This window comes from Peromyscus eremicus, chromosome 15 (genome assembly GCF_949786415.1).
Source record: "Peromyscus eremicus chromosome 15, PerEre_H2_v1, whole genome shotgun sequence".
NCBI classification, from domain to species: domain Eukaryota; kingdom Metazoa; phylum Chordata; class Mammalia; order Rodentia; family Cricetidae; genus Peromyscus; species Peromyscus eremicus.
This window is the reverse complement of record NC_081431.1, coordinates 14,993,880-15,113,959: the sequence shown is the minus strand read 5'-3', so window position 1 is coordinate 15,113,959 and position 120,080 is coordinate 14,993,880. Positions and strand designations below refer to the sequence as shown.

The window sequence follows — 120,080 nt, the reverse complement described above, 5'->3', positions numbered from 1 at the left end:
TGCAGTGTTCACCTGCTACTGTTCTCCATGTTTAAGAAATTCAAGTTTGACTGGTTGGTGGTGACACACCTTTAATTCCAGCACTCAGAGGCAGAGGCAGGCGGATCTCTGAGTTCCAGGACATCAGGGCTACACAGAGAAACCCTGTCTTGGGGGAATGGGACAAGGGGAAGAAATTCAAGTTTTACCCTTAGAATAACAACTGTCTTAGGTATTCTACCACTGTGAGGTGACACCGTGATCACAGCAACTCTTTATTTTATTTTTTGCTTCTTTGCTTGTTTTTTCAAGACAGGTTTCTCTGTGTACCTCTGTCTGTCTTGGAACTCGCTCTTAGACCAGCTCTGCCTCCCCAGTGCTGGGATTAAAGGCGTGTGCCACCACAGCTGCTTTTATAAAATTTAATAATTGGGGCTGGTTTGCAGGTTGAGGGGTTTATTCTGTTACTAGCATGGTGGCACGCAGGCACACGTGGTACTGGAGAGGTAGCTGAGAATTCTGCATCGTGGTCATCAGGCATCAGGAAGGGACAATGAGCCACTAGACCTGGCTAGAACTCCTGAAACCTCAAAGCCCACCCCCAGTGACACACTTCCTCCAACAAAGCCAGACCTCCTAATGGTGCCACTCCCAGTGAGCCTATGGGGCCATGTTAGACTCCCACAGCAACCAAAGATGAGATCAGCCAATCTATAAATTAAAAATCAGGGCTTAGGCACAGCTCAGTTGTAGGGCACATGCTTGTGTGTCCACAGAACCAACAACAACCTTGCTCCAAAACTGAGTGCTCCACGAAAGAGGCGCACTCTGCCTCGCTGGTGAGCTGCCCCTGCCTGTGTCTGGATGAGCAGCCCTTTGACAGTATCTGTTCAGCACCATCCTTTAGCTGTTTCAGACCACACTGTTGCAGTGCAGCGCACGCCTGTGTTCAGAGGGCCTGAGAGGCACTGTACATTCCTCCAGTGTGTTGGCCAGCAGGGTTCTGTTGTCTACCTATACTTGGGTGTTGCCCTCTTGGGGAGGTGAGAACAACTCTAACAATCCCACAGCACACTTCAGAGCTGATGTAGAGTGGTCTGCCTGGAACTTGATTTTGGTGTAAACATTATGACCTGGATTTTAGGAATGAGGTTAGGACAGCTGAGGTACAGGGGTGGCATGAGCCCCGATGTGTGCATGGGGTACACTGGCGGTAATGTGGTGTCGCATGCCTGTACTCCTAGCACTTGGAAGTGTCAAGGCCAGACTGGGCTACATGAGTTGGTCTCAGTTTTTCTTTAATTTAAAAATAAAATAAGCTAGTCACATTGAGCTTTTGTGGAGTGACTTCCTAGCCTGCCAAAGCTGGGTCTCCTCTATTAGAGTATGCACATTAGCAGTGACTTTATTGGTGGTTAGCTGGTGCCTGTAATTCCAGCACTGTGGACACAGGCAGTGGGCTTTGTTTCTCAGGGCCAACCTGGACTAAATTAGGAGACACTTGTCTCATGAGAAAGCTGAGTTGGGGCTGGGGTGATGGCCTCATGGGAAAGTGCTTGCTTCACTGTAGGGGACCAGCCCCCACACGTATTTACCCCGGGAACTCCTGAGGAACGAGGGATAAGAGACTTAGAAAGAGGAGAGAAACGGAGAAAACACAGGATAGACTAGGGAGGGCCTGGATCCTTATCCACCGGCCCAGAACTTTATTCCAAAGGTCTGTTTATAACAGTGCCAAGGGGTAGAGCAAAAGACCTCCCCCTTGCTAGATACAGTCTCCTGGTACCCAGGCCTGTGATCCAATCATCTTATGCAGTCCTGCTGGGTACAGCCACGAAGAGACCTTGTGGGCTGCAGCACCACACATGCATGTCAACCTGAACTGGGATCCTCGTACTCGCACAACCCTGATAGGGCTGCACACACCCGTAATCCCGGCACTGGGGTTTGGAGATGAGGGATGGTAAACTAGGTTCAGTAAAAGACCCTGTCCAAAAAAATAAGGTGGGAAAGGGGACACCCAAAGTTGACTTCTGGTCTTGACACATGCGTGCACAGGCACATATACCACACAAAGGCTTTAATGTATTATTGGAGAAGGGATAAGAGGATACATGGTGGTGAATAAAAAGTAGATTACATGTTTAGAATGTCACCATGAAATCCATTACTTTGTGCAATGAATAGGTGCTAATACCCCCAAACGGTGATTTTATTAGGCTGGGGGTGTGGCTCAGTGATCAACACTTGCCTAGCATGTACAAGGGTTCTATTGCCAGCACCATTTAAAGGGATAGAGAGCAGAACTGAAGCTACAGCTCAATAGAAACATTTGCTCTCCCAGAGGATCCAGGTTTGGATCAGCACCTGCATAGTGGTTCACAACCATTTAGATTTCCAGTTCCAGAGGATTCAACACCCTTTTCTGACTTCTGCTGGCACCAGGCACACGTGTCCACATACCTGCATGCTGGCAAAAAGTACTCATACAGATAAAAAGTTTAAAAATCAAGTATGAGCTGGACCATGAGAAGAGAAAGTGTAAGTACCAGCTGAGGCTTTAGACCAATTGCAGAGGTAAGGCTGGGACACCCACTTGGGGGCGTCGACTGCGGTTCTTAGTCAAAGAGCAAACTACCTGAGGAAGCATCCTGGTGACCAGTGACTATTAAGTATATACATAGAGAACTCTGCAGGATCCCGCTCCTCTCTGGTGGCAGAAATGGAGATGGGGGTCTACAGGAGGCCTTCAACTCCACAGGTCATCTGAGCCAGAGTCCCCAACATAAATGTGACACTCTTCTGAGTCAGCCAGATCTGGCATCCATCATTGAGAATATGAACACTGATCCCTGTGAAGTACTCAGCTCCTCATCTATGACACGACTAAACACTTAAGACCATTACTGCTGAAGCCCAGAGAATGGTATTGCCAGTGTCTGAATGCAAACAGGAACCTCCAGGTAAGAAAGAAACTAGAAAATAGGACCTGGATCTAGCTGCGCATTTCCAGTCTCCATGAACCCCACCATGACCCTGGCTTTCCTTCCAGAATTGCTGGCTGTTCTGTCTCCCCTCTTGACCACAAAGCAGCAGGCCTCTGGCTCTTTCCCTGAGAGGCCCAGCCCCACTTCCAGGCAGGCTCTCTGGGGCTTAGAATAGCCCAGCTGCTGTTTCAGCAGATGGCCAGGCTAATTTTAGCCATGTGCTGCTACTCACCCAGGGACCGGGCTGGGCTGTCTAGATTTGAATAAGCCAGCATGCAACTTTGGTTTACAGCCAGTAATAGAGCTTTGAGTTGTGATCTGTCTGCCTAGCAGTTGACAGGAATTTCAGAAACATAATTTTTCAGGATTTTGTTCTGAACTAAGAATCAAGCTATGAAGCCAGCAGATGGTCAAATCAGTAGAGTGCTAATGGATGGTAAGCAGCGGTGACCACCTGGTGCCGCCTTCCTGGTGGTATCAGCATCCCAAGGACACCTAGTGCTCATTGCTCTGATTAAAATGAAAAAGGAGCCAGCCATCTTCTCTTCCTGAACTATCCACTGGGCGGCTTCTGGATGAGCCACATCTTGAAGCTTCGGAAGGACTGCATTCCCATAAGACATTGGAGCTCTCACAGGTGGTGCTTTGTGGCAACCTAACATGGAGTTGGCAGATCCAGACGTTTAGACTCAGTAACAGGCTGGAGCTGAAGAGTTGAGAACTTGTATTTCCTGCTTTTTTTTTATTCTTGTCACCATTTATCTTAGGGCTTCTATTGCTGTGAAGAGACATTATAACCATGGCAACTTTTTATTTTGTTGTTTTTTTGTTTGTTTATTTGAGGTTTTTTATTTGTTTGTGTGTTTGTTTTCAAGACAGGGTTTCTCTATGTAACTGCCCTGGTTGTCCTGGAACTAGCTCTGTAGACCAGGCTAGCTTCAAACTCAGAGACCCACCTGCCTCTGCCTCCTGAGTGCTGAGATGAAAGGCATATGCCACAATGCTCTGTAACGGCACATCTTACAAAGGAAAACATTTAATTGTGGCTAACTTACAGTTCAGAGGTTTAGTCCATTATCGTCATAGTGGGAAGCAAGGCAGCATGCAGGTGGACATGGTGCTGGAGAAGGAACTGAGAGTTTTACCTGTTGACCTGCAGGCAGCAGGAAGTAGTCTAAGTAACACACTGAGTGAAGCTTGAGCAAAGGAGATCTCCAAGTCTACCCCACCCCCACACCCCACCCCCGTGACACACTTCCTCCAACAAGGCCCACACCTACCCCAACAAAGTCACACCTCCTAATAGTGCACTCCCTTTGGGGGACATTTTCTTTCAAACCACTACACCCCTGTCTTAGTTACTTTTCTCTTTACATGTGACAAAACATGCTGATACCAGCAACTGAAATGGGGCACAGGTAGGGAGTGAGTCAAACTTGGTTCCTCCACAAGAACAAGTACTCTTGTCTTGAACCATCTCGGCAGCCCCAGGAAGGGTTTGTTTTAAGGTTCAGTCTGTCAAGGCAGCAGGAGCCTGAAGCAGCTGGTCACATTGCATCTGCAATCAGGAAGAAGAGATCAGTGAGTACCTGTCCTCAGCTCAATTTTTGTACAGTTCGGGATCCTAGCCCAGGGAACGGTGCCATCCACAGTAGCCTTCCCAGCTCAGTTAACTTGTCAGGATAATCCCTAACAGGCATAACCAGAGGTATGTCTTCTCAGTTATTCCAGATCAGTGGTTCTCAGTGTGTGAGTCACAACCCACTGAGGTTGAAAGGTCATTTCACAGGGGTCGCCTAAGACCACCAGAAAAGAGATGTTTACATTATGATTCATAACAGCAAAATTAGATGAAGCAGCAATGAAAATTTTCTAGTCGGGGGGGGGGGGGGGGGGTCACCACAACATGAGGAACTGTATTAAAGGGTCTCAGCATCAGCAATGTTGAGAACCACAGGTCTACATCTGTCTCATCAACTGTGGAGGCCCAAATTACTCAGGGTCCGAGAATCTGAGCTTGCTTTACCCAGCAGGGCTGCATAAGGAGATGATTTGACCATGGCGTGGTTGCCAGGTGTTTGGAAGGGTCTACAGTTGGCTGTGCAGTGTGCTTTGATCTAGCAAGGGGGAGGTCTTTTGCCCTCGCCCCTTGGCATTGTTAAAAAAAAACAAGTCCCTTTGAATAAACAGAAGAGGCTATTGGGTATTGACTTGGACTGTTATACAGACTTCAGGGTGGCTAACAAGCCAGGCCCTGATCTTGGGCTGTCAGTTGAACTTTGGGACTGGTATTAGAACTGACGCTTGAACTTTTGCAAACCTCAGAAATGGGACAGTTTTGATTTCACCTATGTATTCTATCAACTGTGATGACTTATGAATTGTTTTGTGTATGCATATATGCTTTATTAACTGTTGTGGTTCATGAATTGTTTTGTGTAAAAAATGGAACTGTTTTGTGTAGAAATGGAGAAGTTTGGGCTTTTTCTAACCAGGCTCAAGATGAACCTTAAAAAAATTATAAAGAAAAGGGAGAATTAATATTCATGTCTCTTTAAAGTCTTTAAAAAGAAATATATTTTCTTGCCCCTTGAGTGGATTAATGTTAACTTGTGATAATGTACCTTAGGTTTTGTTAGCAAGAAATGCAAAAAGTTCTATTAAGAAATTGCTTCTGGATATTTGTTGAAGTTTATAAAGTGAAAATAGTTCTATTGAGAGTTTGCTTTGGGATATAAGTTTGTAAGAATTGTAATTGTGTATAATAATATTCATGCTAAAATTACGTTAACCTGATGATATTGATGAACCATGGTTTGGTGATACTAAGGGAGTTTTCAGGTTTGATGCGGTTGCATCAGGAGTTTATTGATTTAAAAAAGAGCTTGGTGCAGCTGAGGCTGCTATAAACATCTTAGACCCATTCAAAAAGGACATTCCCTCTTGGTCATCCTCTATTCCTTTACTAGGGGGGGTGACAGCCGTAGAGATTGCTGTGCTTGTTCCAGCTACTTGCAAGCTGATTCAGAGCTGCAGAGAGTTAAGCTCTGTACTCCCACTTGAGATTTATATTACTAAGAAGGGGGAATTTGTGGAGGCCCAAATGACTCAGGGTCTGAGAATCTGAGCTTGCTTTACCCAGCAGGGCTGCATAAGGGGGTGATTTGACCACGGGCATGGTTACCAAGTGTTTGGAAGGGTCTACACTTGGCTGTGCAGTATGCTTTGATCTTGCAAGGAGGAGGTCTTTTGTCCCACCCCTTGGCATTGTTATAAAAAGCCCTTTTGAATAAATGGAAGAGGCCGTTGGGTATTGACCCAGGTCCTCCTAAAGCTATCCCGTGTTTCTTCTCATCGGCTAGATCTCTTTCTGTCTAATACTGTCTTATCCCTCTTTCCTCCTCCTAAGAACCCTAAAAAATGGGGAAAAGGTAGGAGCTGGAATCCCACAGTCCCCCATAATCAAGTTGACAACTGAGATTAGCTATCACACCCCCTGATCCATAACTTTTCCTGGGAAGGGTGTGAACAAACAACTATTCGTCCCAGATAGGGTACCATCAATAGACCAAAGAAACAACTCCACCCACGCCTAGCTTAGTGAACAGTTTAGGTCACTCACAGTAGTATAAGGGATTACTAAGGAGAAAAGGCAGCTGCATCACCAACCCCCCCCCCCCAGCATGGGTGACAACCCATGACAGCTGCATCCCAGAAGCTCTACTCACAGATTGCAGGCTGTTGGCTCTCATAGCAATAAATTGCCACTTATAACCCTGGGGGTGGAAGGGGACTGGTGAATCTGACCACTTTCAGGAATGTCCTAGGTGTCATACATTTCCTTCATTGCCTGAGTCTTATAGGCTTGCCTTCAGGAAGAAATATTTCAATTCAGAGGAAATAGCTATACAACATCACCCCCACCCCCACCCCCACACATACTAAAAGAAGACAGCAATTCACACAGTCCCTTCGCAGAGAAAGGCTAGCCCATCTTGTTTGACCTGCTATTGGCATTTCTTTACATTGATTAGTCATGAAGAGAAGCTCAGGACCAGAGAAGGCACAGTAAGTTACTTAGGCTTCCTAAAAAGAGTCTGTGAACCTTAGATGGTGCTTATGTGGGCTTCAGAGAGCCAACCTGTTAACTAAGCTACTTTCTGCTGCTATCAGAAAGCCCAGCTAACACCTGCTTTAGCAGGACACACAGCATCCCTCTGTCAAGGAGACAATTACAGGACTTGTTAATGATGTTTCTCTGTGTTTCTCCCATCATGGCTGCAGACTCCCAGCACCACCATCCCAAGGCAGGTAGCACCTCCCCATGCTATATACTAATCCACACACACCTCCTGTCCCCTTGACTAAGGTTGGGACTGTAGAGAGCCGTGCACGGCCGTGCCTCAAAGATGGCGCAGCGTCTGGCTTCTGCCTTCCCGATGGCAGGTGCTCCTTATTTGGCTAAGGCTAGGATCTGGCTTGCTTCTGCACACCTGGACCTAATCTGGCTTGCTTGCATATGTCTGACCCTAGCGGCATTGTCCATGTGGCACCACGGGGTTGATTTGCCCAGTGGCTATAAAGGGCGTGGGCTGACTTTCCCAGTAAGTGATTGTGAGAGTGACTGGGAGAGTGACTGTGAGGGTGACTGTGAGAGTGAGAGAGGAGAGTGAGAGTGAGAGAGAGAGAGAAGAAGAAAAAGACTTTCCCCGGGGTCAGAAGATTGTTCAAGGTTCCTGAATAAACTGCTTAGAGAAGAGCCTGGCGTCGCGTCATCCTTGCTGGTCGAGGCGGATGTGACATGGGACCACATGCTGTGCTCCACCTATAGAGAGTGCCTAGCATTTCCAGCCTGATTAGAGGAGGTGGCTGTCTCAGCAAAAAGCCAGAAGTGAAGAGTGGCAGTCTGTGCCATGCTCTGGGGAGAATGCAGAAGTTGAGCAATGCAAGCTCTTCCCATGGGATCCTTAGTGCTCATCCCGACCCTTGGTGTCCATGATCTCAAGGACTTGATGACCACAGCTGCAGATCATTGCTAAGCCTCCCTTAGCCGCTCCACTCTTCTGTGACTTTGTGGAGAAAGATGTAAACCAGTACTGAAATAGAAGCTGTTGCCCAGAATAGTTTAAATGGCAGCTCTTAGTGCTAATCTCACAGGCTCGGTCACGCCTCGGTGACTGCAGAGGTCACGTTGGGCACACAGGACAGCCAAGCTTCTGCCTTCCTCTTCCTCTTGTGTTTCCACTGTGAATTTGTGTCTTTGTCCAAAGGTCTGTTCTAACCTTGCCTCTCTGGGGATAAATGATTTGTCTGAGCAGTTACAGGACTTCATTGATTCTGGCAGTGACCCCATGGCTTCTTCACGTGAGCAGCCACAATGGCACTCAGGACGTGAGAACCTGCCACAACTGGTAGCGACTATCGGTGACGTGATTTCTCCAAAGACAACAGCCAGGGTCATCTCTCAACAGGTCTGGTTTGTGGCAATACTAAGGAAATACATAAAATATCTCAACCAGAGAGACAGAGACCTGACAACATGTCCTGTCTGCATTGTATTAAACAAGCACACATCTCACACCAGACTTTAGAATTAGCAATTAAACTTTTGTCCTGCAACCAGAAGGAAACTACAAGCCTTTAATTCTTCCCCTTGGTTCCCCATGGTGATCCTTCGAAGACTCAACTCAAGCCCAGTGTCACCTCCTCAACAATTAAATGTTCATTCCAGAGAGCATATCTATTTAATGGCTGTTGTGGTGGGGGTGAGCAGGATTTGATTGGTTGGTTGGTTGGTTGGTTGGTTGGTTGGATGGTTAGTTGGTTGGTTGGATGGTTAGTTGGTTGGTTGGTTGGTTTGAGAAAGGGTCTAAGACAGTGGTTCTCAACCTTCCTAATGCTGCTGCTGTTTAATACAGTTCATGTTGTGGTGATCCCCCCACCATAAAATTATTTCATTGCTACTTCAGAAATGTAATTTTGCTATTGTTATGAATTGTGATGCCAATGTCTGATATGCAGGATAGCTGATATGTAACCCTTGTGGGAGGTTGTGACCCACAGGTTGAGAAACACGAGTCTAATGTATCCCAGGATGACCCCAAACTCATTGTGCAGCTAATGACGACCCAAGGCTCTTGCTCCTCCTGCCTGTACCTCCCTGCTGGGATTTCAGGCCCATTTGTGCCATGCTGGGAATCACACCCATGGCCTCGTGCATGTTTGGCAACCACTCCACAGCTACATCTTCAGCACTCTGATTTGGCATTGCCACCTCTCCCTTCACAGGCTAGATGCCAGAGTCACTGGCTTACCCAGGGTCCTACCCTTCCCCACTCTTGGAAAAGAGACAGTTTCCTTCTTTATTTCTCAGCCTCTCTTCCCATCAGTATTCAGCTTTCCATCACTGTGACAAATTCCTGTGGCATAAAACCAAAATATTTTGCCTCACAGTTTTAAGAGTCTCAGCCCCAAATTGAGTGGCCTGTTTTTCTGAGCCTCTGGTGAGGGCCATCACGGTCACAGCGTGTGGCACACTGCTTACTACATGGGCCCCAGAAAACGGCAATGGGAAGAGCAACAGACGAGGCCTACAGTCCCACAAAGGGGACATCTTGCCATGACCTAAGGAACTCCCACTGTGCCATCACGCCTGGTGGAACCCACCTCTTAAGGATCCGCAAGCTAGCTGGGCAGTGGTGGCACACGCCTTTAATCTCAGCATTCGGGAGGCAGAGCCAGGCGGATCTCTGTGAGTTCGAGGCCAGCCTGGTCTACACAGTGAGATCCAGGACAGGTACCAAAACTACATAGAGAGCCAGGTGGTGGTGGTGCACGCCTTTAATCCCAGCACTTGGGATGCAGAGCCAGGCAGATCTCTGTAAGTTCGAGGCCAGCCTGTGCTACAGAGTGAGTTCCAGGACAGGCTCCAAAGCTACACAGAGAAAACCTGTCTCGAAAAACAAAAAAAAAAAAAAATCAAAAAAAAAAAAAAAAAAAAAAACAACCAAAAAAAGAATCTACAAGTTTGTTCCCAGCATCACCAGCTGGTGAGTGGTGGGTCTTTTATCTGTGAGCCTTTGGAGACATGATCCATGCTCACACCATAGCACTAAGGCTGGAGAGCAGGCTCAATGGTTAGGAGCACTGGCTGCTCTCTAGAAGACCTGGGTTTGATTCCCAGCACTGACTTGGCAGTTCTCAACTGTCTTAGTTAGGTTTTCTATTGCTTCGATGAAACACCATGACCACAAAGAGCAAGTTGGAGAGGAAAGGGTTTATTAGGCTTACACTTCAGCATTTCTGTTCACCACTGAAGGAGTCAGGACAGGAACTCAAAACAGGGCAGGATCCTGGAGGCAGGAGCTGATGCAGAGGCCATGAAGGAGAGCTGCTTACTGGCTTGCTTACTGGTTCATGGCTTGCTCAACCTGCTTTTTTTTTTTTCTCTCTCTCTTTTTTTTTTTTTTTTTTTTTTTTTTGTTCCTGTCCTGGAACTCACTTGGTAGAGCAGGCTGGCCTCAAACTCACAGAGATCCTCCTGCCTCTGCCTCCCGAGTGCTGGGATTAAAGGCACGTGCCACCATCGCCCGGCTCAGCCTGCTTTCTTACAGAATGGTACCACTCACAATGATGAGCTGGGCCCTCCCACATTGATGACTAAAAGAGAAAATGCCTTAGAGCTGGATCTCATGGAGGCATTTCCTCAGGTGAGGCTCCTTCCTCTGATGACTCTAGATTGTGTCAAGTTGACACACAAAACCAGCCAAGTACAACAACCATCTGTAACTCTAGTGCCACAAGACCCAGTTCCCTTCTGTCGTCAGCAGGTACCAGACACGCATGTGGTTCATAGACATACATGCAGGCAAAACACTCATATCCATAAAATAACAAATATTTTTAAAGGATTAAGGAAAAACAGAAGGATGAGGTGTGTGGACAGCAAAGGGTGAACAAACACAGAGGACTCTGCGTGGGGATAACAACTAGGTCAGGCTAGAGGTCACCACAGAGGGACCGCAAGCCCAAACGGGAAGATGAAAAGGTCCAGGTCTCTCAGTGATCCCAGCTGGAAGGTTGCTGGAGAGTGTTAGAGTTGGAGGCCCAAGGAGGCCCTGGGAGGCCCTGGGAGGCCCTAGGAGGCCCTGGGAGGCCCTGGGAGGCCCTGGGAGACCAGCTGGAAGCAGGTTCTTCCTGGAGTGAGTATGGAGTGAGCAGGTCTCAGAAGCTGTGGGGCCCAGAGAACAGAAAACAGTCAATCCCTGAGTGAGAACAAATCCCGCCTGCAGCCAGAGCTTGGAGCCCTGTGCTGGGCCCTCACTCGACCCCTCTCTACTCTCCTGTGGCTTGCTCACAGCTCACAGGGGTCTATAGGAGTGCTGTGGTTCTCGTGAGTGTGCCCAGAGGGGGCACACTCATTACGGTGCACTTTGAGATGACATACCCTTTAAGGGTAAGGTAAAGAAAGCCTTGTGGCACATTGAATGAAAATGACCCCCATAGGCTCATAGATTTAAATACTTGGTTACCAGGGAGTGGCACTATTTGAAAGGATCAAAGGATGTGGCTTTGTTGGGAGGAAGGATGTCACTAGGGGTAGGTTTTGAAGTTTCAAAAACTCCATGCCAAGCCCAGTCTCTGCCAGGCAGTGGTGGCACACACCTTTAATCCCAGCACTCGGGAGACAGAGGCAGGCAGATCTCTGAGTTTGAGGCCAGCCTGGTCTACAGAGTGAGTTCCAGAATAGCCATAGCTACACAGAGAAACCTTGTCTCGAAAAACCTCAATAAATAGGGTTGAGGATTTAGCTCAGTGGTAGAGCGCTTGCCTAGCAAGCGCAAGGCCCTGGGTTCGATCCTCAGCTAAAAAAAAAAAAAAACCTCAATAGATAAATAAAAGAACAAACCAACCAAGCCCAGACTCCTTCTCTTCCTGCTGCCTGTGGGCCTGGCTGTAGAACTCTCGGCTCCTCCTCCAGCATCATGGCTGCCTGCATGCCGCCATTTCCCTGCTATGATGACAATGGACTAAACCTCTAAACTGTAAGCAAGCCCTAATGAAATACTTTCCTTTATAAGAGTTGCCATGGTCATGGTGTCTCTTCACAGCACTAGAACACAGACCAAGACAAGCCTAGATGAGAGAATTTAGACCATGGAGACGACCTAGAAAGGCTATTGGTCCTTTTGCTACTGCTCCCCGACAAACCCCAGCTTTCTCTCCATTTTGCCACCATGAGGTGAGCAGCTCCATGGCCACATTCTCCCATGGTAATACCCAGTTTTATCATGGTCCCAAGAAAAATGAGGCCAATGGACTGAATCCAACAGCCAACATAAACCTTTCTCTATTTTTTTAGCATTTATTTTATTTTTGTGTCTGTGTCTGTGTGGGGGCATATGCATACGTTTACGAGGGTGCCTGCAGAATCTAGAAGAGGGCACTGGATCCACTGGAGCTGAAGTTAAAGGCAGTTATGAGCTGTCTGATGTGGCTTCTGGGAATTGAACCCAGGTCCTCTGGAAGAGCCATAAGTGCCCTTAACTGCTGAGCCATCTCTCCAGCCCTGAACTTTCCCGATTATACTCCATTTCAGATATCTTGGTAATGGAAGGTTGACTAGCACATGTCCCTTGCCCTGGCCATCTCTGGGAGTTCCCACACCAGCACGGCTCTGCTCTAACTTCTCCTTACAAAGCGTGTTGACCACCATGCCTTTGCCTGGGCCCCTGGATCACCAGCTGAGGGGTTACAGCCACACTCTACAAGAAGGGCAGGATGGGCTCCTGGTCTAGCCTCTCTGTGAAATGCCTCCTCCTTCTACCCCTTTTAAAGTCCCCCTCTTGGACAGCAGCTCCAAACATCATGGACTATTTCCTGTTTCTGTCTATTGTATTTTGAAGTTGCCACCAAAACTTCAAATTTAACATCCTGTGTCCCATTCATTTTATTTTCACACTAACCTCAAGAAAGATATTATGCCGGGCGGTGGTGGCGCACGCCTTTAATCCCAGCACTCAAGAGGCAGAGCCAGGCGGATGTCTGTGAGTTCAAGGCCAGCCTGGGCTACCAAGTGAGTTCCAGGAAAAGGCGCAAAGCTACACAGAGAAACCCTGTCTCGAAAACCAAAAAAAAAAAAAAAAAAAAAAAAGAAAGAAAGAAAGAAAAAAAGAAAGATATTATGATCCATAGTCAGCCTATGGGAAACTGAGGCACAGTGACATGAATGACTTGCCAAAGGTTATACAGCTAACAGATGACTGTCTAGACTCTAGAGGTAGCTATCATTGCATGACCCCACACAAACCCTGCTGAGGTCATGGACCAAATGACAAGCCCCTCCACCTAACCCAAGGCCAGTAACCAATAAGCCAATACTTTGCACAAAGGAAAAACAATTTCACCTCCAAGGGATCTTTTGGGGTGATAGAAATGTGAACCTCGATTCTGGTATCAAATGAATTGAATTAAATGTTTTAGATAGATGCAGCTTATTGAACAAATTATACTTTGATTAAGTTAATTGGGAGTGGGGGTAGGGATACAATCCAAGACCTCACACATGCTGAACACTTTCTACCAAGCTACATCTTGGCCTCAGTAAAGTGATCTGGAGATAGTACCTAAGCAAGGCTCTTCACATGCTAGGGAGGTGCTCTGCCCCTGAGCTACACCCCAGCTCCGAACGAAGTTAATTTTAAATGCCAATCAAAGCAGGAAGGACGGAAGGAAGGAAGGAAGGAAGGAAGGAAGGAAGGAAGAAAGAAAGAAAGAAAGAAAGAAAGAAAGAAAGAAAGAAAGAAAGAAAGAAAGAAAGAAAGAAACTTGCCTCTCAGTGATAAAAGCCAGAGCTACAATGTCCTGGAGACTGAGTTGGATTCTGTAAAGTGAGTTAACAGAAGTCAGTCAATAAAAGAAAGGAACCCAGCAGGTTTCCAGGGAAGCCAAGAGAAGACTCTACATGCCCTACTCCCTTCCAGGAAGAACAGGACAGATATTTTATCGCCTGCTTTTTAGTTTGTTTACTTTTTCAAAATTACATTTGTTTGTGTGTGTATGTGATGGGCGCACATGCCATGGCGCACAACTGGAGGTCAGAGGTAACTTGCTGGAGTCCGTTCTCTCCTTCCACCGTGCGAGTGGAGGATTGGACTCAGGTCAGGACAGGCAGCAAGCACTTCACCTGCTGAGCTATCCCACAGACCCCAGCACTTGCCTTTCTGCTTCCCACAGAATCTGGCCTTTCCTGTTTCTTGTCTTTGGATTCCCAAGGTGTCTATAAGTTGGTCCTAAAACTCCCAGTCGCGCAGGGTGGTCTGATAACCAATCAAGAGCCCATCACAGCACGTGCAGCCTGAGGACCCACGTCATGCTCTCCATCTGAAATCCTGTCCCATTTCTGCTGGGTAGGAAGATGGATGTGCTGCTGGCCCTTTGGGGACCCTGTGTATAGGAGGGCTCACTTGACAAGCTCACCTTCAACCCCTACTCACTGGCTCCAGGGCCTCTCCAGGAAAGGGACAGTGACGGATGGAATATATGATGACTGTCTGAGATCAGACACAGCCTCTGCAGATAGGCGACTGCCTAGAGAAAAGCAATGGAGTACCCACAGACAAGCCTGAAGCGAGCACCTGATTCTGCTCTGTGAATCCAGGCAAGTAGGACAGTCCCAGATGCCTCTGCCGAGCAAGCCCAACTAAGAAGATTGCAGTGACTTGCCTTACTCCTTGCTGTAACTTGGGTCCAGAGTGGTCCCCAAAGGCCCATATGCCAAAGATGTGAGATGTAGTCCTATTGGTGGTGCCATGGGGGGGTGGAGGTGGGGGTGGAGCCTTAAGGAACTGGGACCTACTGAAAGGAAGTATGTCACTGCAGGCACCCTTGAAAGAGAATCATGGGTCCTTGGCATGCCTTGTGCGCTCTCATGTGCGCTCTCTCTCTCTCTCTCTCTCTCTCTCTGTGTGTGTGTGTGTGTGTGTGTGTGTGTGTGTGTGTGTGTGTGTGTGTGTGTGTTTGAATGAGAATAACCCCCATAGGCTCATATGTTTGAATGATTGGTCCTCAGTTGGTGGAACTGTTTGGGAAGGTTTCAGAGGTATGGCCTTGTTGGAAGAGGTGTGTCATTGGTAGTGGTGGGCTGTTGTGAAATATTATTTTAACTAGGCAAAGATCTGTTACATTTGTTTCTGCTGCATTTGTTTAATTATGTAAAGGTGTGTTGCATCTGTTTCACTTTGCCTGCCTAAGGCACCTGATTTGTCTAATAAAAAGCTGAATGGCCAATAGCTGGGCAGAGAAAGGATGGACAGGGCTGGCAGGCAGAGGGAATAAATAGGAGGAGAAAGCTAGGTTCGGGAGAAGAAAGGAGGAGGAGAAACGAGAGAAGGAGGAGGAGAGAGTGAGGGAGATGCCCAGGGCCTGAAGCCAGGCTGCTGCCAGCCAACCAGACATAGAGACGGCAAGAAAGTAAGAAAAGGTAAAAAGCCCAAGGCAAAAGGTACATAAAGAGAAACAGGTTAATTTAAGTTAAAAGAGCTAGCCAGAAATGTGCCTAAGCTAGGCCAGGCATTCAAAACTAGTAAGTCTCTGTGTCATGATTTGGGAGCTGGTTGGTGGCCTAAAAGAAAAAAACCTGGTACAGTGGGCTCTGAGGTTTAAAAATCCACCATTTCCAGTTATCTTGCTCCTTCTCTGCCTCATGCTTGTGAATCAGATGTGAGCTCTCAGCTACTACTTCAGTCCCATGCCTGCCTGCTGCCACGGCCCCCACCACGATCACTAACCCCCTGAAACGGTAAGCCAAGCCCCCAATCCGTGCTCTCTTCTGTAAGTTATGTGAAGAGACACCACCTCGGTTATAGTGTTTCTTCACAGCAGCAGGAAAGTAACTAAGGCCCTCACACTCTCCTTCCTGGCTGCCATGAAGTGAACCAGTGTCTGCTACATTCCCCAAGCACAGTTTCTCTGTCAGGGCTGAAAGCCTGAGGTATCTGGGAAGAGGGAACCCCAGCTGACAATAATGCTTCCTTTAGATTGGCCTGTGGGGGTCTGTGGAGCGTTTTCCTGGTTAATGATTGATGGAGGAGGGCCCGGGCCACTGTGGGTGGTGTAACGAAGCAGGCCGGGTGAGCCATGGAGAGCAAGCCAACAGGCAGCATTATTCTCTGGTTCTGCTCCAGTTCCTGCCTCCAGGCTCTGCCTTGAGTTCCTGCCTTGGCTTCCTTCAAGATGAAATAAACCCTTTCTTGCCTTGGATATCTTGCTGGACCTCTCTGTGTTTCATAGTCTCCATCTGTAAACATGGGAACAACAAATGGTACCTGAATACTTAAAAGAGTTTATCTTGGTGGGTTTTTTTTTCTTATTTAATAGATGTGAAGTACTTAGATGAGTTACTAACTTATTCTACCACAAAACCAGCTGATTTTGGTCAACAGAAAAGCAAACAGAAAGCAAACTAGGACCTTGCCTTGCCTGTTGTTACTTTTACAGCAGCTGTGAGGATAGAGAAAAGAAAGAAAGAAAGAAAGAAAGAAAGAAAGAAAGAAAGAAAGAAAGAAAGAAAGAAAGAAAGAAAGAAAGAAAGAAAGAAAGAAAGATGTCGCCATAGTAGTGCCTGGCAGGAAGCCTAACAGTGAGCCAAGTCAAACTCTCTTCCTCCTCCTTCCCTCCTCCTCTTCCTCCCTCTCCTCCTCCCCCTCTCCCTCTTCCTCCTTCTCTTCTTCCTCCCTCTCCTCTTCCTCCTCCTCTTCCTCCTCTTCTTCCTCTTCCTCCCTCTCTTCCTCCTCTTCCTCTTCTTCCTCCCTCTCCTCTTCCTCCTCCTCTTCCTCCTCCTCTTCCTCTTCCTCCCTCTCCTCTTCCTCCTCTTCCTCTTCTTCCTCCCTCTCCTCTTCTTCCTCCTCTTCTTCCTCTTCTTCCTCTTCCCTCCTCCCCCACTTCCTCCTTTTTCTTCTTCATTTTCTTTTTTTTCTGAGACAGGGCTTCTCTGTATCAGCCCTGGCTGTCCTGGAACTCACTCTGTAGATCAGGCTGGCCTCGAAATCAGAGATCCACCTGCCTCTGCCTCTCAAGTGCTGGGATTGAAGGCATGTGCCACCATGCCCAGCTCAAACATTTCTTTTCAGTTGACTGTCTCAGGTATTTTGTTACAATAACAACAACAAAACCCTGTTTAATATTCTCCCTTGTAGTTTGAAGTTCAGGGATCCTGTATGGCCGGGAAAGTGAACAGGAACCAGACTGCAGGGACATACATAATGGCTTTTCCAATTGTGAAGCCTTGGATATCTTGCTGGACCTCTCTGTGTTTCATAGTCTCCATCTGTAAAATGGGAACAACAAATGGTACCTGATTCGTAAGCAGCTCTGAATATTTAAAAGAGTTTATCTTGGTGGGTTTTTTTTTCTTATTTAATAGATGTGAAGTACTTAGATGAGTTACTAACTTATTCTACCACAATGGCAAGGGTTCGTGCTTTGGAAAGTCCGACCAGCGGCACTAAGATGTCCTCTGCCCCTCCCCCAAACATTCAGCTTGTGCTGCTGTCCTGGCTAGCCTGACAAGCTCTCCCCTGAGCTGCCTCAAACTGGTCTAACCTTTAAGCTTTTATATTTATTTATTTTGAAGCACTGGGAATTGAATATAGAGTCTCACACATGAGTATTTTTACTGCTGAGCTACACACTCAACCCTTTTAAAGATTTATTTTTATTTCATATGTATGAGAGTGATTTGCTTATGTGTGTGTGTGTGTGTGTGTGTGTGTGTGTGTGTGTATATATACACACACACACACACACACACACACACACACACACACACCCCATGCATGCAGTGCCCAAGGAGGCCAGAAGAGGGCATCAGATGCCTTGGAACTGGAGTTACTGACAGTTGCGAGCCACCATGTAGGTGCTGAGGACAGCCCACGAAGGACAGCCCACGAAGGACAGCCACGAAGGACAGCCACGAAGGACAGCCACGAAGGACAGCCACGAAGGACAGCCCACGAAGGACAGCCCACGAAGGACAGCCACGAAGGACAGCCACGAAGGACAGCCCACGAAGGACAGCCACGAAGCAGCCATTCTCCAGCCCCAAGTCCCAGGTCACTTGGTTGCTGCCGTTTCACAGTCATTCCAAGACAGACTCTCACTAAGTGCACAGGCTGGCCTCGAAGTAACCCTTATAGCTCAGGTTGCCCTACCCTTTCAAACACTGCACTTAACAGTTAACAAGCACTGTTACATAAACTGACCTGATTAAAACTGAAGGTTTAGAATCAGTTCAATAGAGCGTATTCTAAGAAAGTCTGGTGCTGAGGAAGAGGATTGGTGGTTAAAAGTATGTACTGTTCCTCAAAGGATGCATTTAGTTCAGTTTCCAGCATCCACATCAGGCAGCGCACAACTGCCTGTAACTCCAGCTCCTGGGGGATCTCACTCCTCTGGTCTCTGAGGGTACCTGCACTCATATGCACATATCTACACACACTTAAAACTAACCAAAATAAATCATAAAAAAAAACCACCTGGAGCTAGGTAGGATGATACACATGTATAAACTTAGCACATAGAAGGCTGAGGCAATACTTACCTGGCAGGGGAGATACCATGATCACGAAGGTGGTTTTCCCAGAGCGAGGCCTATCCATTGCACTCAGGATGTGCTGACCCCTGCGATTTCCCCAAATGCGGGAAACTCGACTGCATAATTTGTGGTAGTGGGGGACTGCGTTTGTGCTCTCCCCTTTAAGAGAAAAAATATTTATAAAAAAAAAAAAAAAAGAAGGCTGAGGCAAGGGGATTACTATGAGGTCCGGGGCAGCCTGTCTGAAAAACAAATAACTAAATAGGTAGGTAGGTAGGTAGATAGATAGATAGATAGATAGATAAATCTGGGACCAGCAAGATGGTTCAGGTGCTTGTCCACAAGTCTGGCAAGATGAGTGCAATCCCCAGGACCCACATGGTATAGAGAGAATGAGCTCCAGAGAGTTGTTCTCAAACCTCTACATGCCTATCATACACACACACACACACACACACACACACAGTGACTAGGTAGCTAGATAGAATTTAATTCTTGGGCTGGAAAGATTGATCAGTAGTTAAGAGCATGTACTGTTTTTTTCCAGAGGACCTGAGTTTGGTTTCTAGCACCCACACTGGGTGTCTCCAAACTGCCTAGAACTCCAGCTTCAGGAGGTGTGACACCATCTTCTAGACTCCGTCTGTACTCACAGTGCACAGACACTCCACCCCTGTGCCACATAATACAGAGTTAAAAAGAAAGCAAATCTTTGTTTTGTTTAAAAAAAAAAAAGAGTCTATATTGGTACTGGGGATGTGGCTCGGCACCGAGTGCTTTTCTGGTACGTGTGACACCCTGGTTTTTAATCCCAGTACAAAAAACAAAACAAAACAAAAACAAAAACAAAACACCTCATCCATAATCTCAGCATTGGGGGGGCTGAGGTAGAAAGATGATCTATTCAAAACCAATCTAGGCTACATAATGGGAAAAAAATCTGTATTATATAGCACAATAAAAATCTGTGAGGAAAAAATTAAATACAAATGCACAAAAAGGAGGCCCCAAAATGTATGGCTGCAATCTCATCTCTAGGTTAACTGAAAAGGGATTATTCTTTTTGTTTGTTTGTTTTTGAGACAGGGTCTTACCATGTAGCCCTGGCTGTCCTGGAACTCCCTATGTAGACCAGGCTGGCCTCGAGCTCACAGAAATCCACTTGCCTCTGCCTCCCGAGTGCTGGGATTAAAGGCGTGCGCCACTATGCCTGGCCAAGAACATTATTGTTTAGTTGCTGGGATGGGATCCACAGCCTTGGACTTGAAGGGCACATGCTCCCTCTCTGAGCTCCCCTCCCCCCACTCCACCCCCATCTTCTGAGTAATTCTCATTCTTTGGATTTTCGTATTTTTCCACAATAAGCCCAAATAAGTGGGTGATGAAACAATAAATCTCTGTAGTACAACTGAGAGAAGTTTCCTGTCACACTCCCTGTGCTGGCACTACAGAAAAGCGTTGGTCTTGGGTTCCTTCATTGCTTCCTTAGTCTTGCCTGGTTACTCCCAGGAATAGGTATGTGTTGGGGAAAGGCTCCTCAGTCAGGTCTGGGCTGAGGTGGGCAAGCCTGGTGGGCCCCAATCATCCCCAGGAAGTTCGGAGGCTCTACCCAGAGACGTAGAACTCTTTGCCTGAGAGAATCCTGTTGGCCTCAGTTTCTAAGGACATTGTGTGTGCCTTGCTCCTGATCTGGATAAAGGGATACTCACTCTTCTGCATGAATCACTTGTAGAAGACAGTATCATTCCCGACTGGGAAGTTGTATTTTATAGGGCGAAGTCCAGTTGGCCAGAGGTGGACTGCTAGGGCAGGGAACGGTGAGTCCTGTGGCTGATTAGCGATAAGGGTGGAGGAATCGTGACCGGGTGAAGAGGCTGCTGTGGCTTCTGGAATGCAAGAGCTTGCCCGTGTTTGCTCCGACTTTGTTGCCTGCTCTCTGTGACAATCAGCAGGAAAACCTACTGATTTGCTTTTCACAGCAGAAAGAAAGAGAGAAAGGGGGTCGGGGGAGCTGGACCTATTCCTCCGTCTTCCAGGGGCAGCGGAGAAGGGGGGCCAGGCTCAGAAACCTCTGCAGTACACAGAGGACTCAGCCTGAGCAGGGGAGCGTCCAGGAGAGTGCCCTTAGCACTACCTACTCATATTACAAATCTTTCATCTTACATGAGCCCTGAGATGGTTCCCTTCCGGCCCAAATCTTCCCTGGAGGCTGTTGTTAAATGCTGTTCACCTACCCTGGCCTGGCACATGGCCCTGCCATCCTAGCCCTGGCCTTTTTCCAGAAGAAAACTGCATGATGCCAGTAGGGTGAAAGGTCCAAACCCACTTCCGGGTTTGAAAACCTACCGGAAACCCACCAATCCCTGAACTCGAAATACCACCAATCCCTGTGCTTGGCTTGAAATCTCACCAATCTTCACCTTGGAAAACTCCTCCCCACAAGAAACTCTACATAAGCCTGTCACGGGCTTAGTTCCATGCTGCTTCTCACCCAAGCAGGGATAGCCACCCTCTTATCTTGCCCAAATAAATCTCTCTGTTCTGCGGTGTGACTGTGGTATGTGGTATTCCTTGGCTCTCTAATGCCAGGATACATTTCCTCTCAGAGCTGTAACACTTACAGTGCCTGCACTGCATTTCAGGATTGGGGTGGAGAGGGGGCTCACAGTTAATTCTCCACAGCGCCTTCCTGCCACAGGCACGGGCATCACCCGTTCTGAGACGTGGTCAGGAGGGAGGTCCTTAGGAAAGACCGACTGGTAGACCACCCAGTAAATTCATACCTTGGAGAACAGCATTGACCCAGCCTAGAGGTCACTTGCCAGCCCCTTCTGCTTCCTAAGGTGATGAAAGGGCTCGGGAACTGGAGAGGAAACCTTGCTGAGATATGGCAGAAGTCCTTGGCTCCATTGTGTTTTGCCTGTGTTTTGCCTCACAGGCTCAGCTGGGTCCTTGGAACATTGGAAAGTCGGATAAGCAAAGGCATTCGTTACCCCTGGCGTTTGACCTCGCAGAGCCCTGGGTTGGAAGCCATTTCACATGAGGAAGCCTTCCCTGCCTTTCCTTGTCTCTGTAGCTCAGTCTGGCAGCCAATCACAGTTCTTCTGATTCTGCCTCCTGAATGCTGTGACTGAAGTCATAGACCACCATGCCTGACCTCTCACAGTTTGTTTGTTTTCCTGGAGCTGTGCACCACACCCAGGGCCTTGTTCTCACTAGGCAAGCTTTTTATCTCTGAACTAAATCCTTCATCCTTCTTTTATTATTTTTTTAAGTTTTGATTTGGTTTGGTTTTTTGAGACAGGGTTTCTATGTAACAACACTGGTGTCCTGGAACTGGCTCTGTGGACTCTGTAGACCAGGCTGTCCTCTAACTCACAGAGATCCTCCTGCCTCCGCCTTCTGAGGGCTAGGATTAAAGGTGTGGGCCACCACAACCTACTTTGTTTTGCATATGTTTCTGCATGGGTATCACATGCATGCAGGAGTACAAGAAGACCAGAAGAGAGCGTCAGATCCCCTGGAACTGGAGTTGCAGGTGTCTGTGAGCCTCCATGTAGGTGCTGGGAACTGAACCCAGATCTTCTGCAAGAGCAGTAGTACTCTTAAGCATTGAGCCAGGTCTTTCAGCTCCTAGTTTCTCTTTTTTATTTGATTTTTATTTATTTATTTTTAATATGCATTGGTGTTTTGCCATGGTGTCCAGTCCCCTGGAACTGGAGTTACAGACAGTTGTGAGCTGCCATGTGGCTACTGGGAATTGAACCTGGGTCCTCTGGAAGAGTAGTCAGTGCTCTTAACCATTGAGCCATCCCTCCAGCCCTGTTTTTGTTTTGTTTTGAGACAGGATCTCACTATGTAGTTTTGGCTGTCCTAGAACTCACTATGTAGATCAGGCTGGCCTCAAACTCACAGAGATCCACCTGCTTCTGCTGGAATTAAAGGCATGTACCATTATACCCTGCCTGGACCCTCTCTTTTGTTTTATTTTATTTAGATTTATTTATGTGTATGAATGTTTGCCTCTGTGTGTGTGTGTGTGTGTGTGTGTGTGTGTGTGTGTACCATAAATGTGCCCCGTGTCAAGTGAAAGTCAGAAAAGGCCATCAAGCTGGGAGGTGGTGGCACATACCTTTAATCCCAGCACTTGGGAGTCAGAGGCAGGTGAACCTCTGAGAATTTGAGGCCAGCCTGGTCTATAGAGTGAGTTCCAGGACAGACAGGGCTACATAGAGAAACCCTGTCTCAGGAAAAAAAAAAAAATCTTGGGCCCAGTGTCACTGACAAACAAAAACCCAGCTTCTCCTTTTCTTTCTTTCTTTCTCTTTGGCTCTTGGCAAGGTCTTGTGTAGTCCAGGCCAGCTGCAAACGTGTTATGTAGCTGAAAATGACCTTAAACCCCCGATCCTCTCGGCTCCACCTCCCAAGTTCGGGGTTTACAGGTGTGCTCCACCACACCCTGGTTTTCATTGCTAGGGACTGAACCTAGGGACTCATGCATGCTAGGCAGGAGCCCTGCTCACTGAGTTAGATCCCTGGCCCCAGTGTACTTTCCTTTGCCCCCACCCCCACCCCCACACATCTGTTTCCACAAGTACTAAGCAGAACGTCACTGTTCCTGCTGGCTGACACTTTCAGAGCATCTGACCATCAGCTCAGTCAGGCCCCTGCTTACCCACTGTTGCTCCCACTCACCCTCTCTCCCCAAATTCTCAGACGCCACGAACATGCTTGAAAACAGTTCTACCTAGTGGTGTTATTGGGAGGTACTGGGCCCTTTAGGGGGATCCAAAACCCAATTCTACTTCACAGACATACATGCAGACAATAAACTCAAACACATAAAATATTTTTTTTTTCCAAGACAGGGTTTCTCTGTGTAGCCCTGGCTGTCCTGAACTCACTCTGTAGACCAGGGTGGCCTCAAACTCAGAGATCTGCCTGCTTCTCTCTCCCTAGTGCTGAGATTAAACCATACCTGGTTTCAAACACATAATTTAAAAAAAAAAAGTTTGGGAGCCTCTGGGGCCAGAGAGATGGCTCAGTGGTTAAGAGCACTGGCTGCTCTTCCAGAGGACCTGGGTTCAATTTCCAGCAATCACATGGCAGCTCACAACTGTCTGTAACTCCAGTTCCAGGGGATCTGACACCCTCACACAGACATACATACAGGCAAAACACCAATGCACATAAAATAAGTTATATTTTTAGAAAGGATGAAGAAGAGGAGGAGAAGCAGAAGAGAAGAAGAAGTTCTGGTAGTGGGACCTCCTGAAAGGTCTTAGACCACCGAGGGACACGCCCAGAGAGGATCTGGGACCCTGGTCTTTCTGCTCTGGTTTGAGTTGTGAACAGTGTGCTCTGATACTTTCCCATTATGCCATTGCCACCCTCAGCAGGAACCCAAACTAACAGAACCATCTGATCTTGGATTTGAACCTCTGAACTATGAGCCCAGTGATCTCCTCTTTACTTTCTAAGTAGACTTTGTCAGGTATTTTGTCATAGTAACAGAAAGCCAACACACTGAGGCTAAAGAAATGTTTAGGATTTCCTTCATGGAGGTAGAGGAGTTCCACCCATCCTCGTGGACCAGTTCCTTGAAAGGCTCTTCTGTCCCTGGCAGTTCCACCCATCCTTGTGGACCAGTTCCTTGAAAGGCTCTTCCGTCCCTGCTAAAGTCCAGCATCCTTTCATTGTTTCTGGAAACAGGCCCAGCTGTATTCCTTCTAAAGCTAGCCCTTGTAGGTCATAACTACTTGCCAGAAATCAAAATAAATAAATAAATGCAAAAGGAGGGCCACAAAAGGTGGAACCGTCATCTTTAGCAAAACTTTGTGAAGCGGAATGAACGAAACACTGAATGGCTGTTAAGTCTGTCCCATAGGAGACCCGTATGTGTGTGCCCATTGACTAGATAGCATTGCTGCTCTTGTTTTCTGAGGATGTGTGTGCTAGCCACACTCTGAGAAGAGAGTAAAGAAAGTTCTTTAACTGCTATGAAGAACTGTATATTTACATTTTTCTTGAATTATATTTGTGTGTATGTGTGTGTACACTCATGTGCTACAGCACGTAGAAATTGTTCTCTATTAGGTGGGTCTCTGGGATCAAGCAGGTCATCAGGCTTGACGGGCAGCAGGAGCTTTTACCCACCAAGTCATCTCACTGGCCAAAAAAAAAATTGTATAATATCTTAAAATATATGTTTAGAAACAACCTTATAGATTATCACTATGCTGAATACCAATATATGAGTGTGTGTATGTAATTTGCTCATTTGGTTCGAACATAACTACCAAAATAAAACTATTTGTTTTTTGTTTTCTGAAAAGTGATAAAAATGTAGTTTTTACAGTTAGGTTTCTATTTCTGTGATAAAACTCCATGACCAAAAGCAACTTGGGGAGGAAAGGGTTTATTTGCCTTACATATCCCAGTCACAGTCCGCTGAAGGAAGTAATTCGGGAACTGAAGTGGAGCCGTGGAGGAATTCTGCTTGCTGGCTGGCCCCCATGGGCTTCCGCAGCCTGGTTTATATATGCCATGCAGGACCACCTGCCCATGGGTGGCACCACCTACAGGAGGCTGGGTCCTTGCATCAATCGTTAACCAATGAAATGCCCTACAGGCTTGCCTATAGGCCAATCCGACAGAGGCGTTTTCTTAGTTAATGTTCCCTCTTCCCAGATATGTGTAGGTTGTGTCAAGGTGACCAAAACCAACCAGGACAGTAATCTAGTGATATAACTTGTCTGTGAGTGTTACCCTTACAACAGGTTTTAAACATCCAAAAATAGTCGTGCATTTCTTTGTCATTCTTTTGTCCTTTGTTCAGAGTATGACATCCTGACAGGCACAATTCTGTCTATTTTTAAATTCTTCCAGCTTCTGTGTCCACTTAATGAGTTTGTGCATTGCAAAATAATGTCCAGCCAAGGGCTAAAATCTGGTCTGCCCCTCCCAAGTCATGCCCTGGGCCTGGCTGCAGTGTGGGCTTTTCCTGTTTTATTTCAACTATGAAGCTCCGTTTTTCCCTCTTGTTCCCATCTGGACACTGTGGAACCCCACACATTTTTTTTTTTCAAGGCAACATTTCTCTGCGTAGTCTTGACTATCCTGGAACTTGCTCTGGAGCCCAGGCTGGCCTCAAACTCAGAGATCTGCCTACCTCTGCCTCCCGAGTGCTGGGATTGAAGGTGTGCACCACAGAATAATGTTCTAATTTTATCTCTGTTGCTGTGATAAAATATCCTGACATGCCCACAGGCCAACTTGATCTAGATAATACTTTTATAGCTACCTCTTCAAGGAGATTCTAGGTTGTGTTAAGTTGATGATTAAAACTAACCAACCTGGGGCCGGAGAGATGGCTCAATGGTTGGTAGTGCTAGCTGCTCTTCCATAGGACCCGGGTTCAAGTCCCAGCACCCACGTGGCAGCTCACGACTGTCTATAATTCTTGTTTCTGGGGATCTGATACCCTCACACAGACATACATGCAGGCAGAACACCATCGTACATAAAATACAAACAAATAAATAATTTTAAAAAGTTAGAAAACAAACTAACCAACACAAATATGTAAGTGTGACTGATTGCATGATTTTACAAGCGATAAGAAACTTATGTATTCTAGGAGTGGTGGCACATGCCCTTAGTCCCAGCCCTCCAGAGGCAGAGGCAGGCAGATCTCCGTGAGTTGGAGGCCAGCCTGGTCTACAGAACGAGTTCTAGGACAGCCAGGGCTACACAGAGAAACACTGTCTCAAAACAAACAAACAAAATCTTAGAGGAGAACATCTTTTTTTGTTGTTTTGTTTTGTTTCGAGACAGGGTTTCTCTGTGTAGTTTTGGTGCCTGTCCTGGATCTCGCTGTCTAGACCAGGCTGGCCTCGAACTCACAAAGATCTGCCTGCCTCTGCCTCCCGAGTGCTGGGATGAAAGGAACATCTTGTAGGTTTATTTTTTTTAGATTATTTATTATGTATACAGTGTTCTGCATGCATGTATTTCCTGCAGGCCGGAAGAGGGCACCAGATCTCATTATAGATGGTTGGGAGCCACCCTGTGGTTGCTGGGAATTGAACTCAGGACCTCTGGAAGGGCAGGCTCTTAACCCCTGAGCCATCTCTCCAGCCCTATCTTGTAGATCTTTAATGGCAAGCTCTCATCTTCCTTTCAAATATGATTTGATCTTGTTTTATTTCTCCTTTTTCTTGTTCAAGGCCTTGGTATCTAACCCAGGCTGAGTTCCAGCTGGTGAGTCCCCTGCCTCTGCCTCCCTAGTGGGATTACAGGCATGCATCCCCATGCTCAGCTCCTGCTTTCTGTGTGTGTCTCTGGGGATAAAGGAAAAGTTCCAGTGACCTCATTTGCCCTTTAACCTTCTTACAATCGCTCTAACCCACAGGCCCTCGGAGGAAATTACTCCAACCGTTGAGTTCCACCTGAGGGAATCAGGAAGTGGCCCGCAAGTGTGTCAACAGACCCACAGTGGACCAGACTTTGGTCAAGATTCGAGTCATTGTCTTCCTCCTCCACTCCACTCGCCCCAGCGCTAATGGGAGCTTGTGATGACTCCAGGTTCATTACTCTCAGTGTCAGCTCAGACCCTGTGTCCAGCGGTTCTTGAAACATCTTACGTTTCCCTTTGCTCTAAGTGGGTCCCTCTGGGGAATAACCAGGAATCATTCCAGTGTACGCTGTCACAATGTCACAGTCTTTCCTTCTTGGGTCCTGGCTAGGACCTCTTCAGTGAGTTCCAGATCTGAAAGTTGGCTCAGGTCCCAGAACTGGACACGGGATCATGACTTTTTATGGGGTGACTGCCCTCGGCCTACTGTTTCTCCACTTTTGCCTCCCTTTGATGACAGATGTGACAACAGCCTTGCGGCTTCTCCTGTTTCCCCCAGAGACGTCCTGTTCTACTAACCATTTCTGTCTTCAAATGTTTCTGTGGATCAATTTCCACTGGCTTCTCTAAAAGCCTGCAGGCAGAGCTCTGTGAGTTCAAGGCCAGCCTCATCTACATAGTAAGTTCCAGGACAGCCAGAGCTACATAGTGAGACCCTGTCTCAAAAAACAACAACAATATTATTGTTGTTATTATTATCATGGCTACGTTTCTGCTGTGCCATACAAGCAGAAGTCAGAGCAGAACCTTTGGGACATCCAAATAGCATATCTTGTGATCCTCCGCAGGTAACAAGTTAGCACCCTCTCCCTTAGGAAATCTTCTGCATTACAGAATATGTCCACAGCAGCCTGTCCATCTCCCAGAGGCTTTTTATCTTTTCCTCTATCACCTGCACAGAAATTCAAGAATTTCCACTTAGCTTAGCACTGTGGCTCACACCTGTGATTTTAGCACTTGGGAGTCTGAGGCAGGAGAACTGCCTCAAGTTCAAGGCTAACCTTGAAACCTTGTCTTAAAATTTTTTTCCAACTTTATCCATTGGCTGTGGCTTCCTCCAAGCTTTGTGGATTCCCTTGAGATCCTTGTCAGGGCACAGACTCCTATACCCCAAAGAAAGCGTGCAAGCTGGGGAATTCATCCAGTGTTATACTCTTGTCTTTTTGATCAAGAGCCCTGAAGATCTAATCCCAAAGTGTACTCTCCTGGTCCTGCCAGTGTTTGCTAGGGTTGTGTGTGTGTGTGTGTGTGTGTGTGTGTGTGTGTGTGTGTGTGTATGTGTGTGTGTGCGCGCATGTGTACACTTGTATAGGGGCAGAGGCCAATCTAGAGCATTGTTTTTCACATCCTCAGGTGCTTTCTACCTTGTTTTTTGAGACAGGGTCTCTCCCTAGCCTGGAGTTCACCACCTGGGGAAGGTGGGCTGGCCAGTGAGCCCAGGAATTCACTCGTCTCTGCCTCCGTTGTGCTAGGACTTTGTGGGTGCTGGGGTTGGATTCAGGTTCTCATACTTGCATGGGAAACATTTTTTATCAGCCAAGCAAACTCCTTAGACCTCCTAGGGAATTCTTCTTATATGTCTATTTATTTTTAATTAATTATAGTAAGTGTGCATGTTTATGGTGTACATGGTGACATTTCAATGCATGGATACAGTGTGCAATGGTTGACTCAGGGTCCTTGGCATATCTGTCACCTCAGATATTATCATTTCTTTATGTTAGGAGTTGTTAACTCTCCTAATGCTATGATGAAATACCATGACCCATGCAGCTTCTAGAAAGAAAGGCTTGTTAGGGGTTTACAGTTCTAGAGGGATAGGAATCCATCACTACCACAGTGGGGAGCATGCCAGCAGGCAGGCATGGCTCTGGAACAGCCACTGAGAGCTCACATCTTGATTCACAAGTAGGAGGCAAAGAGAGTGCACTGGGGATAGTGGGAGGCTTTTGAAGTCTCAAAGCCCACCCTTGTGATTCACTTCCCCTAATAAGGCCACGCCTTCTAATCCTTCCCAAGCAGTTCTACTCATAGGGACCAAATATTTAAAAACATGACCCTACGAGGGGACTGTGATGGTATTGTGTTCCCCAAAATATTGTGCACGCTAATAAACTTATCTGGGGTCAGAGTCAGAGCAGCCACACTATTAAACATAGAGGTTAGGCAGTGTTAGCACATGCCTTTAATCCTAGCATTCCAGAGGCAGAAATCCATATGTTCAAGGATACAGCCAAGCATGGTGACTCACGCCTTTAATCCCAGGGAGTGGTGGTAGAAAGCAGAAAGGTATATAAGGCGTGAGGACCAGAAACTAGAAGCATTTGGCTGGTTAGGCATTTGGCTAGTTAAGCTTTTGGCTGGTTAAGCTTTCAGGCTTTCGAACAGCAGTTTGACAGGAGCCATAAGCCTAAGCAACCCTTGACACACGTGCTGCCGTATTTGGGCTTCTCTCCTCTTTTCTTAGATCTAGGCCTTGCTTAAGTCTCCATAGCACCAGAACCTCTTCCTACGGATACCAGAACCTCTTCTCAGATATCAGGTGAATGAGCTGCAGTTAAGCAATTAGGCAGTTAGACAAGGGTAGATAGATAACCCTCAGAGCAACATTCCCTGCTGGCCGAACAGCCCATAATTAAGTCCCTTCCTGCTTGCAACCCCCATAATTAAGTCCCTTCCTGCTCGCAACCCCCTTTGCCTACCTATATATGCCTTGAGAGAAAAATACAATTTTGGAGCTTGATCAGACGTCTTGTCTTGCTCTCATTCTTTGTGTCTCTTGTCCCTCTCATTCGCCGGCCCTCCCTTTAGGTCCCCGTTGAAGACCCCGCTGGCCGGGGCAGCAGTTCAGCTGAATTCATTCTGGATGAGGACTCAGAGGCTTCCAGTTTGGGAAAACAGGACCAGCTGAGGAATTGGCAAGTTGAGGTAGCTGTGGCTTGTTCTGCTTCTCTGATCTTCCAGCATTCACCCCAATACCCGGCTCAAGTTTGATTTTATTAATAAGACCTTTTAAGATTCATTTTACAGGGGACATTTTCATTTAAACCACCATAGGAATGTTTGAGATCCCTTCTACTAGTCAACTGTTATCAACCACAGATACCGCCTATGGATTTGCACCCCTGAACCCATTAGCCAACTCCCCTCCTCCTGCTTTTTCCTTGCACCCTTCCTTGACTTTGATGACAACTATTCTCTTCTCTTCTATGAGACCAACTTTTTGTTCTTACATATAAGTGAGAACATGTGGTGTTTATCTGTTTGTGCCCAACTATTTCATGTAATACAAAGTCCAGTTCTTTTTGTTTTGCTTTGAGATGGTGTCTTATTTGTAGCTTGGGCTATCCTGGAACTCTTTGTGTAGCCTCAAATTCAACTGAGATTACATGTATGCTTCACATCACTAGGCTATAAGAATTCTTGAAGCTGCACGTCTTATTTGTCAGGCCCAACACATCTTCCAGGCAGGTCATGCTGGGATGTAATCCTGGCCATCAGTCTAGTAGCTAAGAGAAGAAGGAGGAGATGCTCCTGAAGGGGACCCCTGCCATTTGTCAGAGCCCTCTTGCATGGGAAAATATTGGACATTACACCAACCTCCAGTTCTGCAGAGCTGAATCTATTGGGGGAATTCCCACCCCAGACACTTCCCTCTCATGAGTCAAGGTCGTAGAGCTTCTAAGCAGGACTCAGCATAGCACACTTGTCTTGACTGAGTACTTACTCAGCTTCTAGATCTCAGTCCTGTTTGCTGCTCAGTGGGGACCACTCTTCATGGAGGCTTTAAGGGCCTCCTCGTAAGCTAATGAAGGGATCTTGGCTCTGCACTCAGCTTTTAGGTGCCTTCCTTGTTTCCACATAGGATGCAGATGCTGCTCAGAATGACCTGCCCACTCCTCTGCCCTTTCATTATTATTATTATTGTTGTTCTTATTATTATTATTATTATTACTATTTTAGGAAAGGATTTCTCTGTGCAGTCCAGGAACTCACCCTGTAGACCAGGCTGGCTTTGAATTCAGCAATCTGCCTGCCCATCCCCCCAGCTCCCAGTGCTGGGATTAAAGGCTTGTGTCACTGGGCCCTGCTATTTTTCCTAATTTCTTAATTTTATTATTTTAATGTGTATAAATGTCCTGCCTTGCATGTCTGCCTGTGCACCGTGTGCATGGCTGTTACCTATGGAGGTCAGAAGAAAGTGTTAGATCCTCCTTGACTAGAGTTCCAGACGATCATGAGCCTCCATGTGGGTGCTGGGAATCAAACCCAGGTCCTCTACAAGAGCAACAAATGCTTTTAACCACAGACTAAGCTCTCCAGCCCTCTCCATTGTCCTTTGAAGCACTGTTTCTCTATCTTGCAATGCCTTCCCCTCCCAGGACACCACTATGGAGTATTAGGCAGTCTGTACCAAGCATCCTCGGTCCCCACGTTCTTACTGGCCAGATACGGAGCTATCAGTCCTTTTGGGTCAGTTTCTCTGAGGTGCAGACGGTGAAGGAAACAGACATGCAGACAAGTGGAGGCAACACTTCTGAAGGACAGAGCAGAGGACAGTCAGAGTAGGAAGCAGGCCTGACGCTTGCAGAAGCCATAGGAAGAGGGGCAGAGGGCACTGGCTGTGAGGTGCTTCCCAAGGAAGTCCTGCCAGGCAGCCGAAGCTGTTAATCACACCTTACTCACCTTTTGTGTTATAGTGAAAAAGCTCACTGGTTTAAATTCCCAGTTCACCTTTTACAGGCGGAGAATCCAGCGGTGATAGCAGAGATTCAGTAATAAAGAGACTGAGGTCTCGGGTACAGGCTCTGCAGTCTCCCTGTGACTGGGTTCCACAGGGAGTATAGTAGTTGCAGGTCTTGAACCATCATGGGTGTACATTTGATACCTGTTTGTCTCCCTTAGGCTGAGTTATGGAATGTGTGGGCATATTCCATCTCCTGAGAGAAGTCTTGCTTGTTGACTGCTTCTGGGCTTCACCAAAGAAACATGTGTTAAACAATGCTAACAGGCAGATTCATCCTGACCCCAGATGATCCACAGAGTGATGGCCACAGAGCATCATTTGATGTATTCCATAGGGATGGCCCAGGGAGCCATAGATTAGTATGCAGCCGGTCCAGGTCATGCCGTACAGAAGTCCTGGAGCACAGACTGCCTATCACAACTGTCACGAGAGGCAGGCCTGGCTCCATTAGCGCGCTGCTCAGTTACTGGCTCCAGGCAGCCAGGAAGAGCTTGGCAGGGAGCGGACACTGTGGCAGATTTGACCAGGGTGGGGCATTGGGAGGTGGGCAGCAGTTGGAAGCTAGCAGCTAAATGCATCCCTCACAGCTGGAAATCTCCATGGCTATGGAAACCTATTTCAGCAAAAGCTTTTTAAAAGACCTGCCTCCCATGCTGGGCATGGTGGTGGCTCATGCCTGGTAATCCCAGATCTTAGAAGAGAAGAGGAGGCTCAGGCATTCAAGGCCACGCCTGAGCTACCCGAGACCCTGCCTCAGAAACAAATAAATATACAGCCCGAGGAGAGGGCTCTGTCACTGAAGTGCCTGCTTTACAAGCATAAGGACCTAAGTTTGATTCCCGGAACCCACTGTAAAAAGAAAAGATGGGCTGGAGAGACAGTTTAGTGGTTAAGAGCACTGGCTGCTCTTCCAGAGGTCCTGAGTTCAATTCTCAGCACCCATATAGTGGCTCACAGCCATTTCTAGTGGGATCTGATGCCCTCTTCTGACATGCAGGCATATATGCAGGCAGAGCAAAAGAAAAAAAAAGGAAGGAAGGAAGGAAGAAAGGAAGAAAGAAAGAGAAAAGAAGAAAGAAAAGGAAGAAGAAAAAAAAAGCTGGGCATAGTGCCACTCACTTATTCCTGTGGCCAGCCAGTCTTGCCTAATCACTGAGGTGCAGTCCAATGAGAGACGCTGTCTCAAAAAAGAAAATAAAGCCACCAAGCTGGATGGCGCCTACGAAGAAAGGACATCACAAGTGGTCCTCCACACACACACACGTATTGTAAGAACATGCACGTGTGTGTACACACACACACACACAACACTCTGTGGATGTGTGTGGATCTCATTGCTCCTTCTAGTCTTACCTCTTGCCATTCCTCATTTTCAGCTCTCTAGCCACACTCAAGTACTTAAAGTGCCTGGAATGGAAGCCATGGCCTCCTCACTGCTGGGCCTTGGCATTCAACCCTCTGCCAGTAACATTTCTTTGTCTGCTTCCTCCTGGTACTTTCTACTTGTCCTTTGTGGCTCAGTTTGAGACCACTCTCTGGAAAGTGTTACTTCCCTTTCCCCCACCACTAATGGAGGTCAGGTCATGTTACCCTCAAATAGGACACCTTTGGCATTCCAGACCATCGCAGAAACCCTCTCACCTCTCCCAACCCTCCACCCCAAAACGGATGACAAGACCTCCATTCTAGAAAGGCTTTTGCTGTCCTCACAGGAAAGGTGTATTCTCATCTCTGAAGACAGGAGACCCAGACGGGAGTCTGAACACGGTGGCTTCGAGAGTCCCCTGCCTAGAGTACCATTGGGTCGTGACTGTTTAATCCAATCTTATTTCTTCCCTTCTCCATCAAACCTCACTTAAAATCCGCACGGGCTACCTGTTTCCTTGGGTCTTCATTTCTTTATGAAGACTTCTATTTTATATAAAACTTCAGTGAATTTCTCTTTTGTTTTATTATTCTGTTCTTCTCATAGAAGCGACTCTTGTGTTACAGGGGGCCTCAGCCAGGAACCCTGAGAAGTGTGAGAAAAAGTTTCTTTTTTTTGGTTTTTTTCAAGACAGGGTTTCTCTGTGTAGCTTTGCGCCTTTCCTGGAACTCACTTGGTAGACCAGGCTGGCCTCGAACTCACAGAGATCCTCCTGGCTCTGCCTCCCGAGTGCTGGGATTATCAAGGTGTGCGCCACCACCGCGCAGCTGAGAAAAAGTTCTTATTTCCACTCCCTGGTGACTGGACTTGAACTACCACTTTGTACATGCCAAGCACAAACTCTACTGCTGAGCCATGCTTACAGACCCAGAGAAATACATTTTCTTCCCTTACATCGTCCATTCTATGCTAGTACGGCATCTTGTCCTCAGCCCAGGACAGTACTGCAATTGCCCACAGAGTGTGCCTGTCTCAATTGGGCTATGAAGGGCAGGCATTATTTCACATGGGATTCTACAGCCCTAGTGCCTGCTGCATGGTAGGTTTTTAATGAGCACTTGCCAACCAACTACTGGGAAATTACATTGAATACTTGGGTTAAAAAGGGACTAAAATTCATGGCTATCCAACTCTTTATTTATTACTTCTGTGAATGTGTACATGTGTGGATACCACAGCACACATGTGGAGGTCAGAGGACAACTTTGGAAGTCAATTCTCTTCTTCTTCCATGTGGGTCCCAGGCCAGGGATTGAACTCCAGTCATCAGGATTGGTAGCAAGCACCTTTACAGGCCGAATCTTCTTGCTGGCCCCCATGACTATCCAACTTTCTTTTTCTGTTTTTGTTTGTTTGTTTGTCTTAAGATTTGAGCTTTTCTGAAGGCTTTTTTACATTCCTACCCCTTTTCCAGCCCAGTTTCTCCGTCTGTCTCCTGGTCTATCAAGGTGTGAGAAGTCTGAAGCCACACACTGCTGCTGCCATAATTGGCAAGAATTTTGCCATGACTTCCCAGCCAGAATGGCCTGTACCCTCAAATCCTCCCTGCCTTAAGTTTTATGTGGCCCTGGCTGTCCTGGGACTCACTCTATAGACCAAGCTGGCCTCAACTCACAGATCCTCCTGCCTCTGCCTCCAGAGTGCTGGGATCAAAGGCCTGTACCACCTTGCCAGTGATTACCCAGCTTTTTTTTTAAAGGATTTTTAAAAAAGATTTATTTATTATGTATACAGCATGTATGACTGCAGGACAGAAAAGGGCACCAGATCTCACTACAGATGGTTGTGAGCCACCATGTGGTTGCTGGGAATTGAACTCAGGACCTCTGGAAGAGCAGTCAGTGCTCTTAACCTCTGAGCCATCTCTCCAGTCTGATTACCCAGCTCTTAATGCTTCCTTTTAGGATACTTTGCTCATTGTTGTGACCAAATTTCTGCAAGGAACAGCTTAAGGCAGGAAGGCGTTGAGGGTACAGTCCACACTGGCTGGGAAGTCATGGCAAAATTCTTGCCAGTCACGGCAGCAGCAGCAGTGTGTGGCTTCAGACATCTCACATCTTGGTGGACCAGGAAACCGAGGGAGAGCCTGGGCTGGAAGTGGAGCAAGAATTTAAGAACAAAGACCGTTCTTTGGGAATCCACTTCCTCCAGCTCAGCCTTACCTCCTGAAGGTTCTCCAGTCTCCCAACATGACACAGTCAGCCAGGGCCACGTGTTCAAATACACGAGCCTTACATATCCTGAAGGGAATACCTTGGTGGGTTCAAGTCCACTGTGCTGAACTGTCCAGTCTTTCATTTGGATGAAGACTCTGCCTTGGGTATCTATCCTGGTATGCTGTCTTCACTGATATTCTCTCCACCACCACCCCACCCGAGACAGGGTTTCTCTGTGTAGTTTTGGTGCCTGTCGTGGATCTCGCTTTGCAGACCAGGCTGGCCTCGAGCTCACAGAGATCCACCTGCCTCTGCCTCCTGAGTGCTGGGATTCACCCGGCTCACTGATATTCTTTGATGCATTTAGAAATTGACTCAGTGTTGTTTGTGTGTGGCAAGGCTGTCCCTCTACATTCTTTCATACAGAATACCCATCTAACTTTTCATAGTCTATTACACAGAGTGTCCTGGAGAAAGAGGTTGTGGCTATTCCCTGTCTTGGATCCATCATGAAGACAGAAAAACATCCATAATTAACCAAGATGCACCAATGCTAAGAATAATGTTTTTAGAAGCAATGTCTTAGAAAATGGTACTTAGTCCCTTCTGGGCACAAGTTAAGAAAGCAGGACATAGGAAAGAGTGGGAGGGAGCTGGGTTGTGAGCCAAGAGTTTTAGATCTCTTTCAATTCTCGCCGGGCGGTGGTGGCGCATGCCTTTAATCCCAGCACTCGGGAGGCAGAGCCAGGTGGATCTCTGTGAGTTCAAGGCCAGCCTGGACTACCAAGTGAGTTCCAGGAAAGGCGCAAAGCTACACAGAGAAACCCTGTCTCAAAAAACCGAAAAAAAAAAAATTAAATTCTCACTCTAGCCCTAGGAGATAGGCTAACACTCTCTCTCTCTCTCTCTCTCTCTCTCTCTCTATATATATATATATATATATATATATATATATATATATATATATATACACACACACACACACATATATATATTTGATGATCTCCTAGAGTCATTTTTTAATTACATTAATTAATTCCTATGTATCTGTGTTCCTGTGCCACAGCATTCCATGGGGATGAGAGGACAACTTGTGGGATTTGGTTCTTTCCTCCCACCATATGGGTCCTAAGGATTGACTTCGGGTACCAGGTTTGGAGGCAAGTGCCTTTACCTAATGAGTCATCTCACCAGCATTCCTGGAGTCCCAATCATTAAAAAAAAAAAAAAAAAAATAGATGTTACGAATCCAGTTTGCCTTCTTCTGCAGCCACTTGGGTCCAACAAGAAAAGCAGCGTCTCATTCCAGCAGGGTTTCCCGACTAGTAAGTGAGGTGTTTGACAGGAGGGACAGGGTGGAAGGGAGCAGTTCAATGTCAGCCTCCTGTTGCAGCTGTCATTCCACACGGCCCTGAAGAGCATCTCTTTGGTCTATTATCTTTGGTTTTGGAGAAGGAATTTGGTACAACTGACTACCAGAGATTTGAAATTGAGATGCATCCTAAGGTCTGGGCCACTGGATCTTGAGTATTTCCCAAAGAAAGGTCCATTTTGTTAAAGGCTTGATCCTCAGAGGTGCAATACAGCAGTGGTTCTCAATCTGTGGGTCGCGACCCCTTGGCATGTCAAATGACAGAAAGCTGATTAACATGGTGTGGGAGAAAACCTTTCCAGTAACAGTTTCATTACTATATAATTCACATAGCATACAATTCACCTACTTAAATAGTCTACTAAATGGTTTTTAGATGTGCGGTTCTGCAGCCATCACAATTTTGGAACTTTTCATCACCTCCAAAGAAATCTTATACCTTTTACTGGTTACTCATTTCCCACTCAGCCCTAGCAGCTGCTGGCCTCTTTTAATCTGCTTTTCTCTTTTTATAGATTTGCCTATTCTGGACATTCCCCACTGATAGAACCACACAATTCATTCTTTTGAGACAGGCTTCTTTCGTTTAGTATATTTTTAATGTTCATGCATATTGTGGTATTTATCAGTATGTTTCTTTTATAGCTGAACATTATTCCATTTCAAAGATATACTGTTGGGGATTTAGCTCAGTGGTAGAGCACTTGCCTAGCAAGTGGAAGACCCTGGGTTCTGTCCTCAGCTCCGACAACAACAAAAAAGCCTTTCTTCACATATATATATATATTACATATATATGTATATGTATATAATATATATATATATATATATATATATATATATATATATATATATATATTTGAGATAGGATCTTATTATGTAGCCCTGGCTTGCTTGGAGCTTACTGTTAGACCAGGCTATCCTAAAACTCAAGAGATCTGCCTGCCTCTGCCCCCACTCCCATTCCCAATGCTGGGAAGGTGTGAACTACCATGCCCAGCATTGTTGCCTTTTTAAAAATGGTTTTTATTTTTAATTATGTGTATGTGTGAGGGGAAGGATGTGAATGAGTACAGTTGCCCTTGAGGCTAGGAGAGTGTCAAAGTCTCCATAACTGGAGGTACAGGTGGCTGTGAGTTGATAAGGGTGCTGGGACATGAACTCAGGTTTTCTGCAAGGGTGCTATGTACTTTTAACCTTGGAGCTATTTCTCTGGCCCCTTTTGTTCTTGTTCCAGAGGGTCTCAAGTAGCCCAGTAACCTTGAACTTGCTGTGAAGATTGGCCTTGAGCTCTTGATACTCTGCCTCTACCTTTCAAGTGCTAGGATTACAGGTGTATGCCACCACACCTCGCCAAGAGACTATGTCATCATGCTGGCTTATATTTTAAAGCTATTTTTTCTGTAGAAAAGCTGCATATACAGATATAAAGAAAATAAAAACTACTATCTAAAGGTAGCTACTATCTAGAGGTAGCCACTATTATTAACATGAGTGTCTCTTCATTCTGGATATAATCTATGCATATATGCTTGGCAAATGGAATTTTACTTTATGTGAAGGATAGAGGACAATTTGTAGGGGTCAGTTCTCTTTTCCACTATGTGGGTTCTAGGGAACTGATTCAAGTCATTAGTTTTGGCAACAAGCACATTTACCTGATAAGCCATCCTGTCAGTTCTATGGTATATTCTTGTGTGTGTGTGTTCATGGTTTTTTTTTTTTTTTTGTAATTCTGGGGATAGAAGCCAGGGACTCACCTATAATTCCCCAGCTTTATCTAGGTGTTTTTGTTTTTTAACGATTTAGTGTTGTTTTTTGTTTTTTGTTTTTTTTTTCCTCCGAGACAGGATTTCTCTGTGTAGCTTTGTGCCTTTCCTGGAACTCACTCTGTAGCCCAGGCTGGCCTCGAACTCAAAGAGATCCACCTGCCTCTGCCTCCCGAGTGCTGGGATTAAAGGCATGTGCCACCACCGCCCGGCCGATTTAGTGCTCTTATCCAAACTTTACTGGTTTTGTTGTTGTTTGAGACAGGGTCTCACTATGTAGTCATGGCTGGCCTGGAACTCACTATATAGTCCAGATTGGCCTCAAACTCACAAAGATCTGCCTGCCTTTGCCTCCCAAGTGTTGGTGGCAGACTTCTGGGAAGACAAACAAATCTCTCTTCACCCTAAATAGGGAATAAATGACAGACCAAAGCATGATACCATCAAAGTCCAACTTGGTGAACCACTCATTGGAGTTACTTACAGGGGCTTAAATGACTCAAAGACAACTGCATCACTAAAGGTGATCCCTGCCTGTGTGACAGCTTATGAAAGTTGGAAACCTAGAGCACACTGTTGTGGAATATTCCTTTACACTGTGTGAAGATGTGTCACTGTGGCTGGTTTAATAAAACGCTAAATGGTCAATAGGTAGGCAGGAGGTATAGACAGGACTTCTGGACAGACAGAGCTCTGGGAAGAAGAAAAGCGGTGTCACTAGCCAGACGTTGAGGAAGCAGGATGGGCAGTGCAGAGGAAAGGTAACTGAGCCACGTAAAAGAATGTAGATTAAAAGATATGGGTTAATTCAAGTTATAAGAGTTAATGGGACAAACGTAAGCTAAATCCAAGCTTTCATAATTAATAATTCTGTGTCATTTTTTTTTTGAGCTGGCAGCCCAAAGAAAGTCCATCTATAGCACACTGCTGTCTGCAGGCAACCCAACAGGTTGCAGAATCCTTTCCAAGTGGCTCAGCTGTCTTTGTTTCTTCTATGCAGTTCATCGGGTCTCTTCTTCCAGGCTGCTTTGGCTGGTCTGTTTCTGCTGGACTTATCTCTGCTTCTTTAAAGCAGCTGGGCTTAGCTGAAAGTGACTCTCAGAAGTCTTTACTCTTTATATACTTTTGGGGGAGGGAGTGGTCTAGTGAATCTAGTCAGTTTCAGGGACTTCCTGAAACTTTTTTTGGTTTTTGGGTTTTCAAGACAAGGTTTCTCTCTGTAGCCTTAGCTATCCTGGAACTCGCTCTGTAGACCAGGCTGGCCTGAAACTCACAGAGATCCATCTACCTCTGCCTCTCTAGTGCTGGGATTAAAGGTGTGCACCACCAACATTCAGCTCTGGAACTATTTTGAGTTGGTAACTTCCTTAAGGAGCTTTCCTGCAGTATTTTATCTCCCTGTGGAATATCCTGTTGTTTCACATCCCTGAAAACATCTTAAGACATTTCCCTCTAAAATGGAAGATTTTACTCTCAGGTAACTGTTACACATAATGGAGTGTTGGGATTAAAGGAGTACACAATCAAGCCCAACGTGTGTGTGTTTTAAAGTAAACAACCTATATAAAATCATGTTATTTAAGTTGTAATACACAATTGAAAGCAATTTATCCTATGGTTCATGTTCTATGGGTAGAATGATGGTATCCCCTTTAAAACTCATATCGAAATCTAATCCCTCATGCAACACTATTAAGAAGCTCTGGCCCAAGAATGAGATTCAAACCCTTACAGAGTTTAGTGTTGAAGGGGTACTCTTGTTCTCCTGTCTCAGGAAGAGAACACATCCTGCACTCCTGGAGATGTAACAGCAAGGTGGGCATCCTGGAAGGAGAAAGCAGCCCTCACCAATATGAGCACAACCACCTTGAAATTTCCAGAATCCAGAATCACAAGAAATTAATTTCCTTTTTTTTTTTTGGTTTTTGAGACAGGGTTTCTCTGTGTAGTTTTGGTGCCCATCCTGGATCTCACTCTGTAGATCAGGCTGGCCTCGAACTCACAGAGATCTGCTTGGCTCTGCCTCCTGAGTGCTGGGATTAAAGGCATGGGTCACCACCACCCAGCTGAGAAATAAATTTCTGTTGTTAGAAATTACCAAGTCACTGCCAGGTCTGTCTCAAAAAACAAAAAAACAAACAAACAAAAAACCAAAGAAAAAAGAAAGAAATTACCAAGTCACAGGTACTTTGTCATAACAGCATAAACGGATTAAGCTTGACCTCATTTTCAAATTGATGAAGACCCCAAGTCCCAAGAAGGACCGGTTTATTCCACCTGTTAGAGACCCGCTGGTGAGAAGGCATTCAGAAGGTCAGGTCAGGTGGGGTCAGACGACCTAGAAGGCAAGGCTACTTTGTTAAAGCTGGTCTTTTACTTTCTGCCCACTTCCTCTCTCAGTCACCCATGATGCTTCCTCTGCCTCTTCCCAAGTCTTCTTTTCCCTCACTTCTGGAGAGGTGGATTCCAGGATTCCCCTCCCTCCACCCACATCGGTAGTTGGTACCATCTAAAGTGGTGGCCGTAGCAGCTAGCATAACCGTTGGGTGAAGGAGCCCTTATAAGGTCTTTCGACTCATTAAGACAGTTGTTTTTGCCTGCATCTTACAGCTGAGAATTTGAAGCACAAGAAGTAAGCTTGCCTGGGATGATACAAACAGCAGCCCGAGTTCCACCCTCAACTTCCACAGCCTGGAGAGCAGACAGACGCCTGCTGCCCTTTTCCTGACCCAGAAGTCGTCCTCTCTATTGGTTCTCGTCTTGTCTTTCTCCAGCCTGCCTCTCACATTTTTGGTCTAGAACAGAAATGAAAACCTGCTATCCCTACTACCTAAAACCCCACTTTCTGGCTCTTACCAAGTCCAACTTAGCCTGGGCAGGCCTGTCTAGATCTGTTCTCTTCACCGCACCATCTTTTAACTTTTCAGTCCTTGGAATGCACCCCTCCACCCGTTTTTCCTTTAAATGCTTAGCTGCTCGATTCTCCGACCTCCCCCCCCCCCATAAAGTCTTGGAGAAAAGCCCCGGGAGCTCGACCACGCTCGTTAAAGGAATTGTCGAAAAGCAACCGTGGTTTAATACTGTAAAGTGTTACAGATGGGAACCGTGAAATCTTGCCCCGGGCTTCTTCCAGGATGGGAGGAATTCTCCGGTTCCCTTACATTTGGCTAGTGTGTATCTTCCCCGAGCATCCTTAGTCACCGTGAGGCTCCCGGCTCACTACCGGTCCCGGGTGGGAAGGCACTGAAGGAAGGACGCAGGACACTTGGCTAGCCCGTCGGCCTACACCAACTTGGTGACCTCTCAAGGTCTCCTCCCGGCCGCTGGCGGCTCGGGTTCCGGCAAGGTTCGGCCGGGACCCCGCGCGGGTCCGGGAGCGGACGGCGAAGGAAGCGGGCGCCGCGGCCTGGGCACTTGCGGGGGGGAGGGCGGGACGGAGGGACGGAGGCGCCCGAGAAACGGCGGTCTGGGGAGCCGCGTGGACACGTTACTTGGGGCAGAGCCCCCTCGGTGCACAGCCACCGGGAACCCGGGTCCCGTCGGCCGCCCGCCCGGGCCTCCCTCCCGCTCCCCTCAGGAAACAAACAGCCTGCAGTTCCCGCAGCCGCAGCGCGGGCCGCGCGCCGGGAGCGAGCGCAGGCGAGGGGGGTGGCGCGGGCGGGCGCATCGGGGCTGGCGCCGCGCCCCCCGCGCTCGGCCCTCCCGGGCCTCTCGGCGCGGCCTCCCCTGCCCTCCTTCCAGCCCGGTCCGGGGTGGAGGAGCGGCCCCGGAGGCCCCCTCCGGGCAGGCTCGGGCGGAGCCGGACGGCCTGGCGGGAGCGGGCGCCGCGGGCCGCGAGCTCCTCATTCGAACCTCCCTCGCAGACAGTCTCCGCCCCACAATGCACCGGGGCGGGCAGCCTTTGAAAAAGCGGCGCGGCTCGTTCAAGATGGCGGAGCTCGACCAGTTGCCTGACGAGAGTAAGTAGCGTCTCGGAGCAGCCCTCCTTCCCGCCGGCGGCCCGTCCCGAGGTGGCACCGGCCGAGTCCGGCTGCCGGGCGGGTGGGGTGGATGCCAGCCCACCGCGGTCCCCCACCCGGTCTTCCTACTTCAGGCGCTTGCCGCCGCGTCGCCGCCTTTGTTATGGTGTCTGTTTTCTGGGGTTGTGCGAGCGCCAGCGCCGGAAACCGAAAGCCCGGGAGTCCAGCCTGTCCTGACGGAGTCGGCGGCTGCTCTCCCGGAGCGACTGCGGTCCCCGGCTGAGGTGGGCGAAGAGCGGCCCCCGGTTGCGGGCGCCGTCCTCACTGCCCGCCCGGTTATGTAACTCGCCGGTCGGGGGCCGGGAGGGCTCGGGCTGGGCACCCCGGACACAGCCCCTCTCCGTGCCCGGGCCTCTGATCGCATCCTGTGACAGCTCCTGCTTCTGCTGGCACTTTGTGATCGCTCCCCGCACCCCCGTGTCCATCGTGGAAGTGTTTCCTTCCGTGTCACACTGGGTTGGCCCCTTCCCTTGGGACTACAGGTGGCCGTGGACCTTTCCGGAGATGATCCAGCTTGGCTCCAAGTGTCGAGGTCGCTCCATTCCCAGACTCGCTTCTTAGTGGATGTGTCTTAAGCGTATGGGATGTCTTTACACGAGGATGTGAGCACCGCGGCATACATGTATGTTACTCTGCCTGATACTCACTCCTGTGCATTGCCTCACTTAACCTTCTTTACTCCACCCCTAAAACAGGATGTTCACCTGTATGCAGTCAGCCAAAGCACCAGTTCTGCTACCTAAGGTCAAGGGAACGATTTTGTAAATTTCATTTTGCACAAACTATTAAAAGACAGATATTTTATTTACAAAATGGTCTTGAATCAATATGGTCTATGTGGTATGTATTTGTAGCACTTGGTCAGAGTATACAACAAAAGATTTGCGGGCGTGGTGGTGCACACCTTTGATTCCCGGCATCAGGAGGCAGAGGCAGGTGGATCTCCGAGTTCAGGGCTGGCCTGGTTTAGAGAGCTAGTTCCAGGACAGCCAGGGCTACACAGAGAAACCCTTCTCAGAAAAACAAACAAAACAAAAACAAAACTGAGCAGTCTGTATTTAGAATGACTGTATTATTTTTTATAACATAGGAGTATTTTGTTTTTAACCATTTGGAGTTCCCCAACAGGAAGTCAGGACAGAGAAACCCTATCTCAAAAAGCCAAGTAAAAGCTCGATCTCTGTTCAGCGTATCTGTGCACAAGGCAGATACACTTTTAAAGGGAGATCCAAGGTACTCCTAATTCTGTTTTCTTAGTATATTGTTGTCAAAAGTTGAGGTTGCCAAGCTGATGAAGACTTGTATTCAAAGTGTTTCTGTTTTAGCTTTGGTTTAGACCAGTGCTAAGTCTCAAAAGAACTTTCTCAGTGATGGAATACTCACATTTCTGGTGTCCAGCAGGGTAACCACTGGTCACATGTACCTATGGAACACTCCACATGTGACCAGAGTGGCAGAGGTGCTGGTTTTTAATTTTTACTTAATCTTGACTTATATTCAAATAGCTGGTGATTACTGTGTTGATAGGCCATATCTATAGACCATCTATGAGTTTTATTGTTTTTGTTTGGAGAATATGGTTAATTGTTACTTAGGATGCTTGCAAATAAAGATAAGCCTAATAAGCAGAATGTCACCTTCCATCTGAAGAAATTTTTCTAAGCTGGGCACAGTGACATGTGTGTTACTCTCACACATGTGTGTTGAGACAAAAGCATAGCTCCAAGTTGGAGGCCAGCCTGGGCTGTAATGTAAGGTTTTTCATCTTCAGTGACAGGTGTGTTTCCATACCTCTGTGTAACTTCTCAGGGGCTGTCTCACTTGCAGTCACACATTTGTTGGTGTGATTGTTTGGTCAGCAGCCCACCAGAGCAGAGCCACTTAGGTTTTTGTCTTATGCCTGCTGTGATGGTTAATTTTGATAGCTTGATTGAATTGAGAAATACCTTGGAGACTAGTAAAGCACACGCTAGGTGTGTCTGTGAGCGTACCTTCAGGAGAAGAGTTTTTCTTATTGGTGTTCTTGGTGCACACTTGAGGCTTATATTGAGGTTCAGATATCAGCTACACAGTTAGACTGTGTATCACCTAATCGTTTATATTACCATATAATGTCTCTGGCACTTCGTTGGGGGAGGTGTGTGCACGTGTGTCTTCTTTAGCTAAACTACAGCTTTGTCAAAAGCAGGAATTGCACATTTGATTTGTTATACAATGACACAAACAGACTTAAAGACTTGGCTAAAATGGAACTGAATGAGGAATAATATTATTAATTAAAATAGAGCATGATCTTGGAAAGTAAAAGTAATTTCAGTTTGCTATGAAAAACACAAAGCTTTTTTTTTTAAACCCATTTTAGTTAAGGGAGCCATATAGTACATTAGTTAATAGTCCCAGTAACATCAGTAATAAAAACTATCATTTTCTGAGTACTTACTGTGACCAGGTGTTTAAAAAAAAGCTCTAGCGCTCCTTCCCTCCCTCCCTCCCTCCCTCCCTCCCTCTCTCTCTCTTTCCCTCTCCTTCTCTCCCTCCCATATATATATATATGTAGTTTGTTTGTTTGTTTTTGCTTTCTGCTCATTTGATCTTTCCTTCAGTTGATGTAAGTACATGATTTTTACATGTGGGCAACAATCTTTGCTCGAAGCTTCTATTCTTGAACTCTTGCTATTTCACATCTCCTCTTAGATGTTGCAGAGGGATCATCAGACTTAAAGAGATCACAATGTATCTCAGAATTCCACCCTAGCTAGCACTTAGGTGTTTCCAGTAGCTCCTGTCTTAGTGGATGGTTACATTGTGTATTCATTCCTGTGACTGAGCAGAAACCTAGTTATCTTTTCACTTTCTTCTCACTTCCCATATTTAAGCATTTACCAAGTCTTGGAGCTTTTACCTCCTGTATGTGTCTCAATTGTTACTTTTTACCATCACCTAGCCCAGGTTGTCACCATTTCAGTAACCCACTCCCTCCCCATATATGTAGGTCAGAAGGATCCTTTCAGAGCAGAAGCGTCTTTCTCCTATTATCTTGTATTTTAATCCTGAGGCAGAGTCTCCATATATATTATCTCAGGCTGGCCTGATTCAGTTTGTAGACCATGCTGCTCTTGAACTTGGAGCAGTCCTACTTCTGCGTCCTGATTGCTAGGATTGCAGGTGTGTGCCATCATTCCCAGCCATCCTCTTATTTAAAACTTTTTAGTGGCCAGCTCTAAGACCCCATGTTTCCTGGCTGCTTCCACTTCCCCATGTATTTTGTGCCTCTCCTCATTCTGTCTCTGAGTTAATTGGGCTGTTTTCGTCTGGGTCTTTGCATGTGCCGTTCTCCAGGCTGTTCCCCTTTCTCCACTCCCAGTTAATTTCTGCTTACTCTTTAGAGTGCCTTGTTGAGATTTTAAACATATATTTATTTTGTTATCTTTTATTATGTGTATATGTGTCTGCATGTGGGTATGTGCATGTGTATGGGATGCATGTAGAAGCTAGAGGTATTGGATGCCCCTGGATTTGGAGTTTATAAGCATTTGTGGGCCACCCAACGTGGTTGCTAGGAACCAAACTCCAGTCCCCTGGAAGAGCAGAAAGTACTCTTAACTGCTGAGCCATCACCTCTCCAGCCCCCAATTTAAGGTTTTGTGGTTATTTTTTGTCCTCTGTGACAAATATGTCTTCTTGAAGTGTTTCCATACCACTGTGTAACTTCTCAGGGACTCTCTCACTTGTAGTCACACATTTGTTGGTGTGATTATTATTTGGTCAGCAGCCCACCAGAGCAGAGCCACTTAATGCTTTTTCCTCATGCCTGCTGTGATGGTTAATTTTGATAGCTTGATTGGATTGAGAAATATCTAGGAGCTCAGTGAAGCACACCTGTGTGTCTGTGAGCATACCTTTAAAACCAATTAGATCATGAGGCTCAGACCTAATAAATGGACTCATCTCTTGGTGGAGTCATATGATAGCATTATTGTAGGTGGGGAAAGGTAGGAGGTGGGGCCTAGTTGGAGAAAGTGGGTGGTGGTGGGGGGGTCTGCCTTTGGTAGTTATATGTTACCCTGGCATCTTCCTGTCTTCCCTTTTCTCTTCTTCCTGGCCATCACATCAGTCCTCTGCTTTTCCATACCCTCTATACAGTGATGAAGTCAACGAACCTTTGGGAATCTCGAGCAAAATCAACCTTCCCAACTTTAAGTTATTTAGTCAGATATTGCTGTCACAGTAATTGAGAAATAACTAGGAATACACCTGCATCCCACCTCTAAGCACAACCCCTGCTTTCCTCTTTCTATTCAACTCCCCTCCCCCAGCACAGTGGCCATTTTCTCCATCAGATACTCAATCTAAACTAATTTCTCTGGGCTTTTTTTTGGGGGGGGCTAGGTTTCTTCTGCTTGGCCTCCCATGTTGTGACCTGCTTTTTGGGGTGGTGTGGGGGTTCTTCCTGATTTTATGGCTAGTTCTTTTCAGATGTTATCTCCTTGGAAGCTTTCCCTAACTCCTGTTTAAGTTCTTTATAGTAACTGTCCTGAAGTATAATTGCTGTTCTGTGTAGTTATTTGCTGTATGTCTCTTTCCACTAGAATTCAGATTCCATGAGAGTGGAGGCTTTCGGTGGTAACTGCCTATGGCAATCATCCGGTAAATACTGGTTGAATGTTGAATAAATGGAACTGGTTAGAGCAGGATTCTAACTTAACCACATTCACCTGTAAAATTCATGTTTTTAAACTGATGAGTAATTTGGTCAGTTAATGTAATGTGAGCCCATCTGAAAATTAGCCATATGTTATATACATTGTCCTAAGCACTTTTGCTTATATTTACTTGTTTTCTCTCTGAAGAAACAACAGCACAGTGAGCTGAGAACCTTTTGGAAAATAACATAGCAAGGGAGTAGCAGAGCTAAGATCTACACAGTAGTCAGACTCAATGTTCTAGACTTAGGCTCTCTGCTTAAAAGATTATTTTTACCTATCTGTCGTTCGTTCGTTCGTTCGTTCGTTCATTTGTTTTCTGAAACAGGGTTTCTCTGTGTAGCCCTGACTGTCCTGGAACTCAGTCTGTAGACCAGGCTGGCCTCAAATTCGCAGAACTCCACCTGCCTCTGCCTCCTGAGTGCTGGGATTGAAGGTGTGCACCACCATGCCCGGCAAAAGATTTATTTTTAAGCATGGGTTGGGGGAGTATATGCATATGAATGTAGGTGCTCACAGAAGCCAGAGGCTTCAGATTCCCCTGGAGCTGGAGTCACAGATGGTTATGAGCTGCCCGACCCCGGTGGGAAACTGAACTCGGTTCCTGTGCAAGAGCAGCGCAGACTCTCAGCTGCACAGCCATCTCCTGCTGTTGCCATCTGTACTGCCTCTTAGAGCGAGGGAAAGAAGTTAAAGGTAGTAAGTCAGAACCCTCAAGGTAGGGTTCCCACCTCTGTGGCATAGAAGTGTGTGCTCTTGTGACCTCTTAGACCTCTTTCTCAGAACCTGTTCAAACCCTTTCAGAGGAGCTAATTCATAGTTTGTCCTCCCACGCTCCTCCTCCCTGTCATCTGCTTCACTTTGTCTGTAGCTCATTATCTCCTGGCTTGTGCTTGTTTGTCCCCCTAACTTCCAGAAGGCAGGGACTTTTGACTTACTTCCTTGCTGTGGTGTCTACTGCCTGAGCAGGAGCTACCGCTCAGCACATACTATATATATATATATACCCATGTTTTCCTGGCATGGACTGTATTTTCCTTGATGTGTGTCCACCTTACTGTTTCTTGGGTGTATTTCATTTGAAGCTTGCTAGTAAAATTTGTATTTGTTTGTTTTGTGTTACTAGGGATTGAACATAATAGGCAAGTACTCAACCCAGCTGTATCCCCAGCACTTCTAGCAAAGTTTTATGGCCTTTTCCCTCTACTCCCTCACCCATGATTAATGGCCTTTGAACATAAAACCTCAAAACTCTTCTCCCTGCCTTCACTGTCACAGAAGCTGTAGCTCTGTGTTCTCACAGGGGGTTGGTTACCTGCCACAGATCTCCTTAAGAGTTTTCTTTCTTTCTTTTTTTTTTTTTTTTTGGTTTTTCGAGACAGGGTTTCTCTGTGTAGCTTTGCGCCTTTCCTGGGACTCATTTGGTAGACCAGGCTGGCCTCGAACTCACAGAGATCCGCCTGGCTCTGCCTCCCGAGTGCTGGGATTAAAGGCGTGTGCCACCACCGCCCGGCTAAGAGTTTTCTTAATAATAGATTCTGCGTGTAGGAGGAGCTCCCTGGTTAGTCTATTATAATTTCATCTAGTGACTCCCTCTACATTTATGCTAGTCCTTCTTGGGTGTTCAGAATTCCATTGTCCTGTATAGACCTTTAAGTATTGTATATACCTGCATTCTAGACTTTCAAGGGACTTGTTTTTGGCTATGACAGTCTCTGGATCATGTTTATTTTCTGTTTTCTCTGTTCTGTTACCTCTTCTGATTTTTGTTCTGATAATGTGAGTATTCTTTCTCCTTTCCTCTAGTGCTAGAGCGCTTTTGAATGAGGATGCAAAACTACGTCTGTTCCTATTCAGTCGTCGCCACCCCCCCCCCCCCCCAGCTGGGGACTGAACCCAGGGCCTTCCACTGAGCTAAATCCCCAACCACTTTTTTCTTCTTTTTCTACATTTTTCTCTCTTAGAATGATTTCCAGCCGCTGTCACAGTTTCCACAGGCCGGCCGAGTCTCTGAAGTTCTTAGCTCGAGTGCCAGGATCCTTACTCCTTTCCTTTCCCAGACAGGGCCAGGCTGTCCTCTGCCTTTCATGGGCTGGGATTTCAGACCTGAGCCCACCCCGGTGCCTGCTCGGCTGCTTGTTTTGCATATCCAACCGTCATGTCAAGCTCAAGATTGCTCAGACCAAGTGGAGCACTCTTATACATAAACCAAGTTCTTCTCCTTTAACTTTGATTATGAAATATTTATTGATTTGGTTTAGTCTGCTTGTTTTATTTTTGAGACGAGGTCTCACTGTGTAGCCTTGGCTGGCTTGGAACTCACCATATAGACCAGGGTGGCCTGAAATTCACAGAGATCTACCTTTTAAGGATACATCACCATGCCCAGCTGATTTGTTTTATTTTTAATTTCAGGCTCTTCAGCAAAAGCCCTTGTCAGTTTAAAAGGTAAGAATTATACTTTTCTAGATACGTATAACAATTTGGATATATTTTTCTTTTCCTTCTGTTATATGTGACTCATTGCATTCACTCAAGTATTAACTTTTCGCTGATAATTTTAAATTCATTTGCTTTTAGAAAATTTATCTTTGTTTGCTAGTAATTAAGAAAAATTTTCTACCCAGGCAGTGGTCGTGCACGCCTTTAATCCCAGCACTCAGGAGGCAGAGCCAGGCGGATCTCTGTGAGTTCGAGGCCAGCCTGGGCTACCAAGTGAGTTCCAGGAAAGGTGCAAAGCTACACAGAGAAACCTTGTCTCGAAAAAAGAAAGAAAAGAAAAGAAAAGAAAATTTTCCTAAAATTATGGATTAAAGAATATCTTCTTTTGTGTGTTTTTTTTTTTTTGTTTTGTTTGTTTGTTTGTTTTTTAGATGGCTTGGCACTCACTATGTAGACCAGGTTGGCCTAGAACTCACAGAGATTCACCTACCTCTTCTTCCTTTTTAAAATGTCTTGCTTAAAGAATCTCTTAATTAGAGCTGGGGTGAAGTTCAGCTGTAGGGTGCTTGTCTGAGCTCTTTGGTATCACTACTGTAAAAACATTCAAGAAACCTGTGCTGAGCTTACATGAATGTTGATCTCCCCCCCTTTCCCGCCCCCTTTCCTTTAAGAGTGTTGCATGTTCTCTGAACTAAAAGAATGAGATTTTTCTGCAAAGGGAGGAGGAGGAGGAGGAGGTGCTGGCAACCTGGACCTTAAGGACCTCCTGCCTCAGCCTTCATCTGACTTACATTTTTGTGGTTTGTTTTTATTTATTTTTGTAGGTTTGTTTTTTGAGACAGGGTCTCACTATATATGACTGACCTAGAGCTCAGTATATAGACCAGATTAGCCTCAAACTTGGGTAATCTTGCATCTGCCTCTCAAGTACTAGGATTATAAGAATGTACCACAATAGCAGATCTCCTTAGTTAATTTTGTCTTTTGAAACAGGATCTTATAGCCTAGGTTGACCTGAAGATCCTTATGTAGCTGAGGCTGGCCTTGAACTAATCCTACTGCCCCAGGCTTCCTAGTGCTAGGATTATAGAACCACCACCACACCTGCTCCAACTAACTTATTTCTTAGGGAAAAAAATTAGAGAAAGCTGGTAAGCAACTATAGGAAAATAAGAACCATCCTATATATATTAATCTTAGTTTTATTGTATCTATATTTAAACATATGTCTGCATCTAAACCTGATTCTTTACAAAAATTAAACTCATTCTTCTTTATTTCATATATCTAATAATTTAATTGATAGGGCTTTTTCTGATTTTTGCACAATTCTGAAGACATTTCTTTGAATTAAGAACAGCCAAGCATAGTGGCTCATGCCTGTAATCCCAGCTATTTTGGAGGCTAAGGCAGGAGGATTACTGTGACTGAGGTCAGTCTGGGCCATAGGAATGTACCATACCATACTAGATTAATTTTCCTATGTTGTGTTTCACATATTGAAGCAAAAATCATTTAGAAAAGTCCCCTAGGTGTGTAGCCCATGCTGCAGTCTCAGTATTGGGACACATAGAGCAAAAGGATCTCTGCAGGTTCAAGGATAGCCTCGCTCCACAGTGAATTCCAGGCCACCCAGGGAAACATAGTAAGAGCATGTCTCAAACAAAACAAACAGAATTAGAAGGTTTTTATTCTTTATTTTCCATTGTCCTACTTTTGGTTAGAATTTTATAAAAAAAATATGAAATTGTTCTTAACAGAGTAAAAGAATTATTAAAAACCTAAAGCTAAAACCAAATCCTGTATGTTTCATATAGAAATGTAATACTTTCAAGATGCATTGTTTTATCATATTGTTAAAAGAATGGACAGAAAACACAGGTGAGGTTTTTGTTATTGTTTTTTAATTTTTTTTAAAAACTGTAGTTGTATATGGCTGGAGAGATGGCTCAGTGATCAGGAGAACTGGCTGTTCTTCCAGAGGACCCCAGCTTAGCTCCTAGCACCTACATGAGAGCTCAGCAGTCGACTGTAATTTCAGCTCTGAAGGATCTGATGGCCGCCTTTGGCCTCTGCAGGTGCCAGGCCTTCTTGTGGTGCACAGAAATAAGGCAGGCAAAACATCATGCACATCAAATAATAGGATTTTTAAAAAATGTATGTGTGAGTGTGTTTGTGAGTGTGGATGTGTGCTCCAGAGTGTTTAATGGAGGTCAGAGGACAATTTTCAGGAGTCAGTTGTCTCCTTCCACTGTGGGTTCTAGGGATCGAACTCAGACTCAGGTCGTCAGGTAGCTCTCTACAAGTGCCTTTCCCTAAGTGTCTCTCTGGCCTGTTTCTTTTGTTTCTAGTAAAATAAGATTATTACAGTCACATTGTAACTTTTTCACATTAATATATACTTTATGTAGTTAATTATTTTTCTTTTATTTTATGTGCATTGGTATTTTGCTTACTTGTAGGTCTGTGTGAGGGTGTCAGATCCCCTGGAACTGCAGTTACAGACAATTGTGAGCTGCCATGTGGGTGCTGGGAATTGAACCCGGGTCCTCTGGAAGAGCAGCCAGTGCTCCATCTCTCCAGCCCCCCATATATTTACTACTACTAAAGGGTAGTGTTCATGATAGAAAATCCTTTGAACTAACCTTAAATTTTATCAGTATTAATTATTCATTACAGAGGGAAGTTTATCTAACACATGGAATGAAAAGTACAGTTCTTTACAGAAAACTCCTGTTTGGAAAGGCAGGAATGCGGGTCCTGCTGTAGAAATGGTAAGGAGAGCTTTCCTGTAAGCTAGAGGAATTCGCACTGAATTAATTGTATGGTTGTGGTGTATAAGTTCACATAGTACAAAAATATTTTTGCAAGTCCCCCCCCCCCCCCCCAATTATAGGTATTTTCATTTTAACCTGTCATTGAGCAGTATTTGATTTGATTTAGATAAATTATCTGTAACCAAATTATCTGGTCACCATTAAGCATTTGTAACACACACACATGCACACACACATGCACACACACATTTTATTTATTTATTTATTTTTATTATTATTATTATTATTATTATTATTATATTTTTTTTACAGACAGTCTCACTAAGAGGCCCTGACTGACCCAGTTTGGCCTCTGACTCACAGAGAACTGCCTGCCTCTGCCCCTGGCTCCTGAATGCTGGGATAGTGTTATATACTTTTGCTACTTAGGGGTTTTTAGTTCTAAAGATAGTTATTAGTTATCTCATATGTATCATGGATTTTTATTTACAGTTAGAAATTTGATGAACTTTTGACATCAGATCGAGTATGATACTAAAACCATTTAGGCATGTGCTTCTCAAGTGGTTTAATGCCCTTGTCTAACCCTCTGCAGCAGACATCATGTAATAGCAACTTAATATTAGCCAACATAATTTGAGTTGGAATTCCAGAACATATTTTCCTGGCTTCACCATGCAAGGTTGCCAGTGTGCTACAGAGATGTGGGTTCTAGTTTTAGGTTTATCATTATTGTAGAAATATATATTTAAGTACTTTGCTAATTTAAGATGTTTATTTTAGCTTTGTGCTACTCATTTATAGTCCTATACTGCTGATAATCTAGAGTTAGCTGTGTTTTCCAGATCTAATTTGCATTTGGAACAAAAACAAGAAGCACTCATTAAACTAAAATTTTATCATAGCCTTTCAGAAATTCAAAAAGAAGTCGACTCTTTTCTGATGAGGATGACAGACAAATAAATACAAAGTCACCTAAAAGAAACCAGAGAGTCGCAATGATTCCACAGGTATGTGTGTGTTGATGTTTGTTTCATGGGAAGGATGTGAATAATTGTGCAATGTGATAAAGTTCGTATTTATCTGTTACATTTTGAATAGCATTCTTTAAGTCAGTATTGCTGCTCAGCAATTATTTTTACTAACCTAGAAGAGTCAGTGTTTTATTGATTTACTTAAACTGGATGGAAAGCCAGTTGTGATTCTATAAAAATGAAGATAGTGGACAGTAAGTAAAATAGACTCGGTACCAAAATAAATGAGAGGGAAATGTCCAACTTTATTAAGAGAGATAGGTTGAAGACTTTCCAGAAGAGGAAACAATATATGAAATAGGATTTCCTTTTTGCATTTTTTATTTATTATTTTTGGGGAGGAGTGCTGTGGATCAAACCTAGGGTGTCTCATATGCTAGGCAAGTACTCTTCCATTGAGTTATTTTATTTTGTTTTATTTATCCTGTTTTATTTTTGACACTTAAAAATTTTGCTGATGAGATGCTCAGGGTAAAGACTCTTGCCATCAAGCCAGAGAACCTGAGTTCTGTCACTGGAACTCAACACGGTAGAAGAAGAGAACCGACCCCTGCAGGTTGTTCTCTGACCTCCATGTGCACAACAGCGCGCGCACACACTCTCAAAAAGTAAACAAATGTAATCTAAAAAATTTAAAGTCACGATGGACATGTAATAAAGGAATGAAACTTAGCTAAGAAAATGTGACCTTTAATAGTAATATGGTTTTTCTCAGACCAGCTTTATAACTTCTGATATAACTCCTGTTATTCTTTCATTATTTCCCCTAAAGTGTTATAAAACAAGATTTCAATACAATGCTTAGAACTCAGCATTTAGCCTAGGCTGGCCTCAGACTCAATCTTTCTTGCTTCAGACTCCCAAGTACTGGGATTACAGGAGTGTACCACCATGACCAACTTCTTTATGATGATTATATTTTATGCCCAAGTTTTCTTCCTTAGTCCTAACAGCCCTAGTGTATCATTGTCATTTATGTGATGTAGCTTATCTCTTTCCCTTTCTAGTCATTGCCCCTAAATCTTCGTCTTGTCTGTCTGGTTTTATTTGTTTGGGGGAGGGGTGCCTTTTATTTTTCTGATGCTGAGGACTGAACCCAGGGCTTTGTATTCCTAGGCAAGTGCTCTATCACCAAGCTTAGTTTGTCTGTGTGTTTACTTAAAGAACATAGTCCACAGCTGAAAAAGTATTAAGATCCAACATTTATTGAGTATTTACTATGTATCAGGTGCTGTCCTAAGCATTTCATGTGTATGACTTTGATGTAATTTTTAACAACCTTCATGAAATAGATACTATTATATTGCTCCCCATTTTGCAGATGAAGGAACAGATATGGAGAAGTTAAATTATCTTGCTCAAAATCACAGAGCTAGTAAGTAAGGCTGATACTTAAATGGTAGGCAGCCTTTCTCCAGTGTCTTGCTTTCTTTAAAAAAAAAAAATTGTTACTTTAAATTAGCAGATTTATTGAGACATTCATATACTATGCAATATATCTAATTAGTGTGTACATTTTAAAAGGCTGGGGGCATAGCTCAGTGGTGGGGCTCTTGCATAGTCTTCCCAAGGCCCTGGGTTGGATCCCCAGCATTATAACAACATAAAACAAAAGTATATACTTCAGTGGTTTATAATATTTTGTAGTTATATGTTCATTACCACAAATTTAGAACATTTTTATTGCTCCTGATTTGGGGATAAACCCTTAGAGGTATAATTGATACAACATAAATATTTACATATAAAATTTAGAACATGCAGCTGGGCAGTGGTGGCACACGCTTTTAATCCTAGCACTTGGGAGGCAGAGGCAGGCAGATCTCTGTGAGTTCAAGACAAGCCTGGTCTACAAAGCGAGTTCCAGGCCAGCTTGGACTGTTACACAGAGAAACCCTGTGGAGGGCGGGGAGGAGAAATTGGAACATGCTATCTAATCTGTAGGTAAGATTATTTGTAATAATTTATATTTCCACTAACAGTCTGAATATATTTTTCTCACACTCAAAGAGATTTGTTTTTTTAGATTTATTTTCTGTATATGAGCACTCTATCTGTATGGATGCCTTCATGGTAGAAGAGGGCATCAGATCCCACTATAGATGGTTGTGGGCCACCCTGTGGTTGTGGGAATTGCACTCAGGACCTCTGGGAACAGCCAGTGTTCTTGACTTCTGAGCCACCTCTCCAGCCCAAGATCCCCCACCCCCCAAAGAAACAGCAGTTTGTAGTTGGACTTTCTTTTGTGGGACCATCAGCTCCCCAATAATGACATGGAGACTTATTATTAATCATGAAAGCTTGGCCTTTAGCTTAGACTTATTCCCAACTAGCTCTTAAAACATAAATTAACCTGTTTCTATTAATCTACATTCTGCCACGTGGCTTTTTAACCTCTCTTCCATTCTGTATGTCTGACTTTCTCATGTCTCGCTGGCATCTTGTACACTCATATTCTTCTCCAGTTCTCCTCTCTCCCCTGGAAGTCCTGCCCATTCTCTCCTGCCTAGGTATTGGCCATTCAGCTCTTTATTAAACCAACCAGAAGGCGCCTTTCACACAGTGTGATCTAATGTCCCACAACAGCAGTTTTTATGATTATTCTTAGGCCAGTGAGATGGCTCAGCAGGTAAATAGTCAAGTTCAATCCTTGGATCCCACAATGGGAAGAGAAAACTGACTACTGAAAATGACCCTCGGGCTTCCGTGAACACGCTGAGGCACACATGCCCACGCTGACATACACATTGTACCATGTGCGCAATACAAATGAGTAAATAGCCTTGAAAATATTTTTACTTTTGCATTAAAAAATTAATTTTCTAAGGTTAGTATGCTTACATATGCCTGTAATCCCAATACTAGGGAGGCCACAGTAGGAAGATTACCACAGGTTCAAGGCCAGCCAGGGCTTTAGAGGTAGATTATTTTCTCCCTCTCTCTTTAAAAAAAAAAAAAAAAAAGTTAACTTTCTACAGTATTTTATTTTAAATTCTAGAACATAAGAGGATACTAATGAAAAAACTACTGAAATCCAAAGTCTCTGAGAACTGGTACTGTATTGATTTTGACAAATACATCTTGGATACCTAAGATGAACTCATCAGGGAAAGCTGGATGAAGAGCATTTGCATTCTTTACTATCTTTGCAACTAGTCTATGGATACATAATTTTTCTAAAATCAAGAGTTTATAGTAGTGTGGTGGCACATGTCTTTTTAATCTCAACACCTGGGGAGGAGAGGCAAATAGATCTCTGTGGGTTCAAGACCAGCATCACCTACATAGCAAGTTTTAGGTTAGCCATAGTTACATTGAGTCTCTCTCTCTCTCTCTCTCTCTCTCTCTCTCTCACACACACACACACACACACACACATACACACGCACACACATTCACCTTAACTCACTATTCTACTTTTCTCATCCAGTTAGGGAGACACTGATGACACTGATTTGTTTGGTCATCCTTTTAAAATAGACTTAAAACGTGACATGGGAGATAGCCGAGGGGTAAGGTACCTGCTGCCGAGTCTGACTCCTCGGGTTCAATCCTTAGGACTGATGTAGTGGGACCAGCCCTCGAGGGGACTTCTGAGTCCACACATGGGCCCTTCCCACACATGATAAGTGAGTAAGTATAGCTTTAAAAGTTAAGAAATTAACAAATTTCTGTATTGCATGCATGCTACCCAAGGACTTGGGAGGCACAGGCAGAAGGATTGCCTTAAGATCAGGGCCAGCTCTCTCTCTCTCTCTCTCTCTCTCTCTCTCTCTGTTCCCTCTCCTTTCCGCTCTTTCCCCCCCGTCGGTCCCCCTCTCTCCCTCTCCCCCCATGTCTCTCTCTGTCTCTCTCTGTCTGTCTGTCTGTCTGTCTGTCTCTCTCTCTCTCTCTGTCTTTCTCTGTCTCTCTGTCTCTCTCTCTGTCTCTCTCTCTGTCTGTCTCTCTCTCTCTCTCTCTCTCTCTCTCTCTCTCTCTCTCTCTCTCTGTCTTTTTCTGTCTCTCCCCCCCCCAATAAAGCTCTAAAAAGGTTAAAAAAAAAAAAAAAAAAAAAAAAAAGATCAGGGCCAGCCTGATCTCTATACACAAGTTCTAGGCCACCTAGGACCACATAGCAAGATCCTGTCTCAGAAACAATTCAAAATAGAACTTTAATGTGTTTATAGAAATAGATAATTTATTAGTGTGGGCTTTTTTCTTTTTACAAGTTTGTGTGTGTTGCTGGGCAGTGGTGGTGCACGCCTTTAATCTTAGCACTCGAGAGGCAGAGGCAGGTGAATCTCTGTTAGGCCAGTCTGGTCTACAGAGCGAGATTTAGGACAGGCTCCAAAAGCTACACAGAGAAACCCTGTGTTGAAAAACCAAAGAAAGAAAGAGAGAGAGAGAGAGAGAGAGAGAGAGGGAGGGAGGGAGGGAGGGAGGGAGGGAGGGAGGAAGGAAGGAAGGAAGGAAGGAAGGAAGGAAGGAAGGAAGGAAGGAAGGAAGGAAGGGTGTGTGTGCGTGTGCGCACTGGCTAATTAATTTGCTGTGTATAGTGGTGTGTGCCTTTATTCCTAGGACTCAGGTGGCAGATGCAGGCGGACCTCCTGAGTTCGAGGCCAGTCTTGTCTACATAGTGAGTTCCAGGACAGCCAGAGCTACTTAAATTCCCTTATGTTTATGTTTTTCTCTGTGTCTTGTGTGTGTGTATGTGTGTGTTGATCAGAGAACAGCTTGTATGCATGGGTTCCCTCCTTCTACCATGTGGGTCCTAGGAATTGAACTCAAGTTGTAAGGCTTGGCAACAGGTTCTTTTACCCAGTGAGCCATCTTGCTGGTTCTTTTCTTTTCAAATAAAGGATACTTAAAGACTCAAATTGGGGGACAAGATGAGGAGATGGCTCAGTGGGTAAAGCATGAGGACCTCAGTTCAGATCCTCAGCACCTACATAAAAGCCTAGGTATGGCGATGTGTACCTGACCAGCCAGTCTAGCCAGTCAGGGCTCCGAGTTCAGTGAGAGACCCTGCCTGAACAACAAAAGAAGAACCTGACATCCACCTCCGTGCACACAAGCATGGGTGCTGGCATGTACATACAAAGCCTGTGAGTTTTATCCTAAGTACTACATTAACTGTGGTTTAACTTTTAGTGGTTTTGTTTCCCTAGTCATTCATTTGTCCTCTCTATTCTGTTACGAGTTTGAGGGGGATGTGTGTGTGTGGGGGGGTGCTGGTCCTCCCACTGACCAACTCAGCTACCACCAAGGACCAGATCCAGGGTTTTGAGTTGGTCCACCCCAATATCTATCCCGCCTGTGAATTCTGGAGCACAGGAAGGGGGTGGTCCTGTAGAGCCACAAGATCTCCATAACTCTGGGCAATAGCAGGATATCTGAGAGTAGTCTTGGCAAGGGTCCAGTATTGCTGATGTGACAGAAGCCAGAGCCCTTGAACCAGACCAATGACTGGTTGCACTCATTGCCATGAACATTTGCATGGAAAGCTGTTTGGACAAAAGGTGTACCGTGTGGGTGACGCTCTGCAGCTTCCATTGCCACTAAGATGAATGAATATGTGATGGAGATGCGGGAACGATGAAGAGCAGAGCGGTGCATGCTCAGAACTGGAGACTTAACGGCTGTGATGGACATGAGAGAAGGCTGCGGTTGATGGAGCAACAGGTGTCACCCAGTAGGGTCGACAGGATGGTGTGCAGCAGCCTGGAGCTTGGCAGACTCAGCCGCTGAACAAGCCGCCCCGCCGCATAACTGCCTGGCTCTGAACAGTAACAGGATGTCTAAGATGAAAAATGGTCCATTTACTGGATTGGACCTCCTCAAAAGACCTCCATGGTCCATGCTTCTCCCAGGGGCCATGCTGGTCCATGACCTGTGTTTCAACAGAAGGCTTTGTTGACATCCCTGGGCTGTGCTCCACCAGAGACCAAGCAGAGGTCCTTGGCATGTGCTGATGCTGAAGACTGCATGGATATTCCTGATCCGTGCTGTTGCTAGAAACCATGTAGAAGCCCAGGATCCATGCTCCCACTGACTGTAAAGGGCAAGGAAGGAACTCTTGCAGTGGTATCGATGACTGCACATGCACAGTGGAGAAAGAAGAACATAGAAGGCTTCTGGAGACAACCCCTACCTCCAACCAACCCCCCGCCCCCCAAAAAATTAACAACCTAAAAAGGAAGCCATTAAAAAGAACTCTTAAAAATTGTGATAGGGAGCCAAGCAGTCGTGGCACAGACTTTTAATCCCTGCACTTGGGAAGCAAAGGCAGGTGGATCTCTGTGAGTTCAAGGCCAGCCTGGTCTACAGATTGAGATCCAGGACTGGCACCAAAACTACTGTCTCGGAAATAAATAGATAAATAAATATTACAGTAGAGATGCTGACGTGTAGCTCTGCACAATTGCTGCCTTCTGGCTGGGGTGCAGGAGGACTCGGCTTTCCTTGGGGGGCTAGCCACTGGGGTGACCATGCTCCACTGAGTATGTGACAACACAGAATGAACTAGGTTTTTCTTTCCTTCTTTTCCCTTTCTTCTTTTTCTTTGGGGGCAGGGCTCAAAAGGGATGGAGAACAGACATGGGAAGTGAGCTTGGGGTATATGATGGAAATTCTCAAATAATCAATCAAAATATTAATGTTAGGGAAAAAAAGAGTTGTAGTGGTTTGTGTCTTTTTGGTGGTGGTTGTTATTTCTGGAAGGCAGGGTATCACTATGTAACTGTGGCTGGCCTGGAACTCACTCTGTTGAGAAGTCTGGCCTTGACTCATGCACCCTCACCTGACTACTTTGTTTTGTTTTTAATGATTAGTGTTCTGACTTCTTACCATCAGTGGAGGCAATCACATGACTTCTCTTGCGTTGCTGTACCTAGTAATCATGGAGTTATATTAACAGTTTCCCGACCCTGGCCCTTTCTGGCTTTCCTAGTATGACTTCTGCTGTGTTGTGTTTGACTTTCTTTCTTTCTTTCTTTCTTTCTTTCTTTCTTTCTTTCTTTCTTTCTTTCTTTCTTTCTTTCTTTCTTTCTTTCTTGATGTTCTATTGGTGCTTGACTGCTGCCCCCCCCCCCCCCCCCCCCGGTTGTGTAGACTGTGTTGACATTGAACTTAGAGCAGTCCTCCTGTCTCTGCCTAGGTGCCAGAATTGCAGGCACACACTACCATGCCTAGTAGTGCTGCAGAATAAAGTTATCTTTGTCTATACTTTGACAGACTTAGTTATTTTTATACTGACTTCATATGGACCTACTGTGTGCTTGCGTGTGCATGCATGCTCTCTCTCTTGATATTCTCAGCAGTCTTTTGATGATTTTTTGTTTGTTTGTTTTTGCTTATTGGTAGGGATAGAACCCAGACAAGTGCTCTAACACTGAACTGTACCCCAAACACATAGAGTTCTTACTGGTCTTTTCTGACCCATTAAGTCTAGAAGTATTTCACTTGCGTCTGTTTTTCCTGCATAACTAAACTGAAATTATATTATAGTTCAAGTACAGTGGAGGCAAGTGTTTCACTTCCTTCTCAGAATGTAAAACTTGCGGCTTTAACTTCTTTTTTAAGTGTGTGTGTGTGTGTGTGTGTGTGTGTGTGTGTACACACAACTTGTGAGAATCAGTTCTTTCCTTCCACCACGTGCTGACCCATGAGCTCAGGTCACCAGGCTTAGCAGCAAGTGTCCTACCTGGTGAGCCATGTAGCCAGACTGAGGTTTTACTATCAGGAGGTTTGCTTGTTAACAGATTCCATGTTGAATATTATTGGATCTTTTTGAGTACTTGAATATGCTCTTTCTTTTTATAAATGCATTCAGTATTGCAAATGTTCATTTTTATTTAATGAAGCTATAATTCAATCTTTTTTTTTTCTTTAATGTAGAAATTTACAGCAACAATGTCAACACCAGATAAGAAAGCATCACAGAAGATTGGTTTTCGATTACGGAACCTACTCAAGCTTCCCAAAGCACATAAATGGTGCATATATGAGTGGTTCTATTCAAATATAGACAAGTACGTATCATTGCTTATATCATTAATGTTGTTTGAACTGAAAATTAACTTTCCAATTATAAGCTGTCACCTCTTCTACAAGTCTACTTTGCTCTTTTTTAAAAAAAAAAATGTATTTACTATGTATATGTATGCGTGCCTGCATGACTTTATGTGCTTCATATGTGTATAGGTGCCCACAGAAGTCAGAGGATGTAGGCCCCCCTAGAACTGGAGTAACAGGCAGTGGTGAGCTGCCCTGTGTGGGAACTGAACCTAGGCCCTCTGCAAGAGCAGTACACACCCTTAACTGCTGAGCAGCTCTCTAGCCAGCAGCACCCCACTACCCCTATTTTCTTCCTTTAAATCTTTCGTTGTTTTAGGGATAAGGACAAGGTCTTGGGTTGTTCAGGCTTGTCTTGAACTCTCGGGTTCAAATGTTTTTTGTTTTGTTTTTTTAAAGCTCTGGCTGGCCTGGTAGAGCAGGCTAGAGGTCTGCCCACCTCCCATCATCCTCTTCCTCAGTCTCCCAAGTAGTGACACAGGCGTATGCCACCATACCCAATGTAGAGTCCATTTCTCTGTTCCTTATTCCAGTTTAATTAATTTCTATTTTTATTACAGTTTTTCTCTCCCTTTCCTGCCCCTGTAAGAAGTTACACATTTTGTGAGTTTTAAATAAAAGCATAATTTCCATATTATAACTAGCAATTACTATAGAATGAAGATACCCTAAATCAAAGCACCATTACTTGCAGCAAATGATATTTGTTTTATAAATCTGGAGAAATAGACAAATCGTTTGTAGGAGAGTCATCTTTTCATTACAGCTAGTATTTAGATACTTTATACAGGAATTTTGAATAGCACCTGGAGATCGGCTGAAATCCAGTTACTACACAATAGGCTTATTGAAGAGCATCTCTGATTCTAATCTCTTTCCTCTGCCTGGTATTGGCGGTTGCTTGGTTGGCTATTGATCTGTACTTCCCTCTGTCCTTCAAAACCAGTTGGTTGCTCAGAAGCTTGTAAAGTTCATGGATATTCACATTTATGTGTTATTGTTAAAACTGGACCTTTCATTTCTCAAACTCATGAGTAGAACTTTTTGATAGTTTTAGAATTTCATGGTGTCTTGGTGTGATTATTTTGGGAGTCACCAAAACCACCTCAACCCCCTAGAGTGTTCCAGTGTTGTAAGACTTAGTTAATCCCAAGGAGGAGAGGACTCCTTGGTGATGGCTTTTCCTTTGGGGCAAAGATACTTTGTAGCTAATATTGTTTTCTTTATCGATGCAATGCCAGAGCCAGAGGATAGTCCCAGATGGAGATCTGAGCTATACATGGTCTCCTGGAGTCTCCCATCTAGACTGCTTTCCTGAGTGACTTAATATTTTAGATATTTTATCTACCAAGTACCCTTTTCAGCCCTTGGATTTCCACCTATACGATTTAGAAGTAGAAGTTTGGCACATTGTGACTAGTATGATGTAAAAAATCAGGATGTGAGCTGGGCGGTGGTGGCGCACGCCTTTAATCCCAGCACTCGGGAGGCAGAGCCAGGCGGATCTCTGAGTTCGAGGCCAGCCTGGGCTACCAAGTAAGTTCCAGGAAAGGCGCAAAGCTACACAGAGAAACCCTGTCTCGAAAAACCAAAAAAAAAAAAAAAAAAAAAAAAATCAGGATGTGTATTTTTGTTTTTTGAGGCAGGGTTTCATGTAATCCAGTTGATCTCAGACTTGCTTTGTCACTATGTAGCTACAAATAGTGATCTAGCTGAGGCTGGCCTTGCGCTTTTGATTCTCCTGCCTCTTCTGCCAAGTGCTGGAATTACAGATATGGACCACTATACCCAACTTTGAAAGATATATTTTAGATTTGATAAGAAAGTAGCACATTAAGTATTAACCAATGAAATAAAATTGTTCTGTTTTATAGGCCACTTTTTGAAGGAGATAATGACTTCTGTGTATGCCTAAAGGAATCTTTTCCTAATTTGAAAACAAGAAAATTAACAAGAGTAGAATGGGGAAAAATCAGGCGACTAATGGGAAAACCACGGAGGTAAAAATAACTTTTCTGTTTAAAATTAATAAATAGTCAATAGTATCATTACTACTTTGGCTTTTTTTTTTTTTTTTTTTTTTTTTTCTCTTTTTGAGACAGTTCTCACTATGTGTCCCTGGCTTGCCTGGAACTCACTATACAGACTAGACTAGCCTTTGAACATACAAAGATCCACCTGCCGTTGCTGCCCAAGTGCTGGGATTGAAAACATACTCAACCACATACAGTACCTTAACTTTTTAAAGCTTCAAATGACTAGTACCAAAACATAACTTTTCAGAATAATTGATTATATGTTAAATATATCATATTAATGAACTGTAATGTATGTAAGCTTTGTACGCTTAGAATAAAGTATATAATTTCATTTTTTCCGATCACAGATTTTTAGCATATTACTGTTATAAAGGTTTCTTTTTTTTTCTTTTGAAGATTTATTTATTGTGTATACAGTGTTCTGCTTGCATGTGTCCCTGCACACCAGAAGAGGGCACCAGATCTCATTACAGATGGTTGTGAGCCACCATGTGGTTGCTGGGAATTGAACTCAGGACCTCTGGAAGAGCAGCCAGTGCTCTTAACCATTGAGCCATCTCTCCAGCCTCAAAGATTTCTTATTTTAATGTGCATTTTTATTTTTTCTCTCTAGTCCCAATGTTACTGTATTAAATTACCTATTTCCTTTGTATCTGTTCCCTTTACCAATTTTATCTATCCATCCAGCCATCCATCTTTCCATCTATTCATCCATCCATCTATCTATCTGCAGAGTCTCATGTATCCCACCCTGGCCTCAGACTCAAACTGGTTTGTATAAGCAAAGGTGACCTTAGACTTCTCATCCTCCTGCCTCTGCATTCTAAGTGTTGGGATTAGAGATGTAAAATATTATGCCCAGTTTTGTTAATCCAAGAATTTGTACATGCTGGTCAGGCCCTGTACTAACTGAGCTGTGTTCCCAGTCTACCCCTAAAATAATGTTTACTAGTCCTGGAAAATATTTAAGGAAGCTATAAGGTCTTATGCATATTTTTCACATGTATTGACTTTGTGTGTACCCACACACACAAGGATGCTATGGTACACTTGTGAAGGTTGGGATAATATGTGGGAGTTGGTTTCAGTTATCTCCTTCTACCATGTAGGCCCTGGGGATGAAACTCAAGTGGTCAGACTTGATGGCAAACTCCTTTATTTGCTGAGCCATCTCATCACACCCCTTTAATATATTTTTTTATTCTTTGAGAATTTCATACATGTATATGATAACATGATGTCGTTGTACATAAAAGTTTGTGAGGTTTTTTTTTCCTTAAGGAAGTCAAATTATAGTACAAATTATTAATACAATAAACTTTCAGAAATACCCTAATTTCAAAACTCAATTGAGGGGCTGGAGAGATGGTTCAGTGTGAAGAGCCCTTACAGAAGACCCAGATTTGGTACTGAGCACTACATGGTGGCTTATAACGGTCTGTAACTCCAGTTCCAGAGGGCCTGATACCTTCTCTTCTGGATTCCTTAGACACACACTATAATAAATGTATGCATACATGTGTTTATACATATGTATACACACATACACACACACACACACACACACACACACACACACACACACACACATATTCTTAAGGAAAAAAATCAATTGGTATAAGCCAGGAAGATGGCTCAGCAGGTAAGGGACTTGCTGCCAATCCTGACAACCTGATTTCAGTCATGGGGACCCAGATGGTGAAATCTCGAAAATTATTAAGGACCAGCCTTAATAGTCTTCTTCCCAGGGACTCAGAAGAGAGGCTACGAACAGTGAGAATTATTTTTGGGAAAAGAATCTACACCATGTTCTTTTGTCCGTCTACTTTTATTCCTCTAGGATAAAATTCTGTCTGCATAGCTTCAGTTCTTCTCTCATGCCTAGCTCCTTTCTTGCCTGATTTCTTTCTACATTTATCTGCTGTCCTATTTAAGTTTTATCTTAATTCTCTCATCGTAGCTCTGCCCCATCTAGGTTCTCATCCATCTAGTTCTTTCCCATATCAGCTCCTCTCCCATCTCCTTTTTCACCTTGTTCTTTCCCATCTGGCTCTTCCTCCTCTTCTATCTCATTCTCTTCTAACTCCTCAATCTAGTTCTTTCCCATCTAGTTATTTCCTCTCAGTTCTTACCCATATAGTTCCTCCATTCTCTTTTCTCTTCTCTCTAGTCCTCCCAAGACTCTGAGGTTTACCGTTATATACCCATGCAATAGCAATGCTCTGGTTAAAGCAAGGTCACCAGGCTTGAATTCCCTCAGGGTCAAAAGGAGGGGCAATAAGATCCACACAAAAGAGCAGTAATTGCCAGCTATCATCTGCAACCCAAAAGGGAAGTGACTAATGGGCAATACAATCAACTGAGGGCTAAATTCAGTTAATATCTGAGCAAAGGGGATTTTATGTGCTCAACTATATTCTTAGAAGTGGTTAGGTAAAGTGTTAGGAGTTTATCAGTGACAAGTGAAAATAAAACTGCCTTCTTTTTTCCTTTGGCCCCTTATCTGTCCAAGCTATCTTGACTACTGCTTTCTGGCAGGGCCGGGGAGTGTACTCAGTGGCTGGGCAGCCTGAGTCAGCTTGATGGACCTGTAAGTAGAAACCCTTTAGTTCTGAGTTAATAGTTAAAGGTAGATCTAAAACTAGAGATAAGACTTTGGAAAGGGAGAAAGTTAAGCTTAATTAGCACATCCGCTAGGCCTTCTCAAACAGTCTGGACACTTAAGTCTGTTCTGATAAGATACTTTTGTCAGTCTGGGGATTGTCCTGTCTGGGATGGTCCTGGCCGGATGCTCCTAATGAGGATAATGACAGAAGGGCCTGAAATTAGGAATCCTGGCTGCATTACTGCAGGTTATCTAAATATTCCATTAGTAAAGGGGAAATTGTGCCCAATGAACGATGGAAAAGCTACAGTAGCGCACGAGGAGTTCATAGTAGGAGACAGCTAATAATCAAAAGCCAGTATCACCAAGACTCCTTGAGCCTCAGCCTGACCTGGAAGGCCTTTGGCTTCTTCCAGGTATTAGCTTGTCATAATCAGCTGAAATCCTACTTCATATATTTTTGTGGCTTGCAGCAGTGAAAGGTAAGAACAGACCTCCATAAGTTGTGCTCTGATTTCCACTTGCACACCATGCTGTATCTGTGCGTGTGCATGCATACACACTCAAAATAAATAAATGTAAACATTTAAAAATTTCTATTTAGTCACAATATAAAAAGGAAGGAAAAAAGTGAAACTACCAAGAAGGAACATGACACATGAACAAGTATGAAGAAGACATGATCTTGGAAAGGAAAATTCAATATCTTAATCTGTAAATTAAAACAGCACTGTGAAAGTATCAGTCCTCCCTTTCAGCCTCTATGCTGGAGATCAAACTTAGGTCTTAGAGCATATCAGACAAATACAAGATGTTCTGCATCATTATACATGCCAAGCCCCTCCTCACGTTTGTTTTTATAATGAGTTAATCCTAAATTTTATATTGCATAAAGGTGTGGTAGCAGATCTCTCAGCTCCAGGCTAGCATGGGTTATATAGTGAGTTCCAGGCCAGAGAGTGACATAGTGAAACCTGTCTCCACCCTCTGGTCTCCTCCCCAGTTTTATCTGCTAGGGGAGAAGTCAAGTAAAGAGAGTCTAAAAAAAACAAAGAAACAAGGACAACATTTATCAAATGTCAGCTGAAGTATTAAAATAGTCAATAAGCTTGAGAGTACCTGCCTTGAACTCACAGAGATCCACCTGCCTCTGCCTCAGCATGCTGGGATTAAAGGCGTGCGCCACCGCACCCAGCCTCATTCTTTGAGACTCCAGCTAGTTCGTCCTAGGGATCCCATCTCAGCCTTTCTAGGTTACCATTCAAGGCAGGCTTCCATGCCCAACTAGCATTTACACAGGTTCTGGGGGTCCAGACTTGAGTCTCGCTTGCATAGCAAGTACCTTAACACTGAACCTTCTCACCAGCCCCTCAGAATTCATCTGATTATACACTTCAAACTGTTTGTTACATTTCTACACCTACTATAAATACAATAGGTGTGTACTATTAACAGTTGGCCTGGCTTGGTCTATATGATGTGTGTAATTTATTCTAGATGTTCTTCTGCATTTTTTGAGGAAGAGAGATCAGCATTAAAACAGAAACGGCAGAAAATCCGGCTCTTACAACAAAGGAAAGTTGCAGATGTTTCACAATTCAAAGATCTCCCAGATGAAATTCCTCTACCCTTGGTCATTGGAACCAAAGTTACAGGTAAGTGAAAACCAGGTTATTATGAGTCACTTGTAAGTTGTAGCCAAGACTGCATCTATTAGACATTTAGGAAGTGTAGCTCTGGTTCTATAGCAGTTCACTGTAGTGAAGAAATATTAGTGGGCTGAAGTGCTGGCTCAGTGGTTAAAAGCACTTGCAGCTTTTGCAGAGATCTTGGGTTCAGTTCCCAGCACCTGCACAGCAGCTTACAACCTGTTCCAGTGGGATCTGATGCCCACTTCTGGCCTCTGAGGGTACCAGGCATGCATGTGATACATATATAGGCATGTGGACACACACTCATGTATAGAAAATAAAAGTAAGTACATTAAAGATATGTATATTAGTTCAATAGTATCTACTACAGTATCTACTACAGTATCTACTAAAGTAGCCAGGCATAGTGGCAAAGGCCCATTATCCCTGCTCCATGGAAAGCTGAGGTCACCCTGGCCTACCTACATAGCAAGACCTTGTCTCATAATAGAAAAGGGTTAGGGATGTAGCTTACTGGAAAGTGCTTCTCTAGCACAAGTAATGATTTAATCCCTCAAAAAAAGAAAGAAAGAAGTAAAAAATAAAGCAAACTGCTATAAAGATGAAATATAAGTTTCATTGGAATAAGTATAGCTTATATACATTTAAAATTTTAAAATTATTTTATCTTGCTTCTACACTATTTGTTTCCTAACCAGCCTTAGTTAATTCACAAGCAGCATTGTTCTGTTATATTTGGGTCTAGAAATAATCCATTTTTAATAATTGAATAAAACTAAGTTATTCAGTAGGCTGTTTGTTCACAACTGTGTAAGGTGGAGGCAGTGTGTGGTGGCACACACCTGAAGACTTAGCTGTGCTGGACTCCAGAGCAGGACGCTTGCATCCTTGCCAGCTAGAGGTAACATAGAGCACTACCTACCTCACTTCACAGTTTAGCAAGTGGTGGTGACACACACCTTTAACTCTAATACTCAGAGGCAGGCAGGTCTTGAGTTCTAAGACAGCCAGGGTTACATAGAGAGACCTTGTTTTTTGTTTTTTTTTTTAATTTTTGTAAGATATAAGATTTGTTGATTTTATAGGTAAGATTCTGCATACCCACTTCAGTTATAGCAAAGAGGAAAATAAAATGAAAACTTCAGATTTAGGGCTGTAATTTTGTGGTAGAGCACTTGTCTAGTGTGCATAAGGACCTAGCTTCAAAGACCAGAACTGTAGCTGGCATGGTGACACATGCCTTTAATCCCAGCAGAGGCAGGCAGATCTCTGAGTTTGAGGCCAGCCTAGTCTGGATGAGTTCTAGGATAGCCAGAGCCACACAGAAAAACCCCCGTCTTGGGAGGAAAAAATAAGACCAGAACTGCAAATTTTATTATGTGTGTATGCATGTTTTGTCTGCATGTATGTCTGTGTCTAGTGTCCTCAGAGTGCTGTGGGATAATGCTCTTGTACACTGTAAAGATTGGTTTAATAAAATGCTGACTGACCAGTAGCCAGGCAGGAAGTATAGGCGGGGCAGGAAAACTGAGAATGCTGGGAAGAGGAAGGGTAGAGTCAGGAGGTGCTTTGAGCCACCACCAGGAGAAGCAAGATGTGAAAGAACCAGTAAGCCATGAAGCCAGATGGCAGTGCACAGATGAATAGAAATGGGCTGAGTTAAGTTGTAAGAGCTAGCTAGCAAGAAACCTGAGCCAGTAGGCCATAGCATTTGCAATTAATATCAAGCCTCTAAATGATTATTTTAGAAGCAGCTGTTGGCTGCAGGGCTGGGCAGGACTGGAGAAACCTTCCGGCTACATCAGAGTCTAGAAGAGAATGTTGGATCACTTGAGACTAGTTATAGACAGTTGTTAGCCACTATGTAGGTGCTGGGAACCAAACCTGGGTCTTCTGCAAGAGCAGCAAGTGCTCTTAAGCACTCAGCCATCTCTCCAGCCCCACTATATATATATATATATATATATATATATATATATATATATATATATATATACTTTTATTTTTATTCTCTGAGAATTTTATACATACATACAGTGTATTTTTATTATATTCACATATATTCACTACTCCTTCCTTGCTATATATTTTTTCCTGAGTTAGAATCATATTTCCTAGTTAATATATCTCTGAATTTTTGGTTGAAAACATGATACTATGGTAACTATATTGTTGTTTTACAGTGTGGTTAAATTTGCTATAGTTGCTTGCCTTTGCGACTACTGGTCTGTCTTCTCCATTTTCTTTCTTTCTTTCTTTTATTATGATTTAATGTGTGTGATTCTTTTGCCCACATGTATGTCTGTGTACCCAGTGTGTGCGGTGACCTCAGAAGTAGAAGAGGGCATCAGATTCCCTAGAATTGGATGGTTGTGAGCAAGCACGTGGGGTGCTGGCAACCAAACTTGAGTCCGCTAGAATCAGTGCTTTTAACCATTGAGCCCTCTCTCTAGTATTGTGTCTTCTCCATTTTTATGCTTATTTTTAATCTGAATTCCCAATAAACTATATAGACTCCTATGTCTATATAGTTCAGTGGTGAGCCTACGATGTGGGCAGAGGTTTGAAAGACCTCACGCTGATTTGTGCAGAGTTGTTGCTGGTTTTCAGTCTTCTTTAACTTCTACTTTCTGCAGGCTCTCTAGGTTCCTTCCTGCTCATTTGCATCATTTCCCAGTTAGCTAGAGATGAATGAGAACTTATTTCAGCCTTTACGTCTCCCTGGTTTCTGGATTCTCCCTGCCACATGCTAGCTAGCTGGCCACTCATCTCCACAAGGACAAATGCTGAGCTTAGAAAACTGTGGTGTTCTCCTGTTCTTCCCTGACTGAGTCTACCACTGACTGCTAGAGTCTCATCAGGTCCTTCCCTTTCGGTAGGAATCCTGATGGGTTTTATGACCTGGCCTGCACTAATAAACAGTTCTTACCAGTCACATTGATGGTAATGATGGGAGTGTGGACTAGCCTCATTCATGCAAAAAGGCCATTAACCTCCTGTCCTACTACACTTAACTCTAGAACTCTTTGAACAACCAACTTTTTTTCTTTGAGACAAGGCTTTGTAGCTCAGGCTGGCCTCACAAACTTTATGCCTCAGTCTCTTGGGTGTAGGTATTATAGATATGCACCACAATACTTGGCTCCAAGGCTATTTCTTTTCTGCATTTGGTCCATTTCCATCATACTGAAATAGTTATTTTTGGCAGTCTTGTCCAGGTTAGAGTTGTCTTATGTGGAAAAGAAATCCCAGCTTCTTTCTGCCGCCATTACTAGAAGTTCTTCTCTGCGCATGCATGTTAGGTTGGCTTTTCTACAGTCTCCTCTATGTTCCTGTTTACTGTTCTCTTCATTGATCTGCTGGACAGAAAAATGTTTTTGTCTCCTGCAATTGTGTTTCTGTCAAGCAATCCTTTTTATTTTAAATAGCTTAACTTGTTTATTTATGTGTTTTATTAAATATTATATATATAAGCCAGTATAAAATTTAAATTTTGCCTACTGTAAAAACTTAAGTGCCATTGTCCTCATGACTTTCATGTATGCTAAAGAGTTTATGTGGACGCCCTGGTGTCATTTCAGACTGGACTTAAGTGTCAGTGACATAAAAGTAGCTCATTCAAGGTTATCCTTGGCTGTCTTGTATTTCAGTGTAGCCTGGGATATACACGAGACCCTATTTAAAGTTGAGAATAAGGGCTGGAGAGCTGGCTCAGCAGTTAAGAGCACTGGCTGCTCTTCTAGAGGACCCAAGTCTCTTAATTTCCAGAACCCACATGGCAGCTCACAATTGTCTGTAACCCTCACACAGACATACATGCAGGCAAAACACCAATGTACATAAAATAAAAATAAAGTTGAAAATAAACTACTCCTAATGTGTCACTTAAAATTCTGATATCCAGCTTGAGGTGTTGGCACACATCTTTAATCCTAGCACTCAGGAAGCAGAGGCCGGTGGATCTCTGTGTGTGCAAGGCCAGCCTAGTCCATAGAATGAGTTCCAGACAACCAGAGCTATATAGAGAAATCCTGTCTCAAAAAAAAAACAAACAAAAAGTATGATATCCAGAGTCCTTTTGTTAATTTTTTAGGTATTCAATATTCTAAATGGTGTTCTTTATTTAATCTGTTTGGTAGCTATATGATTTCATTTATATGTCAAATTAAGAATCATTTCAATCGATTTTTTTCTAAAAAGCTTTGTTAATTCTCTAATTCTAAAATAAAGTACACAGTCATGTTAAAATTAGTAGACAGTGACACTGTATTTTTAATGGTTTAAACTACATGCTTAGAACAGTTTATTTGGCAATTAATTCTTTGCATGTACTAAATATGATAATGCCTTTGTTTCTTTTCTCAGCACGGTTACGTGGTGTTCATGATGGTCTGTTCACTGGTCAGATAGATGCTGTGGACACTCTAAATGCTACTTACAGAGTGACTTTCGATAGGACAGGGCTTGGGACTCACACCATTCCTGACTATGAAGTTCTTGTGAGTGATAGTTTATTAAACTTAATTAAAATGTGTTGTAGTATATTTGTATTTTGTGCCTTTTAATTATTTTAGTATTATCTTATAAATTGTCTTTTATTAGAGAATCAAGGTTTCAATTGAAAGAGATGCTTAGGATTTCCCAACCCTGTGTACTACATGTCTGGAGAAGAACTGTACTTAAGTCTCATTTCCAAAGCTAGGGTCCCTCCCTTGTGCTTTACCCACACAGTACTTTACTGTAACAGAATGATTGTTTCTGACTAAGTAATCTTGGAATTTACACATTTTCATTCTAGCCATAAAGTTAAGGTATAGTCAGTCCTAAATTTAAAATATGAAGTAACCTCTTGGACTTTCAGTATTTTCCTCCTGTTTTATTCTACATTTATGTAGAATCAATACCTTCGCTTTTTAAAGTTACGTTTTTATTTATTTTATGTGTGTGTGATGTGTGTGATGCTTGTGCTCGGGCTCACACATAGCACAACACTTGTTTGGAGGTCAAAGTACAACTCGTGGGAGTCAGTGATCTCCTTCCACCATTTTGGTCCCAGGAATTTAACTCAGGTCATTAGGCTTGATGGTAGTTCCCTGTACCCACTGAGTAGCCCAATACCTTCACTTTTTGCATGATAAAATTGCCACAATTCATCAACTTATTCAGGGCTCTGAATCTGGGTGTTGTTTGTCAGTCAAATGGAGACTAGAATCTTTTGATGTTCTAATACACATTAACCTGCTGAGGTACTTATCAGTCTTGATTTTTGTAATGTGGAAATTGTGTGTGTGTGTGTGTGTGTGTGTGTGTGTGTGTTCGTGTTCACATTCTCAAGTGTACTTTGGATCGAATCCAGGGCTTAGTGATCACTATATTACTGAACTACATCCCCAGCCTTACATGCTCTTTTAATAAATAAAATAACTGCTGGGGATACAGCTCAGTGGTAGTGCTTGCCTAGCATGTGAAAGGCCCTAAAAACTGCTAAATAAATTAATTAATTTTAAAACTGTAACTGCAATCTGGACTGGTGAGATGCTATATTTCAAGTTGATACACAGTGTTTACAAATTCCAAGTTTTATGGATTATTCTCTTTTCCCAAAGAGTAATGAACCTCATGAGACAATGCCAATTGCTGCCTTTGGACAAAAACAGCGGCCTTCTCGGTTTTTTATGACTCCTCCACGGTTACATTATACCCCTCCTCTCCAGTCACCAATTACAGTAAGTAATACAGGAATGCCCTCAGTAGTGCAACTCTTGCAAATATCAACTGGGTTCTCATGAAGACACATGACAACTACTTCAGGACTTGAGCTACTGATATCTGTATTGTTTTAACTGATTGGCAGATATTTAAATAAGTAAATGGTTGCTGGAAATATTTTCTTTGTTATTGATTTAATGTAATTTTAATTAAACAGAACTTTCACTTTCTCTAAAGATACTGTCAATGATTAGATGATTCCTTCTGTCCCACAGGATAGTGATCCTTTATTAGGACAGTCACCTTGGAGAAGTAAAATTTCTGGCTCTGACACGGAGACGTTAGGAGGCTTTCCAGTAGAATTCCTTATCCAGGTGGTGAGTTAAGACTTGTCCCTTGCAACAGTCTTTGAAAGAAATGCCCAAGGAGAACTGTAAGCCAAGGGAGCCCCCGTGTGCACTGTCCCACTGTCTGCTGCACTGACATTGTGATTGGTGCTTATGTATTTGACTTTTGTGGGTGCTTTCATTTTGTTTTGAGGTTTTTTTTGGGAGGGGGCAGAAAAAAGTTGAGAGGACTATAAAGATTTTTCACATAATCCTGCCTCACACATGTGTAATGTCCTTCACCAGAGTGGTGCGTTTGTTACAGCCAGTGAGCCTATATTGTTCTCATTGTCACCGGAAACTATATTGTAGTCAGGTTCACTCTTGGTTTTGAGTATTTTAGGAGTTCGGACAAAGTCTTTTTGTTGTGGTTAACTGCTGACCTCTGACTAGATTCTCTGTATTGAAGAAAAGGAGGAAGGGAACAGACTGATGGAGGAGCACACATGGGTTTGTTTATACTTGGGGCAAACCTGGGAAAGACTCCTCCTTTCTTTGTGCCCTTTCTGAAGCAGTGGTACAGTTCTGTAGAAAAGTGAAACTAGCTGAGCAGTAGAGCACTCAGGAGGCAGAGGCAGGGGATCTCTGTGAGTTCAAGGACAGCCAGAGATACACAGAGAAACCTTATCTTGAAAAACAACAGCAACAACAACAACAACAACAACAACAACAAAAAGAAAGTAAGAAAGAAGGAAGGAAGGAAAGAGAAGAGGAAACTAAAGCCAGGGGAAATGTGTATGGTAATGTTACTGTGAGATCAGCCATCAGAGCTGTGGAGAATTCTTCCCCTGCATGGCCCGCTGGCTCCGGGTCTTCTTAGGCTTTCCCTTTCTCGGCATGCTGAATCCTGTGGAAGTTTTGATTCTCCGCGGTTGTTGTTTGTTTTTTTGGGGTTTTTTTTTTGGGGGGGGTTCGGTTTTTCAAGACACTGTTTCTCTGTGTAGTTTTGGTGCCTGTCCTGGATCTCGCTCTGTAGCCCAGGCTGGCCTCGAACTCACAGAGATCCACCTGGCTCTGCCTCCTGAGTGCTGGGATTAAAGGCGTGCGCCACTGCTGGCCGGCTCCACTGTTTTATGGTCTCTGGTTCAGTAGTCTGGTAGGCAGAGGGAGGGTTATAAGTATCTCCCTAGAATACATGAAACTGCCAGGGCTTCACCTTCCAGGCTCAGCACTGGAGGACAGTGATAACCCCTCTCCCCTTTTAATAGCTCAGTCTTAAGGGATCTGGGGTGTTAGGTCATGTATTTAGTGCTGGGATTGTGTTTCATTTCCTGAAATGTGCCTATGCCTGAAAGAAAGGGTGGGCAGAATATGTGCGTATGTTTCTTCAGAGTCTTCTGATGGCTTGACATCTCATCTCCTTGTAGCACTGAATAATAGTGTATTGGGTGGATGTGCTGCCATGGATGTATCCATTCACTCACTAAAAACCTCTTGATTGCTTCCAGGTTTTGGCAATTGTAAATTCTGATTCTACCCTAAAGATGTATGTGCAGGTTTTTGTGTAGCAGGTTTTTGTGTCTAAGTAAGTTGATAATGGAATCTAGAGGTTGGTTAGGTTTGTGGCTCCCCCACACATACATACACCCTTTGGTTGATTTTTATGTAAATGCTGTTCTCTCTCTCTCTCTCTCTCTCTCTCTCTCTCTCTCTCTCTCTCTCTCTCTTCCCCTCCCCCCACTCCCTTTCTTTCTTTCTTTCCTTTTTTTTTTGTTTTGAGATGAAGTCCACATGTATCTTAGGCTGGGCTAGAATTTGCTGTGTAGCCAAGGATGACCTTGATCTTCCTGTCTCCACTTCCAAAGTGCTGGGATTGCAGACTACAGTGCCTGATGTGTGTGATGCTGGGAATTTAACCCACAAACACTAGGAAAGCACTGTACCTGTTAAACAACATCCCCAGCTCCTGGGTGTTGTACTTTACATAAGTCTATGACATTTCATTTGTTGGCTGTCACTGATGAGTTATTCATTCATTCATTATATTGCTATTAGGTCTCAAACCCCAGGACAAATGGCTGAAATGCCCATTAACATCAAAGCGAACCTGGCTGTCAGGTTCTCCCAGCACCCCTCAATCCTTACCTGTTATGGGGTATACCAGCCAGAAGGACTCTGTAACATGTAGGAACTGTGGGATGCAGGGAGAACCTAGTGGCCAGTGTCCACTTCGATATGTTCAATAGGCACCTCAGCCATTTGTCCCAGGGTTTGAGACTTAACAATTGCAAATATGGGGTCTAGAGAGATGGTTCAGTGGTTAAGAACACTCACTGCTTCTGCAGAGACCAAGGTGTAGCACGAATCTTAAATGGTCTTATTAATAGAAAACTCGAGAGCCAGATACTGGAGTGAATGCTGAATGATCAGAGAAACAGAGCAAGCCATACTAACCTCACTTTGCCAATTCCTCATCTGATCTTTTTTCCTCAGACTGGAAGCCTCTGAATCCTCATCAAATTGATCTCAGCTGAACTGCTGCTAAAAGCTAAAAGCTTAACCAGGCTCTAGTTCCTGGTTTTCACGCCTTATATACCTTTCTGCTTCCTGCCATCAGTTCCTGGGATTAAAGGCATGTGTCACCATGCCTGGTTGTTTCCAGTGTAGCTTTGAACTCACAGAGATCCAGATGGATCTCTGCCTCTGGAATGCTAGAATTAAAGGCGTGTGCTGCCACTGCCTAAACCTGTGTGGTTTATGCCTAAACCTGTAGTGGCTATTCTGTTCTCTGACCCCAGATAAGTTTATTAGGGTGCACAACATATTGGGGAACACAATATCACCACACCAAGGTTCAGTTCCCAGTACCTACATAGAGACTCATAGTCATGTGTAACTCCAGTTCCAGGGGTTCCAACACCCTCTTCTGGCCTCTGCAGGCACTGCACACATGTGGGACGTATACATACATATAGGCAAAACACATACACATAAAATAATAAAAATTTAAATTAAAAATAAATCATTAGGTTTTTATTTTAAAAGATTGTTGAGATGCTCATTTCATCCTATTTTTCTTTCTTTGCTTGTTAGCTGAAATAATTGTATAAGAAAAGCATCACCAGGCATGGAGGTGCATGCCTGCAACTCCTGGCACTCAGGAGCCAGAGGCAGGAGCATCACTGAATTTTAAGCCAGTCTGGTTTACCAAACAAGTCCACACCAGCCTGGGCTACATGGCAAGACCATGCCTTGAAAGAGGGGAGGGATAGAATAAAGTGTTTCCCTAATATGTTATTTGGTTACTTAATGGTGTAATTTGCATAGAAATACAGGATAAATGTTTGATGCTTTCTCTTTGCTTCCTGGTTCACAAAATGAACTTGGTGATTAAAATCATCTAGTTCCATGGGATCTGACACCCTCTTCTGACCTTCCTGGGCACCAGGCATGCTCATGGTGCACAGACTTACATGCACAGTAGTAGAGCAACTGAACACTGTGGTGGTATTGTGTTCCCCAAAATATTGTGCACCCTAATAAACTTATCTGGGGTCAGAGACAGAACAGCCACAATGTTAAACATAGAGGATAGGCAGTGGTAGCACGCGCCTTTAATCCTAGCATTCCAGAGGCAGAAATCCATATGTTCAAGGATACAGCCAAGCATGGTGACTCACACCTTTAATCCCAGAAAGCGAGCCTTCAATCCCAGGGAGTGGTGGTAGAAAGCAGAAAGGTATATAAGGCGTGGGGACCAGAAACTAGAGGCATTTGGCTGGTTAAGCTTTTGGCTAGTTAAGCTTTTGGCTGGTTAAGCTTTTAGGTTTTGAGCAGCATAGTTCAGCTGAGAGCCATTCGGATATGAGGACTCAGAGGCTTCCAGTCTGAGGAAACAGGATCAACTAAGAAGTTGGCCAGGTGAGGTTAGCTGTGGCTTGTTCTGTCTCTCTGACCTTCCAGTACTCACCCCAATACCTGGCTCAGGTTTGATCTTATTAATAAGAACTTTTAAGATTCCTACTACAGGGGTTGGGGATTTAGCTCAGTGGTAGAGCGCTTGCCTAGCAAGCGCAAGGCCCTGGGTTCGGTCCTCAGCTCTGGAAAAAAAAAAAAAGAAAAAAGAAAAAGAAAAAAAAAAAGATTCCTACTACAGAAGACCATAGTACTGCTTACTTAAGCTGCTTAATTTTTTAAAAAATATCACTGTGAACTTAAGGATCTTTAACTTTAGGCCAGGCGGTGGTGGTGCATGCCTTTAATCCCAGCACTCAGGAGGCCGAGCCAGGCGGATCTCTGTGAGTTTGAGGCCAGCCTGGTCTACAGAGCAAGATCCAGGACAGGCACCAAAACTACACAGAGAAACCCTGTCTCGAAAAACAAACAAACAAACAAAAAAAGGATCTTTAAGAACTTTCATGTTTCCCTTTTTAGCAGTTTTTGACCCTATTGGTCTACAAATTGTTCATTTTGAGCTGTGAACGCTTGTTCAGATTGACTTTTTTGTTTGTTTGTTTGTTTGTTTGTTTTGAGACAGGGTTTCTCTGTGTAGTCCTGGCTGTCCTAGAACTCACTCTGTAGACCAGGCTGGCCTCCAACTCACAGAAATCCGCCTGGCTCTGCCTCCCAAGTGCTGGGATTAAAGGCGTGGGCCACTGCCCACTGAGGGGTTAGTTTTTTGTCAGATGGTGACACACACCTTTAATCCACTCAAGAGGCAGAGCCAGGCAGATCTTTGAGTTTGAGGCCAGCCTGGTCTACATAATGAGTTCTAGGACAGCCAGGGCTACACAGAAAAACCCTGTCTTGAAAACAAAAACAAAACAAGTTAGTTCTCACCTTCCCCCATGTGGGTACAGGGGATCAAACTCAGGTGGTCAGGCATGGTAGCACATCTCACCACATCTAATTACAGTAGATTTTAAAGTAATATTTTCTTTCCTAAGTCAGCATCTCATTATGTAGAGGAGGCTGTCCTGGAGCTTGTTTTGTAGCCTCAGGTGGCCTAAATTTGTGGTCCTCCTGCCTCAGTATCCTGAGTATGTGTTCTATGCTGAGTTTCAACTATTATTTTTGCTATTCACGTGTGTAAAATAAGATGCTTTGCCATAATTATATTGAGACTAAAATGTACCATCAGAACATATTAGTGAAAACTGGAAATAGACATACCTGAATGTCTCTGTTTACTCCAAAACACTTCTCTTTTGTCTACAGACTAAATTATCAAAAATTCTCATGATTAAAAAAGAACATATCAAGAAATTAAGGGAAATGAACACAGAAGCAGAAAAACTGGTAAGGATTTGAGGATTTGTCTTCCTTTGTTTACTTGTCTAATTTTAAAATGGTAGGGTCTTCTAATCTCTCTCTCTCTCTCTTTTTTTTTAATACCTTCTGGAAAAAACCTTTGAGGCATCTTTGTTTTTGTTCTGAAACCAGGTCTTGCTGTGTTTCCCTGGCTGTCCTGAAATGTACTGTATAGAGCAGGCTGGCTTCCAGCTTCTGGCAGGCCTCCTGCATTTGCCTCCTGGTGCTGGGGCTACAGGCATGTGCCACCACACCTGGCTTGCAATAAATATTACTTTAAGTCATTACTTGATTTCACTTTTCCTTACTATATTCAATACACTCCAGTAAATGAGCAGTGTGATAAGTACCTTACCCATTAGACCACTGGCTATACAGTTCCATAGGGTTAATGGTTAGCTTCGTGGACGATTTATATGAGTATAGAATCCCTAGGGCTTATCAATGGATCTTACTAAAGAAGATTTAATGACAGCTTTTTAAAGGTGCTTCAGAATAAGGTAGCTAAGTTGTCATATTTTCGTTAACTTGACAAAGATTTTATTAATCAGATAAGTCGAAAACATTTAGTCAATTTTATTTGTAAGAAAGAATTAGTAGAGGTGTTGGGTTTTCTGAGATTGTCTGTATCTGTGTGAGTCTATGCCTTATGCATACTGATACTCCTGGAGTCCAGCACAGGTTGTCAGATCTCCTGGGGCTGCAATCACGGGTAGTTGTGAGCTGCCCAACAAAGGTGCTCAGAACTGAACTCAGGTAAACCATTTACATAAAAATACTCTTTAAAAGTAACTCTCATCATAGACTAGGCTGGCCTCAAACTCACAGATATTCATCTGCCTCTGCCTCCCAAGTGCTGGAATTAAAGATATGAGCAACCACAGCCAGCAAGATACTTTCTTATCAAGGCATTGAAAATAAAACCTGGGGTTGGGGTATATAGCTCAGTGAGACCTGGGTTCAAACCATAACAGAAGTGAGTGGGTGGGTGGATGGATGGGAGAATGGGTGAGTAGATGCATGTTCAGTTACTATCATGTGTAAATAAACAAACAAATAAATAAACAAACCCACAAACTGAAATTCAGATAAAGGAAAGCAAGAGGTATTAAATTTTTATGGAATAGTATATGTTTCCAAAAAAGAAAATCCTTATTCACCCTCATATGTAATGAAAGAGCTAACATCTGAATTGTTCAATACTCTGCTAATTGTACTGATTTTTTTAGGCAGTGCAAACTAAAAGTATCAAAGGTATATTCAAGTGTTTTTCTTTCCTTTTCTGTAAAGGAACTTCAGGTAGAAAACACTAAACTAGCTGGACTGTGGTAACACAGGCCTTTAATCTCAGCTCTTGGGAGGCAGAGGCAGGCAGATCTCTGAGTTCAAAGCCAGCCTGGTCTATAGTGTGAGTTCCAGGACTCCACAGAGAAACTCTGTCTTGAAAGACCAAAAACACAAATGAAACAAAACCCCGCTTAATGTCAGTTCTTTCTAACCAGGTGTTGTAATACTAACTAGTAGTGATTTTTATCTACCCTGTCCTCATGTAGCCTCTACAACTCACAAATATTTAATCTTTACTAACTAGTAGTGATTTTTATCTACCCTGTCCTTAAATATTTAATCTTTTTTCAGTAATTTAAGTTAAAAGTTGGTTTATTTTTAATTTTACCAAGTAATTTGAGTATTTCACTATTTTTCACCTCAAAAGGATTGGACATAGTACTTTGTTCAAAGTATATGTTCTTACAAAGAAAATCTGTTCAAGTTTCCTTTTCACTCAGAAAAAAAAAATTGTTTTGGACTGTGTGTATGTGTGTGTGTTGTATGTCTGTTCATGTCCACATGTATGTGCACATGCATATACATGCACACATGTTTGGAGACCAGAGTCCAATGTGAGGTATCTTCCTCAATCACTCTCCACAGTATTGTCTGTCTGAAGATAGGGTCTGGTCTTTCAGTGAATCGGGAGCTTATGGATTCACGTAGGCTGGCTAATTCCAGGGACCTGCCTGTCTTTACCAGTGCTGGTATTGCAAGGCAGTGTGTGTGCTGGGGATACACTTTCAGGTCCTTATGCTTGTGCAGCAAGCCTTGTACCAAGTGAGCCATCTTCCCAACCCCCCAAAAAATTTGGTGAAGTTTTTCAGTATAGCTTTTCAGTATAGCTTTGAACTAGATTTTTTTGGATCAAATTATATAGTAATGGTGAGTTAGTGAAAGTTTGAGCTCGTTAACTTCAATGTGTCTTTTCTGTTTTAGATTATTCAAATATGTCTTAAGCATATTAAAATGATATGGGGCTGGAGAAATTGCTCAGTGGTTAGGAACACTGGCTACTCTTCCAGAGGGTCTGGATTTGATTCCTGTCACCTACCTGGTGCTTCAGAACCATCTATAACTCTTCGGACCTTCCCGGGCACTAGGCATACATGGTACAGAGACGTACATGCCACTAGTAGAGCAAGTGGACACCACAGTAGCTGGAAAAACTGAACATCACAGTACTGGAGTAACTGACCGTGACAGTGCTGGGAGACGGACAGATTGAAACAGACACCATGCAAACAGACACATGACTTCAGGACAAGGTGGTTTGACACAGTAGTAGGGAAAGGCGTCTTGGAAATAGTGATAGTGAGTTAGCTGGCTATCAGAATAGGATTTAGGGGATTCAGCCATTACTGTATCCTGGAGATGAAATGGCTGGGGGTTTAAGTCTAGAAATGGAAAGTGGAGCTATGAAAATTTAAGAGACTGTAAGCGATTATATTTATGACTTTAGAGTAAGGACTCCTTAGACTAAGTCAATACAGAAAACAGTCACCATAAAGGAAAAGATTGATAAGTTAACCTACATTGAAATTAAGTATCTTTGAACAGAAGACACAAGAACAGAAACTGAAAGGCAAACCACAGGGTCAGAGGAAACATTTACAGCTATGCACAGTAAGAAAAAGATGTGCAGCCCAGTGGACAGCGGGAAGGAGGGTTGAACAGACTGGAGTTTTTACACAGAAAGATATTCAAACATACCTCCAGAGTGTCTGTACAATACTCAACTGGGCAGCGAGGTGTGGTAGCACACACCTATAATGAGAGCACAGAGGCGAAGGCAGGAGGATTGGGGCTTATAAGTGAGACTTTTTCAAAAAACTGATGCTCAACTGTGTTAATGATCAGAGTAATGTGAGTACACAGACACCATTCATGCTCTTTTAAAGATTTCATTTATTTTATTTTAAAACTTTGCTTTTATTTCATGTGTTTGGGTGTTTTGTCAACATGTATGTCTATTAAAGACTTAATACTAAAGATGGGTGAAAATTTGACAAGTTAAAATTTCCTAATCCATGACTCAGGATAATTTTATCCATTAAAACTAGCCATATGTATATAAAGTGTTCACAACAGTAGTGCTGATAATGGCTTATATTGGAAGCAGCCCAGATACGAGCAAGTAGAGCACAGCATGCTGCGCTGTATAGCAACAGATGAACTGATACGCATATTTGCAGTGGGAGACGAATCTCACCCGTGGGGGCTCAGCCCTATTTCTAGTGCTTAAGAGGGAGAGGGAGGAGGATCACTGCAGATCCCAGGACAGCCAGCTTTCTATAATGAGCTCTGACTACCTATGGCTGCATATCAAGATGCTTTCTCAAAAAGAGCAAAAAGCAAATCCTATATCCTGTTTTGCCATAGTCTATGAAATAAAGATAATACAAAACTATGACTTTATGGTAATGTGGTAATGGCGGCAGAGAGAAAATGGAAATAACAACACAGGTAGGATATAGGATGTTGGTATTCTCCTCATTGACCTAGGTGGGTTTCCCTATCATTCGTTTCCCTAATTTTTGTTTGTTGTTTTGGTTTTTTGTTTGTTTGTTTTGTTTTTTGAGACAATGTTTCTTTGTATGTTTCTTAGCTGTCCTGGAACTCACTCTGTAGACCAGGCTGGCCTCGAACTCACAGAGATCCGCCTGCCTCTGCCTCCCAAGTGCTGGGATTAAAGGTGTGTGCCACCACCACCTGGCTATTGTGTCTAATTTTACTGAGATAGAATTGATGCTCAGTCAGCTGTACTTGCTTAAAATTACAATGTGATCCCATTACCATATGCACTGCTAAAAAGAAAATTGTTTATTGCTACTCTAAAATTTCCTTTGGTAATCTCTCCTTGATTTCTAGGCAGCCATTGATATGCTACCTGTCATCATGGGTTAAGATTAGTTTATATTTTCTAGAATATTGTATAAATAGAATCATACAGTCTGCCTGAGCTCTTTTCATACCTGGTTTTGGCATAACAAGTTTGAGATACACATACTTAGTGATGGGATACAGAATACACAGTTGCTTTTTTCCTTCAGTGCCAATGATCAAACCCAGGGCATTACACTCGTACCACTGAGCTGCTCCTCCCAAGTTCCTTTTCTAACTACTGAATAGCACCTCACTTTATGAGCATACCACAGTTTATCCATGCCTCTACAGAGGAGCACTTGGATTTTTTCCCGTTTCTAATTTCTCTCAAATTGCTGTGGACATTTGTGTATAAGTCTTTTTATAGACAGGTGTTTTTATTTCTCTGGACATGTTTATGAGAAGTGAACATGTTTTTACACAGGTGTGATTACTTTGCAGTAATCCATTGAATTGTATATATTTGTGCAATTTTATATTTAAACTTCAGTTAAAACAAAAACATTAGGGGCTGGAGAGATGGCTCAGGGGTTAAGAGCACTGACTGCTCTCCCAGAGGACCCAGGTTCAATTCCTAGCACCCACGTGGCCACTCACAACTGTCGGTAACTCCAGTTCCAGAGGATCTGACACAGATATACATCCAGGCAAAACACCAATGCCCATGAAATTTAAAAAAAAAAAAAAAAAACAAGATGATAATGTCAAGCATGGTAGCACAGTCCTTTAAATCCAGCCCTTAGGAGGCAGAGGCAGGCAGATTTCTTGAGTTCAAGATCAGCCTGGAGAATGTAACATTTTCTAGGACAGACAAAGGTACAATTTTCCCCTCTACTGGGGATTGGACCCATGTCCTCACGTATGCTAGCCAGAACTCTGTTGTTGAGCTGTACCCCAGCCCCATGACATTCAACTTTCCAGCGTGAAATTACACCTGTATGACTTGATTCTAGTACATAGGAAGTTCATTCACTGTCTGACTGAACTCTTTCCCACTCCCTCGAAAGCATACCTGGTCAGTTGACATGCTACATTACAGCGGTGCCCCTTATTCCTTTGGTTCCCTTTTCTGGCTTCCATGGGGACTGCCACATGTAGTGCAGAGACATAACACCACAGTCAAAACACCATACACATAAAAATAAAAATAAATAAAATAAAAATATTTTTTAAAAAATTCTAGTGTGTGAAGACTAACCATATAACTCTCCATCTTCAGGTATAGCAAATTGGTTAGTGTGCAAGGAAATGTTCATACACTCTTCAGTGAGAAGATAGGCTACTGGAAGGCTACTTGCCATATTGATAGCCAAAACCTACTTCTGGATTGTTTGTATTAGTGCTTTTCAGTTACTGTGATAAAGCATGGTGACCAAGGAAACCTGCAGAAGAAGTGGTTTATTTCGGCTTATGGTTCTGGAGGATTAAGAGTCCTTGGTGACTGGAGCATGAAGCTGAGAGCTCACATCCTCAACCATAAGCACAAAGTAGAGAAAGCTAACTGGAAGTGGCATGGAGTTTTGAAACACTCAAAGCCCACCTCTAGTGTCATATTTCTTTATCACACTTCCCTAATTAGTGACAACAGCTAGGGCCTGGGGGTCATTCTCATTCAGACTACCTCATTCCAGTTAGTTTATGGCCATATCATAATACAAAATGAATTTAGACCAACTTCAAGAGTCCCCCTAGTCTTCTCTGAACACTATTTCAAAGTCCAAAGTCTCTTCTGAAACTCAAGACAATCTCTTAATTGTAACCCTTTGTAAAATCAAAAAGCAAATTACATATTTCGAACTTAGTGTTCCTAAAGGGAAGAACTGGGGTATAATATGGAAATACTGGATCAAAGCAAGACTGGAGCCCAGTGGGCAACACCAAATCCTGGAGCCCCATCTCTGGGGTCAAAGGGGCATTTGCTTCATTAAAGTTCTCTGTATATAAACTCTCCATTAAAAGAAGTAAATGGGGCAGGAGAGATGGCTGAGTGGTTAAGAGTGCATACTACTCTTACAGAAGCCCCGAGTGCAATTCCTAGCATTCCAATTGAGCAGCTTACAGCCACCCGCAACTCCAGCTCCAGGGGGATCCTATACTTCTGGCCTCCATGGGCACTGGCATTTACATGTACATACACACACTCACATAATTTAAAGCAACCAAGTAAATATGAAAAAACAAAGTAAATAGCAGACATCATGCATTCCTAAGGACAAGGACAGTTTCCTGATAACACTTAACACCATTATCACTTAAGAACAGTATCACTGGCTACAGGCTAATGACCTGCTGGGTGTTTTACATCTCTTTTAGATGATTGAAATTGCATTGTTAACAAGACAAAACCTTAATAAGATCTGTTTTTTTTCTTCTTAGAAATCATATTCCATGCCCATTGGTATTGAATTTCAACGGAGATATGCAACAATTGTTCTAGAGCTTGAGCAGTTGAACAAGGACCTAAACAAAGTTTTGCATAAAGTTCAGCAGTATTGCTATGAGGTGAGTGCTTTGTATTGCTTTCTTCTTTTGTTTTTGAAACAGGCTCTCACTTTATAGCTATGGCTGACCTGGAACTTATTGTGTAGCCCAGGCTGGCCTCGAACGCACAGAGATCCTCCTGGCTCTGCCTCCCAGGCTGGGATTAAAGGCGTGCACCACCATGCCCACCTTATTTCAATTACTTTCCCTCCACGTTTTATTATTTGAAGTTTAATGCTTTTACCTTCACCTCTTACAGGCTCTAAGTTAAGCCAGGATCTTTAAAAGGCCTTTTAGCAGACTATATTTTACATATATATTTACTCATATCGGTGTTAAGAGTACTTTATATACAGTCAACTATCAATTTTCAGTTACTAAATTAAAAATGATATTACTCTACCAAAAAAAAAAAAGAGACTTAGAATTCAGAATCCAGAAAAATAATTATCTTTTGTGTTTTGATAGTGCCGTGTGTGTGTGTGTGTGTGTGTGTGTGTGTGTGTGTGTGTGTGTGTGTAGTCTTGGCTGTGTTCCTGTTCATTTGTTGGGGGCAGGGACTGATGGGTGCCAGAGTCAGTAGTCAGTTTCAGGCGTCATTCCTCAGGTACTTTCTACCTTGTTTTATCAAACAGGCTCTCACTGGGACCCAGGGCTCGCTAATCAGGCATCTCTCTCCCTCCCAACACTGGATTACAAGCACACACTGTCACGCCTGCTTTTTACACAGGTTCTGAGGATCAAACTCAGGTGTCATGTTTGTGCTGCTAGCACTTCGTGACTGTGCTATCTCCGCAGTCCCTTGTTTGTTTTTGAGGCAGTGTCTTGCTGCCTAGTCTAGGTTAGCCTTGGACTCAGAATTCTTCTGCCTCAGCCTCCTCTAGCCAAGTGCTAGAATTACAGGCAGCACCACCATGCCTGTCAGAACAATTACTCTTAATTCCACTATCCCAGAAACTGTATTTTTGTTTACTATGATTTTTTTTTAATGTATGGGTATTTGGCCTGTGACTGTGCTTCTGCACCATGTGTGTGCCTGGTGCGGTTGGAGGCCAGAGAGGGTGTCAGATCTGGAGTTACACACTGTTATTAGCCACCATAGGGTGCTGGGAACTGAAATTGGGTTCTCTGCAAGAGCAACAAGTGCCCTTAACCACTGAACTATCTCTCCAGCCTCCTTCCTTAAGTTTATTTATTTCATTTATGATTATTTTGTCTGAGTGTATATATGTGCATCACATGCATGCCCAGTGCCTCCAGAAGTCAGAAGAGGGCTTTGGATTCCCTGGAGCTGGAGTTACAGGTGGTTGTGAGTGACCGGGTGCGTGCTGGGAACCAAACCTGAAACCTGCAAAAATAATGCTCTATTTTTTTAAAAAATTTTTTATTATTATTTTTATTTTTTGGTTTTTCTTTTTTTTTTTTTTTTTTTTTTAAATAACTTTTCTTTTTTTTTTTTTTTTAAATATTTATTTATTTATTTTATGTATACACTGTTCTGCCTGCATGTATATCTGCACGCCAGAAGAGGGCACCATATTTCATTATAGATGGTTGTGAGCCACCATGTGGTTGCTGGGAATTGAACTCAGGACCCCTGGAAGAGCAACCAGTGCTCTTAACCTCTGAGCCATCTCTCCAGCCCTATTTTTTGGTTTTTCAAGGGAGGGTCTCTGTGCAGTCTTGGCTGTCCTGGAACTCTCCCCCTTTGAAACAGCATGCATCATCTCAGCAATCGTACCCTGTATTGTTTTCTTTCCTCCTCCTTTCAACTGTCTTAGAACTGTGAATCTTAGATTTCAGGGACACAGGTCACAGGAGTTTGGGGAATTTTTCATTCACATGTAATTATAAATAGTAGGGTAGTTCAATCATCACCTAAAATTTAAAACTCCTACTACAAAGTATTAAATTATTGTGATGAATTTAGCATGTTCCTGCTAAATGCCTTTGCATTCTTTGAACCTGTGTTTCTAGTAAAGCCCCCTATATTTGTGATAGGAGATTCTCGTCACCATATTGGTAAGTCCCAAAACTCTGTCATAGATGATGATGTCTAGCTACTTGAACTGAACTAAGAGAGTGAGTCGGGGTCACCTCTGTCTCTTCTTTTAGCCATGCATTCTCATTCACACTCCCACTTCCTGCCCCCCTTCGTGTTTCCAGTCATGGCATAACCAGGGCTTTGCATATTCTAGGTAATTTCTTTGCCACTCAGCTATATTCCTGGTCCCTTGGTTTTAATAATACAGTATTACTCTACAGCCCAGGCTGGACTTGAACTCCCAAACTTCCCACCTCCACTTCCTCAGTGCTAGGATTACAGCTGTATACATACCACTGTGCTAGGCTGCATCGTTATTTATTTCTAATTTCGTGATAGTCATCTGCTACCTGTCTATCAGTGACTTGTTCGAGTAAATAGATTTTCCGGCCTAACTAGCAACTATCCAGAAGTATAGACCACAGGGTTTAAGAGACTTCTTAACAAAATGGCACATAAAGATGGGGCTTACACCTCAGTTTCTATAATCCCCAAGGGCATTTGTGATAGGCTTCCTTCCCACTCAAGTGAAATGAGTTGATTTCCACAAAGCTCGCGAAGTAGAGCATTGATTTAAGAAATAATAAACCAGAGCTCTATGACTTGGCAGTTTTACTCCTTAGTATACACAGACAGTTGAACACGTATTTACCAAAAGGAATATACTAGAATGTTCATTCCTTATTTCCACCCAGAATCAGAAACTGGATGCCAGAATAAATAAATAGATAAAATTTAAAAATCAGAAATTTGGGGCTGCAGTGATGGTTCAGTAGTTAAAAGCACTGTCTGCTCTTCTAGAGGACCCAGTTTGTTTCTCCAGAACACACATGTAGTTTCACAACCATCTATAACACCAGTTTCAAGGGACCTGACACTCTGATCTGTATCAGGCACACATATGGTGTACATAAACACATGTAGCCAAAATATGCACATAAATTACAATAGTAAATTTTGTTTGTTTGTTTTCTTTTCTTTTTTGACCCAGTTCTCTCTATGTAGCTTTGGAACCTGTCCTGGAACTCGCTCTGTAGACCAGGCCAGCCTAGAACTCACTGAGATCCACCTGCCTCTGCCTCCCAAGTGTTGGAACTAAAGACATGTGCCACCACTGCCAGGCCATAAAATAATTTAAAAAAAAAAAGAAGAAGAGGAAGCTGGGGAGGGAGCGGGTGGCGGCGCAGCATCATCACACAGTGGAATGCTGCCCGCAATGAGAATTAAAGAATTCAGTTACTGTGCAATTCTTTGAACAATGTCAGACGCAGTAGAATAAAAAAATATGATTCCATTTTGCAGTATTTAAACACCAGCACAAGCTAGCCTATGAGGCTGGAAGTCGGGCTGGGGCTGCCCTCTGCCAGGCAGCCCTGGAAGTTGCTGGTCACTAATCACTCATTTCTCAGGCGTGTTTAACTTGGAAGAACTCAATAATTTTCATATTTTATGATTTGATACTTTTCTATATTTATATATATTTCAACTACAAATTTTTAAGGTATTAGAGAATAGGATTATTCATTGCAGCAGTATTAGTAACTGTACACATTTTAAAAACACTTACATTCTAACTCTTAGGAAGTTGACCAAATAATTTATGGGACCTTTCACACAGAACTATGTTACTATGGGACCAAAGAAGAGCTGGTGTGCTCCTGACTCAGTGGTTAAGTACACTTATTGCAGCCGGGCAGTGGTGGTGCACACCTTTAATCCCAGCACTCGGGAGGCAGAGGCAGGCAGCTCTCTGTGAGTTCCAGGCCAGCCTGGTCTACAGAACGAGTTCCAAGATAGCCAGAGCTAAAACAGTGAAACCCTGTCTCAAAAAAAATAAAGGTAGAGAATGATCAAGAAAAGACAGATGGGGCTAGAGATATGGCTTGGTGGTTAAAAGCACTTACTGCTCTTGGAGAGGACCTGGGTTCAGTTCTCAGCACCCAACTCAGCAGCTCACAACTACCTGTTACTCCAGGTGCAGGGAATCTGATGCCTCTGGTCTCTTTGGGCACCTGTATGCACATGATGCATAAAACACACACACATACACATACTCATACTCATATAGTAATGATAACAATAAATTTAAAAGTATGGGGCTGGAGAGATGGCTCAGCAGTTAAGTGCACTGACTGCTCTTCAGAGAACCTGGGTTCAATTCCTAACATCCACATGGCAGCTCACAACTGTCTGTAACTCCAGAGTCCAACACCCTCACACAGACATAACATGCAGGCAAAACACCAATGCACGTAAAATAAATAAATTATTAAAAATAAAGAAATGAACATCAGGCAGTGGTGGTGTACACCTTTAATCCCAGCACTTGGGACACAGAGGCAGGTGGGTCTCAGTGAGTTTGGGGCCAGCCTGGTCTACAGAGTTCCAGGACAGCCAGGGCTACACAGAGAAACCCTGTCTCAAAAAAACCAAAATAGGACTGGAGAGATGGCTCAGAGGTTAAGAACACCGACTTCCAGAGGACCCCGGTTCAATTCCCAGCACCTACATGGCATCTCACAACTGTCTGTAATGCCAGTTTCAGAGGACCCAACACCCATGGCAAAAACACCAATGCACATTAAATAAAAATAAATTTTAAAAAATACATACATAAACAAACATAACATTTGACAACAGCCATAGTAATGATTGACACAAACAAGGCTCATCATTGGATGCTCAAACTGGTAAAGTGTGATGCCATATAGGAGCTTTATGTAGCCTCAAAGTCTTTTCATAAATAAAAGGGGAAATCTTTACTATGTGGAGATCTGGCAGATACTTCACTGCTTAACAGCAGAGAAATACATCTCACTAGTAATGAAACAGATGCACGCTGGGTGCCTTCCAGTAATGATGCAGAGAAGGACTCTGCATCACACTGTGCTACTCCAGCCAGAAACGTCCAAGTCCAGTCTAAGGACCACTCACACAGCTGCGTGGACAGGATTACCCGGCTCCCAGGGGGTAGAAGGAGAGAACTGAGTCCCCAGTGGTCCTTTAACCTCCGTGTGTATGCCATGCTACATCTGGGCCCCCCATGCACAATCTGTCAGAGTGTATCTCATGTTTACTCCTTCTTGTGCAGCTTGCGCCAGACCAGGGGCTCCAGCCTGCTGATCAGCCAACAGACTTGAGACGCAGGTGTGAGGAGGAAGCCCAGGACATTGTTCGGCAAGCCAACTCCTCCTCAGGACAGCCCTGCGTTGAAAACGAAAATCTGACAGACTTAATCGCCAGGCTTACAGCTATTTTATTACAAATTAAGGTAAGTTTCAGAGAAAATAGGTTTATGGGTTTTTTTATACTAAGCAAACTATATTAATTTGTTCCTATTTATGTCTATATTTAAGGTAAAATTTAATTAAATTTTGAAACATTTTTTCCCTGTAGTGTCTAGCAGAGGGAGGAGACCTGAATTCCTTTGAATTCAAATCACTCACAGATTCATTAAATGACATCAAGAATACAATAGATGCTTCTAATATCAGGTAATTGCTCAGGCATACTATAATCATTATATGTTACATTCATAGTGATTTCTTAGTAGAAGTTTTAAGAATTTTGCGTATTTGTGTATCCTTTAAACATATTTAAAAGAGTTTTTCACTTAGGCTCATTCAGTTGACAGAACAGACATTTCCACAGTTTGGTTTCTGGTTTGTTGTAGAGCTTCCGAGTCTCCTCACTGCAGTGTCCTCACCCTTCTTGGCTCCTAAGTGTACTTTCCCACTGACACAGATCTCTTCCTTCCCTGAAGGCATCTTCTTAGCTGGTTTCTAAGAATCAGCTGTTTACTAACTAAAATTAAGCCTCCCTTAGAAGGAAAAAAAAGCTTTCCTTGAGGTCATGAGATGTCTCAGCAGGTCAAGGTACTTGCCTTGCTAGCCTGGCCAACTGAGTTCAATCCCCAGAACACACGTAAAGGTGGATGGAGAGAGTTGTCTGCTGACCTCAGCATGTGTACCGGCGCTTGCATGCACACATGCAATAATAAATGAATAAATTTTAGGGCTGTCAAAGGCTCAGTGGGTAAAAGCACTTGCCACACAAGCTTGGAGACCTAAGCTCAGTCCCTACAACCCAAGTGAAACAGAAAGAACAGACTCCACAGGATTACCCTCTGGCTACCACAGTTATGCCATGGAACACACACAATAATAATAATAAATTTAATTTTTTTGTTTCTCTTAATTTTGTGATAGTTAACCTTATTTCTTCTTTCTTTAGTTGTTTTCAGAACAATGTAGAAATCCATGTTGCACATATCCAGAGTGGCCTGAGCCAAATGGGAAACTTACATGCCTTTGCAGCCAACAACACCAACAGAGACTGAGCACAGGAAACCTGGTACCCAGCTGCACAAGACCTTGGTCTGAGGAGTCCTTTTCCTTAACCTAAGCTTCCAATACCAGATACCTATCTGCTGGGAAACAAGGGAACTGTACATCTCCAGATACAGCTTTTAATACAGTGTACTGCTTCTTCAGCCAGCATTGTGCTGACCAGCATTTATTTATTGTTCTTTTAGTATCCAGATGTAGTAGTGTTGCTTATATTTCATGTTTCTCAGCAAATATTTTTAACCTGGAACTATCTGAACATACTATTTCATGGAGGAGCGTGCTCACTGTTTTTTATACATGCATGAATTCTGCTCAGCACATGCAAACAACTCCTGTGACAGAGAAGGCAAAGAAGCATGGTCTTTTCCGTGCATGGTGGAATCCGTCTGAAAAATCACCAGTCCAGTGGATTTAGTTGATCCTTATCTCTCAGGCTTCAGAATATACATCGTGAGTGTGGGAAGTCGTCCTAGTCTTAAGGAAGCCACTGGAATATGGATGGGAAACACGGACTTTAAGTATATGTTCCATATACTGACAGTATGACATGGTTCTATAGATCAGTTTATAATAATAAATATTTTAATTTATCATAATTTATAAAAACTTCGTTGTTTATCAGTAGAAGAAAATGAAGGAGCAGGAAGAACTGTATTGTGGAATGCTGGATTTCAGCAAGTGGACTTGGCATGCCTTTCCATGATTCAGGGCAAAAAGTGCTATTGTTAGATTTATTTTAAAAAAAGACTGATAATACACTATTTTCATATTTTTTGTTTATTTGCACAACTTTAAACCAGATAACTGGTTAAAATCCAACAGTACACAATTTCTAAAATAAAAAGATTTTATAAGGAAAGCATATCACCGGTGTGGATTACAGAGGGAGGTGTGTTTTAGGTTTTTCTTGTTTGGTTTTGTTTTTTTGTTTTTGTTTTTGTTTTTTTAAGAAAAACCCTGCCTAAAATAATCTTGTAAAAAGTATGTATTTTAAAAATTTTGTTTTAATATAGAATATTATAAAGCCAAAATATAATTGTTTTCAGATTTGGAGTTTAAAATATAACTATAGAGGTGATTCTGATTCTTTGACGTCTCATAAAATGAGACTTTTTGTATATTAATGTATAATAAAACTGAAAAAGATTATTTTCCATTTGAAATTTTTGTATAGTTTAAAAGCGCTTCCGTGTTCTTGTTGGTATTGGGCCACTGCGGATCTGTAGTCCAGAGTTTATATTTAGCTAAGCTGTTATGTTAATTAAATGCATAAATCTTTTATTCTTAATATTTGTAATTCTAAATAAATCGATCTATGAAATTTAATATCTGCATCCTCATTTTATTAATATAAGTGGATAGTTAATTTTATTTAGAATGTTTCAGAGGGCTGGTGAGATGGTTCAGCAGGGGAGAAGTGCTTGGTGCCAGTGTGTCGATCTGAGTTTGATCCCCAGAACCCACGTGGTGCAGGGAAGAACTGACTTCTGGCAGTTGTCCTCCGACTGGAGCACACACAAATAAATAAAATAATTTTTATATATCCAGGTGTGGTGCACTCTGTTAATCCGAGCACTTTGAACCTAGCAGATTTCTGTGAGTTCAAGGCCACCCGGTTCTATAGAAAGAGAAACTGTCTCAAAATACAATTTTTTTAAAAATGTTTTCAAGAATTACGACTTCTACTATGTTTTTAGGAGATACATTACAGAACAGTTACCAGGCCTTTTATGTTGTTGTTATTTTAAGACAAATTCTTGCTCTGTTGCTCAAGCACACTTTGCAGTTGGGACTTAAGACACACACCACCATGCCCAGCTCTAATCATCTTGAAAAGATCACCACCCAGTATTGTTTTAGGGAGAGGCAGGGGGTTGTTTTGGTTTTGATCTGTTAGTAAATCACTGTGGAAACACTAAGCAAGTAAATTATTCCTCCTAGTATGGACCTAGCAGAAGACTGCATTGAGTGTATTCTGCCGAGAAGTAGGTAAATGTTTTCAAATTGTTTGTTTTATTGCTTAAAGCTCACTTGTCCCGCTCAGACCTCACTTGATAGCACCGTGTGTCCTTCAGCGCTGGGGCATTGACAGCGGAGCCTGTGTGGAGAATATTGCTGAATTCATTTTGTCCAACTCGAGTACTGGCTTTGAGTCAGCTGCACCTTGAATGATACTGTCACTGCTGACACATGTTTGCAGCTCTACAGAGTGCTCCCAGGGCCAGAGGAATTACTCAACAATAGCTCTGAAAGTCAAACTCACCGGTCACTGAGGATGTAAAACCAGATATGCCTATTAAGTTTCCTTTATGGCCTGGTGAGGGTCGACCCATAATCCCAGCTGCTTGGGAGGCTGAGGCAGAAGGATCACAACAAATTCATGGCCAGCCTGGGCTACAGAGTGAATTCAAGACCAGCCTGGGAACTTGGTGAGACCCTGACTCAAAGAGTTTGAAAGGGGGCCTAAGGATTGCTTGGAGACAGCCTAGCATGTATGAGGCCCGAGGCTCAGACACAGAGTGCTTGCCTGGCTTGTACGAGGCCCACGGTACCAGCACCACACCAAACAAGTAGCCAGGCTGGCCCCGAATATGGTCTTGAACTTTTGAGCCTCCTGCTTCCACGCCCCAAGTGCTGGGATACAGACATGGCTCCACACCAGCTTTCCATTCTCTGAATTCACCACTGCTCCTCCACCGGCACTGTCTGCAGCTGGCACATCACAGTCACCTCGCCACTTAGCTCTCGGCACCTACTCAGCGTCTCCAAGTTCAGCCAGGGTGGCATTCTTAAAATGTAGAGTTGGTCATGTGATCCCTGTCTAGGAATACCTTTAAAGCCTACGTCCCCCAGGACAAATCCAGAAGTCTGGGAAGACCTGCAAAGCGGTGCCCAGTCCACTCCACTCCACTGCTTCTCCATCTGGCTCCTTAGACCACAGCCGGGGCCTGCGGTCCCCTTCTTTGTAACTACCAACCGGTCCTGACTGATCTCACTGCAGCAGCACTTTCCCCAGGCAGAGTTTCGTGGCCACGACACATCAACACATCCAGAGGTGCTTCAGACAACCTCCCCCTCCTATCATGGGCTGTAGTTCTGGTTTTATATCTCACAGCAGATATCTAGATACAGATACGGATATTTGCCTCTGCTCCATAAAGGGAGCACTATTTGGGGCTTTGCTGTCTATTTTATTTCTAAGTCCTTATGAAACCATGAGTTCTTGCCAGCTCACAGGCACTAAACAGTGTTTGTGATGAATTAGTCAGTGAGTGTCTAAGCACCATTCTTGTCGCTGGAATGAACATACGTTTTTCCATGACAGCTTTGAAAGATAATAGCTTGCACATGGAAATCCGGAGCAGGGGCCTTCTTTTAAATGGGTTCCATTTCTTAGTCCCAACTAAAAGGGTCAGTGTGACAGAGGAGACGTGAAGGTTAACTAAGTGGGCGAAGTCATCCTGCCTTTGAGTCATGGCCATTGCTGTGTTTAAGCTCTGTGACCGTGAACCATTCTTACATTTTCTTCCTTTTTTTATACGTATGAGTGTTTTGCCCGTGTGTCCATATGTGTACCATTTGTATGCCTGGTGCCCAAGGAGGCCAGAAGAGGACATCAGATCTGGAACTGGAATTAAGGACAGTTAGCTACCACGAGGGTGTTGGGAATCAAACCTGGGTCCTCTGCAATAGCAACAAGTGTTCTTAACTGCTGAGCCATCTCTCCAGCCCCCAATTACATGATTTCTTTGTGACAGTGATTCTGAATGTAACATTAACTGTAAGGTGTTCTGAGAGCTTTTCCATCTTGTCATTGACTTGTGGCATCTCAATTGGCCTAAACTGTCATCTAAATTGTCACCAGTTTTAAGTGTGAGGTTCTGACGGGGAGACCTCAAACTATCAGTATTTGAACAGATCTTAAGTTAACTTAGTCATTTACATATACTAGGAATGCAAACATAGAAAGAAATCTGAAGCCAAAATATTCATGAGTGTTGCCTACTTTGAACAAGCAAAGGTAAGTGTGGTAGTCTGAATGAGAATGGCCACTATAGCTCATCTGTTTGGATACTTGGTTGGTGGAGCTGTTTGGGAAGGATTAGGAGGCGTGGTCTTGTGGAGGAGGTGTGTTACTGGCTTTGAGGCCATCTCCAGGACTCTACCTCCTTCCTTTTAGATGTGAGCACTTCCAGCCATCATGCCTTCCCTTCTCCATCATGGCCAGTAACCTCTGAAACGGAGAGCCCAGCTGAACATGTTGTTTCATAAGTTGCCCTGCTCGTGGTATTTTATCATAGCAATAGAAAAGTAGCTAATACAATAAGCTTTTTAAAAAATGTTTCTTACAGGGGCTGGAAAGATGGCTTAGCAGTTAAGAGCACTGGCTGTTCTTCCAGAGGACCTGGGTTCAATCCCCAGCACCCACATGGCAGCTCACAACTGTCTGTAACTACAGTTCCAGGGAACCCTTACACAGACATACAGGCAAAACACAAATGCACATAAAATAAGAATACATCAATTACTTAAAAAGATTTGATTTGATTTGGTATATGTGTGTGGGGGAAACACACCACAGCACTCACGTGGAAATCAGAAGCCAACTTGAAATCACTTCCCTCCATCCACCATGGGTATCCTGGGGATCAAACTCAGGCTTGGTGGTGAACACATTTATCCCCACTGAGCCATCTCAACAGCCCAGCAAATAAGCTTTAACTCAAATTCTCAATGCACGGTACTTACAGAAACTTCCCTTTAAAACGTCCTCACAACCATTCAGTATATGCTCAGCAGCTGTGCGCTGAGGCAGTGATTAAGAGCCACCTAAAACCAGGATTGATTTTGGTGGGATTTGCATGAGGACCCCAGTGGGAAACATTCAGTAATCCACTAATGTTGCACAGAAAACACAATAACAAGTGCTAAGAAAAATGGCTGACAAAGTAACAGGTCCAAAAATTAAGGTTAGTTAGAAAAAGTTTAGGCTTCAGAAAGGTGGGTATCTGAGATGCTTTGAAAAAGGAGCTTTTTCACTGAGTCCCAAACAGGAAGGAATGAGTGAGACAGAGAAGCACATTGTGGATAATGATCTTAAGCTTTGCATCAGCTAAAGATGATGTCATTTATTGGGAGCATGCTTGAAAGGATTTTATAATTTGATAACTGGAGGCTTAACCTCCGTTAAACCACAGATTTCCAAAGGGAGTACCTTGTTTTTTTGTTAAGTAGGGAATGAGAGGCATGGGGCTCCTGAAAGAACTTGAATGTAGTGTCTTTACTGACTGAGTGTAAAGATGACAGGCCAGACGTAAAACCAGTCACGTGAGGGGCAGGGGAGAGGTGGCTAGGACACATAGTTTCAGTTAGGAAAAAGAAGCTGAAGAAATCTATGGTAATGACTATAATTAATAACAACATATCATATACTTGAAAATTACTAAAATAATAGAATCTGAGTATCATCACAGAAAAAAGAGACAACTATGTGAGGTCATACATGTGTTAAACAGCTTGATCTGGATATATCATACAATTTTAAACAAAAATAGCAACATCCAGTCATGGTGGCACATATTAGTAATCCCCGAACCCAGAAGATAAAGGTAGGACGACAGGAGTTCAAAGCCATCCTTAGCTGCATCGCAAGGGCAAGAACAAAGCAAAAAAGACTCAGTAAAAAGAGTAACAAGCCGGGCGGTGGTGGCGCCTTCAATCCCAGCACTCGGGAGGCAGCGCCAGGTGGATCTCTAAATTCAAGGCCAGCCTGGTCTACAGAGCAAGATCCAGGAAAAGGCACCAAAACTACGCAGAGAAACCCTGTCTCAAAAAACAAAAACAAGCCGGGCGGTGGTGGCGCACGCCTTTAATCCCAGCACTCGGGAGGCAGAGCCAGGCGGATCTCTGTGAGTTCGAGGCCAGCCTGGTCTACCAAGTGAGTTCCAGGAAAGGCGCAAAGCTACACAGAGAAACCCTGTCTCGAAAAACCAAAAAAAAAAAAAAAAAAAAAAACCAAAAAACAAAAACAGAACAAAAAAAGAGTGACAAAGAGTAATAAATCTTGGTGAGAAGGTTAGAGTTGAGGATGTGGATTACAGCAAGTGACTAGATTGTAGGTCCCAGAGGCACCATGAGAAGACAGCAGCTGCCAAGCAAAGGGGGAAACTGAGTCAAGCTGAAGGTTTCTTAGGAAGAAAACAAATTCTGAACAATCAGTCTGAAAAATAAGAATAGTCCAAGGGGTATGGACCAGATGGAATGTGCAGACTTGGAGAGTCACAGGAACTCCTGGGTGGAAGGATGGGCAGCTACAGAGAACGCCTTGGGTAAAGGCTCAGTGGTGAAGAGGAGAGACCTTCACGTGAGAAATGATCCAGGACCACCATCCCACAACAAGGCCACGGACAGTCAGGAGTTAGGGCAATGTTCTGGTTCATATCTCCCGGACCCCTCTGCATCCTGAACACTCCCAGAATCCTCAAAAACTACCTAAGGCAGAAAAGATGTACTCCTCCCATGAGTCCAACTTTGAGCCGGCATCTTCAGAGAGAGGTGAATAGGTTTCAAAACTCTGACCTTGAGGACCAGATGCACAGATGCCTCCTCCAGCCCTGCTGGGATCAGGAGGGCAGTTCACACCTGCCTCCAGAGGCAGGTCGGGCTTCAAACATCTCACTTCAGTCCCAGGAGCAGAGCGATGGAGGAAAACTTCCCGCCTTGATAAGGGCTGAAATGACTTCCCACTCTGGCGCCTGGACTTGGCCCTTCTGTTCTGGAACCACACCTGGGAGACAGGAGGAAAGCATTACTCAGCTGCTTTGAGTTGGAGTTTTTGCTGTTGGTTTTTTGGGGGTTTTACTCAGGCTGTAGCCAAGGATGACCTTGAACTTGAACTTCTCATTCTCCTTCCTCCACTTAACCAGAGCTGGGGTTATAGGCATGCACCATCATCTGGTTTATGTGGTGCTGGGATCGTACCATGCATGCTAGGCAAATGCTCTACAAAGTGAGCTGTATTCCCTGGAATTTTTGCGCTATCGCTTTGTTCACAACTAACAATATAAATTAGTTATTATTAGCCATGGCTCTCTGTTCAGAGCCTGTGGTTTACTTGAACTGGTAGTTTGATGGTCAGAGAACCAGACCTTCTCGGCCATTCTCAGATGCAAAAGCTGGAATGGTGCCTGGTTCTATCCACACTTGCTATATTTGGTTTGTCTGTTTTTCATTTTACACATTAAAAAACAAGCAAACAAACAAAAAACCAAGGTCTTATGGAACCCAGACTACCCTCAAACTGGATATACAGGTAAGGATAACATTTAGTCCCTTGATCCTTCTGCCTCTAGCTCCTAAGTGCTGGGATTTCAGGCATGTAGACACTTAGCTTCTGTCTACACTTTATATGGGACATTTGTAATGAGAAAAGAGGTCACAGAAGTGAAGGCACCCGAAGCCCTTAGGCAACAAAGAAACAAGGCTTCTCTGCTTTGGTGACAGACATTCGCATTATGTAGAGTCCAGTAGGTATTTTTCCTTAGTGAACCTCATTTCTGTGTGTAAATTTCTTTGCTATTTCTCTGAATACTGAAGGTGTCCTGCTTAGGAAGCCTCCGGTGACAGACACAGCCGGAGGTGGGTGATGGTGGTGCACACCTTTAACCCCAGGACTCATGGGAAGCAGAGGCGGATGGATCTCTGAGTCGAGGCCAGCCTGATATACAGAGTGAGCTCCAGGATGGCCAGGGCTACACAGAGACATGCTGGAGAGAGAGAGAGAGAGAGAGAGAGAGAGAGAGAGAGAGAGAGAGAGAGAGAGAGAGAGAGAGAGAGAGAGAGAGAAACAGGGAGGGACAGAAAGTGACAGTTGAATACCCACAGTACAGAGGAAAAAGGGGAGGGGTTGGGGGAGTCCACACTCTCCTGGGATTAAAAGAGGCCTCCTACATAAAACTGCAATGGGCAGGGACCAATAACAGTCACGAAGGCAAGCTTCTAATCTGGACGTGGAGGGGACACAGCTGTAATCCAAGCACCCAGGAAGCTGAGACAAGAGGATTGTGAATTCAAGTCCAGTAAACCGGTCTCAAACACACACACACACACACACACACACACACACACACACACACACACGCACACGGGGCCGGGGGAGGGGGGGGCAGCGTCTCCCAGCAACTCCAGGATTCTGATCTAAATGACTTCGGACAATAAACTCACTTTGTATTCGATTTTTCAAAGTTACAAGAAGTCCCTTGCTTGTCGTAAAGGTACCTGGTGATCCAACCCTGCTCTATGACTTAAAATCAAAGCCAGAGGAAGGCTCATGAGACAGCACCCCGTCCTTTATCTTCTTACTGGACACTGAAAATGTGCCGACTACTTCCCATCACCTTCCTGAGGGGACCTTTCCAGGGGGGTCAGCAAGCCTCCTAGCACGGTAACAAGGCCGTTACCGACATCCCTAATTAGTAGTCTAGAATCATGACGCTCAAAGAGTAACTTGTCCCCACCACCACCGCCACCAAAAAAAAAAAATGACCCAACAAGCCGGTGACTCCCCAGGACCTCCACTCTGGCGCGCTTTTGCAAAACGTGACTCACCTGGATCCTGGACTCGGGGAGCAGCGTGAGCGCCGCCAGACGCTCCCGCAAGTGGATGTCGGGGTACATGGTCTGGCGGAAGACGAGCTCCAGCAGCTGCAGCTGCTCCGAGCTGAACGACGTGCGCTTGCGGCGCTGCGGCGCCGACGGGGCGCCCGCGCCTTTAGGGGGCCCAGGCGGATCCAGGCCAGCCGGGGTCTGCGCTGCGGGTCCAGGACTTGGGCTTGGAAAGCACGGCGTGGCCGCTGGGGCGCGGGAGTCCGGGGGCGCAGGGGGCAGCCCGGCGGCGGGGCGCGCGGACGGGAGCAGCGGCCCTCCCGGGTGCGCGGCCGGGAAGGCGGGGAAAGCAGCGCCCTCCGCGAACTGGAGCTGCTGGGACCCTGCTGCGGCCATGGCTCCCGGACACCGCCCTCGACCCCCGCGCGCCTGCAGTTATAGCCGCCCGGGGCTGGGGAGGGGGCGGCGGCACCATCAAAGGCATGGGCCACGTCTCCTTGGGGTGCGAGGCCGCCCCAGCCCTGCCAGACGCCGCGGGAATAATCGCTTCCGCTGACCTGGGGACGGAGGGAGGGAGGCGCGAACTTGAGTCCCGGACCGCTCCGTCCCTTCCCCGCCCATCCGCCGGGCCAGCCCGACCACCAATCCACATACCTAGAACCGATCTGCTCCAGAGGGGCCACCCCAAGTGCGGGCCAGATTTGAACAGAACACCCTCTTCGGGGTCAGAAGGCCCCTCAAGAGCGCCCGGGTCTCTCCCGGGGCCGGCTTCTCAGGTCCCCGCACTGAGCCTGGCCTGCTGTCCGCCTGTCACCATCAAAGGCGCTGTTTACCACCCCTGCTATGTGCTAGACCTTACTCCAGGTTGGTCAAACAGCCTAGCCCTGCCCTCCGCCAAACCACCCTGACACATCCTGAATCCGAGGGGGGTGAAGATAAAGGGACCTCAAAGGGGACAGGCACACATCCTGAGCAGGGATGATGCGCCTGCCTGGAATATCTGTGACATGTCAAAAGGATGCCGTAGGCCGCGCGGTGGAAAGCTGTACCCGGTCAGTGCTCCTAGAGAGTCCCACCGGTGCTCAGAAGCAGGGGAAATCAAACCACTTCTTGAAGTTTCTGCTCCCTCTGATTACAACACGATTTCTTTTGTCCCCTGTTCATTTGAGGTTCCCATTTTGTTTTATGCTGATTTGTAGTTGAATTGTGACTTTTGTATCTGTTTGCCCTCGTGTATACATGCATTCATTTATTCATATAAGTCTCCCCCGACCCCCCACCCTCTGGTCCTGGAGATGGAACCTAGAACCTGGAATACCCTACACAAGTCCTCCACTGAGCTATATCCTCTGACTTCTTTTGGCTTTTGTTTTGCTGTGTGTGTGTGTGTGTGTGTGTGTGTGTGTGTGTGTGTGTGTGTGTCTGTCTGTCTGTCTGTCTGTCTCTGTGTATCTGTGTATGTGTGTCTGTGTGTGTCTGTGTCTGTGTGAAATGTTGCTAGGCAGTGCTCTCCCACCCTGAACATCTACCACATACAACACTCTGCAAAATCTTCGCCAGACCCTCAGTGAACATCTGTTGAACCAAAACCCAAGTTACTTAGTAGAGAAATCAGAGACCTATATGCTATAACAGAAGGGCACACAGAGGCACCAGAGCGCTGCTTCTACAGTCTCAAAGGGCTCTCTGCTGAGGGAGGAGTGTTCCACAGCACAGCCCAGGACTGTTCCTGCTGCTTCTACAACACTAACGGGAGGTTGTGAGTGTACATCAGGTTTGCTAACATGCATGTGGTTCCCCAAGGAGGCCAAAAGAGGACGATGGGTCCACTGTAACCAACACGCTGGATGTGACCTGCCTGACATGGTGCTGAGAACTGAGCCCCTGTCTTCTGGAAGAGCAGCAAGTGGGCATATCTTCACGATGGGCGATCTGGGAGCTGGTGAAAGTTCTAGACTCCAGTTGTCTATCAGTCGGGTAGCAGTAGGAAAGTCTCCTGGCCTCCTGCACTCCATAGATTCTGAGAACCCATCAAGTCCAGTGGCTCTCAGCCTTCTTTTTTTTTAACGGTTTTTTGAGACAGGGTTTCTCTGGGTAGCCTTGGCTGTCCTGGAATGCACTCTGGCCTTAAACTCGCAGAGATCTGCCTGCCTCTGCCTCCTGGGTGCTGAGATTAAAGGTGTGTGCCACCACCACCCTACTGGCTCTCAACCTCCTTAATGCTTCGACCCTTTATACAGTTTCTCATGTTGTAGTGACTCCCAACCACAAAATTATTTTTGTTGCGACTTCATAACTGTAATTTTACTACTGATAGGAATCATGATGTAAATGTCTGATATTCAGGGTATCTGATATGTGACCCTTGTGAAAGAGTCGTTCAATCCCCAAAGGGGTTGAGATCCACAGGTTGAGAACCACTAATTTAGCACACACACACACACACATACACACACACACACACACACACACACACACACACACACACCTCCAACCCCTCTTCTTTTTTTCTCTTTTAGTTCTTTGCCAGATTTTCAGACTCTGAGTATGAAATGGGAAAACAGATTTTTATTTTTCTATGCCTCTCCCGACCTGATACATATATCAGGGTCTTGTGTGTTCCAGGCTAGCTGGCCTCAAACTCTCTATGTAACCAAGGATGACTTTGAACTTCTGATTTGCCCACCTCCACCCCTCAAAGCTTTAATTACAGGCATTCCACACAATGCCTGATTTCATGTGATGTTGGAGGTCAGACACAGGGCTGTGTGCCAGGCAAGCACCGTAACAACCAGGCTACATCTTCCAGCATTTGTTTATTTATTTAGAAACTGGATCTCACTATGTAGCCTAGGCTGGCCTTGAACTTGAGATCTACCTGCGTCAGCCTCCTAAACATGAAATTTCATATCTACTTTTGTTCTTTTTTTTTTTTTCTGTGATGCTGAGGATCAAGTCCAGGGCTTTGCACATGCCAACAAGGTCCTTACCACTAAATTACATGCCCAGCCCATCACTCACTTTTAATCCATTATTTAAAATGAATTATTTAAAAGCAAAAACATTTTTGGCTGTGCTAGGCTGTGCTTATGTGTGTTCTTATATAGTAAACATGTGTGTTCCAATCTTACTCTTCAAGAAATACACTACAATGCAGATCAAAGCCCAGAGACCCAGAGATGGTGTGCCAAGCTGACCTCCAGATGTGATTATGGTAACATGGACCCCAGTCATCTTGGGAGGTGAGAGACACCTGGTCTCTGCCACCTAGGAGCTGCTGCCCTTCAGCCGCAGTGATGACTGCACTGCTGTGCCTGAAGAGATCCGGAGGCTAACCTCAAGAGGAGACCAGAGGACAATGGCTGGTGCTCCCAGTGGGAGCACTGCACTGCTGTACCTGAAGAGATCCGGAGGTTAACCTCAAGAGGAGACCAGAGGGCGGTGGCTGGTGCTCCCAGTGGGAGCACTACACTGCTGTGCCTGAAGAGATCCGGAGGCTAACCTCAAGAGGAGACCAGAGGGCGGTGGCTGGTGCTCCCAGTGGGAGCACTGCACTGCTGTACCTGAAGAGATCCGGAGGCTAACCTCAAGAGGAGACCAGAGGGCGATGGCTGGTGCTCCCAGTGGGAGCACTACACTGCTGTGCCTGAAGAGATCCGGAGGCTAACCTCAAGAGGAGACCAGAGGGCGGTGGCTGGTGCTCCCAGTGGGAGCTTCCCAGCAACAGCTGAGTTTCACAAAGAAACTCAGGCGGGGTTCTGGACAGTAGGAATTCTCCAGCCTGCTATGTGGAAATCCTCCCAGGTTCCTTGTCTGTCCCTGTCCTCCGCCACCATCTGCCCCAGAAATGAGCTGGTGGAAACAGCGGCCGGCTGAGCACTCCTGGGAGACGAGAGTGTGCAGCTGAGCAACCCCAAGAAGTGTTCAGAAATCAGGGTGCAATTTGTGTCTGACAATTCTCCAAACTGACCAACAGACATCATCTTCTTTCAGATTTGTCCCATATCACAATCTGTATTGAACAAGAGCTCAGATTCTCCCATTCTCTCTTCCTATTGCTCTAAATTTGGCTTCCATGTTTTCTTATAACACGCCACCACCACCACCCCCGTGTGTGTGTGTGTGTGTGTGTGTGTGTGTGTGTGTGTGTGTGTGTGTGTGAATGTGCACACATGACTTGTCCCAGGACAGAGGGTGGAAAACGGTTCTATCCTTCCTCTATGTCAATCCAGAGACTGAACTCAGCCATCAGACTTGGTGGGCAGCACCTCGACCTGCTGAGTATCTGTCTGGCTCTGAGTTGAGTTTTCGCTTGCGTGTACTTGGATGTGCCTAGAATATAGTCCTTAGTCCTTGTGCAGATACAGAGAAGGCCCAGGCTGGACCTGGAAGTGATAGAGAGAAAAGCCCTCAGACAGGTGTGATGGCGCACATCTGGAATCCCAACACTCAGGAGGCAGAGAGGGGAGGATTTCTGTGAGGCTGAGGCCAGCTTGGTTTACATAGCAAGTTCCAGGATAGCCAGGGCTATATCACAGAGAGACCCGATTTCAAGAAAAGGAGAGACAGAGAGACAGAGAGAGAGAGAGAGAGAGACAGAGACAGAGAGAGACAGAGAGAGACAGAGAGACAGAGAGAGAGAGAGAGAGAGAGAGAGAGAGAGAGACAGAGAGACAGAGAGACAGAGACAGAGACAGAGAGAGAGAGACAGAGAGACAGAGAGAGAGAGACAGAGACAGAGAGAGACAGAGAGACAGAGACAGAGAGACAGAGACAGAAAGAGACAGAGACAGAAAGAGACAGAGACAGAGAGACAGAGACAGAGAGAGTTGTTTCATAAATAGATACATCGGGAAGTTAAAGCTCCATAAAGGACCTTGTTAGGAAGACACAGGCCAGTACCCTGGTTACCGAATAGCAGATTGAAGTCCAAGGCTAGATCAGACAGCCATAGCTAAGATTAGGGTCTGGATTTGCCCTCTCCAACCCCAGGGCCAACTCATATGACGAGATGTGCTAAATGTTTTGGGTCACTATTCATATTTAGTGTTGATAACATCTGTTGAAGCAGACACAGGTGAGGACTAGGTCATATAGAAAGCGATCCTCAGAGGATCGCTGTGCCATGGGGGAAGACCTGGCTACCCAGAGCCACAGCCAGGCTGGGACAGACAAGATCACTTGTTGCAACCTCTTCTACGTCTTCCGTGTTTCCCCCGACCTTTTTCATCCCCAACACCCAAATATCAGAGGCTTGTGTTTCCTCCCCAAGTGCTAAGTGCTCTCTCCCGGCTCTTTGTTGTTGGAGCTGGGCCCTTTTCCTGGGCTGCCCAGGACCTGGTGGAGGAGCCCCGGGTGTTTATTAAAGGGGAAACCAGGAAAAGGCAGCCCAGGGGAGCTGATGGCTGGACCTCCCCCTCCAGATCTCAGGGGCTCTTTGTCCCTTTGATCCTGGCCTCACTGTGATTTCCTCTGCTCTGCTCCCCACCTTCAGTTTCTGAAGTTTATTTCACAGTCAGTGGTTACAATAGACAGACAGTGTCCTTCCAAAAGGCCTAGCATGGCAAGCCATTAGACGCCTTTCTGCGTTCTCCGGGAGGGAGGCATGAATTCATACGACTGATGCAGCATCACTTTTGATCCTGGCATGGGGAATCTTCAAAAAGAATGGCACCTTTTCTTCTTGCGGGTATTTGTGCCAGTGCTTCTGGGTAGGAAGGGCTCCTCTGGGGGGAGTCTTTTATGAACTGTGATTTATGCGACCCACCAATAAGGTGGAAAACAGCAGAGAAAGGAAACACTGGAAATGAAGATCTGAAAGAACTGTCGGGATGCTTGAAGGCAGGCGTGGTGGGGCACATCTCAGCAAGACCCTGGGTCGAAGTTTCAACAAGAAAGAATATTTGGTTCTCGAATCCATCATCTGACATCAAGATGTGACTCTCTGGAACACGCCTGCCGAGCCCTTGAGCGGCTGGATGGCTTCCACCACACCTGCGCAGCTCACGTGACTCACCTCCTCCTTGGAGATCTCCCCTAACTCTGACTCAACCCAGTCCTATTAAGTGCCCCAAATATACTTTCACTTTGTCTCATTACTTTTACAAACAGTGCCACTTGTTTGTTTGGGGCTTAATTAAGCTCATTAGCGCTGAGACTTTGGTTGCTAGCTACCATTTCCCATTAAAAGGCGGGAGAAAACACTCCTTGGAAAAAACAGCCCATTCTAAGGTTGAAACAGCAAATATTTTAGATACAGATGAAAATGAGAAAGAGTAGCAAGCTATGGAGGAGCAGGTACTCTAAAGAAATAATCTGGGATGGGGCAGGTAAAAGAGCTGGCTGCCAAGGAGAAAGCTGATTCCTGCAAACTGTCCTCTACAGATAGGATGAACACACACACACACACACACACACACACACACACACACACACACGAAATGTAATAACAGCAACAAAAAAGTTTTTTAAGAATTATCTGGTTTGGCCTGGAATCGCTTGCCTAGCATATATGAGACCCTGGCCTAAGTCCTCAGAGCCATAAAGAGGAGGGAGAAGCAGAGAAGGGGGAAGGGGGGGAGAAGAGAAGGGGGCAGCAGTGCTGGGTTGTGACACAGTAGTAGAGCACTTATCCACTTGTGTTGGGGACATGGGCTCCATCCCCAAGGATTACAGCAACAACAAAAGTCAGTGCATTTGAAATAAGTGGAGACGAGGAGACTGAAATGGCGGAGGTGTGGGGTTGGGGAGGGCACCCACTCTCCAGGCTGGCCAGGAGCACGAGGAAGGCGGCACCTCTAATGAGCTCAGACAGGAGCAGGTTTTGTTGAAATCACAGCACCAAGCTTCATTTGCTGCGTCCCCAGGGAGCAGCACCCGCAAGAGCACTGGAGTCGCTGGTAGGGGGCCGCTCTGCCTGTGGAGGGAAGACTCCAGGGAGGACAGGGGCTGAGTCAGGAAGCAGTGCCGGGGCAGGTGGGTTGTGAGGAACAACAGCAGATGGACACACACCGAGGTGCAGATGCATGTGTGCCAGGCCTGTGCAGAAACAACTGTGAGGAGCTGATGCAGCCCTGGACAGAGACCGGGGACCAGGGCTCTGCATCCCGAGGATGTGGAAGAGTAAGTTGCTTACCTGCAAAAAGGACAGCGGTCTCTTCTTCCACTGACCCAGAGATACTTGTCTCCCCAAGAAACCATCTTCTCCACCTCGGCTGCCTGGCACAAGTAACCTGGGACTCTGAGCGGACATCTGGGCTGTCTCTAGCGATTTCCTGTATTGTTACATTTCCCCCATGAGAATTAGCTCGGGAAGGCCCAGCAGAGGACCAGATCCGAACTGTTCAGTGTGTGTGTGTGTGTGTGTGTGTGTGTGTGTGTGTGTGTGTGTGTGTGCTTGCTTGCTTGTGTATGGTATACCACAGTGTGCAAATCAAGCTCAGAGGCCAACAGCTTGCCAGAATCAGTTCTCGCCTTCCTTCCGTCATGTGGACCAAAGGGATCAAATTCAGTTCATCAAGCTTTGAGGCATACACATGTACCTGCTGAGTTATCTCACTGGCCGTTTTTTGAGTTTTTGAGATAGGGTCTTACAATGTTGCCTAGGCTGTCAGTGAACTTGACGGCTATCCCCCTGTTTCAGAATGTTGGAATAATAAGCATGTGTCACCACATGTGACTTTTGTTTTGTTTTTTAAAACACAGTTCAGTGTCCAGAACGTCAGCAGTCCTGTTTGTCTCTCTGTTTCTTGCTGCACTAGGCAATGAACCCAGGACTTCACAGCTGCTAGACAAATTCTCTACCACTGAACTGTATCCCTAACCTCACAGCAAATCATATTCAAGCAGCAACATACCGTGTCTCCAATGTGCCTAGGATACTATAAAATCTGTAATAAGACTCTCAATATTTATTTGATTTGTTAATTGAAAAAATTTCTGAGCCAGGAGGTGGTGGTTTATGCATTTAATCCCAGCACACAGGAGGCAGAGGCAGGTGGATCTCTGAGTTCCAGCCCAGCCTGGTCTAAAGAACGAGTTCTAGGACAGCCAGGACTACATGAAACATACACACACACACACACACACACACACACACGAAAAGAAAGAAAAAGGAAAAAATTCTGAGTGCATAGCCCACCGTCTGTATGATCGCAGATCTTCAGGGGAGAAGGGCCTGAGCAAAGGCAGGCATACTCTTAACTTTACTTACGTGCTTTTGAAGCATTGGAGACAGCAATTGTCCTTGAAACTCTTGTGATCTTTGGCATATTCTAGATTTGAAAGGACTGGGATATGCCAGTAAAATGGACCTGGACCCGCAGGTATTTGGGAAGACCCTACATTAACCAAGGCAAGTCCTGCTTTGGAATTGTCAGCCACTGAATCAGGTGGGAGAGCAGTGTGAGTTCACTCCAGCAGGTCTGTAAGCAAGTCTTGTCTGGGCTGTGGCCTTTGGGGCCACCTGTCTTGATCCAATGATACAACCTGGGAAATCTAGGATGAGAATTAGGTTGAAAGAAGCACATGGTGCCGGGCAGTGGTGGCACATGCCTTTAATCCCAGCACTTGGGAGCCTGGCACTCAGGAGGCAGAGGCAGACGGATCTGAGTTCGAGGCCAGCCTGGTCTATAGAGTGAGTTCCAGGACAGCCAAGGCTACACAGAGAAACCTTGTCTGGAAAAACAAAACAAACAAACAAACAAAGAAATGCACGGCTTGGGGACAGGTGTGTGTTGGTTTCTTGGTGATCTTTGAGAACTGGAGGAGCCCAAGGACTGAGGGGCAGGGCAGCCAGGGCCCAGGCGAGTCCACTGGGAACCTCCACCCCACTCTAAGGCTTCTCCCCGCTATCAGCCTGCAGCTCCATCCTCACCTGTGTGTAGGTATCCTTTCCCAGTCTGGAACCTGCTCCATCCCAGTGACCCCCACCATCTATACAGTCAGTCACCAGAGTTCTTGACCTTGCTTGGGGTTCTGTCCCGAAGGAAGTGAAGGCGTGTGAACTCTCAAAAGAAACCCTTTTCCCAAGAGCAGGTCATTGTCCTCTGCTGGGTACTCCATCTTCTGACCTATACTGGTGTCACTAGGGTAGGATTCCTTGTACAGTTGTTCATGGAACCCACCAGAATCTGTGCCTGACTTGTTCCCTGTACCTCAAGGTTAGCCCGGGATGTGGTGGTCCATAGTAAAGGTTCAGTCAGTGTCAGAAAGGGACATTTGAAGGGGTCAGGTGCCACTGCTGCTGACCTATGAATGACCCCCGACACTCCCATGCCTCCAGGTCAGGATTCCATAACATGAGCATCACAGAGATTGCAATTGGTCTTCATGTAGTTCCTTATCGGTTGACAACCCTCGAGCAAGTCCCTTGACCTCTGCAAGCTTTGCTTTCCCTGGGTATACCTGCAGAGCACACCCTGGAGGAGCAGGGAAGCTTGCCTTTGGGACTTCTGAATTCCTGGCCCTTCATCCTGGTGCAGGCCATTGCTCGCACGTTCCAACACCCAGCTTACGGTGTTCCTTGTTGTCCTCTGCATGTGAGAGCCGGTCCTGGTACAGAGTGAGGCTGCAGACCGAGGGAACCCAGGGGAGTTGTTCACATTTACTTTAGCTCTGCCTTCAGCCCTGCCACCTACCCTGACTGCCACTGCCCAGGCCCCTGGCAAGGCACCCACCCCGCCCAGCCAAGTCTGTCACATCTTATGTAGGAAGCCCACTACTTTGCAAAGTAGGTGTTTTTCTCATGTGTGGGTTTGGCTTCCATCTGGTCTGTGAGGTCCTGGTGGGCAGGCCTTAGGGGATCTCGGGGCAGCTCTGGTGGTGGATGTTGAGACGGTGGTTCTATAGGGCTCTGGGGCCTCAAACTCATGAGGAAGGGACTAAAGTACCCACTCACCTGCTACAGCACACGGGGTGTGGACAGAGCTCATCCGAACATGAGACTCTGGATGGGCAGCGGTGGCGCACGCCTTTAATCCCAGCACTCAGGAGGCAGAGGCTGGTGGATTTCTGTGAGTTCGAGGCCAGCCTGGTCTGCAGAGCGAATTCCAGGACAGCCAGGGCTATCACAAAGAATGAGACTCTGGTTTGTCATTTTCCTAGAAGGCACAGAGGTCTTCTCTCAGTCTTGCAGACGTCTCTCAACTAGTCTGTCTCCAGAGGAACTAGACACTCAGCTAAGGGTTTGCAGCTCTGCAGCCGGCCTCACTGGACAGGGCAATGGGCAGCGACTCTTAAAGTCGTGGGGCAAGTATACCTGTTTCCCTCTCTTCTTCTCTGGGAGCTCTGGTAGCTGAAACTTTTCCCTTTCTTTAAAAGGCTCAGATGAAAGGCTGTGGTGGGATGAAAGGCTCTCGGGGCCCTGGCTGGAGGATGTGCTCAGCTGACGGGTAGTTGCGAAGCCACCTGGAGAGGTGCCAGTGGAGAATTAGCATGCCATCAGCCACACCTAGGGTGTGAGGGCGCTGAAGCCCGGAGGGGCCCTTATCAAGAATGAAATCTGTCATTTCCCTGAGAAGGGGGCCTGAGTCCAAGGCTTGGGGACCAGAAAGGTGGTCCTGAGTGAGCCCCACATTCATCCATGAGCCTTGGTTTCCAGACACAGGAGAGACTGAACACAGCTGTCCCCAAACTCAGAGGCATGTTGAGGTCCTGAAACACCTCTGTGTGTGTGTGTATGTGTGTGTGTGTGCGTGTGCGTGTGTGTGACATGATGGACAAAGTTTTTACTACAGAACCACACACCCAGCCCTAGAGCACAGTGATTATTTCCATCCATCCCTAAACCACGCATTAGAAGGCAAAGCAAGACAGTCATGGATGTCATCTTCCTACTAGTTCTTAGTCTGGATTCATTCTTCTCCTTTGCTCAGTTATTAAACAACCACAGAGCTTGGCCAAGGAGATGGCTCAGTGGGTAAAGTCCTTGCGTTGCCATCCACCCTGACAACCTGAGTTAGATCTATGAAATCCATGTGCAAAGCTGGATAACAATAACCTCAGCACTCCCAGGTGAGAAACAGAGAGAGGAAAACCACCTCATGGATGTTAGCCTGGAGGATCTGCCCAAGCAGCAGAAACAAGAGAGACCCTGCCTCAAACAAGATAAGAGGGGAGAGCTAACTCCTGAAAGTTGTCCTCTGACCTCCATACATATTCCCTGGCACCACTGAGTAGTCTGAGCTACTGTAAAGCTGAGACATGAGGATCGATGGAGCTGGGGGTTCAAGACTAGCCTGGGCACATAGTGAAAACCTGTCTTGAAAAAAAGAATAGCAAGTAGATGATCTCATCACACTGTTTTCCAGGAGTGGCAAAGTTTGTCCACAGAGTCCCAGATTGTCTCAAATGGAGAGGTTTAAAGCCTGAAAGGCTGGCCCCTCTCCTCCTGTCACCCTTCCTCAGCTCTATCAATAAGGCACTAGAACAACCCTGCTTTCAGATCTCATCAAGACCTGTGAGGAGGCTCTCGATCTGCCCTGGGGACCCAGGTGGCGAGAAGGGACCTACAGACACATAGACTCCTCCAGAAAAGAGATGATCATCAAGCCCGTAGATTTGGTTGGTGCTGTGTTCAAAGTTGCTGGGATGGAGGGTTAGATGACCAAACTCCTATTGGGTTTTCATTTATATAAAGTTCCTTGGTACTCAGCCTCTCCTTTTGTTAGGATGGAAGCTTGTCCTCCTCCACAGTGTTCTAGGGCTTTGGGGAGACCCTGAGTTCTTCCCTGGTTGAATGTTGTATCATGTGCAGTAGGAAGTAGCCCTCAGCTGCCCAGGTGGCACTGTTCCCGCTCTCTGTTGAGAGATACAGGCTTATTGTCCTCTAATCCTTTCCATGGAGTCTGGCCAACCACCCACTTCACAGGGACCCAGTTACAACTGTAGGCAGAGTTTTCTGTCCCACCAGCCAGTTCCCAAATAACCACACAAAGGCTTATTATTAATTATAAATGCTCGGCCTATAGCATATACTTGTTTGTAACTGGCTCTTATAACTTAAATTAACCCATTTCTATTAATCTATGTGTTCCTCATCTATGAATTTCCCATGTTGCTTCTTCTGCGTCTGGCTTGCAGCTCCTCCGACTCTGCCCTCCTTCTTCCCAACGTTCTCTCTGCCCTGAAAACCCTGCCTAGCTCTCCATCAATCAGCTTTTTATTAACAATGAGAGCAACACATCTTCACAGTGTGCAAAAGGATTATTTCACAGCATGCAACTATGCTTAAGGGTCTTAGCACTCTCTCTCTCTCTCTCTCTCTCTCTCTCTCTCTCTCTCTCACACACACACACACACACACACACACACACACACACACTTAGAAACAGGTGGTGACTTGGGACAGCTCCTGATAGATCCCACAGACTGAACCTGTTGAAAGGAGGAAGCAGGGCAGTGCTGAACATGTTTCTCAAGAGGCTGTGACTGGCCAGCCACAGCCCACTCTCATCATGTACCATTCCTCCCAATGATCTGGGGCGGGGGGAGGTCCACTCACACTTCCAAACTCTACTCTTTGGACTCCAGTGTCTCAGGGATGTGTAAAGCCAGAGCTGCCCACCTCAGAACTCTGCCTCCTTGCTATCACACAGGAGCATCAGGAATCAGTCCACGTCCTTTCTGAGAACCCTAAATGAGTGGAGTCTTGAGGTAACAACCCTGTCTTCAGACAACCAATCTAGGGACAAAAGAGACAGGTGCTTGCTCCCTGCTGTGCAGTGGCCTGGTAGTGGCCAGTGTGTCCTCCGCCCCACCCTCTCCCAGCACTCCTGAACAAGACCTCAGTCCCCATTAAAAACTTGGTTTTATTATTATTGTGTATATGATGTACGTGGAGGGGGCCCGCCATGCCACGGCTTGCGTGAGGATGTCCAAGGATAACATTGTGGAGATGATTCTCTCCTCCCACCTTGACTTGGGCTCTAGGGATTGAACTCTTGTCCCCTGGCTTGTGCCTTGTCTCACGGAGCCACCCCGCTACCCACTAGTTGTCATTTTAAAGTACACAACACCGTGGCATTTAGTACATTCATATTGTTGTGCAGCCATTGGGTCTATCCAGAACCAAGATAGTCACTCCTGTTAGCCCTAAAGGGGACCTCCACTAGCCAGTGACTCCCCATTCCTCCCAGTAACCACCAATTAGTACTTCCTGTCTGCAGATTTGCCTATTCTACAGTGGGTATCACTATTTTTCAAATAGAGATATTGATACACTGGGGGTGGGACCAAATAATTTACCTCAGACTTGATTATCTAAGCTGTTTAGTGTGCAAGGCTGGACTTGAACTCAGGTCTGCCTTATACTACACTATCGTCTAATTTCTCTGTCACAATACTTCAGTGCTTTTATTTAGTGTGTGTGTGTGTGTGTGTGTGTGTGTGTGTGTGTGTGTGTGTGTGTATGACTGTATGCCACATGTGCACAGGTATCCTTGGAGCCCAGAAGAGGATTTCGGATCCCCCTGAGCTGGAGTTACAGGCCGTTATGAACCATCTACTGAAAGTGCTGGGAACTAAACTCAGGTACCCTAAGAGCAAGAAGCACTCTTAACGGCTAAGCTCTCTCCAGCCCCCTTACCAAGGCATCTATGGATTTCTTTTTCACCTGTGCTTTAGAGCGTAGGCCCTTCTGTGCGCTTCCTTGTAAAAACCTCCTTTGCAGAACACTGTAAAGTCGCTTTAATAAAAACCTCCAATCCTTGATGTCTGAACATCTTGGATATTTATTTGTTTTGGTGTGGATCTGAAATGACTCCTAGGGGCTTGTGTGTTGACAGCCTGGGCCCCTGGTACAGCAATGTCCAGAGGTGAGTCTCCTGGGAAGTGGATGAATCACTAGAGCTCTAACCTCGACAATGGGTGAATCCTTGGACTGGTTTGTGATTTGGTGGGTGGTTAGGAGGTGATGGAAACTTAGGAGATGGAGCTGAGTTAAGGGAGGAGGACTAGAGGGGCACGCCCTTGGGAGTAACTCTTATTCTCTCTCTCCTCCACCCTCTTTCTTTGTTTTTCTCTCCCCACACCCCACAGTGGCCAGGAGGGAAGTAGCTTTGCTCCGTCATACTCTTACACCATGAGGTCCTGCTTCACCATAGTTCTAGAAGCAAGGGAGCCCATGGGGAGAGATGGCTCAGTGGTTAGGAGCACTGGGTGTTCCTCTAGAGGACCTAGGTTCAATTCCCAGCACTCACATGGTGACTCACAACTGTCTGTAACTCCAGTTTCAGGGGATCTGTGGCACCAGGCATGCACATGGTGTGCATATATATGCATGCAGGCAAAGTATCCATATATATAAAATAAAATAAAATAATCTTTAAAAAAAGACAAGGGCTGGAGAGATGGCTCAGAGGTTAAGAGCACCGACTGCTCTTCCAGAGGTCCTGAGTTCAATTCCCAGCACCCACATGGTGGCTGACAACCATCTGTAATGAGATCTGGCGCCCTCTTCTGTATCCATAATAAATAAATAAATCTTTAAAAATAAAAAAAATTAAAAAAGACAAGAAAAAACAAAAAAATCCAAGGGATCCAGTGATTATGAACTGTAACTGAAACTTTGATTTTTTTTTTTTCCTTTGAGACAAGGTCCCTCTACATGGCCTTGGCTGTCCTGGAACTCACTATGTAGGCCAGGTTGACCTCAAACTCAGAGATCTGTAATGAGTCTATTTCTGTCCCATCAACCAGCTCCCAAATAATGACATGGAGACTTATTATTAATTATGAAAGCTTGGCTGTTAGCTTAGGCTTGTCTCAACTAGCTCTTATAACTTTAATTAACACATATTTTTAATCTATGTTCTACCATGTGGCGTTACCTCCCTTCCATCTTGCACCTCCCGTTTCTTCTCTGTGTCTGGCTGGTGACTCCTTCTTTCTTCCCCGAATCCTCTCTGTCTCTGGAAGTCCCATCTTACCTCTTCCTTTCTAGCTATTGGCCATTCAGCTCTTTATTAAACCAATCAGAAGATGCCTTGGCAAAGAAACATCTTCACAGTGTCAACAAATATTCCACAACACTTTCCCCTTTTTGTCTAAATAAAAAGGAAAGGGTTTAACTCTAACACAGTAAAATATAATAAGAACAATTATCAGGTAAAAATTACATTTGCAATGTCCAGTTCATTTGTATTTGGCAATTTTGGAAAAAATACTCTATTAACTATTCTATCTTGATGAATCCAAAGTTTTATACCTAAACCATTTTCTTTTTTTTTTTGTTTTTTGTTTTTTGTTTTTTGTTTTTTGTTTTTTGTTTTTTCCGAGACAGGGTTTCTCTGTGTAGCTTTGCGCGTTGCCTGGATCTCGCTCTGTAGACCAGGCTGGCCTTGAACTTGCAAAGATCCGCCTGCCTCTACCTCCCAAGTGCTGGGATTAAAGGCGTGCACCACCACCGCCCAGCCTAAACCATTTTCTATCATAACTTGTATTACCATCCCAAAACTATCTTTTTAGACCTTAAAACATCCTAGATAAACAATTTAAGCTTTTATGTCTCTCATCCTTATACACTTCATACCTCTTTTGCAAGTTTCTTTTCTGAATTTGGTAACAAGGAAAACTGTAATTATAACTGTCTTGTCTTCAACTCCATCAAAGACCTGAGAAGACTATAGTACCTGAGTAAACAGGAAGTCCAGAGCAAACAACTTCCAAAACTATAGAAATAACATAGACATCTGACTGCCTGGATAGTTACCCAAGGTTCCTCTGCAATGTTGGATCATCCATCTTCAGCCTACAGGCCTAGAGTATCTGACAGACTTTTCTATGAAGCAGGAATTTTGAAGGACTATCCCTCCTTGTCTTGCTAAAGTTTGGCAGTCTTTTTCCTTTGTGTCCGCTTGTCCAGTTTATACAGTATACAAGGGCAGTTTCCTTCCCAAATGGATAGCTTTGCCACAATGAAAGCAAACTCCTTGTGGAGGTTCTTCAATGCTCATCATCCTTTTATGAAGTAGCTTGGTGCTGCCAGGAGCAGACATGTCTCACTGTCATGAAAAGCCTTAGGTTATTAGACAGCTTAAATGCCATATTCTGTAGTTCTCTGAAGCATTTGGATATCACCTATCTATCTAAAATATATCTGTGTTTAAACTTTGAAAATATACCTAACATTACTACAAGTTTAATTATTATAAATGACTAACTACTAACCTGTATTTTTTAATTATTCATTACATTTTTAAATGAGCTGCATAGGTAAAATACCTTAAACAAGAGTAGAAACATACATACAGTATAACAAAAATAACCTTACATTTCTATCAGTATACCAAAATAACTTTTGTTTGTTTTTGTTTTTGTTTTTCGAGACAGGGTTTCTCTGTGTAGCTTTGCGCCTTTCCTGAAACTCGCTTTGTAGCCCAGGCTGGCCTCGAACTCACAGAGATCCACCTGGCTCTGCCTCCCGAGTGCTGGGATTAAAGGCGTGCACCACCACCGCCCAGCCAAAATATCTTAAAGAAGAGTAGAAACATATACAGAGTATGCTCTTACAAAAATAACTTAAATTTGGATCAATATACAAAAATGCCTTAAACAAGAGTAGAAACATATATAGAGTATGTTTTAACAAAAACAACCTTAAATTTGTTTCAATATACAAAAATCCATACCAATCTAAAATATTCTAGATTAATAGTTGCTTTTTAGTTTAAAGTAGATTCAGTAATCTACCCTTTATCCCATCCTTTCCATATCCCCCTTTTTCTTTTCAGACAGAGATCCTTGAATCCAACCTCCTTGCTTAGTTTCCTTCCTTACCATGACCAGTAACAGTTTGCAACCAACCCCCCTAAATGATGACAAACATCTATAATCCAACAAATGACCAAAACTACCCACCCCACCTCTTGGGAGTATGGTTGTTGTATTCTTAAAATTACTTCCTGCTGTCTCGGGGAAATGACATTTAGAGGACCTTGAGAAATTGAGATAATTGTCAAGTCCTGGGAAAACTAGCTGTTACACTTATTGTCCAGTCTCTGTGTAATGGGAAAGTGCAGGGCTTATCTGAAGTCTTGGCTGGATAATCTGTGAGACTGGCCCATCTAGGCTAGCAGCTTTGAAGCTGTTCTGGATGCAGAATTTTGAGGAAACTGCAACAGAGGCATTCTGGGAGGCTGGATCACCTGGGCTACTTGTATTTATTGGTGTCTGGTCCTTTTGTTCTTAAAACATATGAACTTTTAAAGGTAACATATATATCTGCATTGACACAAGTATGAAATGTGTGGTGTGCACAAGTCAGCTAAAGATGATTTTTTTGCTCCATGTTTGAGCAGGTAAAAGTTATCTGTCAACTTTATAAGTCCATTTGGACTGCATAACCAAACTGTCATAAGGACTCTGTAGCCAACAAGATTTATCATGTCTCATCCAGTCTCAGAGCTGTTCCCACCAGCGGGATCAGCATACATGTCACTGTCCATAGTCTTTCTTGTTTCTTTTCTTCATGTCTGTAGCCAAGATTTTAAGGAGATCTCCCCCAGTCAAATCTGATCTTTATTCATTTTGAAGAGAACCATAATTTTTTGTTTCCTATGGTAACAAAAGCATAACCTCTCCCCCAAAGCAACATATTTTTTTTTACTTCCATTACAAAGTTAAAACATTCTTAAAATATATAGGTTGGTTTATCAGTTTCCATCATCCAATGTCTCTCAGCAGCTATTATTTTTTGTTTATTAGCATTGAAAAAATCAAAGTCAACAAAGCACCATACAGGATCCAGATGCCCTCTGTATTTCCTATCCTTACATGGCTTATTCTTTTTTGTTATAGAATATTAGTTGAAGATGTGTTACATTTGTTTATGCTGTGGAACATTTGTTTAATGATGTAAAGATGTGTTGCATTGTTTAACTCTGTGAAGCTGTGTTACTTTGCCTGTCTAAAACACCTGAATGGTCTCATAAAGAGTTTAACAGCCACCAGGTGATGGTGGCGCACGTCTTTAATCCCAGCACTGGGGAGGCAGAACCAGATGGATCTCTGTGAGTTCGAGGCCAGCCTGGTCTACAGAGCGAGATCCAGGACAGGCACCAAAACTACACTGAGAAACCCTGTCTCGAAAAACCAAGGGGAAAAAAAAGAAAAGAAAAGAACAGAAAAGAAAAGAAAAAGAGTTGAACCGCCAATAGCTAGGCAGGAGAAAGGATAGGTGGAGCTGGTAGGCAGAGAGAATAAATAGTAGAGGAGCAGAAGAGGAGAACTCCAGGGCCAGCCACCTAGCTACACAGCAAGCCACGGAGTAAGAAGAAAAGTATATAGAATAGAGAAAGATAAAAGCCCAGAGGCAAAAGATAAACGGGATAATTTAAGAAAAGCTGGCTGGGCATTCATAAGAAAGAATAAGCCTCCATGTGATTTATTTGGGAGCTGGGTAGAGGGCCCCTCAAAGAGCCCAAAGAATAAAGAGCAAAATAGTAAAAGTAAAAACAACCAACTACACTTTTTATATTACTTTACTCTTTCTTTAAAGACTTGATTATTTTTAAACTTTTTTTTTCCTGTGACTGTCTATACCCATTTTTTTTCCCCTGTATCTGTTGTTTAAAGGTTTGGGTTTGTTTGGTTGTTTTTTTTTTTTTCTTCAGTTGGGACCACTTTACTGCGTGTCTGCAACCTTCTCTAATGCCTTGAGCCAAGCCTTAAACCTGCCACACAGATCTGCACATAGCACTGGCTGGCTCAAGCCTGCAGAGAGCAGCCAGGAGCCATGTCTCTGTACGCCACAGCCTGCCTGATAGACTGCAATACTGGGAAGCTGTGTTTGGCTCCGTGTTTGTGTGTTTGGAACTTCTTTTTAAGCTTTCTCAGGTCCTATATGGAAATACATGCCTCTACATTGGATGCCACATGTTATGAATCTTTCTCTGTTTGGCCAGCCAGCTCCCAAATAATGACACAGAGACTTTCGTAAATTATGAAAGCTCAGCCTATAGCTTAGGCTTGTTCCTAACTAGCTCTTATATCTTAAATTAACCCATATTTTAAAATCTATGTTCTACCACATGGTTTTTTATCTTTCTTTAATTCTGTACCTCTGACTTGTTCTGCATCTCCTGGCATTTCCTGTGCACCTAGATTCACCCAGAAGTCCCACCTACACCTCCTGCCTAACTATTGGTCGTTCAGCTCTTTATTAAACCAATCAGAAGGTGCCTTGGCAAAGACATATCTTCACAGTGTAAACAAATATTCCACAACAGAGATCTGCCTGCCTCTGCCTCCTGAGCACTGGCACTAAGGGTATGTACC

The 120,080-nt window shown here is 44.5% G+C and overlaps 2 protein-coding genes, 1 long non-coding RNA gene and 1 other non-coding gene across 6 annotated transcripts; 2 read left to right on the top strand and 2 right to left on the bottom strand.

Annotated features, from left to right (window-relative positions):
* Positions 1–18,556: 18,556 nt before the first annotated feature.
* On the top strand, positions 18,557–18,720 carry LOC131925890 (U1 spliceosomal RNA). Its single transcript, XR_009383389.1, has one exon. It is a non-coding gene; the product is annotated as a U1 spliceosomal RNA (small nuclear RNA).
* Positions 18,721–36,291: 17,571 nt separating this feature from the next.
* On the bottom strand, positions 36,292–41,959 carry LOC131925247 (uncharacterized). Its single transcript, XR_009383196.1, has 3 exons — positions 41,606–41,959; positions 40,619–40,782; positions 36,292–36,919 (listed from the first exon to the last, which is right to left on the bottom strand). It is a non-coding gene; the product is annotated as an uncharacterized LOC131925247 (long non-coding RNA).
* A 267-nt stretch (positions 41,960–42,226) lies between these two features.
* Lin9 (lin-9 DREAM MuvB core complex component) lies at positions 42,227–93,527 on the top strand. Of its 3 annotated transcripts, XM_059280578.1 has the most exons (15): positions 42,227–42,403; positions 49,582–49,614; positions 52,288–52,382; positions 53,291–53,395; positions 61,295–61,428; positions 63,346–63,471; positions 67,613–67,770; positions 72,133–72,266; positions 73,374–73,493; positions 73,752–73,853; positions 79,020–79,100; positions 85,704–85,829; positions 90,944–91,123; positions 91,249–91,346; positions 92,086–93,527. In XM_059280578.1, the coding sequence occupies exons 1-15, from the start codon at positions 42,325–42,327 to the stop codon at positions 92,189–92,191; spliced, it is 1,677 nt and encodes a 558-aa protein (XP_059136561.1). In that variant the 5' UTR covers positions 42,227–42,324; the 3' UTR covers positions 92,192–93,527. The 3 variants fall into 3 exon arrangements, with proteins under 3 accessions (XP_059136561.1, XP_059136562.1, XP_059136563.1); XM_059280579.1 differs by lacking the exon at positions 52,288–52,382 and having other exon boundaries at positions 42,324–42,403; XM_059280580.1 differs by lacking the exons at positions 42,227–42,403; positions 52,288–52,382 and having other exon boundaries at positions 49,332–49,614.
* Positions 93,528–98,682: 5,155 nt separating this feature from the next.
* Positions 98,683–101,201, bottom strand: Mixl1 (Mix paired-like homeobox). Its single transcript, XM_059280101.1, has 2 exons — positions 100,809–101,201; positions 98,683–98,988 (listed from the first exon to the last, which is right to left on the bottom strand). Exons 1-2 carry the CDS (start codon positions 101,199–101,201, stop codon positions 98,683–98,685), a joined length of 699 nt encoding a protein of 232 aa, XP_059136084.1.
* Between the last annotated feature and the right edge of the window lie 18,879 nt (positions 101,202–120,080).

Coding starts and splice junctions, on each gene's coding strand:
- Lin9 (XM_059280578.1), top strand. CDS start 42,325: ATGCACCGGGGCGGGCAGCCTTTGAAAAAGCGGCGCGGCTCGTTCAAG. Junction 67,771..72,132: donor CATTGGAACCAAAGTTACAG/GTAAGTGAAAAC, acceptor TTCTTTTCTCAG/CACGGTTACGTGGTGTTCAT. Junction 85,830..90,943: donor TTCAGCAGTATTGCTATGAG/GTGAGTGCTTTG, acceptor CTTCTTGTGCAG/CTTGCGCCAGACCAGGGGCT.
- Mixl1 (XM_059280101.1), bottom strand. CDS start 101,201: ATGGCCGCAGCAGGGTCCCAGCAGCTCCAGTTCGCGGAGGGCGCTGCT. Junction 98,989..100,808: donor TCCCCGAGTCCAGGATCCAG/GTGAGTCACGTT, acceptor CCTGTCTCCCAG/GTGTGGTTCCAGAACAGAAG.